This window comes from Larimichthys crocea, chromosome XII, assembly GCF_000972845.2.
Source record: "Larimichthys crocea isolate SSNF chromosome XII, L_crocea_2.0, whole genome shotgun sequence".
NCBI lineage: Eukaryota > Metazoa > Chordata > Actinopteri > Sciaenidae > Larimichthys > Larimichthys crocea.
The window spans coordinates 30068232-30192549 of record NC_040022.1 but is presented as its reverse complement, the minus strand read 5'-3'; the positions used below and the strand labels follow the sequence as shown (position 1 = coordinate 30192549).

Here is a 124318-nt window from a genome sequence, read left to right as displayed (position 1 = left end):
TGGGCATAATGGAACATATGGGTCCAATTACTGGTTCTGTGCTGTGTTGTTTGGCCGCTGTTCTATCTAGCTATCTATCTATCTATCTATCTATCTATCTATCTATCTATCTATCTATCTATCATCTATCTATCTATCTATCATCTATACATCTATCTACATACATCATCTATCTATCTATACATCTATCTATACATCTATCCATCTATACAGGCATACATGCACACATACTGTAAGTGAAGATCCACAAAGGTAAGTGCCAGTATTGTCTTTCATCCATGCTGTGTTTGTGGGCCGCCGGCCTAAATATGTTTGGAACAATATTGGTCCAATAATGGATGGCTGCCGTGCCTGATGGAACAATATTGGTCCAATGACTGGTTCTGTCTGTGCTGTGTTGGTGGCCCTGTTCTATCCAACCATCCATCCATCCATCATCCATCTCATACCATCCCATCCATCCATCCATTCCGTGAAGATCCACAAAGGTAAGTGCCAGTTTTATTGTCTTTCAATCCATGCTGTGTTTTGTGGCCGCCGTGCCTAAATAGTTTTTGGAACAATATGGTCCAATAATGATTGGCTGCCGTGCCGAATGGAACATATTGGTCAAACTGGTTCTGTCTGTGCTGTGTTGGTTGGCCCCTGTTCTATCCATCCATCCATCCAATCCATCATCCATCCATCCATCCTCCATCTATCCATCCATCCGTGAAGATCCACAGGTAAGGCCAGTTTTATGTTCTTTCAATCCATGCTGTGTTTGTGGGCCGCCGTGCCTAAATATGTTTGGAACAATATTGGTCCAATAATTGATTGGCTGCCGTGCCTAATGGAACAATATGGTCCAATGACTGGTTCTGTGCTGTGTTGGTTGGCCGTCGTCTCATCATCATCTATCTATCTATCTATCTATCTATCTATCTATCTATTATCTATCATCTATCTATCTATCTATCTATCTATCATCTATCTATCTTATCTATCATCTATCTATCATCCATCTAGCTATCCATCTATACATCCGTATCGAACTATAGGCACGGCAGCCAATCAATTATTGGACCAATATTGTTCCAAACATATTTAGGCACGGCGGCCCACAAACACAGCATGGATTGAAAGACAATAAAACTGGCGCTTACCTTTGTGGATCTTCACGGATGGATGGATGGATGGATGGATGGATGGATGGATGGATGGATGGATGGAACAGGGGCCAACCAACACAGCACAGACAGAACCAGTAATTGGACCAATATTGTTCCATCAGGCACGGCAGCCAATCAATTATTGGACCAATATTGTTCCAAACATATTTAGGCCGGGCGGCCCACAAACACAGCATGGATTGAAAGACAATGAAACTGGCACTTACCTTTGTGGATCTTCACTTACAGTATGTGTGCATGTATAGATGTATAGATGTATAGATAGATGTATAGATAGATGTATAGATAGATGTATAGATAGATGTATAGATGTATAGATAGATGTATAGATGTATAGATGTATAGATGTATAGATAGATAGATAGATAGATAGATAGATAGATAGATAGATAGATAGATAGATAGATAGATAGATAGATAGATAGATAGATCGATCGATCGATCAGCGGCCAACCAACACAGCACAGACAGAACCAGTAATTGGACCAATATTGTTCCATCAGGCACGGCAGCCAATCAATTATTGGACCAATATTGTTCCAAACATATTTAGGCACGGCGGCCCACAAACACAGCATGGATTGAAAGACAATAAAACTGGCGCTTACCTTTGTGGATCTTCACGGATGGATGGATGGATGCATGGATAGATGGATAGATGGATAGAACAGCGGCCAACCAACACAGCACAGACAGAACCAGTAATTGGACCAATATTGTTCCATCAGGCACGGCAGCCAATCAATTATTGGACCAATATTGTTCCAAACATATTTAGGCACGGTGGGCCACAAACACAGCATGGATTGAAAGACGATAAAAATAACTCATATATCCCGCATAATGAAGCATTGCAACCAAAATCAAACTTTTGCACCAGATGACACACACTTCATTCGTACTACAGACTTTTGTCTAACCAACTACACACTGTTGGGAAGAATGAAAAGCACTCTCATCTTTAGTGTGCTTTGCCATAATACTAACACAGTTCAAACTGTAGAGAATTCACACGTACAGAAATATTTGCAGATATACCCATGTGCTATTGAAATATTTATTTTATTTATTTATTTATTTTATTTAGTCAGTGCAACATACGCAAAGCAGATATATCTACATTGGAGCTAAAATGTGCTCACAAAACAGTAAGCTGAAAAATACAATTGTAGAAAAAAATGAAAAATAAAAAAATAAAGAGGAAAGCAAAATAATTAGACAACACTGCTCTAGCCCGACCTCTCAATCTTCCTCCCCCTCTCATTCTCCCCCTCCCTCTTCCTCTCTCAGCAATGTCTTTTATTGCTTACAGTACTTCCTGATTGAAGTGTAACATTTACATAACACTTGTTTGGCCAGGTGGCACATATAGTGGCCAATGAGCTCATGTAGAGTCATTTTAAACGACAGTGTTTTGAAATTGCAAACATGTGACTATGTCAGATTGTTGTGTCTTATACTGAGAACCGCTTTCAGTACACTTAAAAAGTCACTTTGAATTGCAAAATGTGTGTAAAGCAGAAAATGTGTTTAAAGTTTTGGAGATTTGAGATGAGGTTTTGCTCCCTGTGTGTCAGTTTAAATGCTATCCATGTCATTTCAGTGTGTTAGCAACTGGAAAAAACTGTACATGTACCAGTATGTCTCTTACTGTTACAGCAGCTCTCATCTGACAACGGGGGAACTCGAAACAGTGGACTCAAATGCTGAGTACAGGAAAAAGCAGATGTCTTTATTTCCTTAATACCGGAGAAACAAAAAGCACCTCTCGAAGAAGGATGATCAAAATAGACACAAACTAAAGTAGAACTAAAAAAGGGCAAAGGCCAACAAAAAAAAGAAAAATCACTCTTTTGAGGAACCAGAAGACAAATCAAAGACTTGACTATGAGATAACTACTGACTAGACTATGATGAGAGGGCTGGTGATCACGACAATTGACCTGACACTGGCACAGGACAAAGGGAGACGCAGACTATAAACACATGGAGGGAAATGGGGAACAGGTGGACACAATCAGGAATCAGGGGAGACAATCAGACTGGTGACACATGAGGAAGGGCAAGTGACCTGAAACGAGAGGAGAGTTAATTTCCAAAATAAAACAGGAAGTCACAAAACAAACATAGAGACAGGACAAAAACTCAACTTGACACACCGGCGTGACATCATCATCATTTCATAGAAATAAGTATGCAGATTATTGTATACATACAAGGTGTGTAGCGTTATACTAAGATGCATATCTATGAAGAACTCAGCACAAGTACCAGTCTATATTCAGTAATTGACATGAATAATAAAGATGTATCAGGAGTTTGAAGCAAAATTAACCTTCTAGCTGTGAACACGAATTTCATCAGTACCCATCTACCAGCTTTCATCATTGTATTAATTGTTGTGAATGTGAAATTCTGTCAAAAACAAAATAATAAAATTTCCACCAGAAAGTTGCACAATTTGATATTCAAACATAAAACAATTAATCAACCATCAAAATTCTTATTGATGAACTTTATTTCAGCTTAATTCAGGTATTTGAAAATGTGTAATGAAAATCAATAATGTACATGTTTCTAACAAATAAAAGTGCAAGGTAATGTATGTATGTATGTATGTATGTATGTATGTATGTATGTATGTATGTATGTATGTAAATAGTATATATAGTATACTTTTTTGGGCTGAAATTGTATGTCTTGTATGTAAACAGAATTATGAAATATTACAGTTTTACACTTTTTACACTGTGAAATCTGATGAAGTTGAGTGTATTCAAATCAGCATTAAATTCACTAAAAATGACTTTGTCATATACTAAATACCACACATGTGAACACAAAACTGAATAAATACCACACATATGAACACTAAACTGAATACAAAACTGAATAAATACCACACATATGAACACTAAACTGAATAAGTACTGCACATATAAACACTAAACTGAATAAATACCACACATATAAACACAAACTGAATAAATACCACACATATGAACACTAAACTGAATAAATACTACACATATGAACACTAAACTGAATAAATACCACACATATAAAGACAAACTGAATAAATACCACACATATAAGCAAAACTGAATAAATACCACACATATAAACACAAACTGAATAAATACCACACATATAAAGACATACTGAATAAATACCACACATATAAGCAAAACTGAATAAATACCACACATATAAACACAAACTGAATAAATACCACACATATAAACAAAACTGAATAAATACCACACATAAAAAGACAAACTGAATAAATACCACACATATAAACACAAACTGAATAAATACCACACATATAAACACAAACTGAATAAATACCACACATATAAGCAAAGTGAATAAATACCACACATATAAACACAACTGAAATATAACACACTATAACAAACTGAATAATTATCACACATATAAACAAACTGAATAATTACACACATAGAACACACTAACTGAAGATGAAGAGATGAAATGATTGCCTTTATAGTGGTTGTTGGGCTGATGATTGTCACTGACTGGAGGATTTACCTTTATTTCACCTTCAGACAGCGTGTTTTAGAAAGTCTTCTGGTTTCTTTGGACTCATTTCCAGGTGAAACTTAACATGAACTATTTTCTTCACAGCGATCAAAGTGTATGAACTCACAGATCATGTTACAAGCTCCTCTTCCTGGAATGACTCATCTTCTTGATAAGCCCTCCCTCTTCTTCCTGCCTCAAACACAGCCAGCTCCTCTCTGCTCATGTTTCCTTGTTTTCCTCCCTCCCCCTCAGATCTACAGTTTGAAGATGGTGGAACCAACATGTGCGACTGTCAGCTGACAGGCGCAGGTTGTTGAGATCAGAGCTCAAACTAGTTTCTCTTTCTGAGGAAGTCAAACTCAGACAGTCGTCGACGGGAGAGGAGAAAGGGCGCAGCAAGGAAATAAACTGGACCGGGGAAACCTTCTCTTGTCCGATCTGTCTGGATCTACTGAAGGATCCGGTGACTATTCCCTGTGGACACAGCTACTGCATGAACGTATTCAAAACTTCTGGATGGAGAGGATGAGAAGAGAATCACAGCTGCCCTCAGTGTAGGCAGACCTTCACACCGAGGCCTGTCCTGATGAAAAGCACCATATTTAACATCTTTGTGGAGGAACTGAAGAAGACGGACTCCAAGCTGCCCTGCTGATCACGGCTATGACTGGACCTGAAGATGTGGCCTGTGATGTCTGCACTGGGAGAAACTGAAAGCGCTGAAGTCCTGTCTGGCCTGTCTGGCCTCCTTCTGTGAGAAACACCTCCAGCTCATTATGATGTACGCTCCATTAAAGAAACACAAGCTGGTGGAGCCCTCCAAGAAGCTCCAGGAGAACATCTGCTCTCGTCATGATGATGGTGATGAAGATGTTCTGGCCGTACTGATCAGAGTGATCTGTTATCTCTCGGCTCTGTGGATGAACATAAAGGCCACGACCAGTCTCAGCTGCGCAGAAAGGACTGAGAGGCAGAGAGAGCTCGAGGTGAGTCGACTAAAACATCCAGCAAGAGTCCAGGACAGAGAGAAAGATGTGAAGGAGCTCCAACAGGAGTGGAGGCTATCAATGGCTCTGCGTGATAAAGCAGTGGAGGACAGTGAGAAGATCGTCACTGAGCTGATCCGTCTCATGGAGAAAAGAAGGTCTGATGTGAAGCAGCAGGTCAGATCCCAGCAGGAAACTGAAGTGAGTCGAGTCAAAGATCTTCAGGAGAAGCTGGAGCAGGAGATCACTGAGCTGAAGAGGAAAGACGCTGACTGAAGAAGCTCTCAAACACAGAGGACCACAACCAGTTTCTACACAACTACCCCTCACTCGTCACGACGCAGCCATCTACAGACTCATCCAGCATCAATATCCGTCCTCTGAGGTCTTTAGGATGTGACAGCTGCTGTGTCAGAGCTCAGAGAGTAAACTACAGGACGTTCTGAGGGACCAACGGACAAACATCTCACTGACAGACACTGAAGTCCTTGTTTCACTGTCAGGACCAGAACCAGAGCCAAGACCAGAGTGAGTTCTTAAAATATTCACTGAACTCACACTGGATCCAAACAAGCAAACACAGCTGTATTATCTGAGGGAACAGAAAAGTGACAAGGAATGAGAAACATCAGTTCTTTCTAGTCACCCAGACAGATTCACTGATTGGTCTCAGGTCCTGATAGAGAGAGACTGACTGGACGTTGTTACTGGGAGGTGGAGAGGAAGAGGAGAGTTGATGTATAGCAGTCACATACAAGAATATCAGCAGAGCAGGATCAAATGATGTTTATTTGGATTCAATGACAAATCTTGGAGGTTATATTGTGACACAAACAGTTATTGTTTTTTTACAACAAAGTCCAAACTCCCGTCTCAGGTCTCGGTCCCTCCAAGTTGGAGTGTACCTGGATCACAGTGCGGTATCTGCTTCTCTTCTACAGCGCTCTGAAACCATGACTCTCCTCCACAGAGTCCAGACCACGTTCACTCAGCCTCTCTATGCTGGACTTCTATTTATTCTGGATCCTCTGCTGAGTTGTGTGAAGTGAAAATAGACAGAAGTCATTGAAGGGTTAAATTCTGGTGTCTTAGGTCTTCAGCTTGTTTTGTTTCCATCATTGTTGCTGATTGTTGTGGCATTTTTCTTCACCTGTCATCAAACACTGTGGGGGTACTTTGCCCTCTTCTCATTGGTGGTTGTGTAAGTGTTTGAGTTTCTTTAGGTGGCGCTCCTCCTGTGTCTGTTTTAGCCATGGAGGCTATCACTGCTCATGATGACTTATTTTGTATGATCAGAATCAATAAGGAGATGATTCTCTTTTCTTGTACATATGTGAGATTCATGAAGAAACAACATTTAGTTTGTGTCTCAGTCAATAAAGAGGATTTATTAACACAGACTGCAGTCTCATGTTTTCATTGAACATGTCTCTAAATGAACTCCCTGCATTCACCCTGTTTATTTCACTGAGCTGCTTTCTCGTGGTTAAAGTGACAAATAAAGTTGAGTTTGAACTGAAGGTGACTGACAGTGAAGAAGAAGAACAGACAGATGGATCACCACAGACTGTAGAAAACATGGATGCAACTGAATAAATACCACACATATGAACACAAACTGAATAAAGAATTGAAATTGAACTGAATATAAACACAAACTGAATACCATACAGGATACCAGGTTCACACTCAAATTCATAACTTATGCACTTCAATTACATAGAAAATTTCCATCCATTTGAATTATGTGGTTTTAAATGTAGATAAACTAACAAACTTAATGTGAAGAAAGTAATAAGATTTATGTAATAGTACTACTAAACTCAAAATGACTGCATTCATTTTCACTGTTGGGTTTTGGCAAACAAATTGGCTTTATTAATATTGAATGCATAAATGTGGTTACTACTACACTACTGTGTACTGGAAGCACATTGACTTTATTAGTACTATTACATAAGTCTTATTACGTGCTTCACATTAAGTGTATTTCTTAATTTATATTAAAACTATGTAATTCAAATGGGTGGAAATATTCTATGTAATTGAAGTCCTGAGTGCAGTTTGCTTCAAATGTCTTGAATGTCATGACTCTTGTTAAACATTTTTATTACTCACATCAACTGCACATGAACAAATACTAAATAAATAACTAAAAAGTACTACTCATACTGAGCTATATATATAATTTATAATTAATATTTATGTTTATATATGTATCCTATTAGTATAATGCTACACACCTTGTATTTATACAATAATCTGCACACTTATTTCTATGAAATGATCCATCATGCATGAGAGCTGCTGTAACAAGTGAATTTCCCCTTTGTGGATCAATAAAGTAGATCTGATCTTATCAAGTAAAGAACATAAAAAGCAAATTAAAAAACATTCCCACCAACACAAAGTACAGAGACAATATGTTTGTGCATGATTAGTTTTGGATAGAAAATCAATTTGTCTTAAGATTTTTATTTTTATTTTATTTAGAGACATACTGCTGAATGATCACTTTGTCCTGTATAAAAACCTGGATTGAATCAGAAACACTTTATTGTCCAGGTGTGCTTTCAAGTGTACATACAGATATAGACATACAGTTTAACAAGGAACATGACAAGTGGGAGCAGACATAAACATAAAAAAATAACTATATACATATACTGTTGGATGATCTACACATCAGCAGACAGCAAACATTTACACGTGTTGCGTATTTTGGACATTTTCAGGCCGTACAGTACCGGAGTGAAGAGAGACTGACATGTCAGAAAGTACAATGACAATAAAATGGCCAACATGTTGGGCACACTGCTCATATCAAACCTGCTCTGTAATATTTCAAAACAACAACCAAAAGAAAAGTTGAGCTTTAAGTCTGTTTAGAACCAGAGAAACAGACTTTAAGGATCTTTATATAACAGAAGGCGGGGTCAGTTTCCGGGATTACAGTTTATATACTGGCTTGACTGGTGGTGGGAACCAGGTGAGTCAAGCAGGTGAGTGGAGTTGGTCTGATGAGGGGGGTGTGGCTGGCAGGTGAGTGGAGAGTGAATGGAAAAGTACTGAGAGGAGCAGACTGTGACAGTTTAAATATTCAACAGCTCCATAAGAGTGTAAACAGAAAATCTGCAGGAAACAAAATGGAACAGAGACAGTGTGAACGTCAGAGAGAATCTGAATCAGAAGGAATGGAAACAACCCTGGACTACCATACAGTTCATTCATAAACAGGCTGCACAGAAAGATGTACATAGGTTCATGTAAAACTTCTGTTCATGCAGATAACCACAACGAGGAAAAGACTGGCACAAATAATGAAAGTATACAAAGAGATAACGATTATGAAATGTAAGTACTTGAAAACACCGGTGTCAAAATAGGCAGCAAGTACGAAATATGAAACCTGTGTAGAGTTTATCATGATCCTGGCTTGGGCTGGTCAAACATCAGATTATGATAATGATGTTACCTTTCACTGAGCGCTTGTAAAAGTGAACTTTTGGTTGGCGAAGTCTAAACATCAAATACAGATGAACAGACAAATGAAGAACAGGTCGAACCAAAACAGACACACAGACGATATTACAACACATCACAATATCACAACAAGCCATGAAATCAACAACAACACCTCCGTGATTCATTCTCTACGTCTTTCAATGCAGTCAATGAAACTGAATGTTGACCAGGTCTAGATCTCTTTATAATATGATTTACAGAGACCTGACGAGACGAGAGAGAAGTTATGTTAGTAACATGAGAAGAGTCCAGTGCATCATGGGAAGTGTAGTCCTATAGCAGCATAACTGACATGACCTGAGCCAGCACTAACTATAAGACAACTCTTAACTGTGAGTTGTGCTGGCAGACAGTCCATCACTACTTTAAGACATGAAGGTCAGTCAGTCCAGAACATTTCAGCAGCTTTGAATGTGTCTTCAAGGTCAGATCAAACGCTCCGATGAAAGGAACGAAGACCAAGGCCCAAGTTTGTGTTCGACCACTGAGTACGTGCTTCCTCTCCGGGTGGCCGGGCTCAGCCTTAGAGCCATGTACCACCTCAGAAGTACCTCCAGTGTAACAGATGTTAAAATGCAGAAGACAGACTCTGTTCAGCTACAGACAGTTTTACATTTTCTTCAAAGATTATTTCTTGTTGAATTCTGAACAGAAGCAGTTTGACCCGTTCATTGTGCCGCCACAATGTTTGCACACTAAATACAGGAACATGGACAATGCATGAGGATGATATTAAAACACCATCCATACTTTGCTGGATCCATGCTGGACTTGAACCGACCATCCTTTACTTGCCAAGACAAATCCCTACGGACTGAGCTGCTGCTTGACCCTTGGGTCTAAGGACAGAGGGTGTCACCCCCTGTACAGATTGTAAAGCCCTCAGAGGAAAATGTACTTTGTGACTTTGGGCTGTACAAATAAAATTTGATTTGATTTGAGAACTAGTTTTCCTTTACAACCACCAGACCTGTCGGATCATGCAGTGAGAGATCCATGAATCAGCTGCAAAGTCCTCCGAGACTTATTGGAGGAGCCTGATAACAAAGAGTTACAACAGTCCAGACTAGAGGAACGAGTTTTTCTGCATCTTCTTAAGACGGGATGATGTTACGTAAGTGGAAGAATGCAGTCCTTGAAATTTGTTTTTTGTGGACGTTAAAGGACAAATCCTGATCAAAAACAACTCCAAGATTCTTTACGGTGGAGCTGGAGGCCAGGGTGATCCCGTCTAAGGTAACTAAGACTCTAGAAAGAGTTTCTGAGGTGTTTGGGTCCATTTACAAGAACTTTTAACATCAGAAAATTGTAGGTCATCCAACTTTTTATATCCTTAAGTTACTTTCAGCAGTAAACTGCACAGTAATGTATATTTGTCCAGAGACAAACCACAGTGTAAATATATATGTTAATGTGTTAAGATGCAATATATATATAAAGTATGAGCAGAGTGAAATACATGTTACATTCATGAACTGCAGGTATAACATAAAAACTACACAGTCTGGAGCCAGTCTTGTTGCTGTATAGGTTTGTGGTTGTGCAAACGTGAACTACTTTCCATACTGTATAATATTTACAGTAAACGTGTGTAATACATTTGAACTCACTGGTTTCCAAAGAAAAGAACAAAGGTGACAAAATGGCAGCTGGTGATGCTCCTGTGTTTGTAGTCCTCGTCTCTGACAGCTCACCTTTTACAGACAGTCGAGGATTTCATCACTGAAGATGAAGAAGATGAAATGATTGCCTTTATTAGTGGTTGTTGGGCTGATGATTGTCACTGACTGGAGGATTTACCTTTATTTCACCTTCAGATCAGCCGTGTTTTAGAAAAGTCTTCTGGTTTCTTTTGGACTCATTTCCAGGTGAAACTTTAACATGAACTATTTTCTTCACAGCGATCAAAGTGTATGAACTCTACAGATCATTTACAAGCTCCTCTTCCTGGAATGACTCAGCTCTTGATAAGCCCTCCCTCTTCTTCCTGCTCTCAAACACAGCCAGCTCCTCTCTGCTCAGGTGTTTCCTTGTTCCCTCCCCCTCAGATCTACAGTTTGAAGATGGGTGGAACCAACATGTGCTGACGTGTCAGCTGACAGGCCGCATGTTGTTGAGATCAGAGCTCAAACTAGTTTCAGCTATGAGGAAGTCAAACTCAGACAGTCGTCGACGCGGAGAGGAGAAATGGCGCAGCAAGGAAATAAACTGGACCGGGAAACCTTCTCTTGTCCGATCTGTCTGGATCTACTGAAGGATCCGGTGACTATTCCCTGTGGACACAGCTACTGCATGAACTGTATTCAAAACTTCTGGGATGGAGAGGATGAGAAGAGAATCCACAGCTGCCCTCAGTGTAGGCAGACCTTCACACCGAGGCCTGTCCTGAAGAAAAACACCATGTTAGCAGCTTTAGTGGAGGAACTGAAGAAGACTGGACTCCAAGCTGCTCCTGCTGATCACTGCTATGCTGGACCTGAAGATGTGGCCTGTGATGTCTGCACTGGGAGAAAACTGAAAGCTCTGAAGTCCTGTCTGGTCTGTCTGGCCTCTTACTGTGAGAAACACCTCCAGCCTCATCATGATGTAGCTCCATTAAAGAAACACAAGCTGGTGGAGCCCTCCAAGAAGCTCCAGGAGAACATCTGCTCTCGTCATGATGAGGTGATGAAGATGTTCTGCCGTACTGATCAGCAGTGTATCTGTTATCTCTGCTCTGTGGATGAACATAAAGGCCACGACACAGTCTCAGCTGCAGCAGAAAGGACTGAGAGGCAGAGAGAGCTCGAGGTGAGTCGACTAAACATCCAGCAGAGAATCCAGGACAGAGAGAAAGATGTGAAGGAGCTCCAACAGGAGGTGGAGGCTATCAATGGCTCTGCTGATAAAGCAGTGGAGGACAGTGAGAAGATCTTCACTGAGCTGATCCGTCTCATGGAGAAAAGAAGGTCTGATGTGAAGCAGCAGGTCAGATCCCAGCAGGAAACTGAAGTGAGTCGAGTCAAAGATCTTCAGGAGAAGCTGGAGCAGGAGATCACTGAGCTGAAGAGGAAAGACGCTGAGCTGGAGAAGCTCTCACACACAGAGGACCACAACCAGTTTCTACACAACTACCCCTCACTGTCACGACTCAGCCAATCTACAGACTCATCCAGCATCAATATCCGTCCTCTGAGGGACTTTGAGGATGTGACAGCTGCTGTGTCAGAGCTCAGAGATAAACTACAGGACGTTCTGAGGGACCAACGGACAAACATCTCACTGACAGACACTGAAGTCCATGTTTCACTGTCAGGACCAGAACCAGAGCCCAAGACCAGAGCTGAGTTCTTAAAATATTCACGTGAACTCACACTGGATCCAAACACAGCAAACACACAGCTGTTATTATCTGAGGGGAACAGAAAAGTGACATTAATGAAACAACCTCAGTCTTATTCTAGTCACCCAGACAGATTCACTGACTGGTCTCAGGTCCTGAGTAGAGAGAGACTGACTGGACGTTGTTACTGGGAGGTGGAGAGGAGAGGAGGAGGAGTTGATGTAGCAGTCACATACAAGAATATCAGCAGAGCAGGGAGCTCAGATGAATGTGCATTTGGATACAATGACAAATCTTGGTTGTTAGATTGTGACACAGACAGTTATAACTTTTGGTACAATGATGTCCAAACTCCCGTCTCAGGTCCTGTGTCCTCCAGAGTTGGAGTGTACCTGGATCACAGTGCAGGTATTCTGTCCTTCTACAGCGTCTCTGAAACCATGACTCTCCTCCACAGAGTCCAGACCACGTTCACTCAGCCTCTCTATGCTGGACTTTGTATTTATTATGGATCCTCTGCTGAGTTGTGTGAAGTCAAATAGACAGAAGTCATTGAAGGGTTAAATTCTGTGTTTCATGTCTTCAGCTTGTTTTGTTTCCATCATTGTTGCTGACAGCTGATTGTTGTGGCATTTCTTCACCTGTCAATCAAACACTGTGGGCGGTACTTTGCCCTCTTCTCATTGGTGGTTGTGTAAATGTTTGAGTTTCTTTAGGTGGCGCTCCTTCCTGTGTCTGTTTAGCCATGGAGGCTATCACTGCTCATGATGACTTTAGTTTGTATGATCAGAATCAATAAGGAGATGATTCATTCTTTTCTTGTACATATGTGAGATTCAATGAAGAAACAACATTTAGTTTGTGTCTCAGTCAATAAAGAGGATTTATTACACAGACTGCAAGTCTTCATGTTTTCATTGAACATGTCTCTAAATGAACTCCCTGCATTCACCCTGTTTATTTCACTGAGCTGCTTTCTCGTGGTTAAAGTGACAAATAAAGTTGAGTTTGAACTGAAGGTGACTGACAGTGAAGAAGAAGAACAGACAGATGGATCACCACAGACTGTAGAAAACATGGATGCAGTCGTGACAAAGTGCCGTTGTGAAGCTCCGTGTGGTCGCTCTGGTCGTCTCCGTCTGGGCGGTCCTGCCTCCGCCGCCTCCCGACTAATCTAAAAATGGTTATAGAGGCGGAGCTGAAGCCACCTGTGACCACACCCACCTGTCAATCAAAGCGTCCACGCTCTTAATCCTGCATAACTTTAAGCCTTAATATAATGTGAACAGGTGAGTTGTATATAAATTCACCCTCAGTACAGTTGTCATGAACGGGGAAATTAGCTACAGAGACCAAAACTGTTTTTTGTACCAGGCTGTAAACATGTTTATTTCTGCTGTGAAGTTGGACATTTGGACATGGGGACTTATGGAGACTGACTCACTTCTGGAGCCAGCCTCAAGTGGACGTTAGAGGAACTGCAGTTTTTTAAAAATCTATACCACAGTGCGATGTTGGATTTATGAAGCAGAAATCAGAAGATTAAATTCCAAACTCTGCAAAAAGACTTTTAGACGAATCTTGTTTGAGGGTCGATCATGAAAGGAGCTCATAAAGCTAAGAGACGTTCAGATTATCTGATGTCTTCATTCTGTGCTGCCGTTGCCTTTCCGCCTCTTCTCGTCCGTCTGTCATCCGACTCGGGTCCATCTCACAGACGGCTCAGCTATCGACTGCTCTCATTTAAGCAGTGGTGAAGCAGTATGTCGAGGACGGATCGATACTGGCCGCCTGTGTGTGTGTGTGTGTGTGTGTGTGTGTGCTGCCTCGGCCTATTACCTGCATTCATCATCAGACTCCCATGGTGGTGGTGTGGTCACCGGTGTTTTTACACACACACACACTCGGGCTCCTTTAAGCACCCCTGCTCTATTAAACTCTCTGCATTTACATGATGCCCACGTCCATTCGTCTCTCCCTCGAGGTGCAGAGCTCTGTGAACCATAAATAACACGGATTGTCCAATTTCTGCTCAGGTTTGGATGTTGTTGGTATAATTGCAGCTCAGATAATGGTTCCTGTGTCTGCCCAGGTGGTTGGTCAGCAGTGGAGAGTAGCCAAGTGCATTTATTTTTCCAAAATCCAGAGAGAAATATTGCACTCTCAGTCCACTGAAAACTAGCTTTTATACAAAACATGTTTACAGTAAAAAAAAATAAGGCAAAATGTTATTGTTATAGATCAAATTCACCCACTTCAGTAGAAATCTGAGATTATTGGATTAGTTGCATTTGATCAAATCTGGGAGAAAAACAATGGATAAAAGTTTGATAAAACTGAAGAGAAGCTTTAAATTAAACAGAAATAATTAACGTTAAACACATTAAAAGAAAATCACAGTGGAATAAATAAACCAAAAATACAGATTGAAAGTCCGAACATATGCAGCTCATTGCAGTTTTTGCAAATGTCACAATAAAGGAGCAAATTATCACCCGACTGGCAAAATAATTCATCTTATCGCACATGGAGCAAAGAACAAGTTGTAAAGTTGAAGTATTATCACGTGCCGTCTTTTTTTCCTGCCCTGCTATTCTTTGTTTCGGCGTATCAATCAACTCGTCCCTCGCGGTGCCCGTGGCTTCTGATCGGATCAGGTCGGCGGCGATGCAGAAGGTCAACTGCCGCCTTTTGAAATGCTTCACTCTTTGCCAGTCAACTCGACTGGCAAATTTCAAGAATAATAAAATAAAGTGAAAAGAAGGGCAGGAAGCTCTGGCTGCATCCCAAAGGTCTGCATGTTTTCTTTTTTTTTTTTCAATACAAAATGGAAAGGTCAGTCCATCAGAGACAGACCTCAGAGGACGACGTCACACACGATGACTGAGCAGGACGATTTGTTGGACGAATGTGGAGATTTTACATTGGTTGAAATAGTTTTTCCTGGAGGCACAGACGGAAACGGACCTCTCTGATGGTTGATAATAAGAGTTAATGTTACAAACTCACAACATCAGGTTTACTGAAGATGCACGTTTCTGATGATCACGATCATTCAAGCAGCGTACTGAATTAATTCACCAGATAAGGACACTGGAAGAACAGAATTAAATTGTTCAATGGACAAACATTTGACCATTGCTTCTTCATTTGGGTCACAGTTGTCCAAATAACCTTGTTCCTTTTTTCCATCTAAATGCAAATAGGTGTGTATTGAAGAAAGTGGAAACCACTGCCATTTGCTATCTGCCCATTTGTATGTGTGTGTGTGTGTGTGCACTATTGTACCATAAGGGTTTTTGTTCTGTTATTGTGAGAAACACATTGGCCAGTCGCTCCTCTATGAATTTCAAGAAGGTTTGGGAACAGTAGGTATTACTACATGTGTAATAAAAGTAATAGGAGTCTCGATGTTTTGTTGATGGTGTCAGTGACCAGATGTACAATGAACCCACTGAAGTTTTAGCTCGCTAAAAGGTACGTTGGGGAAAAAGCATTGTTTGATTTGTGTTTCTAGAAAAATAAAATGCATGTGGTGGTTTGGAAATGGGATTTTTCTTCTTACCCACCGTTGGCACCAATGACACCAACACAGAAGCCTCTTCTAAAGTCTTAAACCGGTTTCCTGGACAATAGTGCCACATAAAAGTCCAATGGTTGATGTTGTCTCTGGCACTAGGGTGAAGATAGTGTCACTTATGCCTTCGCAAAGGGGCCCACCGTGGATATCTAATGTAGGTTCTGGGAGATAAAACATGATAAAGTGCCCTGTAGGGTACCTTTCCAGTAGACACGATGTGGTAAAGTGCTCTAAAGTCCTTTAAAAGTGTTTTGGGAATGTCAAAAAGTTTCTCAAGAACAAAATCCCCAATTTCAAGACATGAGAATTCAAAGAAGACTGTCAGATCAAACAGGAAAAGTTTAGGGGGGTCTAAATATTCACATCCTATGCAACCAAGGCCTTGGTGACCGCCTTGGAAAATAAAGCGTCTTTATTGATTGTGCACAATGTCAAACGCAGTCTGTCTCAAACTGTAACAAAGCCATTCTCTCCATTGAAACTTTCTTCACAAGGTCACGAGTATCGACTTCTCGTTCTCAGGCATAATATTAACAGATGGAGTTGTGCCTATCGGGAACAACAACAAACCAAATGTCCACGTCTTTTTTTTAGCTTATTAGAAGATAAACTGGATTAAAAATCTTACAAAGACTGCCTAGTAAATGTTCAATCACATTCAGGGATTGCTTTAACTCTGGCAATCTTTTGATAGTGTGAGAGCGGAAAAGCAACATTTCTCAAGGACTGCAGTCGATTACATCGTGACCAGCGCTAAAAACTCTGCTATTGCATCTGTTGCTTTCTATTTGTAAACGAGCTTCTGGACACGATTTACCCAAATTTGTGAAGAACTGTTAAGTGCCTTACTTTAAAGCGAAAAGTGTTCAAGTGTGCTGACAAAGGCAAAGAGTGGTATACCGCAAACAGCTGTGCTCCCTTCAATGACGTGGAAAAAGAAGCAAAACAACAGAAATACTGATCTGTTGCAGTTGATCTGTTCTTAGACTTTAGTATCATGAATGTACAGAACACAGTTGCAGTTGACCTTTGCCTATTGTGGCAATTGTGAGTGGCTGGTACTGTAAGGCCACATTCAGACCATGAGGCATTGTGAGTGTTGTGCGGTGGGTAGTGGTGGGTACTCGTTCACGGTGCATGTCGCTTGCCCACTGCTCACTCTTCCTCTCTCAAACCATCAGACACAAACCAAAGGAAACTTCTTTGTGTCACTATTTTGCAGCACAGACTATGAACCAGGAGATGGTACATCGAATAGACAAAGGTTTACTCAGTTTCAGTGACGTTTCAGGTTGCCAGTGGAGGTGTTTGACTGGTCTCATTGTCTGATTGTCCGCCACAACGTCATACTGACGTCATAATGCAATGAAACAAAGATAATGAGTGCAAGCTACCTGAGAAAATGAGGTCTTACCTCATGAAACTAGTCAGCATGTGTTTCAGAACATAACCCGGGCCTCTTCTGGATCACTAGCTGTCTGTGTTTTGAGCACAGCTTCATCCAAATATACTTTAATGTCCTGTTAATGATTGACAGCTCCTTACTTTAGCTTGTTTACGTGCAAGAAGCTTCACATGTGTTACCCAGGCTAACTGTAGGTTTTGCAAGCTGGTTGATTTGACTGAATTTTTAGGCATAAATTGTCAAATAGTTGGAAAAAGGTGTGTTAGCTGATAGCTTCAAATGAGCTACATGGAGGGTAACGAGTCCCCCATAGTCCCCCATAGAACTTTTACTTATAAACAAAGTAAATTTGGTTGTGATACTTATTTCATACCAATATAAAAAAGCATGAGTGATTAAATCGATGTATACAACACACATGATGTGCTTTAATAGTTTGTAAACAAACAGAAAATGCACAGGAACAGTCATATTTTGTTGTTTTGAAGCCTTTAAATCAGTCTCCAGTTATTTGTGCAATTACACAGACACCTTTTTTTTTCTCCATTCATACCACATTTAGCTGTATTATATAAAAACAAAACTCCTCTTCGACTATGAAAGACGACAGTCCTAAATGAAAAAGGACATCAAAGCCTTTATGGCAGCAAATGAACCTCACAACATTTTCAAAAAGAGTAAGTGGCTATAGAGTTATGCTGCATGATTAGGAAATATTGCACATAGATAAAAAGGCTCTTGGAATGACATCATTATTAATTAAGTGAAAAGAAGGAGCAGATGTTTGTGAAGATTAGTTGAGCGAGGTGGAAGGGTACAGATATCTGTCTGAAGCAGTCTACTGAACAGTTAACAACCCCCTCTCACCCATAGCTATCAAATATACTGACATAACCTGCAAGCACTCTTCAAAAAAAGGAAAAAAATCATATATACAAAGACAATTTTGGAAAACAAAATATCTAATTGACATCATTTAATACAGACCTGGCATAACAACGAAAATAGCACATCAATTTTAGAGAAATTAATTTGTTGAACTCATTTGGCCAACTTTCCACACACATACAAGGTCATCGATCATCGTTAATAAAAAAGAAAGATAAGTCAAATTAGACGTGAGCGTTTACCAACATAATCATGGATTAATGTGATGACATTTTGCTTTCCTGTCATTGATAAAAGACAGTTTCAATCCCAAACAACAGCGTATGCAAATCTTTATATACAACTCAGTGTACGACTGAAACAGCAACGTTCCTGATGTTTTTACCTGTACATAAAGGTCCAGTTGTAATCCGATGAATGTTATCACTAAGAGATCATAATTCTTGGCATTTTAGGAGTGAATGGTAGCGAGTCTACAGAAATACAAATATTTTCATACTGAAGACAGTTTTTTACCCATACATATTACCAATATTACCTTTGGACTCTTCAGTAGAGGTCTTCAGGGGTCCAAAACTGACATGATGAAAGATGACCAATGGAACATTGACTCAAACAAGATAAATTCATGAAGGTCATTGGTCATTGGACGAGGCTTGGGAGTTGACATGGGACTGAATTGTCTTGATTTTCACTCAAGACATGACTTTGGACTGAATTGGGAACTGACTTTGGAGTTGACTTAGGATTGAAATGTCTTGACTTGGGGCTTGACCTGGGACTGAATTAGCTTGACTCAGGACATGACTTGGAACTGAATTGGAAACTGACTTGGGAGTTGACTTTAGACTGAATTGTCTTGACTTGGGACTAAAAGTCATTGACCTGTAAATGATTCGGGACTTTGATTAGGACTTATAGCTGAGACTTGACAAAACAATGCAGTTATACTTGAAATAGTATATTAAAAATGTTTTTATCCTGCAGTGGTTTGGATTCCACAATTGGATCAGAGTTAACATGACGTAGACATTGACAATCATACCAACCTGATTAGACTCAATATAACTCAGTGACCCAGTCCTATTCTGGTTTGTGTCCGAACCCTTGAAGACTTCTACTCTCCAGTTCAAACAAAAAGCACTGTGAGTCCATAAACCTTAAACAAAGCTAATTCAGGTGTAACAAATGTCCAATAGAAATACCTTCTAATATGTACTGATTGTTTTCCTTTTAAAGTTTGACACGCCTTCAATTGAATTTTGTCTTTTTGAGGTATATGTACTGTATCATCTATTAACTGTACAGGTTTTTACTGCTGGTAAATTATACTCAATAATATTGCACAAGAAGCAAAAGACATGACAAAAGCATGATTGTTCAATCAAGAGCATATGTGACTCCGTACAATAAGGCATTGCTTTAATGAAAACATCTGGACAAACAGTTCACAGTTTTAATTAATGCTTGATTGACTAGCGATTATGACGTCGGTTTTTTTTTGTTTTTTTTAGTACTGATTGTTTCAGTCAACACATTGACACAAAACTATGACTCGACCTAAACGTTCCTCAGATCCGACACAGAGTACCTGATATGTAGAGATGGAAGCAGCTGGCCAATCACTACCCGAGCGAAGGTGGGCAGGGGAGGTGGGGAAGTAAGGAAATGTGTGAAGAGAAATTAAGCTAATTCAGACAACCATCAGGCTCCATTTTCACCTGTGGATCCGCAGACTGACGCTGCCAATTCGACAGTTGTTTCGTAGACGATCGCTCTATGCTACAAGCACAGTTAAAAAACAGAAAGAAAAAGTACTCCCCATATACATATTACATCCACATATTTAGCAGACATCTGTGGAAATAATATCAATATGGGATCTTTGCCTTATCTAAAATTAAAAGTATTAATTGGGAACCAATGATAGATTCCAGGTGGGAGGAAACGAAACATAACATAATGCCAAAGGGCCAGCTTTTTCTTGTTTTTAATGCTGCTAATATAGCCTATTTACAATCATCTATTGTATGCAACAGAAACAGCCTCTGTTTTCACTAATAAGCTGATATGTTCTGGCCATTTACCAAAGAAGAAGAGTAAAATAAAGCAAACAAAAAAAGGGAATTCGTTAATTGTGCTTTTTAACCCACAAATCCACTTCATCGTCGAAATGGGAACATTTTAAGAGGCACCACTTGAAGTGCTTACATCAGTCAATGAGAATCTCTAAAGCTATAACAAGGACTGAAAATACAAATAGTAAATATAGTATATTTATATATTTATAAAGTTGATACAATTCCCTTCCAGTCCCATTGTCCAGTTTAAAAAATATTTTCTTCACGCTGTCAAAAGTCTGACATGAAGGATCCCTCTTTGTGTCGACGCGCAAAGCCCTTATGATGCTCTAAGAGAGAAATCTCTTTGCCGGTGGTTGATCTAGTTACCCAAAATCTGGATGACACAGGAAGCTTGTGCTAAAAAGCAGGAAGTGTTTTAATGTAGGAGGTTGTTTGAATTACGAAGACAGAAAACCAGACTTGCTGATTTTTTGGAGATTTCTGTTGACGTCCGTGGTGTGTTTCAGGAATCCTTCAGCTAAGCACTCCGCGGTTAAACAGTTACCTCGTTCTTACTGGCAGTGCGGTATGTGTGGTGGTGGCCGGGAATGTACTGTAGGTGGTCCACTGTGTGTGTTCGTCGGGAGGCAAACGCCTGCCTCTTAGACGTGGTCACTTGGTGGTTGACCGTCAGCGTGTTGTAGGAGTCGTTAGAGGCACTGGGCTGAGAGTGCATCTTGGTCATCTTGTGGCGGTCCATGACAGGCGTGATGGGCAGCAGCATGTCGGCGTGAGACATCGCCCGCGCCATCGCCTTCTCCCGGAACTTGTCACGCCTCATCGCCGGAGACAGCAGCAATGGATCCTGGGAGTGGAGGCGGTCTGCCGACAGCAGCTGCTCCTCCGAGAGGTGGCGGCTGCTGCTGTACGCGGCGGCTGCCATGACGCCGTATGAGGATAAGCCGTAGTCTCCACGACGTGGCGTCCTGGGAGGAGACAGGACGTGGTCCTGGGACATGGCCCTCTGGACTCGGCGGGGACGCTGCCGCTGCTGGTGCTGCTGGTGCTGCTGGTGCTGCTGGGGGTCTGGGTTCAGCTTCACCATGTGGGTTGGTCCCCGGCCGCCAAAGTCAGGATGGTGATGTTTCCTTGTGTAGTACTCATCTATGTCCTTATCACCTGGGGAGTGAGAACATAAAGAGACTGACTCAGAGACAAGTATCCAAGGGTTAGGTGTAGAACATCCACAGCCCTGGAACAACCACGAAATATTAGAACTGAGGGTCATGACATAGTATCTGAAGCCCATTTCATCAAATTTGCAGCATGCAAGTTGCAATTTACAGCATCCAATAATCTCCCCTCCTGCCCATGCATGAGCATGCGAGAGCCCTGTAGAACTGGCGAATTTATCAAGTTATAGCAACAATGATTTGTGACAAATAATGCTGCCACTATTTGAAATCTCACAAATCACAAAGTGCTCACAAGTCACTTTTGTGAAATGGGCCCTCGGACAACAAGGTGACTGGGCTTCACGAGTACAAGCTGACTGTTTACAACCAAAGCTTTTGGTCAGTTGGGTCAAAGACAGAGTAGTCCTTAAATGCAAACATCCCGACTGAACAAGAGCTTAATGGAGGATAATGGCGACACCGTTATATCTGTCCCTGCACCTGGCTGCTGCTGTTGAGGGGATGAAATGATAACAGTAATCAACGCAGGAGTTGGAGAGTCCTATTCAAACTGTTTTTGAAATTGTTTTGTCCTTTTTCCTTCATGAATAACGGGATAAACACCAGACTCTTATCAGCGTCCTTCAGCATGGAGAGGAAGTCATCAGCCTCAACGGTTCATGAGCTGGTTGTGCTTGAACGGACAACCGGTTGTTTAATTCCTCTGCCAGAAAGCAGGCTGATCTCTCCGCTGAGTGTGCACACGCTCCTAATGGTGAAGTCATTTACGGCTGTATTAACCACAGGCGGTAATCAGCTCTCTGCAGACTTCTTTTTCACCTGTTTTTGGCAGCGTCGGCACACCGGAGAACGCTACCACGGAAACTCTCTGATTAACTGTTGTGGCTGAGGGGTCGTTACCTCTGCAGCAGTTAATTATTGCAGAACGCAGAGGTCGAATGGTCGTTTTAGGACCATACCGCGCTTCACTGAGTCATGGAAAAGAGGGATGATGGGAATGGTTTGTCTGAATGTTCGGCTCTCTGGGAGCGATGTCATGCCTGGATACAGAAGGTCACCTTATTGTTCCTCCATGAGGGGTTTCATGTCCACTGCTCTGTGCATTCCTAATGAAGGAGACCCACCTTTGCCTGTGGCGATGTGCTCCAGTATTTTTCCCTGAAGGTTTGGGTTAGATATGACATTATGGCAGAAAATGTCAACCAAACTCGACCAGAGGCTACAAGTATAGAGACAATCGACAAGCCCATAGCTTCATTTATAGGTCAAACTCAAGCTGTTAGAGATCTGCTGTGATTATAGACGAGAATGTCAATGTGCTAAGAACGTATAAAAAAGTCCTGCACAAACAAATCAAGAAGGATCCTGTTACTTCTTCTTTCTTCTGGCACAAAAGCGTCACGTATGAACTGTTATAGTTGATAAAACTCAAACCTTTTTGCAAATATTTCACATTAAAAGCTCAGAATTTGGAAACCGAGTTGGGTAACCTTTCTATTTCCTCCAAAATAAAAGCTTTCCTGGAAACGGAGGGATCATATTCATATCCACCGATAACAACTGTCCCGACAAGTTCAAAACGACAAAAACTGTATTTCTATTAAAAAGGCCAGTGCGTAGCTGATTGCAGCAGCATCGCCTCAACCTCCCCCGATCCTCCAAGTCTTGCGGTCTTGTGAGAAACTTGTGAGAAACCCAAAAGGTCCAATCAAGAGTCAGTTTGTTTGGGCTACTGTAGAAACATTGAGCTTTAAGCTGAGTTTCAGGACCACACCACAACTGTGCCACTTCAGACAGTCCTATAAATACCCTCCTAACCCTTTGGTCATCCCATTTCTTTCACTAGTTTCTCTTCTCCTTCCTACTCTCCGTGAGGTTCTGAGGGAGGTCCGCCATGCCTGGCCGCTATGGCGGATTCCCTACAGAAGAAGTGCAAGAGATCATGCCCCACTCACAATCTTGAAATTTGTCAATAAATCATTTGAAAGTATCTTGTTGATGGTGTGGTCCATGCTAATGAAACGGCAGTACAACATGTCGGACTCCATGGAAGAGGACCCACAAGGATCTGTAGATATAAAGGTCTCAGTCTAAGCTACCAAAAACACAACGATTCTTTTTTAGGCGATTACACACTCATGAAAACGTAGGTATGCATTTTATATTCAATTTCAAAGTCATATTCTGTGACACGCTGCACAGGTTTTTAAGGTGTCACAACCTGAAGTGAAGCTGGAAGTTCATGGTTCTCTTCAAGAAGTAAGAAAACCCAGATCAGAAACCGTTTTACTAAAATGTAGTTAAACTAAACAAAAGTAGTAATTTCTCCCATTGAGGTCAATAAAGTCTCTACAGAAATGTATAATACAGTGAATTCACACAAACACCGTTTGATTTAAAGGCCTGTTTTTTATGAGTCTACACTTGTTTCACTGTTTACACTTTAAGTGACTGAAATGATTTAACTGCTCGATCTCATCTGCTGATAAAATGCAGCACTTTACAATTAGCATGATTGCGAGAGGCTAAAGGATCCCAAACGTGGAGTGGAGCTACAAACACAGGAAATTGCTAACAACGGCTAATTAAACCCCCGGCTCCCACTCTGCTAGATTAGATTCAATATAACCAGTATATTTATGTGTCAGCTATTGATCAGGGAAGCCTGTAATCATATAATGCACTAAAAACCCACGAAACTGGTGGAACATCAATTATAAAGTGATCTTTAGAGACATTTGGAGCCAGGGCGGTGAAATTAAAGTGCTAAATGCAGCAATGTCATTGAATTTTTCTGTCTTTTTGGTGAAGATTGAAGGTTGTTTGTCCCGAGAGGTGTTTTCATCCTTTTCACGGCCAAAAGAGCCAGATAAGATTTGTCTTTGCAGCGTGTTGGAGATAAGAAGTTCGTTTCAGGGCCAGAGTTGTAAATCTGGACCACTTTTCCAACACGTAACTACAGCGAAAGAGAAAATCTATGTGACGTTTTCAAGGTCCAAAAAGAAAGACCGGAGCTACAGCGATGGTGAAGAGCTATGGACATCTTTAAACGTCCGAACAAGATTAAAAGAAGAGTCAAAAGATTCAGTGAGTGTGATTCGAGTTTAGACGAAGTGCTGTGAAGTTGGACATTTGGACATGGGGACTTATGGAGACTGACTCACTTCTGGAGCCAGCCTCAAGTGGACGACAAGAGGAACTGCAGTTTGTGCTGCTTGGTTGTATCACATACATGTTCTAACCTATTTTCTGAACACACCCTTTAGACGCCTCGTCCTCAGTCTCTGCCTCACTGACATTGCAGAGGAGTCACACACACACGTTTGCAAATAAACCATACTAATTTAATTTAGCCACCATCATCTCTCCAGAATTAAAAAAAGCAACTAATTATATTACTTTTAGGCTTGTTTCCAAAGACCTCGCTCATGCTCGAACCTACAATTTATTTATTTTTCTCTCCCCTCCCGAGGGGAAAGGCTTTCTTTAAGGGACGACTTTGCTTCTCAGCTCGTTTGACGAATTCTGCCGGGCTCCTGTCTCAAATTCGAAAAGGCCTCTTTGTACTTCAGCGTGATTCATCTGTGATTTTTCTGTGTCTGTGTGTGTACAAGGCTCCGAAGAGATAAGAGCAAAGCCACGAGTTGATAAGGGAGAGAAAAAGCAAACGTATAAAAGAAGAATGTTGAACGCGTTGAAAGGAGATTACGCCGATGCATGTTCACACAAGCGATGACACGTTTAAACAGCTTCCTCGCGCTGCAATATCTCTTAAGAGTCAAGGACGGTGAATGGTGCATTCACGCGTGTTCGCTGCAAACAAGCAAATCTTGCAATTCTTCTCTATAAATGATGTTTTGAAGAAAAAGTACAGCTCGAGTGTTGTGTGCATGCTCTGCAGGGTTTCCTCTGATAAATCAGTGTGAACGCAGAATGGCTCCTCGAGGCTAAAGGAAATGTTTTTAGAAAAGATTTACTGTCAACAAATCTGCTAAATGTGAAAGCTCAACACATAACACGCCAACAGGTGTGCAGGCACGTACACAATGTCTGCTTATTCCAGGGTGTTAACGGTAAAAACTGTGAGAGAAAAATGTTTTAAAGCCGAGAGGAGCTGCCTTCCCTCTCCGATGATCTCTCACGCATAAAAAATGGATGGTCTCAAGTGCTCAAATGGTAGATTTCATAAAGTAGTCTTGTTCCCCGGCTCTTTAAAGGATTCTGCGTTTGCTAGAAAATCCTCTGGAGCTCAGAGACGTCAGTTTGAAACAGAAAGAGATTAACGTGCTCAGAGCTTTTTTTTAAATTATCCAAACAACAACATTCAGAAGAGAGAGCAGATATCATAACTCTGAATCTGAACGTCTTCACCAAACAGAACAGATCAGCTGTACTGCCTCTGCCAGCTGACTTTTATAAACAGTCACTTCAGCAATTAATTCTAACCTTGAACAGCCAAAAAAAACAAATTCACGACCTTCTAAATCTGGTTTACTTTGTACAAAAGGAAAGCTAGATAATAGTGCTCGTTCGAAAACAGATAGTTCATACAAAATTGTGTCTGGATGACAAATTATTCACATTGGGGACTTTGACTATTACAAACTTAGACCCCAACTTGGTTGTTTTTGTTCTGATTTGCATCATTCTCAACAATTTATCTTTAAGAAATTAAAAGAGAGTCTCTGTCTTTCTAGTTCTTCTTGTCCTCACGTCACAAAATTAACCAACAGGAGTAAACGTGAAGTCATGTGGACTCACTGCTAGCTCACTGATTGGACGGTGTTGGTGGTTGATCCCGCATCGAGGTCATGCAGAACTTTAAACGTCCAAGCGTGTCACATTTTGGATGATCTGTTGGCAGAAATGGAATATAATATACACGAGTTTGTGTTTTAATTAGTGCATAATCGCCTGATTAATCGTACCGTGTTCGTTACATAGATTGTTTGTGCGCTATAGTCTACAGTAGCCCAGAACAGACAAACTAAACACCAGCTTTAGAGTTTCTCCGACATGCTTGGAAGAGAAGGGTGAGGTGAGGGGTATTCAGGTAATCTGCAACCTCACCACTGAGATGCCACTAAATTCTTCAGTTGGCGTGTATTCTGGTGGCCCTGGTCCGGTTGTTTGGTCTGAACCAGAGTTTCAAATCAGCCTAAATGAACCGAACCAAACGGCCAATCCAGCCTGGTTTCACGCCATTTGGCCATTTGGAGAAGTATAAAGAGTCAGACAGTCTATGTGTAGAGGGTGGTTGGGTTGGGTGGATGGTTCAAACAAACCTAGGACTTTCATTCAGAATGCTGCTGTTCATGTGCAATTCCAGCTGGGGGCTCTCGGGCTCGGGTCTCCTGCCAGTTGGATGTGAACACCTCCAAAGGAAGGTGCATCCTCATCTGGTTCCTTTCGATGCGGAGGTGCTCTACCCTGAGCTGCCTCCGGATGTCCGAGCTCCTCACCCTATCTCTAAGGCTGGGCCCGGCCACCTTACGAAGAAAACCTGAAGACCTGAACATCGAAAGCTTTGCCTTCAGGCTCAGCTCCCTCTTCCCCACAACAGTGCGGTACAATGTCCGCATTACTGCCGATGCTGCACCAATCCGCCGGTCCGTCTTGCACTCTAAGACCCTGAGATAGTCGGACTTCTTTGCTTCTTTGCTAATTGCTTTTGTAAACGAGGACATGTATCGGGTTCAATAAAGGATTCATTCAGTAAAAGGAAACGTGCATCTCATCTAAAGAATACTCGACATGCATGAGGTCGAAATGTCAGCAACATCGTCAGCTCATCACCGAGCTGAAAATGTCACAGCGAACATAATGAACTGTAGCATTGCCGGGAGATTAAAGCGCCATCTTGTTGGTGTATAGAAGCCATTCAGCTGGAGAAAAAAAAAAACAGCTCTTAATATGTCATTAAGAGACATTAGCAACATGACATGGGCTGCAGATGGAGCTAAATTACACGCCAATTAGATGTCAGTCGATGGGGCCGATAGAAGAGTCAATGGGAATGAGTATGGAGGTGCGTCGTCATGCATTTTAAGAAGTTTATTTCCCTAAAAAGGTGAAAAAGTGAGAGGACTATCTGCATGATGAGCCACCAGACATCTGGAGATATTTATCATGATGCATGTCTCTGTAATGGACATTGAAATGTTCCATCAGGCCAGACGTGGTGAATGTGGCGACCCCTTTAATGCACGGGGTGCACGGGGGTGACGTCATTCCCTGTCTTTTTTTAGTGCATCAGGCAGAACACGGCGATGAAGGACGAATGAAGGACCACCTACTTAATCTGTGGAGGGAGGAGGAGTATTTACTTAAGTCAGACTTGAGGGCCAGCTCGTAGGACGGCGGCAGATGGCTGAGGTTCTGGAAGGATCTGGAGAGAGAGAGGTCGTAGGGCTCCGTGGCTGAGGTCAGGATGTTGTTCATCCGCTGAGGTCTCTCTACGGGGGGGGTAAGGGAGGACAGGGGAGGAAGCAGTGCGATGTAGTCAGCGTACAGTCGGTCAAACAGATGAGTTACACACCGGGAGTCTTTACTGGAGGAAAGAAAGGGAGGCAGATAGAGAGGGCGAGGTGATGTGGTGACAGAAGATTGAGATTGGTGGAGGTGGGGGTGAAGGTGTTGGAGGTCTTTAGCTTCTGGGGAAACAACAATAATATCAAAGTTTTTCTTGTATTCTGTGTTATGGCTCTCAAACTGGGGGCCTGTTGGGGTTACAGACCCACTGCAGCAGGGGCATGGATGACCAGGGGGAAAATATGGCGTGACACTAAGCCGAATAAACGTGATTTATGTCAAGAATATAAACAAACAAGAGCTTGCTGTTGCTTTTAATCTGACCTTTATGTCAGAACAATACAACTATAGTTGCCTCCCCTACCATTGGTAACTTAGGGCTGTGTGTGTGAACCACTGCATCACCTGTAGCTGCAGCCAGCAAGCTGGGGGCGACTTTGTGAATTGTTTAAATACTTAAAAAAATGCTACAATATGTCTTGTTTTATCTGTTTTTTTTAAACACCAGAACACCGTCATTTTTCCTCTGAACTCTTCATACAACAAAATTTGCGCCACCCTAAATTTGCACCAACTAGAGCACACCTCCATCTGTTCACTGACTTTATTAGCAACAGTACAGCCCCTAAAGTCTAAATTCAAGGCTGGAACACGCTTTTCTGTTTTGACATAAGCTGGTTTCTTATTTGTAAAAAGCTTATTTGATTTTATTCATATCCAATTCAGTCTTCCAACAACAAGAAGTTCGATGGGTGTATCAGGCTCGTAATGCTCGACACCAGGAGCCAAAGGCATAAAACTCGACTAAAACTGTGTCACTGCAAAATCAAATGTGTGCCAACCCTCCAAACTCTTCTACGAGCCTCATACACATTGCTTCAACATGTAGGGACTTTACCTGTAGCTTAACAGGTTTGCAACACACCTAATTAGTTAGCTACGACTGGACAGTTGCTGTAGTAGTTTGTTGAAACCTCAGTGAAGAACTGTTCTTTCTAAGGCAAACTACAGTAAACTCCCTGATTTCTGAAGGGAGTCTGGTGATCTTCGCTTCGGGCGTTTCAAGGTTACTGTTAACTAAATGTTGTTCATTGTGGAATACCTCTAACAGTTCTGGTACCGGTGATATGTGCAGCACGGTTAAAGCTCCCTGCACTGCGCGGAGCTCCTGTGGCTTCAGTATTTGGGACGCCCAGTCATGGGTCAGGAGGCGGGTGGAGGAGGAGGAGGAGGAGGAGGAGGAGGACGGAGGAGGAGGAGGAGGAGGAGGAGGGAAGGTGGTGGGCAGGGGACTCTGACGCTGGATTTAAAAATAGGACGGGGGCGACTACTGCAGCAAGGAGGACAGGGACACACAACACAGAGGAAACATATGGTGTAGAGGGGAGAGTTGAAAAAGAGTGTGTCGGCGTGTGAGGAGAAGATTTTGTGATTTGGACTAAAAGGTCATGGATTGTGATGCAGCGGCGTGAAGTTTTAAGAATGCACAAGCGCTCAAAGAAAAAGGAGAATAATAATTTAAAAAAAACGACTCCCAGTGTGCAAGTAAAGAATTTTAACGTCTACGTGATATTTGTGGCAGAAAAGAATAAATAAAAAATACACATAAACACACATGTGTATGTGTATTACTTACCGTATCTCATTTGTCTGTGGGCTAACAAATCCAAGTGAGAAAGAAAGGATCAATGACAGTCAATGTGCACAGTACGTTTTCAACCAAACCTCCGAAAAACCAGAGGCCGGTTTGTTCAAAGCCAGTATTGCAAAACCGGAAACTCTTGAATTATGCACAGCAGCTACGATCCTCGTCAGAAGCTAAATAGACTTCAAAAGTGCTTTTTGAAGAGTTTTATTTGGTGCTCGGAAAAACTTTCGAAAACCCATTTTCACTGTGAAAAGGACGCCTGTTTTAAGAGGCACAATGTGGACCGAAGCGGCCCTGTTAATGGGCGGAAAAGTTTGTATAATGACTCAATGACGATCTCTTAGCTTTAACCTGAAAATGAACGAGACAAAGCATCGACCTCAGCAGTTTATTAGAATATCATAGAGGGATCAAGAAAGGCCAGATTCCCTCTTTAATTACACGGTGTTTCATTTCATTGCCTTTCAGACGCCGGAGCATTCAGTAATTTCCACACTAAGAGCGGCTCTCCTTTCACAGAAAATCACATTTAGAGAAATAGATGGAATGCAATAACAGTAATTGGGCTTTCAATAACTTCAGCAAACTGCACAGATGATCTTTTGATTATCATACACTTTTTTTTTTTCATTTTCTCCGAGGCGATCTTCTTTATCGGCTCCTCCGATTTTAATTTCCCTGTGAAAGATATACTTTTGTCATTGAAACTGGAAATAGTCTATCGCAAGGATTGTTTGGCTTAGAGAGATAATAAAGAAGGTTGCTTGGGGAATCAGAGGAACTTTATCTTAGCATTGAAAACCTACATATGCTGAGATGTTCAGGCATGCAAATCCAACACGTTTCATTATATGCCGACGATGTTACCCTCTAAGCTATAAGTTACTGTGGTTTCTTACCCAGTTTAGGTGTGAGCATGGTCAGATCCAGGTGGCTGTGCTGGTAGTCGTGGTGGTGGTTTCCTATTGTAAGAAGAACAGAGAGTTTATTTCAACGTGTGACGAGAAGAAAATCAGACATCAGGTTGTGTTTAGTGCTTCAGTTCAATCAAATCGCCAAAAAACTGAGAGTTCTTCTGCAACCTCAAAACCCCAAACAGTCGCGATACTCAACTTCCTTTCCCAAAGGCCAGGACCATACCTGCCTTTTTTACCTTTTACCTTTTCTGTTATGACAACTTGTTTCTGGAGCTTAACAGCCGAAAAACTGGATGAAATGTGTCACATAGGTGGGGCAGAGCAGGAAAACTGCTGTTGGGTCAGGTGAAGTTTCCTGTGTTGAGTCAAATTAAGCCAAAAGCTTCACTCCTGGTGGTTCCCTTCCACTTATCCCTTTAAGTTTCAGTTTTACAACCATACACCACCCAAAACCCCCAAAGAGTTTGGTTTCTCTGATGCTGCCCAGTGAGTCATGGGAATAACACAGCTGATCTTGTTGTGTTCATTCTTTAAAAGTCACCAGAAAGCAGGAAACAAAGTCTCTGAGCCCCCATAGTACGGTACAGGGTTTAGTTAATGAGTTTCAACTTTGCAACCATACTCCCACCAGAGCCCAGAGACTTTGGTTTTCCCAGGCGCTGCCCGGTGGGTCATGGGAATATTCTTTAAAGATCACCAGAATGCAAGAAACAACTAGAAATCCTCTCTATTTCTCAGGTACATCATTATACATCATTAATATATACATGAACATTTCACCCCCCCTTGTGCACTGCACAGATCACTGATAGACTAATCCCTAAATCCCACCGGGCATGTTCTGGCTGCAACACGGCCAGCAGAGTTAAGGGTTAATCACAGCCATTCAAGACAATGATTTGTAGTTCCCAGAGCGACTGTCCATGCCACGGAGAATATGACGTGACCAGCCACGTCAGTCAGACGTCAGAACAGCATAGAGATCAACGCCCGACTTACTCATGATAGAAATGACCAACACTGAACAAGCTCCTGCATGGAGCATTGCAACAAGCTGAACCAGGTGGAATCCAGGGCTAATATGCAACAGCTGAGGACATTAATGAACCTTGTAGGTGCTTTTTAAATAACCTTTTGTTGCCTTGATGATCTTCCCACCTTGTGAGTCATCTGGATACCGTGTCGCCGTTGGGCATATGGGTAAAAAACGTGTGTTTTGGGATATTCCCTTTGCACAACAAACTGCTCGACACAGTATCAGTCAGCTTTTCCATCCAGTCCGGTCCAGTCGGTGTTTGCTGTTTCCCCAGATATGAGAGCTTTGATTTGTTCAGTGTGTCTCAAGTGAGCAGTAAACTGTCACGGCTCCGAGCGTTTCTCCTGTTTGACAGAATCCACAGCGTGCCGCCGCTTCGCCCGGAGGAAAATGATTGATTACGGCCTCGTTGTACGGAGACGCGGAAGCAGCTACCTCGCGGTGATCCATCTTTGCTGCAAGTGAGTCATTTGATGTTCGCGCTAATATCGTTATGTGTTGTTTGAGTGCTTAAAGAACAAAAGAAACATCAGCTGAGACCTCCATCACTGCTCGGCAACGGGAGTTCAAATAATTTCAGAGTGGAGATATTGCCTTTATTCAATTACAGCTGGTGTTTCTGAACAGCAGAGCATGCGAAACATGAATATGTGATGGTTGTACCTTATTTGCATATAAATATGTTCATCTATCATCCTGTAAACGTGCTAAAGACAGTAACAACGCAGCTCTGATGGCTTAAACATACATATATATGAGCTTTGAACTGCTTTTGTTAAAGATCAGCGAGTGGATTTCAATCATGACACATCGCCGGCGGGCGGATGTGACATTTCTGACGAATGTTATTTGACTTTAGCGAAAGATCCGAGCCGAGTGTGAAGATGAATCTGACAGCGTTGGAACTTCTTTCTAATCTCCGTGTAAAGTCCAAACAAACATGTGTTTGAGTTTGTCAGCCCAAAGAAGAAAGTGTTATTAACTTTGAAACACTCTGAGCTGAGATGAATTCATCTCTGTCTATGCTCAGGGTGGCCTCAGCGTGTCATCGAGCCACCCCTTTAAGGACCGCCCACAAAATCCTGAAAACGGTTTGAACCTCTAACTCCACATTTCAGTGATATATCAATCAAAGTCTCTTCACATGTTTTCCAACATATTTAACGTATGTTAAAGGAAATCTCAGACTTTAAGTGTCTCTGCACCACAATTAGAAAACAAGTCCGTTCTGCTTGCAGCTGTACTCGGCTTTTCCAATCGCACAGGTTTGATCAGGGGACCAATTATAACAGCTACAGAAAGCCCAGCTAAATTACCCTGCCATGAACTTGAAATGAAAGCAGTTTTGCACTAAATAAATAACCTTTTACTGTCTGTGTAATTGCTGAAAATGTTTTTTTTTCTTCTTCTTCCTCCTCCACAGCAGAGAAAACCAGCAGCCTCATAAATTTCCCACATTAAAATGTAACACCAGCGTTTAACCGAGGTTCAAAAGTTTATCACCCTGCGACAGTGGTTTTTCATGGAGGTAATCTCCGGTTCAGGGTTTTACATTTGTATGATCCAATTATCCCTTTTTTATGTGACATATCTGACTGTTATTGTGCAGCACACACTGTGGAAGAAGAAGAAGAAGAAGAAATATATCGTTTGTTTACGAGGAAGGTGAAGTCTGGTCCCGGCGCTCGATGGTGTAAGGAAGCATGAATCAGCTGACACAACAACAACAACAACAACAACAGCAAAGCAGTCAGAAGGAACCCGTTCACACCAAATATTCAGAGTGCTCGAAGTGTGTTTGCAATGTCACTTCAGCTCGAGTGGAACCGAAACAACTCAAGTCTGACTAAAGGAGGAAAATTACAGCAAAACACAAGACGGGTTCATCACGCGGACCTGAAGTCGCAGGCAGCAGAATCTGATTTGTGTAGACGTCCTCTCCCAGCACAAACTCAAACCGAGCGGGATGACAGGTTAGTCGATGAAATTGAGTCCACCACTGTTGCAATCTGTTGCAACAGCTGTTGATAGATGGAGCTTACTTCCATTGTTTGTCACAAAGACTCGACGTGCAGATAATCTGACGGAGCGCGTGTGAATGAATTTAAACCGTGGAGATATAGAATGCAGGACACAACAGCGATGTGTGATTGTTGAACACGTCATTATTCTGCTGATATAACAGCCTCCACTCGTCTGGTTTCAGTTTTTTCCACTTAGGTGGATTGATGTCATGTGATCAGATCTCACATTCTGCTCCAAGTTCTCCATTTGTTTTATTTTCTAAAGCGACTTTTCCACCATAAACTAACAGAGTTTAACTCTGACCTGTGATCAGCTGAACGGTGTCTCTGTCGTTCGTACGTCTGTTCTCACTCTATGTAACTTTGGGCTCCGGGTCGGGAGAAGTACGTAACGCTTTACGGCACTAAGTCACACAGCAGCAACTATTTCACTGATTCTGGTGAAACTGGATCATATTTTATGGAGGAAATGTTTTCTGGTTTTCCCTCTGATGTCCTCCGGCTGCTCCGCTTCAACTCTCTGTGATTTACAGAGTTTATGATGGACAGTGAAGTAAACTGCTGACAGCTGTAGCTGCTGTTAGCTCATGTTAGCTCAGTCTGTTAGCTGCTGTTAGCTACTGTTAGTTCAGTTTGTTAGCTGCTGTTAGCTACTGTTAGCTCAGTCTGTTAGCTGCTGTTAGCTGCTGTTAGCTCAGTTTGTTAGCTGCTGTTAGCTCATGTTAGCTCAGTTTGTTAGCTGCTGTTAGCTCAGTTTGTTAGCTGCTATTAGCTAATGTTAGCTCAGTTTGTTAGCTACTGTTAGCTCAGTTTGTTAGCTACTGATAGCTAATGTTAGCTCAGTTCGTTAGCTGCTGTTAGCTCATGTTAGCTCAGTTTGTTAGCTGCTGTTAGCTCAGTTTGTTAGCTGCTATTAGCTAATGTTAGCTCAGTTTGTTAGCTACTGATAGCTAATGTTTGCTCAGTTCGTTAGCTGCTGTTAGCTCAGTTTGTTAGCTGCTGGTAGCTGCTGTTAGCTTAGTTTGTTAGCTGCTGTTAGCTACTGTTAGTTCAGTTTGTTAGCTGCTGTTAGCTACTGTTAACTCAGTCTGTTAGCTACTGTTAGCTCAGTCTGTTAGCTGCTGTTAGCTGCTGTTAGCTCAGTTTGTTCACTGCTGTCGGCTGCTGTTAGCTCAGTTTGTTAGCTGCTGTTAGCTCATGTTAGCTCAGTTTGTTAGCTACTGATAGCTAATGTTTGCTCAGTTCGTTAGCTGCTGTTAGCTCAGTTCGTTAGCTGCTGGTAGCTGCTGTTAGCTTAGTTTGTTAGCTGCTGTTAGCTTAGTTTGTTAGCTGCTATTAGCTAATGTTAGCTCGGTTTGTTAGCTACTGATAGCTAATGTTAGCTCAGTTTGTTAGCTGCTGTTAGCTCATGTTAGCTCAGTTTGTTAGCTGCTGTTAGCCTAGTTTGTTAGCTGCTGTTAGCTCATGTTAGCTCAGTTTGTTAGCTGCTGTTAGCTGCTGTTAGCTCAGTTTGTTAGCCACTCTTAGCTGCTGTTAGCTCAGTTTGTTAGCTGCTGTTAGCTGCTGTTTGCTCAGTTTGTTAGCCACTCTTAGCTGCTGTTAGCTCAGTTTGTTAGCTGCTGTTAGCTCAGTTTGTTAGCTTCTGTTAGCTACTGTTAGCTCAGTTGGTTAGCTGCTGTTAGCTCAGTTTGTTAGCTTCTGTTAGCTACTGTTAGCTCAGTTTGTTAGCTACTGTTAGCTCAGTTTGTTAGCTCCCGTTAACTCAGTTTGTTAGCTTCTGTTAGCTAATGTTAGCTCAGTTTATTAGCTGCTTATGGGGAGCAGAGCTAGTGTCATGCTAGAACAGGAGCTGGGCGAGTGGGGCAATGTAACCGGCCTCAGCAGCTTCTATGGACATGATGGCAGAGGAGAAGAGAGCGAAGAGGACGCTGACGGAGGAAGCTAAGAAGAGAAAAGGAGAGAGTGAGCGAGCAAGAAGCCGCCGGACAAGAGTAAATGTGGGACTGACTTTTAGTGGTTGGTGAGAGCTTGGTGAAATAAAAGGCTGAAAGACAGACGCCGAGCTGGGCTGACTGCTGCTGGACTAGGCAGTGATATCAGCTGCTGCTGGGGACCTGGATGATGATCGGCTGTTAGCGAAGCTGTCGACTTGTTTTTGATCAGAAGGACAATAAACGGGGAAACTGGGCATTGGTATTTCAAAAATACCAAATAAACTCAGTGTTTCTTTAGATTATGTTTTTGGGATTTCAGCAGAGGAGCCGACAGGAACAGGGAGACAGAGAGAAGAGAGTATGTAACAAAGCCTCCAGCTGGAATCAAACTGGGGATGCTGTGGGTATGTGGTATCTTCACCGTTCAGCCACCAGGACACTCGGGGGAAAACATTTCTTTATGAGCTTGGCTTTGTGCACGGGGGCATTGTCATGTCGAGACAGGAAAGTGTCTTCAGCAAACTGTTGGCAGAATAACATCATATTCTGCAGAGTTAAGATACGCCTCAAATGGAACTACAAAAATAAAATAGAGCTGCGTCACCGGCAATCTTCCAACACGCTGTGGACATAGAATAAAAACAGGAGGAAATTTGTTACATTTGAGTTTGTTGGGGATTATTAATCCACATCCGGTGCTTTAGTAAGTACAGGATAGTGTATAAGGTGTGAGTGTAAGTGCAACCTTCTGCTTAGTGTTTATCGCTTGGTTGAGGCGTTTTTGTCTGCCTCATGGCTCTATAATCCATCCTTATTGGCTCCATGTAAACCTCCTCACAACAAAACCAATGATGATATGAAAACTGGACGTCACCCACAGGTTTCTGAAGCAGTAGTCTTGCCTCTTTCGCCTCCCAGCTGATCTAAAAATCCGAATGACGCCTGGTTGCTCAAACAAGCCACCTGTAATGTCATCCACCTGTCAATCGAAGCGTCCCCGCTCTTAATCCTGCATAACTTTAAGCCTTAATATAATGTGAACAGGTGAGTTGTATATAAATTCACCCTCAGTACAGTTGTCATGAACGGGGAAATTAGCTACAGAGACCAAAACTGTTTTTTGTACCAGGCTGTAAACATGTTTATTTCTGCTGTGAAGTTGGACATTTGGACATGGGGACTTATGGAGACTGACTCACTTCTGGAGCCAGCCTCAAGTGGACGTTAGAGGAACTGCAGTTAGTTTTTGACTGAAATGTCATTAAATTAATTTAATCAAGATCTAGAAAAAATAATTAACAAACAAAGAAAACATTTTTATTCTTGCACCAAATTACATGAATTCAAGCAGCTGTAATGACACGTCTCCGTCTAATTTTAAAAACTTTCATTACTTTGATTCTCCCCCTCTCAATTCACAAACTTTCAAGGACTTCAAGGACCTGTGGGGACATATAGAGACCAAAACTGTTTTTTGTACCAGGCTGTAAACATGTTTATTTCTGCTGTGAAGTTGGACATTTGGACATTTGGACATGGGGACTCAAGTGGACGTTAGAGGAACTGCAGTTTGTGGAGGTTGCTGCTTGGCGCCACCTACTGCTTATCTCATGAACCAACTCCTAATATTCACAGAACAGTAGTGGATGGAAAACATTCACATTGTCTTTTGCTGAATTACTCAAAATTTGGTTAAATTTTGCGACACATTTAGATGGAAACACGACTGACTGTCTTCAATAATGTGTTTTTTAATAGTATTTGGACGACCATGGAGCTCTATGGCAGAGAAGAAGATACATTCAGGTCTGATATACCCACAATACTTGCTAGCAGATATGTTATTGTTGGTTTTTGGTCTTTTAATGGGTTTTAATATCCCCAGACTTGTACTTTTCTTAAGGAAAGAGGACCAATCCATCGCTGTTGGAGTTCGCTGCTGTCCAGAGTGGAGCTGAAGATAAGTTTTCTTTACAGCGGCTGATGTCAGAGATCTAAACTGTTGCTATAGCGCCGTAACTGACCGAGAAAGTGGAGCAAATGTCAGCTCTCCGCCTCGGTTTGATCGCTCACACTGAGGCGTTGACATCCTGAATCCGGCTGACACGGAGCTCAGCGCTATGTGAGGTGCATAGAGGAGAACATACCTGCTAAGCGTTAATACATAATGCAGCAGCTCTCGCTGACAGTAAAGTGTGTCACACATGGATTGGTTGTAGCAAATGAATCGAACGCTTCCAGGTTCCGGCGGGTGGACGGACGGAGGGGATCCCACTGTGACCCAGATCCATTTTAAACGCCTCGCTCTGGGGATGCTGACGGACAGACGCTGGCTGCAGAGAGAGAGCCCATGCTATGTCATTATGCTGGCAGAGTGTTGGAGTACCATGTGGACCCGGTGGGACAGATCACCTCGTTTCGCCCTTGTGGACATGAATGCGTGTGACGGAGAGAGGGGGAAAGAAAGATGAGAGCGTGCCGTCGTTTCGAGTGTCTTCACCTTGAAACTACTCGGGACTTTAACGGCGCTGCGACAGGCAGCAAACCTCAGAGGAGAAATTCAGAACTGAAATACCAAAGAATTGAAGTTACAGTGGAAAGAAAAACAATTTACAATCTGATGATCTGAGGAAATGACAGCGTTATCTGACAAACAGTTTAATCTCTCTAAATTCAGCTCAAACTGTGAAGCAGTGAGAATCTTTTCTGAGCATCAAATAGACCTTTTCCAACAATCGAGAAGACTAAACAATGTCAGGGCATCATCAGGAAATTAAAAGTTCCTTCGATGTGTGTTTGTTTTCAGACAGTTTCTCCGTAACCGCCAAGATTACGGGCTAACTTTGGTATTTTCCAATCTGGTGCTTACTTTCCCATGTTTTCATGTCAAAGTGACTAATGGGCACAAGAGGTTTTTTGAATTTTGTCCAATATCGAGTGAGAGCGCTGCAGCCTGCAGCTGTGAAACCAGCTACGGTGTAATCATTGAGGGCAATTGTGCACCATTGAAATACGTCCATTAAAAGTGTTTTTGCTGCTGACTTGGCTTCAGATTGTTACAATAAATATAGTTTTTTTGTCCTTTTAGCTTGATCCAGTCTTGAATCCTCTTCACAACCGAGGGTCAACGCTCATCCACGTTATTGAAATCATCGAAATATTCAGTCCTGACATTATAAATCTCACAACACAACAAACTACGCTCACTCCTACAACAAGTCGCCTAACCTCTCGAGATTTCAGACTTCTTCTTGACTTGATATTTCTTCTTGAATTCGACATTTGATTTCTCTGCTGGGTTATTATAACAATCCGAGCCACAATTCGAAACTTGTTGTCCCCGTTAGTCAGTTTGACGGAAGAAACCGGTCGAAAGGGTCTGATATGAACAAATTAAACCAAACAAATACCTCACCCTCTCTAAGCATGTAAGAACAACTCCAGGTCATATCTAGATCAGTGTTTGGTTTGTCTGCTCAGGGCTACTGTAGAAACATGGCGGTTCAATGGCAGACTCGTTTTAATGCAACGTAAACACAACGGATCTAATTTTCAGGCGATTACACACTAATGAAAACACACCCGAGGAAATTATGTTAAATTCCTGCCAATAGATTCTCCTGGACGTTCAAGAGCGTAGGTCGACTGACAGAAGTAAACTAATGAATGAATGAAATGGAACAAAACCGTCATCCAGTCGGATTATCAGGCTGATGTTAGAGAGGTGGAGGGAGATTGAAAAACAGCAGAAAGGCGAGATGTCGACATCGAAAATTGGCAAAACGTAACACAAATCAATCAAATCACAAAACTTCCTTCGTAATACAACAATCGTTGCATGCGTGACATTTTTCTGTGGTTGTTTTGTTTTAGACATTAACGTACGTCATGCATGCAGCTGATGTTTTAATCCATGGGCTTGCATCGCCCATATTTGATGACTTTGTTGGCGCCTCACTTCTCCTCTTCAGTGAAACACCCAGTACCGCTTTGTGCTCTCAACTAAATAATGGTATTTCTCTGCATGTGAATGGACGAACATCCTCTGCCGACAATGCAGCAGTGAAAGCCAGTCACACAACAGAGAGCATCAGTCCACACAAAGCCTTACCCACACAGTGTCAGGAGCTTGACCCGGCCGGCGACGTCTCTGGGAGCTTCCCGGGAGTCTGTGAATTACTAACAAGGATAAGCACAGATTTATCTGATGTCTTCTCCGATATGTCAGAAGTAACATCACACAAAGCTGCCGTTATCCTTGCCGTGGAATGTGGGACTCCGTGAAGTGAGAGGCAGAAAGACAGAGAAGAAGAAACTGAAGGATCCGAGTCAACATCTGAGGCTGGAACGATGTGGAGAGAAAAAACCTGAACCGTGACCAAGAATGTGGATCAAATGATCAAACGTTTGGGGATCACAAAGCTAGAAATAAACAGTGCTGATAGTGTGTTTGTCCGTTTATCACGTCAACATGACAATGTCAGAGACGTTCTTCACTTCTTGGTGTCTTCATGATGTATTTTGGAAGGATTCTTATATAAACTTGAAATGCAGAAACAACCAGCTCTGTCGTCCAATAGCAAACCTCGGACTGAACCTCGGTCAACTTTCTTTCCTTTCCTGTACTCGTATCTACCATGTGCTTGCTTGTCTATAGTTATATATCTTGCATGAGCATGGGAATGGTGACCATATACTTCTATCATAAAGCTCTGAGCTCTAAACTTTAAATATTTGAATAGGCACCTCACTAAAATCTGTCTGTTACAGATTTATGAGTCAGATTTTCATGTTTCCCAACTTTCAGATGACGTATGCCAGCAGTTTGAAATATTCTTATTGTACCAGAAGGCATCCAAAGCGTGTATCACCCAGTACCAGATTTGCAAAGTTACGGATGTCTGCACGACACAAAGAAAGGTCAAAGATGTCTTCTAACATTGGGGTTAAATAATGTTTTTTAAAGTATCCAAAGTGCTGGAGGAGAAACACTGGAACATTTATTTATTCATGATAAAACTAATCATATCAAATCAGATTAAATAGAGTAAAAAATGCTGGATAACCTTGGAAAATACCAACAAAGTCGAAGCTCACTCTGGTTACATTACAGAGGACGTGACCCGTGTCTCCACTCGTATCTACAGCTCTGTTTAAAATGGAGATTTTTCCTCTCTTACCCGCTCACAGTCATTTCTTGCTGCAGGCGCCGGAGAACTCGAGAGTTTGAGTCTGCGGGAATGTCGTATTTCTGTTAGGAAGTCACAAGGTCAGCCTGAGGAAGGGAAGAAAACAACAACAGGCTGAGCCTCCTCTTGACTGGAAAAAGCATGTCAGGAGGAGCTGCGACACACAATCCCGAATCAATAAAGGAGAAACAAAGATCCTCGGCCTCGGGGGGCCTCTGGTGGGAAGTCGTCATGCGTAATGCCGACCTGGTCGCCTCGGTTCTCCACTCTCTGTTCTCTCTGAGACACAAACTGATCCGGCAGAACAGAAATAACCTTGTCTTTTGCTTTTAAAAGTGCACATCGGAAGATAAACGATGAGTCGTTTGTTCAGTCTGATCATAATGTGAACCGGCGTGAACTCAAATCAAACGCTGGAGACCTTTTCCCCAAATTGAAGTGAAAGATGTAAACATTTTCAGAATTAGCATTCCGCCACGCTGCTCCGTTAAAATGCCGACGAGCAGCCGAGCTCGACTCGTAATTGCAAAGTCATTAAAAGATGTAATTTTCCAGTGCGTGGCGTCCTCACAAAGGCCTGCCTTCTTCTCCTCTTATTTAATCTTTTCATCATGCCGCTTATCAACAGTTACTTTGTGCCAAACTACCAATATAATTACGGGAAAACAGGGAATGTAATTGGAAAATAACTCAGTGGATAATTCATTTTTTGGAATACTCCGCTGCCTTTTCACCAAACGTGATAAGAACGTTTGAAAATGCTTCATTTAATTACTTCTGCCAAATAATGTCTCGTGTTTGTGCCACAAAGTCTTAAAATTAAAATTAAATTCTGCTTTTCAGCTTTTGATCCATCAAAATTTGATTATGGAAATATTTCTAACCACAACCGTAAGAAAAGGAAAGAAGCTCAAAGTTTCCTCGAACTCCTTCATGATGCCAATGTTCAGGATTTGATGCGCTTCATGGCCATAAGTACGTCGGCTCCGCTCGTCTGGTTTAAGCCTCTCCACCACATGTTTGAACTTTGCTACAGAGATTTGCTGTTTAAAATGTGTCTTTCCCCAGTTACCATGCATTTACCTATGCATGGTAATTGGTGGATGGTTAGAGTTGGGGAAAAATCAGAGTTATGGCAAATAAACTGGACTGATTCAGTTTGACATTGTATTTAAGGGACATACAGCAGGTCAACATACCAACAGAACAGTCTGACAGGTAATTCAGCAGCCTACCGAGGTGGTTTTCTTGCCAGGTTTGGCTCCTGGCATCCCAGGGGGGAGTTTAGTTAGCTACACAGCTCTTGGTTGATGAAATCAAATCAGAAGTTGGTGATAAATTACTGGAAACGTCGAGTTTGTTCATAGTGAAGCTGACTGACATAAATTCCTATCAGGAGACGTTTATTCCCTGCAGATGTGTCGGTTCTCTTTTCATACCGGGCTCACCTTGGTGCTCCTGGAGCGGCGTCTCGCCTTTTTAGTGACGACTTTTCTATCAGAAAAGAATTTTCTATCAGGAAGCCTTTTGAGCGAGCGGGTGTTATTTTACAGCCATTTCCGTCCGCGGAGCCTTTCTTGGCTCGGTTGAGTGGCTTTGTCCTCCTTCACACTTCTTTCCACTTTCACAGAAGTAAAGCAACGAGCTTCCTCCTTCCCTTCCTCCTCCCTTCCTCCTCCCTGCCTCATGAGTAATCTGTGATGATTAGAACAGATAATTACATCTATTTACATATAAATGTGATTGATACTTGTCCTACAGAGTTAAGCTTCCTTAAGCCGCTGCAGGAGCCGTTTTCCACTGATCTTGTTGTAATCTATCCATAATATTTGGATCCTCCATCTGAAGTTACCTAATTAAATGATCACTTGCGACGTGTAAACAATCGGGGGATGATGATGCTAATTAACGGCGGCTGACGACGTGTCGAGAGAGACGCTACTATGGTGTTTATTAGGAGACTTATGATTAATACGACTTCGGTTAGATTCTTTTTTTCCCCTCCGGTAGAAGAGCAGAGCGGCGGTGGAGCGGAGCGGCACACCGTCTGAGAGAGGCCGCGGGCTTAATTGATTAGGTGCTGTCATCCGCAATATCGACCGCCCTCATAAGAATCTCAAATGAGCACTCGAGTGATAATGCCAGCACTCGTTAAAATCTGGGCACAGTGGGACTTTTAGAAATGTCAAGATGAACCCAAATGGTTTGAGAAACAGGAGGACCTTTTTTTAAATAGATGCCACAAATCCCATTTTCATAAACAGCTAGCAACAATGTCTTGATTGTGCATTCAGAAATGTGAAGATATATAATCGAGTTTCTGCTCCGTCTCCCTGCTGTGCTTTTAAAAAAATAAAAAATTTAGCCCTTGAGTGAAGGTGTTAAGAACATTTGCTCACCCCGTGTAGCCTCGTGTCAAACATGCCCTCCAGTCAGGTTGTGCCTCAACAGGTACACAGTCAGACTGCTTATTAAAAAACGTAGGCTTCGAGCCCAAAGAGCCGCCGGGATCTGTTGGAACCGGTGACGTCTCCTAAGCTCGCTTGGTTTGGCTTTTGCCAAAACAAAAAGGTGTCTGGTTGGAGGTTTGACCTCAGGTCAGACTGAGCCTCCAAGTCACCACGACCTTTCAAGAACTGCAGGTACATTCATCATATTTTACTAAATTGTCAGGATAATTATCGGCCAAAAGAATTAAATTAACGGTGTTGTTGAGAAGCCATGACTAGTTTAAGAACATCTTTATTTAAGTAGGGGATGGTTCTTCACCAACTTTGTGTGAAGGACTAAAGGTTCTTCAATGGACTTATCTGGTGGTGGGTAATAGCATGAAATTTGGGCAAAATCAATATTTTTGTCTATAAAACATCAGAAAACAGGAAGAAAAAGTCCAGAACCCAGAATATTAAACGTTTTATCATGTAAGAGTCAGAAAGGAAGAACATCCTTACATTTTTTGCTTCAGACTGACTTCAAGTTCATCAAGGATTCATTTTCTGTTCATCAACTAACTAACAAATCATTGCAGCTCTGTGTAAAATATAAAATCACACCTCTTAGTGGTTGGGGGTCGTTGACTGACTGATTGTCCTTGTTCTTTGACCACAGGTCGACTTCTTCCTACTTGTCTTTCAACATAATTTGATCTAAAACGCTCAAAGAATCATTTAGACTGAGAAGTTGCTCAAGAACCATTGACAAGAGGTTCTTTCCTGAACCAGTTGGATTCACAAAGAAACCTTCAGTAACCAGTTCTTGATAGTTAATTGAAGCATCTTTACCTCTAAACCTTCAACCATTTGCAGAAATGGTTCTCTCGGAGGTCTTCGGTTGGTTGCAATGTGAGGCCTCACCAATAGATGGCACTAAATCCTGCACACTGGACCTTTAAGAAGGAAAGATGGTGGCTTTGTTCATGTTGTCACTTTGGACATTTTCTGTATTAAACCACCATCTTCCTCCAACCTGAAGAACGTGAAGTGCTGCCAGGCCCGAAACAGAACCATAGAAAGTTAGATAATGCTGTAGTCACTATAAGCAGACACTGATGTCAGATACGGTGATTAACATATTGAAATATGTTGCAGCAATGATTGCTTTTATTGGCCAGTAGACATTATACCACCGGGAAAGGCTGCATTCAATATTTAAGGTCAAACTAAAATCTGTAGTCTGTCAGTGTCTTCAAAAAAGTCAATCTGATCTTTTTCTTCGGTGCCATTTCTAAGATGTGAGGTTTGTGTAACCACCTAATCTTTCCCTGACCTTTAAAGAAAATCAGCGATGGCTTGTGTTGTGCAGTGCACGGGAAGTGAGCAACACGCCCAACCTTTCACCCCGGCTTCCTTACAACAACGTCACACGCCTGCACGACCCAGGGAGGTCGCCAGGAAAGTGAATGTTCTGCAGCAGCAACATTTACCGGGACTAGACATAGGAAAATAAGAGAAAGTTGTCCCAGTTTAAGAAGAACGACCTTCTCCTCACTTCTGATATCAACTGGGTTGGATGTCACCCCACAGTGGTTCCAGTAACACTATTCTAGCAGGACGTGGCTACCTGCTGTCCCCGAGGGGTCAGTCCTTCTCCTCATGCTGTTCCCAGTGTGCATCTGCTTTTCTGTAATCAGATTATTCTCCACCGTGGGGTTTATTTTCATTCGGTGACACCAAAAATATACTCCTGTGCTCCAATAAAGAGTCACCCGATGGAGCTCCATATTGCAGCCACGCTGTTGTCTGCTGTTGTAGTTAATGAAATCCGTGCTGTCGCATCCTGTTGGGTTCATTTTAAAATTTAAAGAGAGACACGAGACATTCCCAGTCTTTTAAAAGCAAGTCACAAGTATTTGTAAGCAAACAAAGACAAACAAGTCAAGATACAAGTCTTTATTTAACTGTTCTGATCTCATTGCAAAGTGTCATTGTTGAGATCTTTCATTCATTCAGAGGGGGTGTTTAAGTTCCCTGGTAAGGGGCCAATTTTGTAAAATTCCCAGTTTATTCCCATGGAAACTTTACGCTTTTATCCAAATACCGTCACTTCTGGCTCCAAAAAACAAACAAAACAATGCGGTGACTTCATGATGGGTCATATCTCAAGTCGCCATTGTTGTGAGTTAAACCTAAGCAACGCTCTGCAAAGTTAAAGTTGTAGATCAGTTCAGAGCATAAAGAAACACCCACACCCAGTGTCTGATAATGAATGTAAGCCCCCAACCAATGGTGTCTTTGCATGAACTCTTTGAGATACAACACTGCCTTCAACACACATCCTCGATTAAATTTTATGTGGGCGTCAGGTGTGTGTCGCACCTCAGATATCAGCAGCTAAATATCAAAAAGGGTCCAGTGTTTGTACATCGTTCACAGTGACACGAAACTACGCTGCAGTCCTTCTAGGAAGCGAGTAAATTGACTTGTTTCTCAGGGAGGTCTTTTTGTACTCGCTGTGTGTCCGCGGTTGTTGGTCTTCTACCCGGAGCTCAAAGCACCCCCCACGGTCCGGACTGCAGGCGTGACTACTAATTATACAACAGCGGGAAAGCACGCTGTGAAAAAGGTCACTTTTTAAACTTTTAGAAAAATGCTTCTTTCTGTTGTTTTGCATGATCTTCTTGAAATATGACACTGACTTTAAGGCAGGTGGGTGTTAAAGGAATGAAAGAAATGATCTGACGCTGTGTTGTTTTCGTGTACAGCTTCCCGACAAAGAGGCGAGATGAAATCGGATAATCACAACAGGAGAGAGGGGGATTTATTTTGAAGAGTACAACTGAGAGAAATGCGCTGAGGGACTACACGAGGAATCAAGGAAACACAAATCTGAATCAGAAATGTTGAGATCAAATCGGAAGCAAGAGGAAACAAAGGCGAGATAAAGAGCAGGTGAGTGGCGGGAGATGAAAGAGAGGACTGAAAGAGAACGAATGCGTGTGAAACAGTGAAGTGATTGTCGGGCTTTTGTTTCAGAGCTTTTGAAGAGTCCGCCTGGTTTGTGCAAAAAGGAGGAGAGGTCAGTGAACAGATAAGGTGTTCTGTCGCACGCGCAGGTGAAGAAATTCAACGCTGCCAAACAAAGGGAATGAAGAGGGACACAGGTGAGAGGACGACATTTTCGACAGAGGCGACATCAAAGAGGCGAAGACGATTCTTCTGTTCTGTGTGAATTAGCATATTATGTTAAAAACTGCAACTGCTGCACATGCTGCGTGTATCTGAGTGTATTCATTTGAATCAGAATTATTGTGACGCCAACAATGCGTCTCAATACTTCCTGATGTCTCGAGCCCAGTGGTTCCAGCTGAAGATAAACATCACAAATATAGAAAAGGGGACATATTATTATTAAAAAGCTTTTCTACACTTGTAGTTTTGAATTCAGGGTGAGAGCTGCTGCAGCCACACTGTCTCTTTGAAACACGCCGTTCAGATTTTGAGCCCCTAGTGACATCACTAACAGGCTCATTAACATATTCCAGAACCACCCTGCAGGTTATTTAAGATGACCACGATTACCATGATAGTTAAACCGTTAACCCGGTAACCTGTCGCTGGGCGGAATGAGCCAGCAGCTCATTAGCATTTAAAGGGACAGACACCGAAACCTTGTCGTCTTAGACGTGCTTTTTCAGAAGTTCTGTATATTTCTCTGCATGTGCGACGTCTCTTACACCTTTCACCAAATGACAACGCTCCGTTTTGTACCTGATTATTGTTTTGTTACATTTCTAACAATTACAATTACATTGCTTTCATGCATGAAGGTTGCACAGTTGAAAGCTGTCAAATATCTTAGTAAGTAAGTGGCCCGCGAGGTGAGGTTGTTCATTACTAACAATTACTTTATGACTGATAAACCTGATGACCTGCGTGGCAGCTGTTGCAGTGCATTGTGGGATTTGTAGTATGAGTGAGTGCGATTTACCGGCGGGTCATTAATGACAGACGTATGAAATTATCTTCTGTCATCTAGTGGTGTAGATTGCAACCCCTTAACCTCAACCAAGGGAAGACTACAGTGGTTTCAAAACGCATAAAAAGACCATGATGAGCTCGAACTAGAGTCGGTGTTTGGTTTGTCCACTCTGGGCTACTGTAGAAAAATAGTGGTCCAACATGGCGGACTACATAGAAGAGGACCCACAGTGTCTGTAGATATGAACATCTCATTCTAAGGTGCAACAAAAAATACATTTTATGACTAGATTGTCTTAAATCTGCCTTTTAAAAGTTATCCATCCACCTCAGTAGTTAATGTTACTTAATGCAGACTGCTTTGTCACCAACAAATGTAAAATAAGTGTTTTCTTTTGACCCGTTTCAATAAAAATCTCCGTTTTTGTCGCTGCGACATTGTTCAATCGATAAAACACCAAATCCCTGCGTGAAGGCTTGTTCTCCTGAGCGGCAGTGGCGGTGGATAACATTCACACCTCCTGCTGTAATGACATTTGTAATGCCATTACGAAGTCCTGCTACCTGCGCCCCTCTCACCTCTGAAAAAGCTGCTTTTCTTTCTTTAATTTAAATACCTGACGTGCGGAGGCTCTTTACAGCCGCTCGCTTATCGCTGCGCGGGGATGCGGCATCCTGCAGGTATCGCGCAGTCCCGCAAAAGCTTCAATTTTAATGAAAGCTGCACAAAAAATAAATAAAGAAAAGAAAAGTTGTGATTTGCATTCCTCTGTATGGAGAGGACGTACACTGGGAGAGACCTCGAGGCGTTCATTTACAGTTGGAGATGAAGAAGAAGAGAAATCAAACAACAATTTGAGAGATTGATTTGCTCAGGAGCCGCCGCGGCGCTCCTTCGAGTGTCTTCTCACACGGCGGAGTAAATGAAGTTCCTGCTACCTCTTGTCTTCAATCTGAAGACTCCTGCTGTCAGTGAGCCACCACCCGTCACATTTTGATCTTTGCTTTCATGTGTCTCGCTCCTCTTTCTTACACCCTCTAACCAAACACATCTCGCTTTTTAATTAGACCCAGGAAGAGGCTGCTTCGCTGTTCATGTGCACTTTCTAAAATACATTATTCAATCTGAAAGGAGATTGCATTAAAAAAATTCTCAGTGTGTTTACTGCCGACGCGAGCCCGTGGCTATTAGGCTGACGATCACACGGACAGCACTTTATATATATTAAAGAAAAAAACAGGAAATTGCACTTCTACGACCTGATAGATGAAGACTAAATAAAAACTGAACCCAAGAAGAAGAGGTGAGAGATGAAAAGGTTTTTGAGGAACCGGGGTGCAAAGGAGTTAAAAAAACTACAACATCCAGGCGCTTCTCACACAAGACAGAGTGATGCACTAACAAGCCCCTCGGAGTGGCTCGTTTTTTTCCACCTCTTGCTGTTTCTGTTCATTTCGGGTGCCAGACGCATCAGTCTGCGGGTTCGCAGGGGTTGTGACTGCTTGGAGATGAAATCCTAGTGGGCATTGCATGACTGGAATCCATGTAGAGATTCAAGCTCCTGTCTGTGTCTGACAAGGAAACATGATGTCAAAACAGGAGCTCTGGAGGAAGCCGAGGATGAGCGAGGTGGTGGTGCTTTTAAAATTGGACAGTGCTGCAGCACGGGGCGAAATATCGAGGTCGTAAATGAGTGGATCTGATACCGATGAGTATCTGCCAACCTTACCGGTGAAAGGAAGTGCCACGAGTGAGCTGCTGCTTTATTTCAGTCGTAAAGATAAACTATATGACCCAAAGTGTGCATAAAATCAATCGTCTGTATACGTTTAATGTGGGACTGCTTTTCGCGGTTTGGGCAGCTAAAGCGAATCTTAATATTTTAGACGACTGAGTTGGTCCAAGAGGGTTTTACCCCCAAAAACTTTAAACTGGGCAATAAATGGAAGAAACCATGAGATATTTGGGATGGACTGAAACATCCAACATCATTGTTAGACCTCACTGATGCTCTTTCAAACTGAATAAGAGGAAAATACAAAATCTGTTGGAAAGCCTGAAACCAGAAAAGTGGAAGCTGGTGTAGCAGCACATTAACGCTGTTTCCCAAGAACTTCTTTGCTTGGACATGCCTGCCCCTTGGATTGTTTTCCTTCCTTGGGCTTGTTCTGAACCAAGCGGCAACCTCCGTGTCTGTAAATAATGTAGGTGTGTCACGTCTTTGCCCATTTTTAGATTGTCAACCAGAGCCGACTCTTGAGAAACCTTTAAAACTTATGAGTTTCTATGAGTTGAGGATGATGGGAAGAATCTGATCACTGACCTGTTCCAGCATATCTGTCTTTCTTTGCATGCGATGCTGGATCTCTTTTCACGAGCTGATTCATCCTTCTACACTGGTGAAATATTAATATAAGCTGGCTCTGTCAGAGATCTCATAATTAGTATTATAGAGGTCGATAAAGGTCATAGATTAACTTTAAAACGATCTTGTTGTCAAATCATTGAGATCGAAGCTCTTCGAATAATTGAAGGAGGACGAGATTTAAATCTAATTACAAAACCAACTTTCCAGAAACGCTGATCTGGAGTATGTAAAGTAATGAGCCTCTCTTATGAACTGGCGGGCGACTCCTTTTACTGCTGACACTGTTAGAAAACCTATCACCACCTTGGCAGATTAAAAATTAAAACAATCGAGCGCAAACATCTCAAATTTATAATTCGTTTTCCGGCGAAAAGCGTTTGATGAAAACCAGAACGCGTATGTCATCGTCAGTCTGAGAAAGAAGCCCGAGTCTTTACATCAGGTCACAGAGAGAAGCACAAATAACAAAGCACAGCGGGAAAGACGGTTTCAAATAATATCCTGCTAATTAAATTTCCTCAAAAGTCGAGCGAAAGCCATTAAAATGACTCCAGTGCTGTTACTGAAATTGAATTCATCTGAAGCACATCAGAAGATAAAAACGGTGACAAGAGAAAAAAGCCTCTGCTGGGTCACAATCAACTTTCACTGCGTTTCCTCTATAGATTGAACGCATCATGTTTTAGACACCAACACGGTCGGAAAGTTATCGAGTGACTCGAGTGTACTTATTCATAAAATCTTCACACGAAACTTCACAAATGATACAAACACAATCACAGATGACTAAACCGAGTATGTTTGATGTAGAAGATGAGACATATGATGCATAAAAGATGAACTGCTGCTCCGATTTCCCTACATGAACTGTAATTAATACCACAGACTGTATGAAACATGGATGTGATGTCACCTTATCACCGACGGGCTGAATGACGCCTGGCTGCCACCTGTGACCACATCCACCTGTCAATCAAAGCGTCCACACTCTTAATCCTGCATAACTTTAAGCCTTAATATAATGTGAACAGGTGAGTTGTATATAAATTCACCCTCAGTACAGTTGTCATGAACGGGGAAATTAGCGACAGAGACCAAAACTGTTTTTTGTACCAGGCTGTAAACATGTTTATTTCTGCTGTGAAGTTTTTAACATGGGGACTTATGGAGACTGACTCACTTCTGGAGCCAGCCTCAAGTGGACGTTCGAAGAACTTTTGTTTTTTTGGTTAAAACCATTGACAAAAAATACAGATGGGCGATATGACAGCTCCCCAGAAGTGAAGCCAAAACATCACAATCGCCCCCCTGGTGGCTGGTTGCAGTAAATGTTACAAACCCCGCCCACTCCATGTTAGCAGATAGGACGTGGTCCAAACTAAAAAAAAAAAAGCAAAGTAGACATCAAATACATTTTTCCTAAAGATGGTTGATGGTTTTATTTGAAGATTCTAAGTACTTCTTATGTGTGGTGATATTCAAATGTTAATTCTGATTATTTAGTTAGCTCACGTCATGATCGGTTGATTGTGAGGGCGGGACCACCAATTTCCACCATCTCGCGTCAAGATGTGCAAGGTGCCGTATCCGAGATATTTTATCTTTCTAAATGTCGATGAACTGCTTGTCGATCTCTCTCCCTCGTTCCCTGTCAGCTCTCTCTAATATTAGCATAAAGTGATATCAAAGTAATTTAAAAATAAAGGATGTGCAGTCAGAACGAGGTCACCTCATGCATATAACTTGTGTACAGTGTCACAAATGGAAAATATGCCCAGAAACCCAAAGTGCAGTTTTATCCTCTCCTGGCAGAGTAAAGTATTTTTTTTATTGCTCAGTTTTATTATCCTCTATCTTTACTGCTTTGGGCCTTTTTCCTTTGTTTCATAATTTTCCCGGTAACCTTTTTTTTTTATTATTATTATTATTGTGAAGCAGTTTTAATATGAGATAATAAACTTCTTAACTTCTGATAACAACAACAGAGATGCAGCACTCTAAATGATTTTCACAGGTTACAGCATCCATCAACACCAACAGTCGTTTCACTCGCGATCCTCCCGCGGGTCGACCCGCTGTGGGTAAAACCGAAGTATTTCAACTACTTGATGGATCGCTGTGACATTTAGTTCAGACGTTCACGTTCACCAGACGATCAGTCCTAATGACTCAGCTCCATTTTAATTTGTCCAATACTTATTTCAGAGTGTAATCCCACTGTGGTAAATATGGACAGCTGTACTCAAGTATTATACTGTACTATACTACTATACTCAAACAACAGCAGACACAGCAGCAGCTAATATTACTGACTAGTCACCAACCACTCGGCAACATCCTCTTCACTCTTTTCCTCTGCCATTATGTCCAAAGAGGCTGCTGAGCCTTGTTACATTGCCCGCTTGCACAGCTCCTGTTCTGGCACGACACGACACTGCAACCACTCCATCAGGAAATCTGAAAATTTCTTTAAATCTCCTGTAAAACTTGTAGAGAGTGTTTAGATCTTCTGTGGTTAGAAATTTCTACACGTGGTGAAACAGTTTGACCCTTTTTTCCACCTGTTGGGCCTAAAGATATATATATCCTCCATTAAACATAACATTGATACTTGTACATCATTTTAACTGTATTAAAACATCTGAGTTGGCCATAAAATGTCATGAAGAAATAAAAAAATGCTCAGAAACATCTCCGGACCTACTTGTTGTTTGTGGAGCTGTTCGATCAGAGTTTTTACAATCTTCCAGGAAACTCATTAAAATAAATTTCAAGCTTTATTCACTGTGTGAGTCGATGGCGTAACAATCGTCTTGGGCTCCTTCCTTCTGGACCGACTCTAAAGGATGCTTCAGAAGGAAAAAAAAAAAAAAAAAGGCTGAACTTCAGAAGGAGACGAGGGCAAATGAACCCGTGTGGGAACTCCTAAAATACTCCTTTAACTAGGGCAGCACACGAGGCTCGGGGTGCAGCAGCAGCAGCACGCTGCATGGCGAAACCTGTCCACGCAGGGGTGGATGGTGGTGGTGGAGGTGGTGGAGGGGACGCAAGACTTATATAAACCAACACGAGACGCTGCAGGATCCGGCTAACTGGATGATAAAAGAAGAAAAGTGGTGGCGAGGGCCGAGAGCTCGGGATTGAAACGTCACCGCAACCTGCTGCACGGCGACGCAGACGAACGAGCAGACTTGGGGATTAACTTCTGCTTTGAGTTTTATCACTGCCAGCGAAGCAACTTCTATGACGGGGGTGTTTTAAAACAAGCGAACAGCGCGGCGGTGGTTAAAAGATTCATGGGCTCCATATTCACAGCCATCCGTTCCACTGATGAGGTCTATAGCGAGGGATTAGGGGAGCCTTGCATATTGTTAAAAGTAAATTGGTGCCTTTCAATTCTCGCAGCATTACCCGGTCTGTCCTGCACATATAATGAATTCCAGTAATGAACTGGGCCTCGTACAGGAGAGCACAATATAAGCCGTAAAGTGTTGTACTATGCAGACCACATTTGTCACCATTACAGTCAATATTTGGTGACTGCCGCGAGATTTATGCGGCCCTGGGGGACAATGAAAGAAGCCCGGTCTAATCTAACGTGAGTCATGATGGTCTCCGAGGCTGCGATAGCCTCGAGTAATGGTATGCATGGTACAATACAAACACCAGCTCTTTTACCTTGACGCTCGAGTCTATGCATCACGCTGTTAAAGTATTAATATCAGTCCGAGAAGAATAAGACGTACAGAGGCAATTATGCAACTAAAAGACGCTTCAAACGGAGCCGTTCCTCAGCTGACCCAAATATTAGAGACTGAATCACCTCCTTTTCTATCTGTGCTGGTTGTCTCTGGTGACTGAGCTTAACATGGAATCAATTCAGCTAATTGGAGACCTTTAAATGGGATCGTTCCCTCTCGCTCGGTAACTGAATCGTTGCCAACGCCGCGGCAGCCTCGTTCAGCCAACGGAAAACAAATGATAGTTGTTGGGTTTTTTTTTTTAAATGCCTATTAGGTCCGACTTCAATTAACTTTTCAAACTCTTGATTTTCTCGTTAAATTTCCTCCCTCCGTTAATTTTCTTTACACTTAAGGAAAGGAAGTGAAGGCACCATCCCTCCGAAACAAAGATACCATGAGGTGAAAGTCAACATGTCAGTTGCCAGTGAGTTATTGTACTTTGATCACAGACTGTATAAAATATGGATGTAGTCTCCGTGACGTCATGCATCTGCCACCTCCCGGCTAATCTAAAAACGGGCAAAGACGTGGATCATTGGCCGAATGAAGCCTGTAACAGCACCCACCTTAGCTACAGAGACCAAAACTGTTTTTTGTACCAGGCTGTAAACATGTTTATTTCTGCTGTGAAGTTGGACATTTAAACATGGGGACTTATGGAGACTGACTCACTTCTGGAGCCAGCCTCAAGTGGTCGTTTGAGGGACCTTATTGAAACCCATGAGGGCGACGTTTTCTGTTGATTTTTGTATAATATAAAATATGATATCATCTGCAAAGAGAGTGAGATTTATAACAACATTCAGCAATAAAAAAACACCAGAAAGTTCTGAATTTTTTGCAATTTCTGATTTTCTTTTCTTCAACTAGTCTCACAGCTAATGAGTTGAATTTATCAGGGTCCTTCTGAAGCTCTTTCATGTCTGATTTTGCACATTTAAGTGTCGTTTCTGAGGTTTTTAGGAAATGTAAAAGTCGAAGCACAAACTTATTTGTCGGGTGGATTTTTCCTTTAACATCATTCGACTCACTTCTGGAGCCAGTATCACATATTATAGACTTTCCGAGAACACCATTCTGTGTCCACAGAAAGACGCTTCTTATAACTCCAGAACTTGCCTAAAATCTTCATGTTTTTTAGGTTTTATCGAGTATCAGAGTATTCCAGTGGTAGTTGTCTGTACACTGCAAACGGGAAGTACTAACAGCTAATTCAACATACTTATGATGCTAAATTGCCAAAATCTTAGCTCAGTAAATCCATGGCAACCCAACACTGCTGGACGCTGAATTCTAAATATCTCGTGTAAGACTTTGAAGAAACATTTCTGTGTTTGAGTTTGTAGAGACTAGGTTTATTATTTTGGCGAGTGTTTTTTTTAGTGCGTGGGTTTGAATCTGCACTATGCCACATTTGGTTATGTCACTTTAGGGTTGCAGAGTTGCAGAGTTTCAGAGTTTCAGCTGAAACGAAGCTCCAATTAGCAGCACTCAGGCCCGGTTTGGACCAGTTTCGGCGCCCGGATTCGGATCAGCGCGCTTGTGGAGATTTTTTTTTTAGTCAATTATCACGAGTCCAGCAGATTCAGGTACTGGATAAAATGTATTTGTGTCTTAAAAGTCGAGATCGTTTAATACCCGTTTAACCCGGAGGTAATGAGAATGTTTTCCACTTGGTTCAGCCTCCTCGGAGACGACAGCAGCTTGCTCAGCGATTCACGCTGCACGCTTTGATTTTTCTTCCCCCGACCAGGTAAATCCAGCCACAAACAATCTGAAACCACCTGACCGTAAAGCATTTATTCTCTCCAGCAGTGTTCGGGGAAACCGCTCCTCGCCTTTGTGTGTGTTTGTTTGTTTTTTTTTCTTCATAGGAATCTGACAGCCGCTCCTGACAGGAAGCTTGTCAACAGAAGAGGAAGAAGAAGAAGAAGAACGCCTCGGGGCCGCTTAGCGTCTCCAGCCGAGGCCGGACATTAGCATGCGAGGAGAGTCCGAGGCTCATGTCCACATCACACCATGTGTGTGGCACCAGAGGGAGGCTGGATGCACACACACACACACACACACACACACACACACACACACGCTCTACAGGAAACTCCATTAAAACTCCATGTTGCCATGGTTACCACATAAAGACCAGCATGCCAGCCCTTCTCATGAAGCGTAAAGCTTCATTTAACATTTTATGGTCTGCGGTCTCTATGTCGCATAATCATACGCGTACATGAACGCACCATTTAAGTCGATATTTTTCATATCATCAAATGACTGCATGCACTTTAGCTGCTTTAAGCTCTTTGTTTTGGTTTTTCCAGCATGCATCTTGTGGTTCATCGATGGACTAAATGACGCCTGCCTGCTCAAACAAAGCGTCCACGCCCTTAATCCTGCAGAACTTTAAGCCTTAATATAATGTGAACAGGTGAGTTGTATATAAATTCACCCTCAGTACAGTTGTCATGAACGGGGAAATTAGCTACAGAGACCAAAACTGTTTTTTGTACCAGGCTGTAAACATGTTTATTTCTGCTGTGAAGTTTTGAACATGGGGACTTATGGAGACTGACTCACTTCTGGAGCCAGCCTCAAGTGGACGTTGGAGGAACTGCAGTAATTAGCCATGACAACTAAATCAGGCGATCATGTCAGATGTTGTTAGAAGAAGAAGTTCAAATTAATTAAAGAGATACACACAGTGTAATTACCTCCCAGCATGCAAAGCTTTTTACACTTCAAATCTAAATCTACTCTTTGGGTTTTAGTAATTTGATTACCTGCAAATTTATTGAGCAATCTGCTCTGATGTACAGGATAACAGGAAGCTCCTGCGTTGTTGTTGTTGTTATTATAACTCCAGTTATGACTCGCTTTATTACAGCGTTTGTCAGAATCCAGATTTAAAACCTTTATTATTGAAGTTTATGTTGAGCTTGCATGGCGCGTATTCCTTCATAAAGCTGTTTAGTCACATTATAACAAATGAACCGACGCAGGTAATATTACTGTTGCTACATAAAAAAACATTAATTCGAGGTGACTGCTCGTGAGCCGGAGAGCTCAGGGAGGATTTTTCCCCGCAAAGCATCTTCAGAAATGATGAACGTGAAGCAGTTATTAAAAAACATTCAAGTCTCAGATCTTTTATTAAAATTATGAAAACGCAGCAGCTTGAGTTCTGACAAAGAGCAGACAGAGATCCTCATCATCCTCTGCCAGATCACCTCTGACTACATCAACACTCATCCCGTCTTTGTTAGTCCTGTTTCTTCATGTCCAGTTTGTGTCTCAACACCTCAGGCCGCCTTCAGCCTCGCAGCCGCCCGAGCATCGTTCCGTCCTGCAGTCTCTGTTTCGTTAATTAAAAACACCTTCTTAGATTTGTACCTGCAGCAGCTCCGTCAGATCCTCTGCAGCCGGACTGATCGTAGCTGAAGCTGCGCATTGAAAGGTTTTTTTTTTTTATAAAGAAATATATCAACACACTTTAAGTTTTCTTGACTTTCTTTGCAGAAAGAAATAAATCAATAAAGTTCATTTGTTTATTTCAAAAGGATCTCGATTCGCTGTTGCCGTGGTAACCAGCCAATCTTCTCCAGGGGGGGGTTTCACACCAAACATACAAACACATGACACACATGATGACAAACATGTGTTAACATACAGGAAAGCTTACATACGTTTAGATATGTTTCTAATTAAAGGTGTCGAGTTAACTCATAAATTCATAATCAGAAGTTCTTCTCCGATCTCAGAGTTCTGCAGTCGAGGCTTCGTTTGGAAATAGAAAACAATAAAATAGGAGAGAAAAAAAAAAGATTTAATATAAGAGAAGGCGGCGAGTCGGAGAGAGCAGCAATATAATAAGTATTCCGGTTATTAATTCAGCATCTGATCTTGACAGTGTGGATATCAGAGCAGAAAGTAGGCCACGAATCCCGACCAGAGATCACGTCATCCTCTGAAAGCCAACATCGTCAGTTTAAAGGCCAGCGAAGCCGAGTCGCACCTCTGTGTCGGCTCTCCGTGATGAGGTCAAGTGTTAAATATGTTGAGTTTCATTTCCTCTCCTCCTCTTCTTCTCTCTTTTTTTTAAACTCTTCTTGTGACATTTTAAAGAGCCGCCGAGTGAAAATATATCGCCGCCGCAGTTTGAAGATTTAAATCGTGACGTTGCAGTCGTGTATCTTCACATGCTGCACGTCTGTCCGACAGCGTGAGTAAATCAAAATCGTTCGTTTTGTTTCGTTAAGCTGTACGCAGCGTAGATTTTACATAAATCTAACGACAGATTCATCTTTTTATGAATGAATGTTGAAAATTCTGTCATCAACTCTTCAAGGAAGTGAAACACTGCAGCAGGAAGGACATAAAACAGCTGATCTTACTGTAAATATAACACATATACAACATAAATATAACGTTTAGACAGCCTAATTCATCTCGACATCGTCACAAACATGATTCATTCAAAGTGTATCCACGTCATATCCAAAACAGAGTTTCACACGGACATGGTTTTTAATATTTTTCAAGCTTTGTTGGACAGAGAGTGACAGGAAAGTGGGAATAAGATGCAACGAGGTCGGATTCGAATCCCGGGCCACCGCAGCAGTGACTGAAGCTTCGTCCATGGGGCACAAACTGAGCAAATTGACGCCACGAGGTTTCCGATCTTTGAAAGTCAAAGTGGAGTCACTGTTGTTGGCGTTCAGTCTTCAGATTCATGAAACAAGTCAAAGTCATTCAAGAGTTCACCACGTCCAAGAAGAAACCAAATCAAACATTGAAAAAACATTTCTGATGCTTAAGACAAAGAAAAAACCTCCATCGCCTCCCGTAGAGACGAACACACCTGACAGAAAAGTAATCACACTGCAGATTGCGACACCGTAAACCTTCAACGCCGCGCCGCTTTCTCAATATTTCGCAAATTTCTCATCTATTGCATTATTAGAAAACATCATTTCCTCTTTTTTTACCGCTTCCTCGGACAAAATGAGGATAATAAAGGGCGGAGAGAGTCGTAAATCAGCAGCAGGGAATCAGTAATTACCTCGTCAGGTGCTGAAGGTTTAGGAACAAAAGCTCTCGGCTCGAATCTAGTGCAGGAAAACTCCCTTAACTCGTATTTCCCAAAGAATCTAGTTGACTTTGAGAAAATACCTGAAAGAAAATGAATTATCACGCTCTCTAAAAGTTTGTAAAATCACCTCGTTAACCAGCTAACCCCTCCGCGTTCTCATCCTTTAACGGACGAGGTTTAGCCAGTCGTGCAGCAGCAGGAAGAGCAGGTGGAACTTTTCCATCGTCACACGAACAGAAAGACGTTTTTCAAGCCAACAAGCATCCTGACGGTGTCACAGAGAGGAAACACCATCTGTGCACAACAATCGAACCTGCTGCAGCGTCCAGGAACACGTCCAGGATTAGCTTTGGACAACAGAGGAGGACGAATCTCATTACTGTCGTATTAAAAGCAACCGTAGAAGAAAACGCGAATGAGCGTTTGTTTTCCGTCCACGACCGTTGTGATAGAAAAGCAGTAGGTGGCGCCAATACCAGAAAACAGCGAATAAATCACGGGGCACGAGCTCTACCATCAACTGATAGAGCGTGTGCCTCGAGAGCAGAGGCTCAGTTCTTGCCGTGGTGGCCGAGGGTTCGATTCCGACCGTTTACCGCACATCATCCACCCTCCTGTAACGCTTTGTCACGATCAAATGAAGCTCAAAAACACCCCAAAAATATGTTAGTTTTGGTCTCTGATCTTGGGTGACATCACGGAGACTACGTCCAGGTTTTAGACAGTCTGCGGGGACGTCACGGAGACTACGTCCAGGTTTTAGACAGTCTGCGGGGACGTCACGGAGACTACGTCCAAGTTTTAGACAGTCTGCGGGGACGTCACGGAGACTACGTCCAGGTTTTAGACAGTCTGCGGGGACGTCACGGAGACTACGTCCAGGTTTTAGACAGTCTGCGGGAAAGTCACAGAGACTACGTTGAGATTTTAGACAGTCTGCGGGGACATCACGGAGACTACATCCAGGTTTTAGACAGTCTGCGGGGACGTCATGTCCAGGTTTTAGACAGTCTGCGGGGACGTCACGGAGACTATGTCCAGGTTTTAGACAGTCTACGGGGACGTCACGGCGACTACGTCCAGGTTTTAGACAGTCTGCGGGGACGTCACGGAGACTACATCCAGGTTTTAGACAGTCTGCAGGGACGTCACAGAGACTACGTCCAGGTTTTAGACAGTCTGCGGTCGAAACTTATCAGAAACAAGTGTCTCCATCTCCCATTTTGAACTTTTGTCATTTCCATCAAACCTTTTGTGACGCGATACTTTCGAAATATGTCGAACTCAAACTCGTCACGTTACAGGCGGCGTGTTCTCGTTAAGTTTCTGTTGGACGGTTTTCTACATATTTAAAAGTTTCACGTCACATCAGACATCGATCATCTGTTGACTTCTGTCTAAAACAAGGTGGAGGAGTGAATGTTATTAATATCTAAGCAGCCTCCAGACAGACGCGTGAAGAAATCTGCATTTTCAGTAAGACGTCTGACGGGTTGTGCAGATTTCTGATCGGACTGTGAAAAACATGCAGCTTCTTCAGGGTTTCAACTGAGAGAGGAATTAAAAAGTGTGGCACAGTGACTTTGTGTGCAGATACTGGAGGACAGAGGACAGATGTGATTAAACACATCAGTTCATTTGCAGTTCGTAGCTGCCCTGCATCATCGGCATCACGCCTGTTCCTCCACCTCCACCTCCACCTCCGCCTGCAGGCTCAGGGGGTTGAGGATATTTGCTCATCGCTCGTCAATATCTCTGTGTATACATATCTGCTCTGGGAGTGATGAAGTCGGAGCCTGGAGGCCAAACTAACGATATCCTGCTGCTATAATGATCATTTCAAACACGAGCTGCCTGACAGAAGAAGTTCTTACGTCCTGTAAATCTACTGCTGGGCGGACGCTTTAAACTGTTCTTAAATCTTAGGTTTAAATATGCAAATGAGGCACTGTCTGATGCCAACTTTGATGAAACAAACAGCTAAATGTGGACTTAAATAAACTTAAGATGAATCTTGGAAACAATAAAACGTTATAAAACAAAGTGATCAGCCAAAACTTTCCCTACAAACCACGCTTAGCTGTCATTATGTTATTATGTTTCCCAAACCTCCGTCTAGTCTCAGAGTTTAACTCTGACCTGTGATCAGCTGAACGGTGTCTCTGTCATTCGTACGTCTGTTCTCACACTATGTAACTTTGAGAGGTACGTAACGCTTTACGGCACTAAGTCACACAGCAGCAACTATTTCACTGATTCTGGTGAAACTGGATCATATTTTATGGAGGAAATGTTTTCTGGTTTTCCCTCTGATGTCCTCCGGCTGCTCCGCCTCAACTCTCTGTGATTTACAGAGTTTATGATGGACAGTGAAGTAAACTGCTGACAGCTGTAGCTGCTGTTAGCTCATGTTAGCTCAGTCTGTTAGCTGCTGTTAGCTCATGTTAGCTCAGTCTGTTAGCTGCTGTTAGCTCATGTTAGCTCAGTTTGTTAGCTGCTGTTAGCTCATGTTAGCTCAGTCTGTTAACTACTGTTAGCTCATGTTAGCTCAGTCTGTTAGCTGCTGTTAGCTCATGTTAGCTCAGTCTGTTAGCTGCTGTTAGCTCATGTTAGCTCAGTCTGTTAGCTGCTGTTAGCTCATGTTAGCTCAGTCTGTTAGCTGCTGTTAGCTCATGTTAGCTCAGTCTGTTAGCTGCTGTTAGCTCATGTTAGCTCAGTCTGTTAGCTGCTGTTAGCTCATGTTAGCTCAGTCTGTTAGCTGCTGTTAGCTCATGTTAGCTCAGTTTGTTAGCTGCTGTTAGCTCATGTTAGCTTAGTCTGTTAGCTCATGTTAGCTCATGTTAGCTCAGTTTGTTAGCTGCTGTTAACTCATGTTAGCTCAGTTTGTTAGCTGCTGTTAGCTCTGTTTGTTAGCTGCTGTTAGCTCTGTTTATTAGCTGGTGTTAGCTCATGTTAGCTCAGTTTGTTAGCTGCTGTTAGCTACTATTAGCTCAGAGCACCGGGGGAGTGTTTGAACCACAGGCGTTTTGGACCACCGGGTAGAAGAAGAAGAACAAGAAGGTTTTCAGGCCTACAGGAATGCTGACATGGAGCCAGTGTCATGCCAGAACAGGAGCTGAAGCTATAAAGGGGAAAAAGCAACAAGAAGCCGCCGGACGAGAGTAAATGTGGGACTGACTTTTAGTGGCTGGTGAGAGCTTGGTGAAATAAAAGGCTTTTGCTGGTGACCTCGATGTTTACATTAATCTGAATGTAAATCTCCAGTTTGAGTCATAACGCTAACATTAGATAATTTAACCTGGTTGTAAATGTTTGAGTTCCTCTGGCTTTGAAGGACGTTACTCTTTGTAAGAACAGACGACTGGGCTGAGTGAGCAGCTGCCTTCTTTTTCTTTTTAATCCACTGTGCTCACACCTCTGTGTTTGACATTCAGTCTGTATCTGCAGAATGCAAAACATCCTCAATAGATCCAGCCAAGGTTCTGTTCAGACCTGAGAGCGCTCCAATTATCCATTAAGAACAGGAATATTTCCCATTAACAGACAAATCTTTAAAGTCAAAGGAAACAAGGACACGTCCAAGGCCTCTCTCTCTCTCACAAAGGTCATGTTTTCCTTTCCCTCGTGACACCTGGCTTTGTCGGAGACGTGTTTTGTATGCAGACAGACTGTTCATACACCATCGTCCAGATGCCACATATGGCTGGATGTGTGCTCATGCCTGCAATGACTCGAGACGGGTTTCAATTTCGCACAGTGTCTGATTTCTCCGGCGCTCAGACTCCCGGTCTGTTTCCTCTTCTCGAAAAAAAAAAAAAAAAAAGGGATAAATTACAAATGATAAAAGTGAAAAGCGTTTTCTTTTTAGCATCCAATCTCCCAAACACAATGCGGACGCCTCCAGTAATGAGGTCGTTATTATGCATATCGCAGATATCAAGAGGAATGAGCTTAAAAGCTTACGCGTTTAATTGATTAAGGCGAAGCAGGCGGCCACGGCGCTCCGTAACAAAGGAGGCTGTTTTTCTTGAAGGTTGTGAGTTTAATTAAATATCACAACACTGTATTTCTGTAAATGAATGAATGTCAGGAAGTTCATCCCTGAAAAGAAGGTACATGTGTTTCTGTCTGTGCTCGATTGTTTTCAAATGAAATGTTTCTATTTTTGGACATTTCAAGGACTTGACTGGACATGATGTGTTGACTTGTCTTCAAGGACTTGAGACTTGAGTTGGACTTAAAACGTCCCTGTGTCTTTGAGACTCGACTTTATTTGGACTTTGCTGACAAGACTCGAGATCTGACTGGACATTACGTGCGATTTGATTTGTCTTCAAGGACTTGAGACTTGGTGGACAAGACTAGACTTCACTGGACATTATGTGTGACTTAAAACATGACTTGTCCTCAATGGCTTAAGACTTGAACTTTTCTAGACAGGACTTGTGACCTGACTGGGCATTATGTGTGACCTGTCTTCAAGGACTTGAAACTTGCCCTGAAAGACTTTACTGGACCTGATGTGTGACTTGAGACTTGACCCAGACTTGAAACTTTGACTTGACTTAAGACAAGACTTGACTGGACAAGACTTAAGACCTGCCTGGACATTACATGAGATTTGATTCGTCCACAAGGACATGAGACTTGACTTGACCTGACTTGAACTTTACTGGACAGGACTTGAGACTTGAACATGGACATCACACGCCATTTGTCCACAAGGACTTGAAACTTTGTGGACAGGACTTTACTGGACGTGATGTGTGACTTGAGGCTTGACCCAGACTTAAACTTTGCTGGACAAGACTTAAGACCTGCCTGGACATTACATGAGATTTGATTCGTCCACAAGGACTTGAGACTTAAGACCTGACTTGAACTTTACTGGACAGGACTTGAGACTTGTACATGGACATCACACGCTGTTTGTCCACAAGGACTTGAGACTTTACTGGATATGTGACGTGAGACTTGAACTTTGCTGGACAGGACTTTAGATCTGACTCTACATGACGTGAAACTTGTCTTCAAGGACTTAAGACTTGACTTGGACTTCAAATACGAAAGGACTTGAGACTTGGACCTGGTTGGAAGTGACTTCAGACTTGGAAACCTTTATCACGGCAGACTTATATATAATTTATTGAATCATTTAAAGACAGGCTGGTGGATTCAGATCCGTTTGGAGCCGACCTGAAACTCTCGGACCAACAGGCTTTTTTTGTCACGTACGCAGCAGCAGAGTCTTGGAAACCCTGCTGCACTCTGCGGTGCAATGTGACCTGGATGAGAGCTGGAGGATACTTATCTAATGTGGGGCAGCGCAGATTGCATTGTATCCACGGGGCTGAGGAAACTTCAGGGACACAAACTGCTTAAAGCAGAGCGCTGATGGAGATGGCCTACTCTGTTCTTCACTCGGAGAGCCTCGGGTCCGTTCAGCTCTCTGGCCGGAGGCCAAAAGGAAAATTAGAGAATCGTAATTGATTCTTTTACTCCCTGCAGATAAAATTTCATCAGACAAAGATGATGTTTCTCCTGATTTACTTTAAATCACAAAATTTAATCCTGACTCAAGAGTGGCTTTTATCGATAATCTCGGAGTAAAGAAGGGGCATTTGTATGCCACTTTTTAAGACTCTGGAGTGCTGTACTAAGTTAATCTGAATTAATTTCTTCCACCTGTGTTGGTCCTCGTTAGCGTAGAGCCGGAGGCTGCTAATAGGAGGTGGAGTAAATCACAGAAAAAGCCTCGTTTGGTGGAGAAATAATAAGTGTAAACACCTTTAAAAACCTTCACTTAATTAGCACTACAAAGTCCTAAACATCAACGCGAGATTGCTGGACAGAAGTGAAATTATCTCCGCTACATTCTCCTTGAATGGACGTGTGGGAACTGTGCTTACAGCTTCTTATAATTTTGTTTATTTTTTTGAAGTCTTCATTAAAAATAGTCCAAATAATTCACGTCGATTCCACCAGCAGACGGCATTAATCTCAAGTTAAACCCGTCTTCCCTCGAGGAGGATTTAATTTTAAGCCTTGATTTAGACTTTAGAGTAACTCTGATCTTCATTAAGGAAGTCAGATCACATCATTTATGGTAAAAAGGATGAATCGAAGGCTTTCGGATGAGGTAGGGTGTCCATAAAATATTCAGAATCTCTGAATCCAGACAAACTGCTGTTAGAAGACCACATGAGGATAAGCCGATTCTGAGTCTGTTTCACAGTTTTTGGAGGAGAAACACACCTGAAATGTTGGTTATTGTCCCTCTTTGCACAGTTCACCTTTGTTTTCTCTTCCAACTTCTTCCAAAATGTTGGCCAACCTGCAGATTTGTGCAAAACTTCTCTGATTGCTCCTGTTTTGGGTGACGTCAATGAATCATTTTATCATCATTGCCCAAAACTAAGCATCAATTTGTAAAAGGAACACTGCATTATCCTTTAAAAACCCCAACCCTCTGACTCACTGGCCAGAAAACCTGCCAGGAGCAAAGAATCATTATCTACAAGCCCATCATCGGCTTGACAAGACGGATCTGTGAACAAATCCGATTTTCCCTCCGAAATAATGCCAACAGCATGACTGCACGTCCCACACACTCTGCTGCAATGTCACGCAAGTCAAGCAAAAGCTCAGCCACGTCCGGAGACATCTTGTCGAGGAAACTGACCACGGATCCAGTCGGCGCCTCTGGGCTTCGGCTGTTTGTTTTTTTGTCATGAGCTAATGTAAGCGTGGATGCACACTCGCCTCCTCGGGCCGGATGCTGGTCTCTACCCCTTCGGATCACAAGTTCAATTAATTTCACAGTTGGCGGCACCCACAGTCATTTCGCCAGGGCCTGTTGTCTGGAACTGGAGAGAAATGGGAAGAATATGATGCACCCCCCCACCCTCGAGCCACTCAGCCCTTCCTCCTCCTCCTTTTGCCTCCATCCCCTCCAACCCATGAAGGCTCCACTCGCCCGGAGCCACATGTGATATGATAGGGCCACGGCTCTGCAGCATATTAAAGCTCGCATCATGACGATAAAGGAGAGACGAAGACAACCACACGCATCATTACTGCTCTGTCTCTTTTCCGTCTCATTCAGCAGCAAATGTTTAGAATTTTATCTGAAACGCAGCTCATTAAGGAGTTCAGCTAACTGACAGTCTGCAGGATCAATCTTAGCGGTGGGATGAAGTCTCAAATGCAAATAAATAAAAGAGCAAGCTTTTCAGACATGACCTGAAGTCAGATTCAGCTCCACGCTCCCTGGACATTGAGTCTGGTGTTGTGATACGAACATTTCAAACACATAAACTCAAACAGCAGCAACAACCCGATGCTCAAGTTTACCGTTTTATTACATGATGATGGATTTTTGCAAATTCGGCAACCATCTGCAGCTGTTTAGGGAAGATACTGACCTTCCGTAACCGTACGCAGGTGATTATTGACTAATGGAAACCATTCCATTCCACCAATGCCAATAAATACACCTAAATCCTATCTTATCTTTAAACCACCTTGTCATGGAGAATTTTATCCATTAGTTGAGTCACTAGAGAAAAAGTGGGAAGATTTCCTAGGCTGAATAGGATAGTGCCACAACTACTCTATGTCCCTAAATCAGGGGTGTCCAAACTGTTCCACAAAGGGCCGGTGTGGCTGCAGGTTTGACTCATTTAATCAACTGATCTCAGTCTTCAGAGAGTTGATTGGTCAAACTGTGTGTGCGCTTGGTTGGTTGGAACAAAAACCAGCAGCCACAGCGGCCCTTTGTGAAATAATTTGGACACCCATGCCCTAAATGGTCATTATAAACAAGGAAATGTGTTTATACCATCCGACTCTGCAAAGGCTTCTACGTTACGTCCCTATCTGTTGTGTCGAGGGAGCGAGACAGCCCGTAGTAATGTTGTGAAAACGCCATATGCGGCATGCTAGAACAGAAGATTCCTTCACACATCTAACCATAAGTAGAAATAACCAAGAGAAAAGATTTGCATCATTTAAATGTTCAAAACTTTTACAAACACCTCGTTTTTTTCTCAGTTGACCTGTCAGCATCTTCAAATCTGACAGGCGACAGATGTTAGTAACACCAGAACACGTGCTCTGTCGCGATCTGCAAAAACTCTTGCTGGAAGACAAACATCTTTGAACAAGAAAATTGGACTAAAACTGTCCAAATATTCTTCTGCGATGCATTTGCACACATAATCACTGTCCACATTGTATCAGCAGTCGTACTCTGCCAAAACGATTAGCGAGTGTGTGATCAGTAAACTGCAGACAAGAAAGGAGACAGAATATAAAATAAAGACATCGACTGCTTGGACGGGTTTTCATCAGATTCAGCTGCCAGCACTGATTAGTTTCCTCAACAGTGAGTGCAAAATACTGAAACGGAGCTAACAAACACAGCAACGACACTTTGGATATCAGAGGGGTCACATGTCTGTAACTGTTTTAACACGACCTTATCTGTTGATATTAGAATATAAAGTGTCCATTGGGTCACACGTGTGAAGGTTCTTCAACGCGACATTTACTACCAACGCAGGAAGTAGCTGAGTAGCGAGGCATGAAGTCAGGCGGTGGATGGTTGTGCTGGTGGTTCTGTCTGAGATGTTCAGACAATGCGACCTTTCATAAGCTGCCTTAAACCGAACCATACAACAAGTTCTCAATCCCAACTCCCAACGGTCCAACCCTGCACTTCAAACTAAGACGCCAAAGGTTCTCCTCTAGCGTCTGTGTTGCACATAGAGGCGCAAGCAATAAAGAATAACCAACATCCTCCAAAATAAAGCTTGAGTTTAAATAGTCACCGTTTATGTAGATGTAGGCACAAAAACTACTTGATACTACTACTATCAATGGACCTTCGCTTCAAACTAGGATGCTGTAGGTACTCCTCTAGCATCTGTGTTGCACATAGAGGAGCAAGTTAGTCTTAAAGAATAACCAACATCCTCCGAAACAAAGTTTCCTTTCACATTTTGAGTTTGGTTAGATGCAGGCACAGAAACGACTTGATTTGGATGAAAATAAGTACGTAAGAAGGCAACTTTCAGTGTCACATAGGACATGAATGGCGATCTTCTGGATGAATGTCCCCAACCTCGTCCAAATTCTTGCTTTTTATACTTCGTCACTTGATTTCAATGGCACGTTAAAATGAGGAATACCTTTGATGGACTGAGAACAGGCTGTTCAGACTTTGTAGAAATAACTAATGACAAAAGAGTTGCATGATACAAATGTTCAGTCTTTCAACCTTCTTTACTGCAAAGCCTTCGACTTGAAACTGACTTTGTTTCAAGGGTGACCTGGTTCCAATTTTGCTTTGCATACCTTTACTGCCGACTGGGGGGAAAAAATGCAGATATGGCCTCAATAATTCTGCAGTCATCCATCCATTCATTCCTATACTGCTTAAACTATTCAACGTTTTTGGGAGCCTATCCTAGTGTACACTGGGACAAACCTTGGACAGGACTCTATCATGGCTCTGAGTCTCCAGTTCACTTTACCTGCATTTGGGCAACAGAGGGAAAATAAAGCCGAGCTATCTCTCTGCAGGATTACACTGCCAGGCACCGAGCTCAGTGGTATGCACTTATAATAACACCTAATGCTGATGGCTCTCTGCAAACCACATTATACCCGATGACAAATGAGAGCAAAATGGGTAAATATTATAATGAACCATTATGCATTCCTGCGGGCACCCAGCTGGTGTCGACTCTTAATGAGTGCTAAAAGAAAAGTGGCCACACAGCTCGTTGAAACATCTGATAGATGTTACGCATTATGGGCTAAAAAAGGCCCCCGTAAGAATATCCAAACCTCAGAAATGAACCTGCCGCCCCCTCCGGCTTTCTCTCTCTTTGCCATGCTTTTCCAGGACAACACTCAGGGGAAGGTGCTAATCACAGGCCTATCACTGCGACTCACCCCACACCTCTTGTCTTACTCCACAGATTTAGTAGTAGTAGCCTGCGATCCCTGATCTTACCGTCGCAGCATGGTGCTGCACGGATGCTGAATTTTCATATTCAGAGCTAGAATTATGAATGAAGCCCGGTGTGTGTCGATGCATCACTCGAGTGATTTGCAGGTCTGCTCCTCGAAGGGTCACGGAAATTGGGTGGGCGGCCGCTCGGCTTCTCCCATTCACAAAAAAAAAAGAAAAAAGAAACATTCAGAGGCAGCGACTAATGAAGCATTTAGAGCCGAAGACTCCGGCGGTGTCGTCAACCTGCAGGTGAGTTGCTGCAGTTGTCATCTCTGAGGCCATTTTTGCATACAATTACCAGCCATTTGTGCCCGGAGTGAGAGCTCGCCGACGCCGCTCGCAATTTGACACTCGAGCTTGGAGAGGAAGAAGAGAGAAGGAGGAGGAGGAGGAGGAGGAGGAAAAGGAGGGTTGATGTGGAACAAAAATCACGTCTCCACCCAACCGGGCGCTGATTTGTTTGTACGGCAGTTTTCTGCTTCTGTGATGAGCTCATTGTGCGTTTACCGAGCCCTTTGTGCGATGATGTGTGTTCTGACTGTAGATGCGACAGATTAGATCATTGTCCTTGTGTACGTACGCTACAGTCAACAAAAGATACGTTTTATCGCTGTTCCGTGAAAAACCATGAACCGAAACGAACGACGCCGTTTTTAAAGCTTCGTGATGATGATTTTTTTTTCAGACAATCCGGTGAGTTTTAAAACGAGTTATTTAATCTGAGTGAGGAGGAGAACCTTCTTTTTATTTCCTTTTGTGGTTTGAGTGTTATCGACCAATCATGTTTGAGTGGGCTTTGGTTGGATGCAGGTAACAAAGGACCGATCATGTGATAACAGTTTAGCTGTTTGCTTCCTCATTTTCACGTGTTTCCTGTAAATACACTCAGCTAGGGTGGAACTTGCGCTATGGATTGTAGCTGGCACTATGTGCTAGTGTCAGCGTCAACCCTTCCAACGAACATGGCCGTACCCAGGGCCAAACACAACCTCTGAAACCAGAGACTACAGCAGCCTACAGAGGTGGATTTCTTGCCGGGTTTGGCTCCTGGCATCCCGGGGCTGAGTCAGTTCAGTTAGCTATGATGTTGGAGGACATCATAGGGAAAAGCAGCAAATATATATGTGTATATGTTTCACCAAAATCACTGAATAAAGTTCTAAAGTTGTGCTTTTGTACAGTATCAAACAGGAAGCACTCCGGCGGCGTGTGCAGGATGAGTCATCAACAAGTTTTTACAGTTTAAACACCACGAAGAACACCTGAAGATGCTGAAAACTTTGTGTCATGCAGATTTAGACAGGTAGTCGTGGTGATAGAGGGAGGCTGTGTCAAGTGTCTCTTTAAACTTTATATTTTCTCTGCTTTCTTGGGTAGTTTTAGATTCTCGGATGCATCTATAAGTAACTCTGGTGTGTCTGAGTCCGATTGTGCATTAAAGCGAGCGTGATTCTGCATTTGTTTTCCAAATGAGGACATTGTCCTTCACAGGCAACTCTCTCTCAGCCTCTTCTCACCACATCAAGGCTTCTTTCCGTCCTTGGTTGTCAGCTCTTTTTTTTTTCGTGAATTATTCTATCGTCCCGGCAGCTTCCTGCAATGAATACAATCCCTCCTCATTGTGAAGGGAGAATACTTTCCCCGTGATAAAAACGCAGCCTCGGGCCGGCCTTCCTTACGTATCACAGCTAATTCTTTGCATACCAATACAGGCAGCCCTCTTTAAGTATTGGTATTCGCTGTGCTGACAGAAGCACTTCCGTGTCCAGCTCTGCCACGTCCTTGCCCTCCACCCATAATAGATATTGACAGGTGCGGCACAGATAACGCTAATCTGCATCCTAACAGGATTTCACATGTCATATAGTGCTTTCTCATCGCTGCACGCATTCAATTCGCAACTTTGTTATGCCGCTAATGACATTTCACGGCGGCGACGGCCCCCACGGCCTTCAGAGGGGGAGGATGAGGAGAGGGAAGTGGAGCCTGACTCGTTCACAGGTTTGCTGTCTGAGCAGGTGAACGGATCGCTTTAATATAGATGAGGACGAGTGTGTATAGATTAAATCAACGAACAAGGAGGCTAAAAGTGAATTGGTTCATAACTTTTCACCCTCTCCTGTCTCTCTTCACAGTTTTTCCACCTTTCCCACATCACCTGACCTCCACACCCACCTGCACACCTGCTCCCAATTCCCTCAGCATCTCTCTGGTGGATTTACCGTACCTGCCCTTCAGCAGTTTGCCAGGCTGGTTATGCGTCATCACAGCTGCAGCGTTCTTGCACTTTTCTTCCTGCCTGCTTTTCTGACTGTTATCGAACTCTGTTTTCAATGAAGGCCGTCACTCGTACGTCTGTTCTCACACTATGTAACTTTGGGCTCCGGGTCGGGAGAAGTACGTAACGCTTTACGGCACTAAGTCACACAGCAGCAACTATTTCACTGATTCTGGTGAAACTGGATCATATTTTATGGAGGAAATGTTTTCTGGTTTTCCCTGAGCCAGTGTCGTGCCAGAACAGGAGCTGGGAAAGTGTTAATGTGAAAGACAGACGCTGAGCTGGGCTTGGCCAGTTGGACGACTGTCGGACTAGTCAGTAATATTCGCTGCTGCTGTGTCTGCTGTTGTTGACCGTGTTCATGTTTGGCTATGGGCAAAGTTGTCGACTTGCCTAGTATTTGTTCATAAGTAATGTAATCAGAACAAATACTCGAGTACAGCTGAACATATTTGCCAATTAAATTTAGTTTGACCATCAGGATTTCTTCTGAATCTGTATTCATGATCTATGAAGGCAAAGCACTCGTGTATATAAATAAATGGACGTTTTTTTACACTCCGTCAAAGAGCTGCTGGTTCAACGAAGGATAAAATACAATTTAATGCAACGTCAGAAAACCGACAGCTTCAGAACGTGGAGAACGTTTCCAGACTCTTCACACAAACCATCGTCTCATCTCATATTTAGTTTTCTTCCAGTTCAGCTTCAGAGTCAAATCGTATAAATAAAAGCAACGCCCTATCAGATCTGAACCTGACATTTGAATTAACACAAATACTCGAAGATATTCTCAAACGCCTGACGTCGCCTCGATATGAAAAATATATATTTTTTCCAATTTGAGATAAAGACTGTCTGGAGGAAGGTAAGCGGTGCTTTAAATGCGAGATAGCGCAGGCTGACGTCCGGTCAGCTCTTCAGATGTGATTTCAGTGTACAAACATGCGCTACATAATGCATGAGGAGGAGAGGCTGGGGTGTTAAGAGGCTATCTGTGTGTCAGGATGTGATGTATGAATCTCAGTATGCACTCGTAGCCATGCGGTGGAAAAAGGCTTGTGGGATTCTCAGAGTGTGAGTCTCATCTAACCGACCTAATCAGCTTCATTAGCCTCCTATTTAATGGACAGGCGAGATAAGGAGAGGAATCAATTCATATTGTGCTTTTGGCTGTTTCGCTGTGAGAGGACCGTCTCTCCCCCGCTGCTCCGAATCACGCTCATTGAGAAAGAAGCGGAAATTACCGGTTCAGTGAACGCCGCGCTGACTTAAAATGACCTGATAAAAGACTGGCCAGAGTCTGCCCGGAGACAGAGCGAAGGAGGGAAAAAGTTCACCTATCAGGTCAAACTTGTTACTTCTAATATTTGTTTAGAGTCTCAGGGTTCACACATCGAGCCAGAATCACTGTGAGCTCATGTAAGGTGGACCGAGTCCAAATTTGAAGTTCTGTTTGGAAAATCATAGATGCTGCGTCATCCGAGCTAAAGAGGAGAGGGAGCATCTGGCGTGTTATCAGTGCACAGTTTAAAAGCCAGCATCCGCGATGGTAAAGAGGTGCATCAGTGCACAGGGCATGGTGGATAACCTGCAAACCTATCTACAGGCTTCAAGTAGACAATGTCAAACCACATTCTGTATGTATTCCACAACAGCATGGCTCCAAAGTTAGAAACTTTCCATTAATGGAAATTTATGGGAACTAATGGGAATTTATGGGAATAAACGGGAACAAGGTTGGGGAAAATATATTTTAGCGTCATCTTGACTAAAACAACCAGAATTTATGCAGGTACAACTTGAATATCTGCTGTTCCTGCAGTGCTATAGAGGCCACGCCCCCTACCTGCACAGGTGATTTCTGAACCTGGACCACAAGCCTATGCAGAAACCTCCAAAAACTGCAGTTCCCCAAACCTCCACTTGAGGCTGGCTCCAGAAGTGAGTCAGTCTCCATAAGTCCCCATGTCCAAATGTCCAACAGCAGAAATAAACATGTTTACAGCCTGGTACAAAAAACAGTTTTGGTCTCTGTAGCTAATTTCCCCGTTCATGACAACTGTACTGAGGGTGAATTTATATACAACTCACCTGTTCACATTATATTAAGGCTTAAAGTTATGCAGGATTAAGAGCGTGGACGCTTTGATCGACGGTTTCCAAATTGGAAAAAATATTCTTCTTAATATTGTGACCTTTTTTCAGCAGTATCACGACACGACTCTGAATTATTTTTGACCCAAATTCGACCCCTGATTCATCTTTCAGTCCTTAAATGCAGCAAATGGATGCATTTATTCATTAAGTTTGTCAGAGGAGGCATAATTCACCGTTTTAAACATGTTTCCGGTGATGTTTCAGCAGTGTGGAGGTACGCCGTTAACTGTTTTTAATGGCTTCTTCTTTTAAAACTGGATTTTTTTATGAATATGTAATTCCAGTTTTATGCAAATGAACCAATTAATGTTTGGAATAAATATACATTCATTTTGTTTTTGGCACAAAATGCAAAAATTCATGTCATTTAACCTTGTCATCACCTGTTCCTTTTCATCTAAGTGAGCATCTGTGCAAATGCCTCCTTCGCCGTACGACCCCGACAACTTGATGAATATTTCAGTCCCTCCTTCTTGTTTTTAAACCTCAGGAGAGAGAGAGAGAGAGAAAAGTTGCATCTGAGTGTCAAGAGTTATGTCATTTGGTCAAAACGCTCGGCTTTACAAGATTTGTGGTGTGTCTGGGCTCGTATCTGGCCTCAGCGTGGGTCGCGACGAACTTCCACTGTCACACAAATCACCAGGATGAAAAATTCAGCGCTCTGTGACAGAAAGCTGCAGGCGTAAAGCTTTCACTCTATCTGATGTGTTGTCTTTGAATCTCAGTCCCTGTGCATACTTTGATCACCTCAAGACTCCAAGTTTTGTGTCCGTGTCTCGATCCCAAACCCCGTCTCTGACAGTTTTCTTTGGTATTTTTATGTCGCTGTATGGATGTGGCCCAACTGTGAGATCAGCTGTGAAACCATTCGTCCAGGACTAACAAAGACATCTCTGTTGTTCTGTCAGCAGCAATTTTGTGTCTTATTCCAGGAACTGTTAATGGTTGTGAAAGATTTCGAGGCTAAAACGTCCCAACAGCTTTGCTCCAAAAGCTTCCCCGAGTGATAAATGTGACCTTTTTCTTTATCTAAATTTGGTCTTCAATAACCAAAAGCTGAGAGGCCGGGAGCAGAAACTGGCGACGATTCTGTGGCGAATTCTCTGCAGATCTGATCATTTATATTCGTATGAGTCACGGGGAGAAGAATAGGAAGAGAGGCATGAGATCAGACATAGTTATGGCCATTGAAAACAACACTATCTGCAGACAAGAGCACCGATATCGGGGCGTCCTGGTAGCCTGAAATCTTAGTTGCACCTCTCACCCATCACAAAGAGACACAAACTAGGGTTGTGTGGTTGGATGGGTATGTCGGCTATCAGTGATTGGCTGAGTCCATCATTGGTTGGTAGTTTTTGGGCAATTTTGGTCATTTGTGGTCAATTTATGCAAAAGTTGCCTCTGAGTGAGAGCTGCTGCAGCTCAATGGAACGAAGAAGGAGTAAGAAAACTGAAGAACTATTGCTTTGTTCAGAGTAAACTCTTATTAAGTCACAGTGGAAAGACAAACCAAGATTCTTTTGGGTTAACCCTACACCGGACCTACCCTCATACAAAATGCCTCATTGAAAAAGAGTAAATACACAAATGCAGTTTGAAGATGCAGAAAGATGTATCAGGTGGAGGTCAACAGATTCAAGACTGAAACACCAACCCACTAAAATCTGATGGAGACAATGCAAGCTGCATGAATCTGTAGAAAACCAGATATTAAAAATACACCACCCAAATTATCCACCTAGAGCTGAGACTCTCGTTACAGATACTTTGGAGTCCACACACTGAAACTTTAGAGTGGGTTTGAAGCAGCAGCAGCGAGCGAGCAAGCACTCGATCCAGAAAAGGCTTGACTCACCACCGTTCGATCCCTTTCAAATCGATATAAAGCATCATGGTCAGGTTGGTAAACATGAGTGTGCAGCAGGCTCATGATGTCACATTACATGATTTATTGATCCGTGATTCTCAGGTTCAAAGTTTTCGGTTACGGCCTGCTCGAGTTCAGAGCCACTAAACGGCTTTAAAGACGGAGACGTATAAGGACTCGGTAATGGAGGCAAACCGGCAAAGTGATACCCACTTGGCACACGACTACTCCCCTCCATTTGCACTCACACTCGGCTACACAGCCGTGCACACACCCAAAATGCACAGACACACTGTAGGCCTGGAGGGGATTACAGTGCGGGGGAGGTGGGAGTACTGCAGCAGTACGTCCCAATAAGACAAGGTCACCTTAAGTGGATTGGGATGAGAGGTGGTGGGGAGGCGAGAGAGAAAAGCAATTCCCTCAGGACGAAAAACAGGGAGCAACTCATGAAAAAGTAATTAACCAGGATGCACATCAGTGGATGCCACAGGCGGAGAAGGCAAGGAGAGAGAGATGAATAAGCCCCGAGGACGAGGGGAATGTTTGTACACGAGATATCTGGGAGGTGTTCGCTAAACGCACACAGCGGGATCGTTTAACCTCGGACGTTTGTGGGCATGTGTCGTGTTTGTTCTGAAAAATGTGCAAAGCTGAGACGATGAAACGTTTTTCTGTTTTTCAAATCAACAGCTCATATTAATCAATAACATGTCATACAGCATGGGATACAGAGGATTTGATTGGAGGCTCAATGTTTTGGGTTTCAGGCTGTTGGTCAGACAGTTTCCAATGTCGAACCCTTCAAGAAAAACTGGTGATTTTGGGTGAATTAAAGGGGCAATGTGGAGGATTGGAGCCGCTTCAGCTCGCCATCTCCTTCCAAGCATAAAGGAGAAACTACAGTGGCCGTAACACACACACACACAAAAAAGGTTTAGAGCCAGTGTTTTGGGGATCCGAACCAAGCTGGCACATCCTGGACAAGTCGCTCAATGCCAGCTGGCTTCGCCGGTTCATCACAGGTGCCGACAAACAACCATTGACACCTATGGACAACTTAGAGTCACCAATTAATCTGCATGTCTTTGGACTGTGGGAAGAAGGCCGGAGTGCCTGGAAAGGTTCATGTTTGCATAGCCGAATAATGTAATGACCGGACATTACATTATTCGGCTATGCAGTCGTGTAAAATGAAATTTGAGCATCTGACAGTCAGTACTGGTTTCTTTTAACTCTGACCACGATCTTCCTACAATCTCAACCAAGTGATTTAACAGTAGTTGCCAAGACAGAACCAAACCTTAAGGTTAGAAAATGTTCATATGAATCGGGCAGCACGGTGGTGCAGTGGTTAGCACTGTCTGGATCTGTTTCAGCAACTACTGTTTGATTAATATTGTAGGAAGATCGCGGTCAAAGTTAAAGGAAACCGGTCTTGACTTTTAGGAGACGTCAGACAATTCCTACGTCTTCCCCAAAGCTTGAATTTCATTTTACATGTTTGCATAGCTGAATAATGAAATGACTGAGATGTTCTGTGGGTGAAATATATTGAATAAAATGTGCAAAGCTTCTTCAGGAATCAGGAAACAGATGTGGGAAACATTCAGTCTTAATGCCAAATTTCCACTTTAACCTCCCCGATAATGACACACGCAGGATGTACACGTACGGACATATGTACGCATCGACAAACATGTGTGAGCACATCTGCTCTGGCGGGAAGCCAAAACAGAGGCTGCGCGATTCCCCGGTCAGCTTTGGAGAACATCCAACATCATCACACTTCATTCTTTGCTTCTGAAAGAGGACGGTGATTATTTACCTCGAGAGGGGACGACAGATTAGAGACTGAACATTTAAGAAAATGAATGCTGTAGATTCGGTTTCTAAATGCTTAAATCAAAATACACTTGATAAAACACCAAAGTGCTGGAGAGAAACGAACAAATGTAGCTCAGTTTGACACATTCTGACATAAATATTCACTCATTAATCCAACTATTGGACTATTTTCTCTTGTTTTAGTGACACTGGCCAAAAACTACAGTGACCAGCTGACGTTTGTGAGCTTTCTTAAAGATTTTAGTCTTGGCTTGTGTCCGAGATAGGACGTCAGACAGTGCAGAGAGCTGGACTCTTCTTCAAGAAGAAGAAAACTGCAACATGCAGGGAGGCTGATCTCAAACTCAAAGCACTCGATGCACAGTTTGAACACCAGCTGCTTTCCTCCCATCAGAATAAACTCGCTCGTGGTCCAGAGCTGTTCAATAGCCGCATCGCTACAGACGATCCATCAGAGCGACCAGAGATGGACAGACGGGGAGTCAGTGAACGCACCATCCTCACGGCGGCCTCGCTCGGTCAGACACTGAAGCAGGTAGAGTGTGTGCGTCTGTGTGGATCCACACAAAGCTCGGAGTGTTGTGTTGTATCACGGATGCATGAATATTAATGACAACATTACTCGGAGCTTTGTTTAGCAGCTCGTTAGCCCTGACGTACATTCAAGTCTGTACTGTTCCTTTCACTACGACGCGCCCACGCAAACAATGAGATGTTACACACACACACACACACACACACACACACACACACACACATGCTCAGACATCAGTGGTTTGTCTGAGGCAATAATGAAGGAATTATCGTGAACGTCAATGGAACAATACAGTTTTACAAATTCAATATTTAATCTACAAATATCAGCATAACATGTGAGTAAAAATACAGATTATTAAGAGAAAGGAAAGGAAAGGAAAGGAAAGGAAAGGAGAAAGAGAAGCAAGGAAAGCAAGAGGGAAGGAAGTAAGGATGGAAGGGAGAATGAGGAGGATGAAAAGAAGGAAAGACAGAAGGAAGGAAAGAGGTAAGAATGCATAGAAGAGAGAAGGAAAGGATGTATGGCAGAAAAGGAAGGTGGGAGGAAGGAAGGAAGGAATGAAGGAAGGAGTAAACAAGGGAAGGAATGAATGAAGTAGACAAAGTAAGAAGGGAGCTGAAAGAAGGAAGTAAGGAAAGAATCATGCAAGGCTGAAATAAAAGATGCATTGAAACAAAGGAATGATGAAGGAAAGAAACAAAGGAAGGGTGGAAAGAAGGAATTTAAAGAAAGGGAGAAAGGAACAGATCAAAGGAGACAAAGGATAGAAGGAAAGAGAAAAGGAAATAAAGTGAGGAAGCAAGGAAGGACGGAAGGAAGGAAGGAAGGAAGGAAGGAAGGAAGGAAGGAAAGAAACAAAGGATGGATGAAGGAAGGAAACAAAGGAAGGGTGGAAAGAAGGAATTTAAAGAAAGGGAGAAAGGAACAGATCAAAGGAGACAAAGGACGGAAGGATAGAGGGAATCGTGCAAAGCAGAAGGAAGAAGGAAACTGAAAAAGAAAGTAAAGGAGAGGAGGAAGGAAACCGGGCTGAAGGTTGTTGTCACATTAAAACAGGTTTGTTGAGTCAGGTGACCTGTGTTAGCTCGACATGTTAGCTGTGGCTGTAATCTCTAAAGAAATGAGGCACGAGGTGTTTGCAGAGCGCCGCCGACACCGTGCACATCTGTCAGTCTGCTTCCTCCTGACAGGAGGTCCGTGGAGGGCTGCAGAGTCTGCCGACAGCCAGCTGTTAAACCCAGGCGTGTACGACGGAGGCTGACAGGACCTCCGCTTTGAAGTGACAGCTACCGGGCATGAAGGCCGCTTATAGGTGACGGGTACAGTCGGGGGAGGGTCGCTGCCGCAGACACTTTATTAGAAATATTGGTCTTTGGCCGGAGCTGCTTGAAAGTTTATTTACTCGAGTACAAGGCAGCGTCAGCGAGATGAATATGCAAACAAGTCGGATTCTCCTTGAAATGATTCAAACGTGGAGGAGGAAACAGTGCGTCACACCCCCAACACAGCGTCTACCTTCCAGTAAACACGGCCGGACCCGAGACCAAACACTTCCTACGAGACCTACCGAGGGGGTTTTCCTGCCGGGTTTGGCTCCTGCATCTCGGGACTTGACGCAGATTGTTTGGCCAAGACAGATAGATAGATACTTTATTGATCCTGGTCCAGTAGCCCTCGCTGTGCGTTACACCATGACCACTAATGCATTGTAGTTTGTCAGTATCAACCTTCCAGTCAACACGGCCAGACCTGGGGCTTAAAAACAACCTCCAGAACCAGCAGTGTCCAGGGATTATGGACTGTACTTTTAGGGCACTGCTGAGGTGTTGAACCCCAAATTGCTCTTCTTCTTCTTCTTCTTCCACCAGTGTTAGTCCTCACAAAGGTCTGTTGCAACCTAAGTGTAAAGTTGTACAAATCTATTTCTCTCCAAACTCGCCAACCAGCAACTGGTTGCTTGTCGTCCACCGTTCCAAACTCGCCAACCAGCAACTGGTTGCTTGTCGTCCACCGTGAGCTCTTACGTGTCGTTTTTTCCTTGCCACTTTCACCAGGTGCTGGCTCGTGGTGGAAGTTGTTGGGTCCCTGCTCTCCATGGAAAGTTTCATGAGATAACTTCTGTCATGTTTGAACTGAAATAACAAGACGAGCGATTCATCCTGCAGTTCATGAAAGGTGACGTGCTGTTTTCAGACCTGCTGTTGAGTTTTTGCCTCCAGGTGTTGTGTCAGAAATGATCTCTGTGTGTTCGAGTTCTTAAGTTTCTGTTTTATTTCTCTCTGTCGCTGCGATTTGAGTCATTTTCACCAACAATGACTGTCAGGTCAGGTCATCACCGGCGGTAAAGCAGCTACTTTAAGGATCATAGGTGTCCTGAGTTACATTTTGTATCCAGATTTAACCAGATTTTAGACGTTTAATCGTCTCCTGAGCTGCAAATAATAAACACAAGCGATTCCAAATAAGTTACGTGAACCAGGAGAGTTTCCGAAATCCCCATCGAAGCCATTTCCACTGTGAAACTTCCACTCACAGCGATCGCCGCTCTACATCACAAAGACTAAAATAAAGCTGTCGGGTTGCAATCATCGGCTCGATAAAATACACAGACTGCCAAAACACTTCAGTGAAACGTCTTTTGGCTCTGTGCTCTCTGGATATTTATGTCACTTTACAGCAGCAACTGTAACTTTTTCATGGGGCCGAAATAATGAAGCAGATCTCAAAAGAGACTGAGAGTGGAAAAGCTGCCGCAGAGTGATGAATCCTCTGCAGAGATCGTTTTCACTCGTTGTATCGATACCTCTAATATTTGGATCTGGATTCAGGTTCAATGAAATGTTTTCTGACTGCGACCTCGTGAAGACCTCCACAACAAACCGTCAACATTACAGCTCAAATATCATCCAGAAGAAATCAACATCAAACTGTGACCGATGAAACAAATGAATAAATTAACACGATTCAATCAGGGTGAAAAATAGGGATCATGCAAGGTGGGAAAGGAAGGAAGAGAGGGAGGAAGGAAAGAAAAACAAAGATGTAAAGAAGGAAACATGCAAGGAAAAAGAATGGGAGAATGAATGAATGAAGGAAGAAATGAAGGAAGGGATGAAGCAGAAAGACCTCCAACGATACTGAAGTTCAGTAAGCGTACTTCACGCTGACGCTTTCAGACACCGAACACACACACACACACATCATCAAACACACCTCGTCATCATCTCTCTACACTGTTAATGAGCAGCCGTGTTAATCACCCGTCCATCAGCGTCGTCTAAATGAACCCCGACTGCGCGGCCGTCACGTTCGTTCAAACCTGCCGTCAAACAAACTCCAGCGGCTCCGTCAAAAATCAAATATCACAGCTGTGGCACTCGATGCACTCGACGAGGCCGCTGCGATTATCAGCCAAGGCCACTCGGCCCGGCCCCGTGTGAGTGTTTTCTTATCAGGCACGAGCAGAAAGCAGGTTTTTTTTTTTCTTTCTTTGACACAAGGCAGAACATTGGAAGAACAAACGTACCGTAGGAGATGGGGATGTCCAGATCGCCCTGCCAGGACAGCTGCCCCGACTCGTCTATGGAGTGCTGCGCTGTAAAAACCAACGACAGGCCTCTTGTTTACAGCCCATTCTCACTCACGACACTGATTGTGATTTATTAAAGACAACAGTGGAGAAATCTACTGCTGTGCCGTGCCGCGCTCACACTGGCTGCCTACCAAGTGCTGAAGTGTTACTTTGTCATTGGAAGTGTGGATTTAATCATAGATAATAAATGTGTGCGTGGACTTTACAATACATAATGGCTTGAAGTGACATCTTGCAATGTCCAACTTCCACTGAGCTGAAACAACAGTCGCAGTCACGTTATTTGATTTCTTGGCAGAAGGAGAGTGACAGCATGACAACAGAAGCTCTGTGAGTGAAATGATTATTCTACCGCGAAGTGGAAAAAAAAACGATGATGAGTTGATTTTTACCTTTCAAGTGACCACGTCCGAGTGTCACGAAGCCGGAGGAGATGAAGTTGTGCATGTCTTGGCCTCCGCTGCGCAGGTTTTCTTTCCCATAGTGCCCTGGTGGAAAGAAAAATGTGGAAAATTAATATTTCAGCAGCATGTGGAGCTAAAGGAAGGGTTTAGAAAAAATTACGGAGAGTACAGCACAGCAAAGATCGAACCCAGGCCACTGCGACTCAGCAATGGTACATGGGGTACATGCATGGTGGCACCAAGACTAGATCTTTTTGTTCACTGTTGGCAAAAATAGTTAACTTAGTTAATTGGTCACTAACAGGACAAGTTCATAGTCTGACCGTTGACTCCTCTCTGAAATGGTCTTGGCGTCAAGATTTTCAATGGTCCCATCCGGCCACCCCCTACAACGTCGGAAGGTAAGAACCATGAAGTCACCGAGCTTTACCTCTTTGGTGACAATCTGCAGCTTCAATGAATTTACTTTCTAGTTTCTGGATCAAGTTTAGACGAATTCAGTGACTATGATGCCTCGTCATGTTCACAAACTCATCGATGAAACCGGAATGAATGCTCTGCGCAACAACATTGGCCGAGGCTCATGGATATTGTACAATCTGGAGCCATCCACTATGTCAAAATGACAGACAAGAACAAAGTTGGGATAATTAAAACCCATAGCCACGATAAGAACCTTTACGTGTTTCCATCCAAATGTGTTGCAACCAAATTTCGAGTAATTGGTGCCAGTTTGGAGTTCCCTCAAAGGTCGATACCATCAAGACAAAGGTGACTTTACTTCAACCCCATGAGTAAATGCACCAAATTTCTCCATTTCAAATGCTGGTTTGATTGATCCTTTAATGTCTGCAGTCAATTCTCCAGTCAGCGCCCGTCCTTTCTTATGAAGCAGTAGCCACAGATGACAGGAATACTAAACAGGACTAAAATGGCATAACTGACAAAACTGACTATCAGGTGGGATCGGCTCATCAATATGTATCGCTCGAGGATGCCAGAGATGAAATCTGAAGGCTTTCATATTCACCCATTTATCAAACAGGCCTTCCTTTCTCCACAGTAAATGAAATGTGAGTGAAATTTAATTAGAAAATGCTTTTTTAGCTCCTCAGGGCCGAGATGATTGGAGTTTGATAGACTTGATGCTAGAACAGATTTAAGCCTCCTTCGTCCACAGGTTTACACCTTTCTTTTGAGTTTCCCGTGTTAAAAGATCACTCCGTAATGCAATTTACGACCACATCGCTGTTAACTCCAACGCTCGGGACCAGTGCTGTAATTGAGAGCACGGCCTGAGCACAAAGGCGCACTCTAGCCAGCACCCTGACAACATTCAATTGTCCTGCCAATCACAGACGAGTCTTACAAAGAAGTAAAAGGACGTTGTATTGACAAAAAAAAGGAGGTAAACGAACAAAACATCCCAAATCTGGAGAGTTGGTTCCTTGAACATCTCCTCCTCACTCACTTCTCTACATTAACCAGTCGACAGTTAAATGCCTCTTTCTCCAAGGATCCACTTCAAAGTCAATAACATCACTCAGACCTTCGGGCCTCGGGAAGCCGAGTTCGAACAGCATTTCAAATTATCATAATGAGAAGAAACACCTGGGACCATTAGGCCTGGTCTTCATCACGCTAAAGCTTGGCACTCGGCTCGTTTGGTTCTTTTGATCAAACCCAGAGGATGACTATGAACTGATTATTGACGCACTCTGGCCGTCTCTGGTAATTTGGGACCTGTGATCTGTAAATAAGCACAGAAAAATAAATCACACATTTCTTTGCATTTTGCGATTTTGAACAGCACGGCGTCATATCTATGTAGATGATACAGTCGAGTATAGCTATTTGATGCTTCCCAGGGTGAAAATTCTGATGATGCATAAGCTCCACATGCTCCAAGGACGACACCACGGAGCTGAAATCGGGTATCTGGAGATGCTGACTGTGATATAAATTGTTCCCCTGTGGCTGTGGAAACCTATAGCCTCTTATTATCTCTGGAAATGTTCCTCAAAATTGCCTTGTCTACACTGCATAATGAAACGAGATCTTACCGTTCTTTTTAGAGTAACCTCACTATTAAAGGTGTTCATACCTTCATGGATGAAGGGCAAAGTCATTTATCGGAGAGATAAGAACTCAAATCTCCTGATAAAAGCGAAATTTACAAAGTACCATTCAAATTGACCTTCAGGGAGGCAAGTAAACATCAAATTAGTGACTCGAGCGAGCACATTCCTGCACTCCAGTTTGCATAATGTGATGTCAAAGGGGGTCATACACACCACACAAAAGGTTTAACTGTGTTAACTCAAAGTCTGCTGCTTTCATCCAGAGCTTTTAACTACATTTCAAAGTCTTCTTCTGCAGATGAAAGAGGTGTACAATGTCAAAAAAATGTGAATTTACAGAGTGTAAATGGTTCTAGTAGCTTTCATAGACACCAGCAGTCTCTAATTGTTACTCACTAAGACATCCTTCAACAACATGACATCGTCCCTGCAGAATGTCACTTAAAAACTGGTCCCGTGTCGTTTTATAGTAAACGTCTGCAAGTCCAAATGAACGCAGTTGCTGTGAAAGTGCTACAGAGGATGATGTCTGCAGAGTGTGAAAGACATTTGTCGCCTTTTTTCACAGCGCCATCAAAACTTCAGAGCAAACAATGAGAGAAGAGAACAGTAACGCTGGGAAATCGAAAACGATGCTCGCTCTAGGACGATTCTGGAGAAGTGCTATCGACACTGCAAGACACACTTCATCAGCATCACATCTAGGTGTAATATCTCTTCTGGAACATCAAGTGGGATGAGTTCACATCATGTAATGCCGATGCTTCAGTTCAAATTCAGACATTTTTTAGTAAAAATGCCATAAAATTGCTCGTTGGCTTAACTATTATTATTTTTAATGCCAGTTTTATCACTTATAGAATATATAAATAGAAGCTAATGCCAGTATATCTTTGCTGCTACATCACTGTCGACTCAAATCTATGTTCATCCTCAGATCTGACCCAGCAGATGGTTTCAGACCAGAGTTGCTGCAGCTGCCGGCTGCCTTCACACAGGTCATCTCATAAGCCTGAAGTGGACCATTTTCTCTTCCTCTAACTGCTTATCCTTGACCGCAATGGGAAACATCGTGAGGTCAGAGAATGGTGCAAAGACACCGACTTCTGCCAGACAGGCATACTGCACCTTTCAAAAACAGACTTGAACTGCATTACGACTTTCTTTATGATATATTCTCTACACGTATCCAACCTATTCACTGGAAATCTCAAAGATAAACTAAACATTGTGAGCATGAAACCCTGAATTACAAAAACGTTTCTCAGTAATAAGCAGTCAGCTATCCAGCTAGATATTAATAAAACATGTCATGTAATATATAAAAGGAAAGCCCATAGAATAAAATCACACATGGACCCAAATTAAACTTTAAAAGGTCAAAGCTATATGCTCTTAATCTATTCAACTGAACCTCCAATGAAGAGAGAGGTGTCGTCTGCATATTGTGACTCTCTATGATAATTAAGGGTGATTTAACACGTCAGATTGGAGCAGGACAAACTCTTCTTTTGTCATAAACCCTTACCTTAACCTAAATCTAATTATAAACATTTACTCTAGACTATAAACCAAGTTTTAATTCTTAATTAGGCCTTTTATGAGAAGAAAAACAAAATGTCCTAGAATGTGTTCACCACTCTCAATGTCTAAAACTTGAAGCTGTAGCTCTAACTCTTTAAAGATATATGATATCAAAGTTGAGCATGCACACAAATATGAGTAAATTGCTCAGATCATGTCTCAAGACACTTTTTGACTGATATCTACCTTTATGGAAGCTAATCAATGCACTGTTATGGACGGGGGGCAACACCAAAACATATTTTTTCCACCTAACTAAAAAAAATCTAACATTTAAGTGCATGTTATTGTTAGACTGTTTTAACTGCCTCTTTGTGCTGTTCGGGAGCCCTTTCCAAAAGGAAACTGAAGCCGTTATATCCATCGATGCTTTCTTCAAAGCTGCCTGACTCCTGTGACCGTCACAAAGAAAAATGAATCTGAGAGAAGCCCGACAACAGCTTGAAATAATACCCACACTATAAATATAATGAGCTTTGACTATTGACATCACTATTGTCATAAATTTGTCATAAAATCTGAGTCATGCTTTCCCTGAAGTGCCTCCATCCCTGCTTGGAAACCCTCCACCCTCCTCTTATTTGCTCAAACGCTCCACCCTTGTGATGTGAGGTCCAGGAACTGTTCACCCAGCAAACAATACGATGTGATGCAGGTTTAAGACATCTTTTCTGTGAACTTTGTGAATCACACAGAGGAGTAATCTTTACTACGTGTTTGCACAAACAGAGGAACAGGTGCACCATGGTAAGCTTTAAAAAAAAAATGAGTGCACAGCAGTTAGACCCACAACCGAACCTTTATAATCTCTGACTGTTGCATTTTTCAAATTGTGCTATTTAAAAAATATCTAAAGGCCATGTAATAAGTCTGAATAAGTCATGTCATCCCTCATACTGTCTGCGGATACAAATACTACAGCACTTCAAGAAAGATAAGCAACTTTAAAGAAGACAAGGACACGTTAAATTGAGCTCAATAAAGGTTTTATGTGAATGGAAGGGTGGAATTTAAAACCTGTTGTATTTTATTACCGATATGGATTTAGATTTTCCGGCGTTCATTCCCAGTGAAACAGAGAACAAACCCTCTCTGATGCTTTCATCTAACTACAGCATAACCTGTCCATGTCAGGTGATGTAGTGTAAGCAGTGACAGGGTTGGGGGTGTGTATGGATGAGAACATTTCCATGCTGGCTGTCGAGCTGTCGTGTATTCCAAGAGATTGGCAAGTGAAGTTTTAGTTCCTTTAGGTTGTGCTAAAGTCTCCCATTGATGCCCTAATTTCTCCCACTTGTAGTCAAAATAAGTTATTTTTTTAGACCTCTTTATTAGACAGTGACAGCTTGAGAGATGCAGAGATTGGAACCTTGGCCCCTAACACATGGGGTGAGCAACCAGCAAAACAGTCCGTTAGTGGGTCATAGCTTAATGGGTGACTCTAAAAGTGTGAATGGTTGCTTGTCTTTATGTGTCAGCCCCTGTGGTGGACTGACGACCTGCCCGGGATGTAGCCTGTCTCTCGCCCAGTGTCAGCTTGGACCGGTTCCAGCCCCCCGTGACCCTGATAAGCAGTTATGGAAATGAAGTCTCAGCTTCAGTCTCATGAAGGTTCGGTTCATTTTGCCTGGGTGATCTTGGTGGCACATGGTTTTTACTTTTCCAGCTACGTACTCTACTACTCTACATTCTTTGATAAACTTTAAAGAACTTTGTGAATTCCTGGACTTTCTAAACCAAACTGAACCCCACACATACTGCACATTTAGTACTGCATTAAAAGTGTTAAAATAATGAAAGAACATACCTTTACTTTGATGAATCTATTGCGGAATGTAACTCTCAAGATACACTCACTGCTTTAGTTGTAAAATCTACTGTAATTGCACAACCAAAATCACAAAATGTCCTTTTTGAAACTCACAAATGACGACGATAGAAGACAATTTAATCTGGGCTGAGGATCACCAGATAAATAGTCATTCCCCTGCAAGAAACTTAGAAAAGCAACTCCCATCCTGCAGTTCAGAACAGTCTCTATTTCACTCCATGTTGGGTGGAGGTGGTGGAAAAGAGGGTTGTGGAGGCAGGGTGACACGAGAGTGAAACATAACACTGTTGAATCTGGGACACCATACTAGGGCACTTAGGAAACAAGCTGATCCCCGGAGCAGGGATCTGGAGACCGACTGGATAAAAGTAGGAGGAAGGAACAGCGTTGCACGACAGAATTATCTCTGGACAAAAAAGCTTAGGTCTCCTGCAGAAGATGATAATTTGCATCTCAATTTTGAGCCAGTGCTGAGTAGGCTTATGGGACGGCAGCGTGAGGGAGACGAGAACTCTTGCCTTGGCCTTGCTTTTAATTCGTTATATTATATGTTCCCTTTTTTTGAGAAAGATTGAGGGGAAGAGCTTAAGATTCACAGCTCGTCCATCTATTTTAGTGGATGTCAATCAAAGGGATGTTGTGGCAGATTTAGGACAGAAAAGAGGTTCTTTCTTTCACTTTATAAAGTTGGACTTGCAGTGAAAGCTACACAGTTATTTGGCCTTCAAACACGTCGGAGCTATTAATCTGTATAAAAGCAGAGCGGTGTCACCTACCATGGTTTGATGCCTTGGCGTGAACGGGTGTGTAATGATTCTTCGAGCTTCTGACCGGCGTCTCGTCTTTGGGCGACCCATCAATCGCTGCAATGTTTTCATGTTCATACTGAGATATTGGAACGGGTCCTTGTTGCCTCAGAATGTCTGCCAGGGCTCTGAAAAGAAATCACACCAATGGAGAGGGGGAAAAAAGAGAAATGCTTAAACTGCAATGTTTCTCTTTCCCAATTACCAACATATTTTTTTTCCGTCTTCTCGCCATCCCCCTAAAGGTCTTCCTAATTTATTTAGCTACAGCTCCAATTTGAATCATAGAGGTTTGCAGCAAAGCAGAGAGGAAATCCTAATTACACCCAGAGTCACAAGGGAGTTAGGGAGTTTCAATAGCACGGTACACAAGGTACAGACAAGTCCTATTATGTGTGCCGGACTCAAGCTCGAGGCCCATTTATTAAGAGTTAAGTCAGTGTCTTCTCTTTGAAGCCACAAAATAAAAGCAATATTTCACCAACACCAGTTCCAACTCTTCGAGGCGCGGTGACACTCTGCGAGATGGACTGCCGGCGCTGCGTTTTCTTAAAGGAAATGAAAGGGCAATTTAACTGTGTCAATGTCAACCTAAAGCAACCACACAGTCCACTTTTCCATAACTCTGTGACTTTGGGAGATATACAGTATATTAATAGCATTTCCCTTCCAGGATGAGCACACTTTAGCCGTTTTCTTTTACGCAGACAGAGGCGACCTGATTTTGCGTTGTCCCAGTTGGCTGATATGTCGTGTGCAGCAAGAGCTACAGTAGTTTTGCAGGAACAGGTCCGACTTTTAACGTTTGTTTTTATGAGAGAGGAGATCGTCTAGACTTGGAAATGAAACCACAGAAGTACAAAAGACTTCTGACTTTTAGAAACGCCGTCTATAACCTTAATAGAGCCCTACTTTATCCATACTGTATTTTTAGGGTTGATATTAATATTATTGTTTCAGTTTAAAACATCTGTTAATATATTGGTCAATTCTTGTTTTTAATGCATCATATATCCTAAAACATTTGGATAAGGATTGCTTAAATTTGTCTAATAAAGAATTGTGCAAATGGTGACAATAGGTTAGATATGTAATGATATAGACACTTATTCAATGTTTTATTTTTAACTACATTTATAAACTGCTTTACATAAGAAAGTTTTTTTAAAAAATGCTTAAAATAAAAAAAAATAATAATAAAATATAAAGGGGATGGAGAATAATGTTAAGAGTTTAAAAAAAACATAAAACATAGAATTAAATATCAACAAAAGCTTTCTTATAAGACATTTAAAATAAGTTGAAGATGTAGTCAACATCAATCAGTGCGTAGAGCGTTTCCAAGTCTGGAGACTCCTTCGCAATGAGCAAAGACCGAATAAGCAGAGCTCCATCCAGTAAGATATTATTGCCTTTGAAAGTCAGTGATGAGGTTTTAAAACTACCAAAGAGGTATTAAAGAGGCTGAAGGGGAAGCATGCAAAGTGAAAACAACAGTGGGCCCAGTATAGAGCCTTGTGGAACGCCACAATTTCAGAAAAATAGATGTATTCCTTTACAACATAAAGAGAGAGTTAGAGAGGTATGAAACCAGTTTTAAAGTTAAACAGAAAGTTGGTTATAGTCCATACTTTTCATACAGTTAATGAAAAGTCCAAATCAAACAATAAAATCAAGTATTGTGTTTATCAAAGCTTCATATATTTTCTTCCTCTTTGGCGTAGAGCTCCATAAAACCAACCGCTGCCACAGTTAGCTCCAACAAATTGCACAAATGTTTGATTAGTTACTTCGAAGTTAGGTAGTGTAGTCCTTAAGCAAATGTTCAACATAAAAATATAACATTTAAAAATTAAACTTTATATTTTCAGTTGGAAACAAAGGGTTTCAACCTGAGGGCTGCAGACTGGGTCGAGAAATCGAATTGTATTAAGAGATGGGTTCACACATCGTAGTCGTAGTAACAAAAATATAGAACAACACCAGTCTCATCCATATCTGCAATCAGTTGATCTTTATTCCTGAAACCAATATTTCTTTAGAGCCAAAAGCCTGTAGCTTGTAATATTGGCCCTGAAGCCAAAGAGCAAACTTCTTATGCAAACTTTGCCCTTTTTCTGTATTTCTATATGAACTTTCAGTTATTCTGCTACCACCCTTTCACAGTCGCTTTGCCTTTTACTTCTGCAATCCGAGAACAAAGCATTATTCTCACCACCTAAATTGCATCTTGGTTTGCTCTGCAGAAGGTGATCAATACAGCCTGTTCAAATCACTGGCTTTAACTCTCACTCGGCATTTCTTGTGTTTCGGTGAAGGTCACAGACCAAACAGCAAAGGTCTGCCAACGGCTCGGTATTCTGCTCACAATCTCCCCTTCAGTCGCAGAGGTAGGAGTCTAAATTACATTAGAGAAGCGCCGGAAATTAACGGAGAAGCTCCCACTTTTTTAGAAGCAGGCCCCTCGCCAAATATATATATAAGCTAATCCCGTGTTCCACGACTTCTTTTTGGTCACGGCTGTCAGCGCGGATGTCTGCTGCCAGCCTCAGTGGTCTATTCCAGCAGAGATCATTACGACAGCTCCATGTGCCAAATGATCGGTGGAAATAAACAAATCATAAAAACAAACAAAAAAACACACTACTGAGCACCCAGCAAGCCACATCTTCTCCTTTAATCGACCGCTCTAAACTCTCATGGCCGCTCGCTCGCACTGAAGTGGTGGCATTAAGCAGATCCACTTGAAAGTACGCCCCATGGCTAGGATTGAAGTGCAGTAAGAAGACATAAACTCCACCATCTCTTCGTTTTCCAGAGCAGCGATGGGAAAAAGTGCTGCATCATGAGCTTTCTTATTCCTTTTGTCTGTTGTTTCAAATAAAACCCTGTATTATAAAGTCTCATGAGTCCATATGGATATTAAAAGCTGACTGTGCCAACTTTTTCTGAAAAGACACTTACAGCGATCACTGAAGCTTAAATTTAATCTATAACTGGTCGACTGAAAGAGCTGCTTTGTGTCGTCGTCAGGGCTGGAATTTGGACTTCTTTTGTTGTCACTTTGTTTGTCTGAACAAGAAGGCTGAGTAATATCCCCTGACATTTTCGAAGCAGTAGGCTCCAAAGTTTAATGACAAAGACTTAACAATGCTCGATTATCTTCATATCCATAAATGAATGCAAGACGTCCTCCTCTGCTGCGTCCCGAATGGGCTCTGAATAATGGCAGGTGACTCTCGGATAAGAGCGCTGACTAAGTGGCGGTGATTTTTCCTTCATCAGCGGGTGGAAAACATGCAATTTTATTTTAAAAACCCATTTTCAGTACCTGCGTCAGTATAGGTGGAGAGTATCCCAGCATGCATAACAACATAGACAGAGACAGACAAATTGAGTTTCAGGTTTCTTCTTTTGCCTGACTTGCACGTCTTTGAAATGTGAAAAGAAAACCTGCGTCCAATCCCTCATAAATTCAACAAATAATGGTAAAAACCAAAATCATATCCCGCCTTAGGCTTTTCCACACAGATGGGGCTGCAACTAACGATTATTTTTTATTATCGGATAATCATTGTTGTTATAAAACAGTAGAAAATACCAATAACAGCCTCAAGATGTCTTCAGATTTGTTCGCATTGGGTCCAAAAAACTGAAGATACTCGGTTTGCTACAATAAAAGAACCAAGAAGCAGCTCATGTTTGAGACGTAGAACCACCAAACGTGACATTTCTGTTTGAAAAACTACAACTAACGATTAAAACAATGATTAAAACAGTTAAATGAGACATTTCCTTTCATTTCAGCTCGTGTTACAGGATTCGTTTGCCTGCAAAGATCCTGATAACATGAACACGCAAAAACCTGCTGACGTTCAAACAGTTCATCACGTGACGGATTTTCTTGTTTTCTCTGTGCTTCTCCAATTGGTTTGAAAGTGGGCGGGGCTCAATTTGAAGAAAGGTGGAGTAGTTTGAAAGTGGGCGGGGCTCAATTTGAAGAAAGGTGGAGTAAGGTAACTTCTGTGCAGTCAACATGACCTCAGTTTGTGGAAGCAGACGAACATGAAGCCAATCAATGTGTTGCTGTGGACGGGGGGCAGCAACTGAACAGATTTTAACCACCTCAGTAGAATTCATCATCAGTCTGTGTACTGTATCAGCCACTTTACTTCGCTGTCAGACCTTTTTTTTATCTGGAAATGGTCGTTTAGATCGCTCGCTCCAACGCCACCCAAAAAATTTTAACGTGGCACAACCTCGATCTGCATCTAAACACCAAAATCACAAAACAACACAAACCAACTGACCAACAGAAGCAGCGGTAAACCATCAACTCATGTTCTGTGAGGAAAAATTTGTTTTTTATCAATGAAACATGGTTTTGAAGAGAGCCTCGATGGATATGAATGCTGCCTGATGGCAATGTGGTTAAAACATTTCAAATATAGCATAGACATAAATTGATCTTGACTTTTTTTAGGTGGTTTAAGATCTGTTTTGTTGCTGCCCCCCTGCATCACGTTCGGTCTGCGTCTTCAAACTGGAGGCGAACCAAACGCCACCTGCTGTAGATAAAAACACTGACTATGAATCAGTACCTCGTGCAACCTCACGTCAGAGAACCTGAAGTAACCCTTTAAGATTCGAAACCGAGTTCTGTGAAAGCACACTTGTGCTTGAACCCACAGCTCGAGTCAAAACTGTCACCACTTGTACCAGCAGCCTTTTAAATGCCTCAGACTTTGTGTTTTTTGGGAGCAGTAAAGGAGATTCAGTGTGATTTGTTTCAGATAACAGCAGCTCCTCATATGCAAGGAAAATAAGAGTAACTGCCAACACTGAGGACGCGTTGGGTGGTCTGATGATGGGGAGGACAATGTTCCGTGTGCAGCGGTTTGACTGAAAATGTCCTCAGGATGTTTGTTTGCTTTTTTTTCTTCCTTCTTGCTCATCAGCAGTTCAGTGACCACTATCGCTGCCTGGAGGATTTAAACATATTGTCACTGTGAGGAGAGACCACTCCCATCAGGCTGATCGCTGGCATTTACTTTAACCCCTCTGGGGTTTTTGTACGGACACCCACCCCATCCTCTCATCCTCACATCCACCCTCCCTCCTCCAACACTGATGGGATGTGGACCATAGAAAGGGCATGAGCTCAGATTGAACCTGTGATTCTGAGGCAGCAGATTCATGTTCTTGCACTTCCACTTTTGGGCTCCAAACTGCAGCGTAATGTGACAGTCTGATATCTTCTCCTAGAGTTTATAGCAGCCTCATTGCACTGGAGACGAATTAAACATGTTTTATGACTAAAATGATGCTGAGGAAGATTTCATGCATATCATCTGTGAGACACTTACCTGTGCACATTCATTTCCTGAGGCGGTTTGGTGGCTTGATCATAGGCAACTTTTGCAGAAATCCCAATGGCGATGACGAGCGCCACGACCCCGCAGGTGATGTACACCGTGGTGTTGGTCTGGTCCAGCGCCGGGTCGTACGTGTCACCTGTTGGCGCAGGTGATGGAGGCTGTGTTTTGATCCAATCCGGAGTGTTGTAGTTGGTGCAGCTCTTCTGCTCCAGCCGCTTCCCCCGATCCGCGCAGCAGAAGCGCAGGAAGCAGCTGCCGCAGCAGAAGCGGTGGTCGGTGTTGTTGCAGGAGAACTCTTTGTCGTACTGCCCGCTCACGTCGTAGTAACCCAGGCAGGTGTCGTGCTGGACCGTGGGCGCCTGGACCTGGGTGATCTTCCCCGGGACGACCGCGGCCAACGGGACCGCAGTGGTGCTGCCGTTGACCTCCTTCACCTTTTGGTTCCTCCTCGGCGGGGTTTTGCTCTTTTTATTGGTGGTGACGGCGCACAGGACATTCAGCGGGTCTAAGTAAATCAAAAGCAGCAGGAGGTGCTTTATCCCCATCATTTGAGGACCTGCTGGTGTTTTAATCTTTGGCCTTCCACTCTCTTCTGTCTTGTCTGTCTCTCTGAGTATCTCCACTTCTTTTACCGAGTGGAGCTTCTTGCGGGTTTCTTCATCGCGGGTACTCCTGTGCGTGCCAAGCTCTCACTGACTGACTTTGACTTTGGCACACAGCGCATCTTCTTTGTCACTTCTGGTGTCTGTCAAGCAGCAAAGCTCCAAAAATCTTCTTCTCCTTCTTGATCTGCTTCTTCTTCTTCTTCTTCTTGAGACGCTGCCTCCTCCTCCTCCTCCTCCTCTGTTTGACGGAGCTCGTAGTTTTCACTGTGGATGAAGAGAGAATGGAGCATGAAATGAGGAGAAATGTGACTTCATGTGAAGCCACTGAAGCCAGGAGGAACCTGATCAATAAAGAGGTTTTAAAGGGAGAGGATCGATTATTGGAAAACTCTGTCAGCACCGCGGACAGCGCCCCGAGTTTAAAGGTGGATTATTTCAGCACTAAAATAAATTTAAATATAGATTTCACTGTCACTTCAAACATAAAATCAGATGATTTAAGTGGAAAACAGATTCGCGTAAATTCAAAATTACGCGTCAATTTTACGCGTAAACTTTGTTTCATCCGACTTCCTGAAAAACGTTAAACTTAGTTCATTTTTTTAATCTCTCACTAGAAAAGCAACAAAAATAAAAAGAGAGAGATGAAGAAGAAGAAGAGATGAGCAGGACTTACCGGGTTAACGGTGGCCGGTAACGGGGGTTGTCTGAGCCACTGCCACTGAATCAAAGAGCCTCAGCAAGACAAGAGGCGAGACCTCTCTCTCTCCTCTCCGGCCCGCCTCCCTCCACCTCTCTCCCTCTCTCTCCTCCTCCTCCTCTCCACCCACGTCACTGATTCAGGTACCTCAGTTAATTATCAATCGGCACCCTCCATCCTCCTCCCTCCATCCTCCTCCATCCTCTCCCCTGCTTTGGTCATATGCCTCCAGGCTTCACTCGATAACTCGCAGAAAGAGATAACTGTATTAGAAATTGTCTGTAAGAGGCGAGGCGCTGCTGCTGCTGCTGCAGCTGCGTGAACATTCACGCATCAGTGCGCGCACAAGCTGCATCCACTCACAAGTTACCAATCACGCCCTGTGTTGCGGTGTGTGCGTGTGTGTGTGTGTGTGTGGTTTACTTTAGGCTTATAAATCAAATGTCACGTGAGTGCAGAAAGGATTTACTGTCTGCTGCACAAGTGGGAAATTTCTGTTTTTTTTAGTTTTTCAAAGTAAAGTTCTGAAATTAAAGCGGCTACATCGGGTGAATCTGTGATTTACAGAGTTTCCTGATGTGACAGTGAAGTAAACTGCTACCAACTGTAGCTGCCGTTAGCTCAGTTTGTTAGTCAGAGTACCGGGAAGAAGAAGAAGAGGAGGCGGTTTTCAGCGAGTGGAGAATACGTAAGTTAGTATAATGGATCACATTCATTCTGCGTGAATTAGCTGATTTATCCACCCAGGAGAGACGATCAGCAGCCTCTATGGACATAATGGCAGAGGAGAAGAGAGCGAAGAGGACAAGAGTAAATCTACTTGGTGAAATAAAAGGGCTGAAAGACAAACGCCGAGCTGGGCTGACTGCTGTTGGTGACCTTGAACTTGTTGTAGAGAAGAACGGAAGAAGAAGAAGAAGAAGAGGCGGTTTTATCAGGGAGTGGAGACAGTGTCATGCCAGAACCGGAGCTGGACAATACATAAGTATAATGGATCACATTCATTCTGCGTGAATTAGCTGACGTTATCCACCCATGAGAGACGATCAGCAGCCTCTATGGACATAATGGCAGAGGAGAAGAGTTGTTGTTGTTGTTGTTGCTGCCGGACAAGAGTAAATGTGGGACTGACTTTTAGTGGTTGGTGAAATAAAAGAAAGACAGACGCCGAGCTGGACTGACCTTGAACTTGTTGTAGGACTTTAAACCTCACATGACGGCAGCGTTTTTTGTGTTTTGTGTTTTTGGTTTTTTAAAGTTGCTCCGTTGAATATAATGACGCTGACGTTGAACCTCTCTGTTATAAAGGTAATAACGGCAGACCTTGGTCAAACAGCATTCACCTTGATCAAACAGCACTGAAGCTGCCTAAGACAAATAAATCTTTTTTCAGTCTGCACACCAGATGGATGAGCTTTGACACGCCGGATAATGACTGAGTGAACGAGGACAGAGGAGTTCAGGCAATGACAGCAGAGTATTTGAAAGTCAATTGGACGCGATGTCGAATCACCTGTCTGCGATGTTTTAATGTGCTCATTCTCACCATCTGCCGCAACCAGATTTTACAGGATTGAAACACATTTGTGAATACGATTAAAATTCCCCCGAATTTTTCTCCTTGTGGCGCCTTTGTGGGGACGAGCTGGTGCATTGTGGGATGCTGATCGATGTGACTGTGACTCATTTAAAACGATGTCGGATCGAAACAAGACGACGTGTTTCATGTGCTGACGGGAGAAACCCCGATGCTGCTGGAAGAAGACTCGAAATAAAAAGAAAGTTCGAAGAGTAAAACGAAGTCTGAGATTTTAAAATACTTTTAGATAAAAGTTTCAGAAGACAGACTTTTAATTTGAAATATTGTTTATTGAGTTTAGATGCAGTTTATCACAGACACACAATTTGACTTTCAACATAATAATCTCAACTGAAATTTGATATCTGACATGAGATGAGGGCCCGGTTTAATTGGTTTGCATCACATGCAACATATTTTTAACTTTTCAGCACTGAAAAAAAAAATAAACTTCATAAATACATAAAAAGAAACCTAATGAGGCAGAAAACACTTCATAAATACATAAAAAGAAACCTAATGAGGCAGAAAACCTCCCAGTCTGTCGGCAATAAAACCTGTTAACAGTAGTTAAGAAGTCGGTAACAACACCACTGTGACCTTTAATGTTCCCATATTTAACCCTCGCTTCCCCTCACTCTCTGTGTCTGCTCATACCTATAATAATACACTTTATATGCTCATAACTAATGGTGGATATCGCCGCAGGCTCGTGATGTAAAGTAAAGATTATTATGGGACCACTTAAAGTCAAGAGGCACAGTATGGAAGATCAGACACCTGCAAGGTCGACGAGCCACGCGATGCACAGTCATACCAAAACGGCGTTAAGATTCACTTTGCATGGAGTGTGAAGCTTCCGAAACATGTTGAGGCTGCCTGGCTCATTAACAAAGGCGGCGGAGCGGACCCTTGAACGGGGGCCGGTGTCAGAGGAGAGCAATTCCCCTTTGCACCAGAACTGGGGCAGACATTTTGGTTGGTGCTCTGAGCTAAACCAAATCAAGACCCACATAAAAATCCCTGATTGAAAGACAAAATATAGACCAACTAGATACTAGAGAGAGAATGTGGGGCAAATATCCGTGATACTAATCAACGTGACAATTACAAGGCGAGTGCCTTGAAGAGCCGCGTTACTTTCCCCGCGTGATTGTTTAGTGCTGTCGCTGACTCCGAGCTGCACATCTCTCTCTCTCTCTCTTTTGTTGTCGTTCATTATTTCATCCTTCCGTAGAAATATGGTCTCATTTTTCCTCCGCCAATGTCGACCCGTGTCGTTACCTGTCAGCGCTTTTTTGCTGAGGCCGCGTGTTTGAGGCACTCGGAGCTGTTTAACACCTAATGGACGATTCTTCTTCTTCTTCTTCCTCTTTGTGCTCAACACGCCGTCTGATGTGCCATTTTGACTGACAGAAGAATGGAGGGGCCAATTTGCAAATGCTGCCGGCTTCCGGGAGCATCCAGTGTGGAAAGACATTCATCAAAAGCTCCGTGCCCTTTATATATATATATATATATATATATATATATATCTTCTTGTCTCCTTGTCATATTATCTGCACGGTGCTTGTCAGGAGCGCCGTGGAGTCGATCACATTTTATATCTAAGTCCATAGATCACATGACTGGTGTGGACGGACAATTAAAGGACAATTAGCAGTGTGAGATAAAGTACAACTGAAGGGTGACCCTTTAAAATGTTATTGTGTTTCATATTTCTATGAGCTGTAAATACAACAAGCAAGAGACGAGTGTTTTTTTTACTTTCTTAAATACTTTTAAAGACCCAGAGAGGTCAAATTATTCAGTATTTACCAAGCTAAATCTACTTATTCCTAATTTATTCATCATTGCTAATGACGAGATTGCAGTTATCGTCATTCAATGCAGAATTATGAGCTTTTAAGTCACCGTATTGTATTCTAGTAACTTGATTTGCCTTCTGTGACAAAATAACCTAAACTCAGGAGTTTTTTCTGATCTTTTCACCACATTTCATCAAACTTCTTCATCGAAACTGGCCCAATCGTCACCAGTGTTGGTGATTTGACAGGAGTTTGAACTCTAACATCTGGTGTAATCCTATTCTTTCTATTTTTTAAATTTATTGGCGACCACCTCACCTCACCCTCTTCTTCCAAGTGTAAAAGGACAAAACTACGGTGGAAAACCTGTAGAAATACGGTGGACTCAAGCAGCAACCTCTGTTTGGAAGTGCCAAAAACTGCAGTTCCTCTAACGTCCACTTGAGGCTGGCTCCAGAAGTGAGTCAGTCTCCATAAGTCCCCATGTCCAAATGTCCAACTTCACAGCAGAAATAAACATGTTTACAGCCTGGTACAAAAAACAGTTTTGGTCTCTGTAGCTAATTTCCCCGTTCATGACAACTGTACTGAGGGTGAATTTATATACAACTCACCTGTTCACATTATATTAAGGCTTAAAGTTATGCAGGATTAAGAGCGTGGACGCTTTGATTGACAGGTGGCTTGTTTGAGCAACCAGGCTTCATTCAGCTCCGTCTCAGGTCCACCAATGATCCAGGTTCCAGGACTACCGCGATGGTGGCGGCCACAGCAAAAACAAAAGCATTTAAACATTTTATTGAGTTTTTATGACAATATAACTTAAATATTCTAGAGTTAAACCAGTTTTCTACTCAGCTGTGAGCAAAGAAATGTTTTGATTGACAATTTTACTTTCAAAATCATATTTATTAATTCCATGACTCTCTCGAGACTCTCACAACAACAGTTGCAGTTAAAGATAATACCTGAAGAGATGACAGGGCGCACGTGCACTCTGACTGATCTGCCAACCCACCTGTCACCGAGACTTTTATTCCCATGTGGAAGGGATCCTGATGATCTGATGAATTATTTACTACATATTATGTAAATGAATTAAATGAATCTTTGTTGGCCTCACATCCTCACATCCTGCTGGGAATATGTCAGTCTGAGAAAACTGAAGCGAAACAACCAAACTGAAGTTTCCTTGGTGTACTTGATGCAGCTCGTATCTGTATAAACAGATAAACAAACTATTAATATCAGTTTCCAATGAGTGTGTCTCTGACTTACGACACTGAATTGTGCTAAAGTCCTGCTCAGATAGAAAGAAAACAAGAAACAAAGTATGTGAGAATAAGACAGTGAAGAGATTAAGACCCTGTCCTTCGTTAAGGTTAACGCGATTCTTCCAAGTCAACGGGATTAAGGTCTGAAGGAACTATCGGTAATTGGGTTAAACTGACAGTAAACTCCATCAGAACTAGTTCTGTCATCTTCCATGTGAACAACTGAAGGCAACACTATAAACGTCTTCAAGGAGAGTCTGCAAATTTGAACCATATCGTGTCTCAACACTCTTTATGGGCACTTTCAGACCAAGGTTCTTTATAGTTTGAAGACTAGTTGGAGGAAGCCAACTTTTTTTATTGTCTGAACCACAAGAAATGGGAAGTGTTGCAGTTTTTTAGCTCCTACTTCAGAGTAGGTGCTTTAGCAGTCCAAGAGGAACCTTGAGTCGACACCGTAATTGTGAGAAACAGTGAAGTCCAGGCTTTAGACGTTGGACATTGTTAAATTCTGGTTTGTCTAGGCCTCGGCGCTCCCATTACTGGAACATTTTAGGATTATAGGACAATCCAAACTTTTCTCGTTTGTTGTTCCCCGTTGGTGGAACGTCCTATCAGTTCCTACCAGATCAGAGGCGTCCCTCTCTACCTTCAAAAACCTCCAGCTCTTCAGAGAGGACCTCCTCTCCGACACTACCAACAACTGGACATGATAAATCTACCCACCTCTACTCTTTGTAAGAGTAAGAGTTGAGGAAACATTTCAGTGACAACATCTCTGGGATACCAATAAGAAGGAGCCATCAAACCGGATATGAAAATCACAGATAGGAGAGAAGTTTGGGTCAAAATTATACAATGCACTGAATTCCTGAGTGGAAACCCTTTCAGATCAATGAAATCAAATATCTTCAGATTCACATTAGAAGACCAGCTGATTCTTCCACTCTGATCAATCAAATCAAACCTGAGAATCATAGAAGATCCAGAAAAGTTTCCATCAAATTTGCTAAACCTGAGCAGCCAGAGCGATATAATGTGTTTCTATTTGACACACCTGACTGGATTATAACTCGACCTGAGTGACTGGAGGAGAGAATACTTAATGAATTCCTAAAGAATGCAAAGGACGGTCAGGGAGGAAATGAAAAAACTTTTAGCATCTTTGTTTGCTTGGAATACAGAAACATGCAGAAACAGAGCAGGGAGTGCAGCTCAGAGGAGACGAGCGACTGAAGAGTAAATATCAGAGCAGAAAGTCGACGAGCAGACTGTGTGTGAGCGCATCACACCATCGCAGGTGTTTTGTGACGAACAAACACGTATTTATGAGAAGACATCTGGCCTTCAGAGTTAGTGGGAAGATGAAGTGTTCGCTTAAGAGTGAACGCCCTGAACTTTAAGCAAACTGAAATATCCAAACTCTAATAAACAGAGTTAGAGGAGGAACATCTTGGTACGATTATGAGAAAGAATCTCAGATAGCAACGATGCTCAACATTCAAATATAACATTGATGTTTCATCAGGTTTGCACCCTGAAATAAAAAAGAATATTTCAATGCTGAAAAATAGATCAAAATCAGTCAGTTTCATCATTGAACTAACATTGAAATCCAATCCCCAGATAGCAGATCAACCTTGAATCAACCTTGAATCAACCTTGAATCAACGTTGATCAGCATTGTTTCATCAGTTATTTCAGTGATGAAAAATAGATCAAGACAGACATAAAATCAGTGTTAAACCAATCCCCAGACAGAAGACCAACGCTGAATCAGTGTTAAACCAATCCCCAGACAGAAGACCAACGCTGAATCAACATTGAACCAATGCTGAATCAATGTTGCCTTTATCACTAATTATTCAACCTCAACCAAAAAGATGATTCTGGTGGAATTTCAACATTGAATCAACGTTGCCACGCTATCTGGGAAGTGATAAAAGATGCCAGAGGAAACATCGGCCTTACAAGAGCCGAGAGAGTCGATGATTTCCTCCTTTTCATCGCTTGTGCGACACTAATGATCGAGAGGGGAGCGACTAGATTAGAGGGGCGCCGACTGTAGAACAGTGCATTTATCTTCTTTAGCCAAAGATTGTGGCGCTAAAACTCATTTCACCTCTGCTCCGGTCCAACTTCAGATTGAATGCCGCGGTGGTTGTTTGTTTTTCGAGACAGACAGAGGGCGGCCGTGGACTTGCTGTAATGAACGGAGTAATCCTTGGGCGCCGCGATCGCTCTGGGTTCTTTGATGCGTTTTGTTAATAGCGGCCTCTCGTGATAAGTGATTACCTTCATCGTGTTAGCAGCTGCTGAAGGAAAACACACAATGAACTCCTGCTGGCTGCTGCTAGAGGTCACATTACACGGGGCCCAATCATCGCTTCATTTGTCGTCCTTAAGTGTGTCATAATTGTGACGCTGCATGGCCGAGCGGTAATCATGAGTGACAAACTCTGGCATGCAGTCTGAAAGCGAAGCCATTATTTCTGTTCAGCAGGCCTGACGGTATCTGGGGAGGATTACTGCAGCTTCTCGGCACCTCACGTCGTCGTCGTTGTTGTTGTTGTCGTGTCTTCGCCTCGACTTCTTCGCAGGTAAGACGCACCAGTAAACACAGCCTGCAGCCTGAGCGGTGAGTCCGCCTGTGACAAAGTCCATTCTGTCAGTGGCATCCAATCAATAACAGCCTCGGCGGCATCCCGACACCGCAACATGCTGTGTGTGTGTGTGAGTTCAAAACATGGAGAAAAACCAAGCACAGCTCTGTTTTTACAATCTTTTCTCCCATCTCGAGGGGAGGGGGGGGGCTGCCTAAAACAGCAAACAACAACAGCAAATATATATATATATATATCTTGTCTCTCCTTCCCAGGGCTTGATCCCTCCTCCTCCCCCAAGAGGAGCGTTGTTAAATTGTAGCTGCATACTAACAGCTTCCTCTGAATCAATTACCATTTGGATATAAATGTCACAGCTTTGGAAACTGTCACCGGGCAGAGACTGAGAGGAAACTGCTGGTTTATTAAGGATGGAATAGATGCTGAGGGTTTCATAAACATTCTTACTGGAAAAAAAAAAAGGACATATTTCCAATTAAACTATCATCTTTCACTTGCGTATGTGGCGCAGAGAGAGAGAGAGAGAGAGAGGCAGAAAAGAGGAAACCACATAAACGTTTCCGCAGTGGATTCATCAAAGCAGGTGGCTCTAAATAGATCACGGATACAAACACAGACGCTGTATGTGACCTTCGCTCGGGCGCCGTGAACCGAAAAACAGAAAAAAGTCCAAAGCAAATCTTTTCCTCGGATACAAGCGGTCACTGTCAGTGTGAAGGAAGCAATAAGGCCGAGTGATTGAAATGTCAATATAACATTTACTTTTAATAACCTCGAGGCAACGAGGAGTTGACGTGTATTATGAGAAGACGGATCTCTTAAGCCGCCTCCGTCGTCCTCGCGCGGAGGGTGGACAGTGTTTGTTAAAGAAAAAAGAAGAAACAAGATTCAACTTCATTCAGAGATGTTGTATCTTCCGAGCTCGGGCTGCAAAGCAGCGGGGGAACGCAGTTTTTGTGATATTGTGTCGCCGTAATTAGTCGAAATGCAGACGGCGTGCTGGGTAAGCAGACTATGTAACTGGGCCCCGCAGCCTCTATGGCCTCACTGGTCATCCTTTAATCACGTCATGTTGTTGCGTCCCTTCTTCCTTCTGGTTGTCCAACTGTGAATTGGCGCAATCGACTGATTATCTCATGAATCAGCTACCTAATATTTGTAGAACGGTTGTGGATGGAAGAAAACATTCATGCCCATTTTCTTTTGTCATATCACTCGAGACGGAAACTCGACTAACGGTAAACCCGTAAAAACTCCCAATGAGTCCTACCTCCACCTGTTTTAATGGGACATTTTTTTGTCACCCCCTTTGACTTTGGATACTTGCATACATGGCTCACATTATAAACTTCTTCATGCTGACTAAACTCAATATTCAACAAGTTCGATGTGATCACATCCTCGTTCGTGACGTTCATTCGAATTGACGGCGACATGTCTCTTCTGATTAATCCAGTTTTATGTGGTTGAACATTGAGGATTAGCGTTTTAAGTTTCCTCTGCAGTTACAATATTCTCTTTTCCAGACTGATGCCTCGTCCTCGCCCAGCGCAAACGACCTAATTCCTTATCAAGACTCGTGTCCCAAAATTACACCGCAAAGGCAGCTGAGTGTCTGACAGCGCTCAGACACGAGCTTTTCATTAAAATATGTGTTTAACAGTGTGCACATCTGCCTTTTATCTTTCATATTTAAGGGCTTCTGTGTGTGTTAGAGTTGCATGAAGACATCGCTGTGAAGACGTCACCAGAAGTGGAAGAAAAAAGAGCGACTCTTTCTTTGTGGATTGTAAACTCAGTTATCGTGCACGCCCTGCAGAGCTACACGGGTGTCTTTGCTTTCTCCTTTCCCCAGTTATTGTTTTTAAACTGGATTTTAACTTGTTGGTCTGTCTCCAAAGGAAAATGAAATCTAATCAGCTTATTATATATAGATATATAGATATTTCTCTATATATATAGTAAGTACAAATATTGAATCGTGCATATTGCAGAAGGTTTGGGTCCCGCAGCATAAACACGAAAGAATGAAAAAGAATGAGGCGATTTAAACGTCGGCCAAGGAGGAAAATGTGAAACTCTTGGAGCAGAAATGTTCCTGCCTCTGCCCTTGCTTTTGTTCACACTTAGAGCATATGTCAGTCTGTGAATGACTGCTGCAAGAGCGGCGTAAGATGATGACTGATACGGTCACATTTCACCGCTCTCTCTCACAGAGGACAAAAACACACAAGACGGGATCCACCGTGTCGAAAGCCGGGAGTGAACTTTGTTTCATTTCGTCCACTTAATGGTCCAGCGCCACCTGCCAGTCGGCCTTTATCGCCTCCATCACTCCACTTAATCAGAAGTGCTGGCGTAGGAGTCCCTCTAATCAGACCAATTAGACTTTTAGGCCTCGTCTTTCTTTGGCGGATGTCCTCTTATAGTTCAGGAAACTCTTTGGCTTCCTCCCGCCTGACTTGGCAGGAGCCCAGGCAAGCTTTCAGAGAACAACCTTGAGCGTTATTTTAGTTTTATATTCTGCGTAACCTTTATTTAACAATGGAGGTCAATTAAGAACAAATTGTAACTGGTGATGACAGTAGAGATGAATGCCTCTCGACGGTTTAAAAGGTGCCCGGGGTTAAAACAAAACAGACATCCAACAGCCAATGAGATAATTAAATAACCGCCTTCTGCATCATCCATTTTTTCCATTTTGTTTCCTTCGCAGACACTGATGGATGACTCCACATCACTCGCGTTGTCATCGCGTCTCCGCGAGCATCCGTCACAGTTCTGGCAGGCTTCAGTCAGTCAAACCCGTCTGACTAAACATCAGACGCGTGTGTTTTCACACTCCGTCGTTTGACAGCCGCGCTAAGAGGTTTAATCATCATAAACAAGGCGCACATGGCTTCCAAAGTACAAACTGTCAAGATTTCACGGCAGCGTTGCATCATTGAGATTGTTTTTAAGGCGAAGAGAGACTCATACAGTCACAGTTTGCACCTCGGTCGTATCATTTCAAATAAATTATAACCTCGGAGACACGGAGAGCCAACCCGTCCTGTGACCTTGTAATAGTTTTTGACATTTGGGATTTCTGAAACATGTTTAATCTCAGGATAATCATGGTAAATCGGACAGCGCTATCCATCATAGCCAATTGTAATTACCTGCATATAGATCACTGTCACATGAAAGAGGCCATTAAAGAGCGGGAGGGCGGGTTCTGCGTGCGGATAGAAAACATTCAATCAAAATGCCACGGGAAACACGACCAGCGGTGATTGAACAAGTATCCTAACCAGGACATCCCCGCGTTGATGGCATCACTCCCAGGTGGGCTGCGACAGTCTCATAAACAGGTCTATCAACAGGGGAGGCTTTTTCTTTTACCTGATAGACCTGGTGGAAGATCACCAGACCAAGAAAACAGTGTTAGCAAAAACACCTTATAAAATTTACTTTTCTTTCTGTCTTTAATTCGGCACTGATATCCGGTCTGATCAGTTTAGTTTGGTTTCAATTAGTGGTTAAAACTGAAGATGCTGGCACTCCGAACCTGTGCCATGTGGTTCAAACTAACTCCGATGTGTTTGCCCTTTTTGATGCCATTTGTTTGAGCTTGTGCCAAATATGTCAAAGCTACTCTGGCATGGACTAAACCACTATTAGTTAGTTTCTAGTGTTAGTGTTTCTACTACAGCATTTTTGACCACCGGTAAGAGGAGGCTTTCAGGCCCGGGGTGTGGGCGAATGCTGAGGGGGAGCGGGGCTGATGTCGTGCCAGAACCCGAGTTGGGCAAGCAGGCAATTTAACCAGGGACTGAAGAGGACGTTGATGGAGGAAGCATCAAATTCCACCGTTGCATTGTGTTGTGTGTTTGCGATTCGCGATTAGCTGACAGACACAGAAACAGCATAGAGTATCCGATTGATTTTCAAAATAAAATACCCAGTGTAAACTAATCTATCTACATAAAACAGAGTTTGTGTCTCCCTCCATGTGTTTTTACAGTTTCCTATAAAAAAGTGAGAAAGTGAAACGTGATCACACAGTAAATATCTGATAATATTACAAAAGTGCAAAATGTTCTAAATCTATTTGTTACTATTCAGCTATAAAATCCAGAGCTGATGATGCAGAAATGCACTAAAACAGTCCAGTGAATTACCTGTCAGCCAGTGTGATTTTATACTTGCAGCTTTTGGTTTATTAGTTAAAAAAAACAGTTAAAGAGTTTCCGTGGTCTGGACCAAATGAACCAAACTGTATCGTGGGTGTCAAAACAACCCGAGAGGTCTTAAGATGATTAATGGGAACAAAGGGAAGAGAAACAACCCAAAAATTTGGATTTTTTTTTTCCTGACTTTACTCAAACCTTTATTTAATCATATAAAAACACACAGGATAGATCTCTGCATGCCTCTAACAGCTACAAATGAATCAGCGAGAGACTGAACTGCTCATATTCCACCTGTGTCGATGGAGTCACGACCCAAACGAGGTTAGAGACCACACTGTTTTAGATATTTAAACTGCTGGCGTGGCTTCCTGGATCTGTGTCGGTTGCACTTAGTTGAGATTGAAAATTATTGTGCAGGTTGAAGAGATCGAGCTGCGAATAAAATGGGTTAATAAAAAGCCATTTCACAGCTATTTTAGAGACTCTAACACTGCAGACCATAAATTAGTGAAGGAAAAAAACACGTGTGCGCAAAAGAGCGAGAGAAAACGATAGAGTGAAATATCCAGCAGATTAAAACGACTCGGTGCTTTGGAAAAGGAATCGAGGGCGGTTCATTTAGAACTAATTGATTTAGGTCTCATGATGCTAAATAGTAGGATGACTATCAGCTGCTGTCATAAAATCCACCTTTGAAAAGTGTTTGGTAAAGTTGTAAACGGGTAGAATAAGATTCCGTACGCGATACACGAGACCGTGAAAACCACAAAGTAACAGAAAGAAATATTGTTTTACACAAATACTGTTCTCAAATTCATGTAAATGTTCATGATTGCTGCCTCTCCAGTGAAACTGCATGTAATTCAAGTTATTGTGTGATGGATGGGAATATAAATGGCAAGCATGTGTGAGGAAAAGATTATATCAAAGCAGCAGAGGCGAGACAGAGATATACAGCATTCTTCATATCTAAGAGCAGATGCATACACTTTTTGCTTCCATTAGCGCCTGACAGGCAAATACGTGGCGTAAACTCACACTGTATTGATTATGAGTTTGTTATTGCCTCTAGCAAAAATACCCAGGAGGATGTTCTTCCCTGGGATTATGGTTATGATGTTGGTGCAGCACCAAAGCGCCCGTAATCACCGAGAACATCCTGAAGGTTATTGCAGCTTTAATACAATGGCTGCAAAAAGTCTGTGTGCACCCTGAAAAGTTTTCTCCCAAGTAGTAAACATAAAAAAATAAATAAAGTATATGTCATATAAATATAAATATAGGTGAGGAAGGAGAGGAAGAGCACATCCCCAAAGGAAGCAAAATCCTTTTATGTTTAAGAAATATTTAGAAGTTTTAAATTTAATTCAGCAACAACATATAATATTTACCTGGTGTGAATATAACAACTTTATATGAGGATGAAATGCACAAAATTTCAAGTGAGACACTTCTTTCAACGTTAAGACCACGGAAGTGAGACCAAAATGCAGTCGATTCCAAGACCAAGACCTCCAAAAACCAGGTTCAAGTCCTTGCGGCATCTGTAACAAAAGCAATATACTGTATATATAGTAAGGATTCAGGCAAACACTTAATTCAACAACCTTTCTGATACTAAACCATCTACCTCTGCTTCTTAACCAGTTGACCTATCTGAGCTAGGTCAGCTCTCACACCGGAAATCGCATGGATTTCACACTGTAGAAACATGGTGGGCTTCTGTGGACATAAAAGTCTCATTTTAACAAAAACATGATACCTAATGCTCATTGAGAACAAAACAAAAGCTACAGAGGGACAGACTGGCCGTCAGCTGACACTCTGGATTTAACTGGTCTTATTGTAGATTTGTAGTCCACCAGATTAGATCCAATCAAGTGCGGCATTTTGTACTTAGCATCATTTTCAGAACTCTGGTGCAAAGGTGAGTTATATCAGGTTGAATACCCATCAGTGACATTTTCCATCTTTAAGAGGTTTGGAAACCAATATTTAGGTGAGTTCGACACTCGACTGAGCTCAATCCATGTAAAGTTTGGGGTATATGTAGGAGTACATTCAGTAAACTGTATGAACAAACAGTCCCAAAGCTGAAACAAAACAAAACCCCTCTTGGCTTGGTCAACAAACATCAAGCGCTTGGCTCTTTTCTTCTTCTTTGTTGGATGTTTCCTGTGGAAACTTTGGATTTTAATGTTGGTTTTTGCCCTGGGGCAAAGATTTGATCATTCTGATCATCTCAAAAGTTGTTTGAAGATGCAACCTGCTGTTCGGACAGTTGAGAAAATTATTGATTTTCATGGCGATGTGAGGTCAAAAACGGGGCTAGTAATTGCCATACAACCTCAAATTACTCGCTTTTTTTATAAAGTGTGAACTTTATTTTCTCTACCTGTTGTGAGTATCAGCATGGTAGTCCTTGGCAGACCAACATGGACCGAGGTTCTGGAGCAATGTAAAGCCGTGCCCATCGGGTTTGGTTTCCTTGCTGGATTTCTCTGCTCCCCGCTGGGGCTGTTCTGGTGAAAAAGTCTCTGAACTGGGTCACAGCTGTGCTGCACACAGTGGCACCATGGCACATTTCTCTGTGAGCGAGGACTAACTGAAGACCGGGGGAGAAAACGAGCTCGCTTGTTAAACTGCCCCCCCTCCAAGTAAGATGAGAAGAGCGAGGAGTCAGAGCAATAAATCATTAATCCACCATAAAGGGGCAGGGCGAGGAGAGGCAACGTCTCCGAGTCTTTTAATGTGAGGCGGCTCCTCAGCACCTTGGCCACCTCCGGTGTGGCCCCTCTGGAGATGGAGAGAAACTGGAATACCAACACAACAAAAAGAGTCTTTGAAACGTCCTAGATGTCTGTCCAGGAGAGGCTAAAGGCGAAACTCTAACCCTGCTTTGTCTCTACATTCATCAAAACTTCCCTGCACATCAACTCTCACTGGTCAGATCATAATCGAATGTATTTGCTGAAAAACATGAAAACACAAACTCAAACATGACGAAGTGAACTTAACTTTTTAATAATTTATGTATGCAGAGCTAATAGATTTAATTCCCTTCCAGCCTTGACTCTAGTGAGTTAAAGGTCTGGCATTAAACGACTTTGGTCTTGCCCTCAATTACCACAGAGAATAAAGATCACTGAATCAGAGCCCATGTGACGCAAATGCCTAGGTTCTAAATTTGTATAATCTATAACTCTGTTGGCCCAGATTGTCATTAAGACATGCTCTTATGCACTCATTGTATTAATGGCTAAATCGAAAGTGTGACCACATACCTGGAAAAGGTTTTTTTTTTTCTTCATGATCAGCATTAATGCCGGAGGTCTAAGGAGGTCAGGTCCAAGAGGTCTTTAAAGCCACGCTGATGGTTTGAGAAGAATCAGTTTCCCTCCTGCTGCGACATCCGTCTGCCCTCCAGCTTTGATTTACAAAAAGAAACAGACGCATTCTTATTTCTGTTCTCTTGCTCATGTCTTTTTTTTTTTCTTCAACCCGGTCTGTCCTTTCCTCCGGTTATTCTGTTTCACACACTTGCAGGTTGTGATTTTATTTTAATGTACTGTTTGTGTGGAAGTCCAGGAAGTGTACAGACTGCCACCGGGGTTCTTAACAAACGAATAAACAAACACACACGAGCTCAAATGTGCCTAGAGACATGAAGGCATGAGAAAATATGAAGTTTCATCATGAGGATTCTATCAGCACGAAGGAGGAAATGTTAGCGGTGTGAACAAGAAATGTGGTTCCTGCAGCACAATCAGAAAATACAACCACAGCCACATACAATTAATAATAATAATAACATGCTGATGTGTAGAAGGTCCAATGTTTAGCCTGTCTGCATAAAGTCCTGATCTTTGTATTGTAGAAAGTTTGAGTTACCATCAATAACCAGAACCAGAAATATATATCGTATCTATCTATGACTTCTTTTCATTGGTTTCCATTGTAAATCTAAAAATACAGTCTTGTGGAAGTTGTAAGATTGTGTCATAATAGAGATGAAGATATCTTGAGTTAGTGCTTTGCTCAGTAAACAGACTTACCCGCCTCTTACTTCCAGAGACGGAGGCTGTTCTGGGTGGAAGTTCTCCAAAGAGTCGTCAGGGACGATTGACTGCATTGCGCCGACCTTTCCCCATAAATTCATATAAGTTGCCAAAGACACTCCCAACTACCACAATGCTGTTACTTGAATACTGGTGTTAAACAGAGGGAGGGACTCAACGAACTCTCACAGCCCAGACGGAGGCTATTTCCCAGGTGGAAGTTCGCCAAAGAGTCGACAGGGATGTTTACACATATATATGAATTAGCTACATTTAGCTACAAATGCCACAAATTTTATGCTCATTTGAGTTCTCAGTGAACTGCAGTAACATACTGGAGTACTACTACATACTATACTGGAGTCTAGAGGGTTAACTGAGCTTATTCCTGCTTTTGAATGGATTATTCATCTCATGTTAACGTGTGGCCCTTAAGGTAACATATAAACATTATTTTTGATATCTCATTCTTTTTCTTCGTCACTCACCGACTACAACTTATCTGTGCAGAAATGTTGGAGATACGCAGGATGAGTTGGGAGGACTTTAAAAAAAAAAAAAAAAACTCTCCTAAACCGGGAGGCTGCTATTTTTACACGCCGTTCTATTGCAAGGGCTTACATGATGTCCTTTTGAATAGAGGTCAGGTCCTCTGCTCACAGTCAGGTTCTTTGTTTAACAGCTGTATTAAAAAAAAGGGGGGGCTCGAATTATGAGACAGGTCTGGAAGCGAACAGACGTTTCTTTACTGCTGTAAACACCAAACAGACTTACAGATCATAGCTCAGTTAATGCACAATCTTGAGTTGTTGAGAAATACAGATGTCAGAGATCACAGATCTGCAAATCTTGGGCTGCATTTTAAAAAATCCTTAAAAATCTCTTCAGGTTTTCTCATAAAGCTGAAGCTTCAAACCTCCCCTGAAGAAAACTGAACGTCTCAGCTGTTGCCCGCAATCACCGACTAATTGTAACACAACCTCGGTGCTATTAGCCCTCCTTGGCCAGGCTTGCCATTAGCTGATTACTGCACACCCACTATCTTATTAATGTAAATCCCTGAAAGAAAATATGGCTGAGGCACAATATTTATTTTTCAGGGGGCTATTCACATGGTACACAGTCTCAGTTGGCTCCGATGCTTTATAGAGATTTTTAATGAGTCTTAAGCAACCACCAAAGAGGACGATTTATTATTCCATCCTGCTGCCTGCTTAAATGAAAGAATATATAAATAAATAAGCAAATAAATTAAAAGAAAGGATGGGGGGAAAAAAAGAAGTTTCTGCAGCAGGTGGAGGTGCCTGCTGAGGTGAATATGCTGCATTTTAATTTACTGTTTGGGAACAGAGGTAATCCATCTATGTTTGTATCTCAACAAATATAATTTAGACCCCTGTACGTATCTTGTCGGCGCCAGGTGATATACAACGCTCTCTCCTTGACTGCTTTGTTATAAATTAATCAGTGAGCTTGTCTCATCTCTCATTATGTGGCCTCGGCGTTGTTGTTCCACGGCGGCTGTACTGCACCCTTAGCAAAAAGAATTATAATTGATAACAGGCCAACTTTATTGATTTATACGGAATAAAATGTCGCGTTATCATATTTGAACAGACAGCCTATGAAATATTTTCAACGTGACAGTCCTTGTTTATCATTTGTATTTCTGCAGCGTCCAATTAAAATGCATCCTGCAACAATGCACTGAATGCAAATTTTTATCTTCCTCCACCAATCCCCGACCTCTTTCCTCCACCCCCCCAAAGAGAAGATGTCCGCTGTCACCTCGGCGCTCTTGGCTGCAGCCGACGTTGAAGAAGCCCTCATCCCGTCTCATGCTGCTTTGGGCACCTGCCAATACGTCCTCATTTAAGAAATCGCCTGGCCTGATAAATGGCCGCACTCTCTCTGTCACTATAACTAACAGAGCGCCGGGCCGCCCGTAGGGTCGGCGGAGAGGTGCTCAATCTGGCGTGACAAAAATTACATCTTGTATCGGCCGGTGGGATGAGAGCGGTAGGCCAAATCGCAGCATCGTCGGTGGAGAAAAAATCTCCCTCCCTGCTGCATCCTAACTGGGTAATCCTTCTGTCTCACTCTCTAACAATGTTATCTGATTTGCTGCAATGCTCTCCCAAAAGAGAGAGTGTAATGCTAAGGGCAGAGATCTTTCCGTGTCTTGAAGCAATACCGAATCAATACAGCGAGCCACATTGTGTGAAAAGAGGTTGTTTTCCCACAGAGGTGTCTGGGCCTTATCTGCCTGCAGCAATCAGCCAGTCAAACTAGAAGCTATTATAGATTAATGTCTGTTTAATTAGCTTTTCGTAATAAATTAATTTGACCTTCCTAAATTGGTACATGCTCAGCATTATATTTTATGTTTAATTTAATCCAAACAATTCCAGTGCCAGAGTCAAATCATTATTCCCTTAACCTTTAGCATGAATGAAGGCTTTCTTCACTTCGCCGCAGAGACGGATATTTGGGACAGGGTATTCCTGCAGAGGGGAAACTGGGCTAAATTCGGTGACCTGTTAATTTTGGACTCTCCCCTTGTCTACTTGGATGTTGGGTTGATTAATGTGGCTCCTTGTCACAGTGAGCTAGCAGAACCAGGACAGGCAAAGAGTTTCACCCTGCCCTCTTCTTGTCCATAAGTTTATGGTTGTGCAGTCACAATGACAACATAAATAAAACTATGTAGAGGTTGTAGAGAGACATTAAATGATCGGTCAAAGAAGACGAAGGTTTGCTTAGTTAAAGTGTCAAATTTGTCAGATTTAGTGGCCCAACATACTGAAAGAAAGTTTGTTTTGTGTATGATCACCTCAAAATAAGAATTGTGCTGGTTTTGTTGCCCTAAAATTTCAGTCCTCTTCCATGGGATGTGCTATGTTGAACCACCATGTTTCGATAGATAGGGACTTTTGCGATTGTGATGCATTTTAGATGCCATGAAATCCTCCACGCTGATCCTTTAAACTTAAAGACTGCACATTGTAATAATCAGTCTGTTACGGCTGCCGCCGTTTCGCCCCACGCACATGTGTGTGTGTAGTGTTTTTTCCCCATAGGTAAATGCAGGTGTGCGGTTGCTGGTCCCTGGTTGGCCCCAAACTGATGGAGGCGGGGACAACATGTCATCAGCTGTACAGGGCCAGGATTGGTGCGGCACCATTCCCACGCCGCCAATGACAGCGCCCCCGCAGCAGCATCACTGGGCATTTAAAACACAGCCGCCCGAGCATCGTGGCGGCTTCACTTGTTGTTTGTGTTTGTGAGCTCGCCTCGTTTGTATCTGATGATACTCGTTCGTTTGCATTTCGTAACTGGAGGTTTTGTGTTTGGCTTATTGGGACTGGGCAGGGTTTAGTTAGTTTAGAGATATCTACTGATTACACGTAGACTATTTTTGTTAGACCCATTAGATTAAGAGTGCTGTTTTGGATGTGTTTTTGTTATTTAGAGTTAGACTTAGTTAGTGAGGTTTTTCTTTCTCGTTTGGTTTTCTAGTTAGATAATACAGGCTCTGTTTAGAGTTCTCTTTTTGTTATGTTGGTTTGTTCGTTTTAACAGCACTTGCTCGCCCTTAGTTCCCTTTTGCCTCACCTCCTTTTGTTAAAAAACGATCTAAAAACTTTAATTTAATAAACTACTTTTGTTTAATAACCGTTAAAATCTGGTTTTTATGTTACTTCTTTCATACCCCTTAATATGGTCGTAACACAGTCACAAAATCGTACAGAGATTATACGAGACAAAATGAATATGGAAAATTCAGACACAGCTGAAATCCACCTGATTTTCCATGTGAGAGCTGATGTAGCTCAGGAAGCTCAGCTGAAATCTTATACGACGTGATTTTTTGTGTGAGAGCTGGGGTAGCTCAGAAAGAAGATGGTTTGAGAATGTGTTAATGAAATAATGGCATTAATTTTATCATCTTGTACTTTACAAACCTCAATACTTTATTCATATTTTACTCATAATTTTATATGTAAAAATGTCCTTTTTAAAGCAACTATAAAATAACTTCCTACCTGCATATGTTTAAATTGAGTTACTCTGAACTCATATTTATATATTTGTATACAGTACATGCACTAGTGTATGCATGCCTGCACAGGAGATAAAAAGTAACAACAACTCACTGCTACCTTTTCTTATCTGTCTCAAGTATTGGTCTGTAATTCTGCTTGCTCCACAGTGCCACAGTGCAGTGTACACAGTGCATTATGTGAGCAGAATAAACAACGCTCCCCCAAGACAGCAGTTAGATGACTAGCACAATGCTAACAGACCGGAGGTAAACACAGGCCTGCCTGTGTGAGCACCTGCTCATAGAGATTAATGCGGGCACCGGGGCCAGTAAAAACATCATTATCATTCAGTCTTATTTAGTTTGCTCTGCAATACAAGGTCGGGCCAGATGTTGTGTGGACAGAAAGCAGCTTATCGATAGTGTTGCATTCTCATTATTAGGGCAGGAATGTGTTGTATAGGCACAAATATACACATATACAAAGCCTTTCTCAGCAAGCCAGCTTGCTATTAAAGTATTGTTGATCAGTTTGCAAATTCCAGAAAACAATTAAATGGCTACAATATTTACAAAAAAACAGCTTTGATAAACCATATAAATCCAATTAGCAAACTTTACTCGTTGTTTTGGAGAAAACAGCTGCTCAGGTCATTGTGGATGATTGCTTCTGTCATAACAAAGTAAGAAGAAGAATTGCTAACACATTACAATAAGTGTACAAATCATACACAAACTGTAAGTAATGCTTAGCTAATGCATGACTCGTGATTTACCAGATGATCTGGATTCTAGTTACAAAAAACTTTCAGGATGCAAAATATGAAGATATATGCTGTTATGGTTTAGTTCAAAATGTGAAACCGAATGCAAAACATGCAAAAAATAGTCAGAAAAATCCAGAACTGAGATCCACTATGAGCAGGAGACAGAACAAGGGGAACTGACGCAGACGACCTGACAGATCAACGAAGGGGAAACACATGGATTAAATACAAGACAACTAATTAACTAATTAAGGTGACACAAAAAACAAGTGGGAAAAAGACAAAAGGAGACGGTAGAGCAACACGAGACACCCTAGGGAAGACTCTTTCAACATAAAACAAGATATACGAAAGCAGAAACCCAACACAGATGCAAGCCTGTAGATAACAAACAAGCTCAATCCAGCTAACTTGATTTATGTATGAAGTCACTGCATTAACATTTCTGAATGACTATTTTTAGTATTTTCCAAAATTGATATAGAACATTCAGATGCAGCTAATATTCGTATCTAAAATCCATGTGATTGTATCTAGTGTGAGAGCTGAGGTAGCTCATGTCGGCTAACATGTGGTCTCCCTCCGACGTATGCTTGAAGGTTTTTACCCTCGCAGTTACGGGCCAGTGGCCCGAGGGTTAAAAGAAAAAAGAAAATCCGTGTCAGGTACATGAAGAGGCGGTTACGCCTTCCTCGTTAGCAGCACCAGGTTGCCCTTGATCTAATTGCTCTTACAGAGCTGCAGCAGCTCAACAGTTCAGACTTAGATTATGTTCCATGTACCAAATGTAAAGAGTGCACTGTTTTTGTGTTCAAGCCTACGTCTCCTGTTCCGCCCTGCTGTGTGTTTTTTCCCTATAAAAGTTAAAAAGTCTTAAAAGTATGTTCTAAAATTGTTTCAACTCCCTCAGTGCCCACTTATAGTTCTTCTGGACCCGGCCTGTTCTTTGGTTTGAAACGGGTTTGTTGTATAATTCAGTCCCATGCTATTTTTTATTTTAAAAGTAAAATAAAAGAACATGATGAAAATAAAAACATGGTGTGATGAAGTGGTAACTCACTGCCAGTTGTACACCTCAGTTAATCAGCCCACTGAGTAACACAAAGGCTGAGGATGAGTTTCAGTACGTTTGCTGTAGTTTAGTGGGAACCTGCAGAGCTTAAGGTCCTCGTGAAACAGAAAGCAGAGAGCTATTGGCTTAAAACCACAGCGTCCACCTTCCAGTGGTCCCAAAAACAACCTCCGAAACCAGCCGTGGCCAGTCTGGCAAGTGTCAACGTCCGTGGTTATCAAGTGAAGCCAAAACCTGCAGTTCCTCTTGTCGTCCATTTGAGGCTGGCTCCAGAAGTGAGTCAGTCTCCATAAGTCCCCATGTCCAAATGTCCAACTTCACAGCAGAAATAAACATGTTTACAGCCTGGTACAAAAAACAGTTTTGGTCTCTGTAGCTAATTTCCCCGTTCATGACAACTGTACTGAGGGTGAATTTATATACAACTCACCTGTTCCCATTATATTAAGGCTTAAAGTTATGCAGGGTTAAGAGCGTGGACGCTTTGATTGACTTGGCTTGGCCCGCCTCGGCTCCATCTATGTGATCCACGTCTTTGCTGATTTTTTGATTTTGAGCTTCAAAACAACACAAATTAATTAAAACAGTATCGTTTGTTAAAATTTTTTGTTTGTGATGGATTAGTGATTTCGTCTCTCGCCATAGCTTAATGAAGAGAAAACCAGTGGCTGGCTGAAGGCACAAAAAGCACTTTTAAAAGTCACACGACCGATATTACGACCAGGAAAATAATGCTGACAATTACAGCTGCAATGGGCGAGACATTTATGTGAAAATTACATTAAATTTGGAGCTACAGCAGAGATGTACATCTTCTTACATCCTTTTGTGCATCGAGATTCACCCTGTTTGCACAGATGAGCCTTTGGTACCTAGAAATCTTTAAAATGGGACTAAATTACATCACATTACTGGTACCCACTGCGGTACGTGGAGAGCCAATTTAACAGAACATGCAACATTTAGACCTTATGAACGAAAGAGCTGATGCAAGCAGAGCACTGATGTCAGTCTGGTCCATATGAAGAACAGAGGGAGTAAACACAAGACAGACAGACGCTCCTATCTTCTTCAACAAGCTCTCCGTCAGCATCACTCTGACTTGTGATGTGGCTGGCTGGGATCTCGCGTGGCAGCCTCATTCATCTTTATCGCCGCTCCAGGAAGCATGCGGTGATGGGCGTCGGATGACAGGCACAATAGATCCGCCGGCTTTATCCATCGGCACGTCTTCTCAGCTTCACTCTCCGAGAGCTTTGAAGGGCAACTTTCTCAGACTGATAGCAGAGAGATGACTCCACTATCACTCCATTCCCTCCCTCCAACTTCATTCAGTTTAGGGTCGCTGCTATATTGATGCATCTCTTCCAGGTAGATGCACAAACAAGCGTTGGATACATTTTAAAGTAAAGAAGGAAGTCTCAAACATTTTATATTTACAACGGAGGTGTTGTTGAGTGATGCACCAAGAGCACCAGGCAGGAAAACACCTTGATTTATTTAAGAGCCGTCTATGTTCAACCGACAGAAGGTGGATTTTATGACACCTGAAATGATTTATTTGTTTCGACGTGCACGTTTTCCTTTATTTTTTAAGAAATCTATCAGCCTTTGTGTTTTATTATTTTTGACGTTTTGTTAATTTTTCACCCACATTCAAGTGACTTAATCATCAAACACACAAATATTGATGAAACATAAACTCCACCTCCTCCCTCCACACGGTAAACTGAGACAATTCAAACCGGAGCTATTAAGATATGCGGCTTAATTATGAATGAGCTGTGTGTGGGCGTAATAAGCATGGCTAATACAATGGCTCTCCGCACAATATGTGCCTTGGTGTATAAATTAGCGCCAGTTCAAAAAGGAAGAAAAGGTGGAAAACACACCGCATTGCACTTTAATTATGAACAGTGATTACATCATATTGCTGCAGGTCACAGGTCGGTCGTTCGTTGGTTTAACGTTGTGAAATCAGAAGCTGGTACTAAAAGTACAAACAACCGGAGCCAGCAAAGGTTTGGACTCATCAAATCTGAGATGTAACAACATTATAAATAATTATACATTCATGAATTCAAATTCTGAGACTGACTTTTTAACAAATGAACAATCTTTGTTAATTAAAATAAGAGATTCGTTTGACTCGGAGCTTAACAAATTTCATTTATTTTCACCAACTTGTAACTGAATCTGAAATTTAACCAGCTGTGAGAACGCGTCTCCGAAGAGCCTCCGAACTGAAGACGTGGAGGGGAAATAACCGCACGGTTTAAAGCAAAGAGTTCCTTTTTAAACAAAGACTGAATTGGCAATTAAAAGCACATTCTCACGGTCGATTCATCTGAACCGCAGAGACCCATTTATATGCACCAATTTGACATAAACACGAGTTTATGTGTCACTTTAGATGAGGGGAACTAAACATGATGTTGACTCCAGGAGGCTGAATTGCTTCATAATGGCTAATTAAATAGTGATTATATGCAGAGAATGTGGCAAGAAGGCATTATTCTATTTCCCCCAACAATTAGCCAAATTAAAAACTGCAACCAGCGTGTTGGAATCACTCTGACATTCAAAAGGCCTCGTTACCATGATGTTTAGTTCATCTTTTTTATTGTGGATGTTTGTTTAAACGACTTACTGACAGCTCGGCGTCTGTTTTTCACCAACCACTAAAAGTCAGCCCCAGATTTACTCTTGTCCGCTGGCTCACTCTCTCCTTTTCGCTTCTTAGCTTCCTCCAGCAATCCATTATTTCCACAGAGACTGCTGAGCCGAGTTATATTGCCCGTTTGCCCAGCTCCTGTTCTGGCACGACACTGGCGCCACTTCCCACCCTGGGCCTAAACACCTCTTCTTCCCAGTGACCCAACAACTCGCCAACAACACACGACACAACTAAAAGTTAGTTTCTTTCTTTTCTTAGCTTCCCTTGTCAACGTACTACACATCACCTGCTTACCCAGCTCCGGTTCTGGCATGACCTCCTCTTTTTCCCGGCGATCCAGAAGGCCTGCGGCATGAACACTAACACTCCCCTGGTGCTCTGAGCTCACAGCCTGGGCAGCCCGGCTAACAAACTGAGCTAACAGCAGCTACATTTGGCAGCAGTTTACTTCCCTGTCCATCAGGAAACTCTGTAAATCACAGAGAGTTGAGGTGGAGCAGCCTTCTCCATAAAATCCAGATCCAAATTCACCAAAACAACAAAATAATAGTATAATCTGTCAAGTTTTTACTTTTAAAATGTAACTATAATACATTTAAATAAAGTCAAATCCCCCCCAGAACTCCTTCCTCCACATTTGCCCACATAGTAAATCACCAAACTCCTGAACATTATCTGTGTCCTAATATTTGCACTAAAGTGTTCAGGATGCCTGAAAGGGACTGGAAGTTAATTCCATTAACTTGTAATATTTTTTACATGCTTGCAGCCTATTAAGAAATCCACCGGGTTAATTTTCTGAGCCATTTCATGCCGGCTATCTGTACGCTTGTCAGCAAGAATTAATGTGCAAATTAAGCTTTGAGAAGTTGCTGTAGGCCTCTTTCACAGGTCTAATGCATAATGGTCTCGAGTGCATTGTAACAAAAGGCTCTCTGTCCACAAGGAGCACAATCATTCTGCAGCTGGAGCCCATCATGCCTCCAGCCTCAACTGCTTTGTTATCACAGCCAGCCTGCGGAAGATTAAAGTCGAGATGAAATGAAAAATGCCTTTTTAATCCTTTTAGAACAACAACAACGACGTGACGTGTGCTTACGAAAAGCTTGAACCAACCAATTTCAGCCCCATCCACCCATCAATCAACCTTTAACTTATCGAGCTGAGATTCATTAGCATGGAGCAGAGTGTTTTCTGGGGGCCGGGCCTCATTGATTACTGTACAAAAACACAACTCTATCACTGATTTGGGTGAAATTGGATTATATTTCATGGAGGTAATATTTTCTGGTTTTCCCTCTGCAGGCCGAGCAGCCTCACGGAACAAAGAGACAGACGGAGGTCAGTTTGACCACAACAGGCACAGCGTACCTTTGGACTTTCTAAAGTAGTGACCACTTTGTTTTTGTTCCTGTAGAATCTGGTAGGGGTGCATCCAAGTGTCTGTCAGGATGGCCTCAGCGTGTCATCGAGCCGCCCTTTAAGGACCGCCCACAAAATCCTGAGACTGAAAACTGGTGAAAAACAGTTCTACAACATATTTAATGTGTTTTGAAAGAAATGTCAGAATTGCTTTTACACGAACTTTAAACTTCTGACATGGCTTCAAAATAATCTATAAAACTCTGCAAATATTAGATACATTTCCAAAAAACAAACACCACTTTTGTAGCTTAATGTTGTCTTTTCCTTTCCCAGAAATCATCTCACGGTTTATCCTGTGACCTTTTGATGGGGCCCAACCCGTAGGTTGGGAACCATTGGACTAAACTACGAAGCTGTACAAAGTATTTTGAAAGTATCTAGTATTTTGACCTGATAATACTTTTTTTAATTTATGTATAATAGGACTTAGTTGTAATTGAGTATTTGTGAACACTTGTTCCATAATTGCTCAGTATCTTTTATTAAAAGCTACCATTAAAAAGTAAAGTGAGAATATATATTTAGAGCAATAGATAAAATGTTGTCTACAACCAATAAATAAAAGACCTCAGTGGGAAATCCAAAGAATACTTGGCAGTTTGCAGGATATTCGATGTTCCAGATTTGTCATCATTTGTCTTCCGTGCCTTACTGAGACATCTTTCCCTGTCAAAACTGTGAACAATGAGAAAAACAAAACTTGTGGGCCATGATAAGCTGTCAGCCGTGGTCATCGAGAGGTAGTGGACTGTCTCAGCCCGGCGAAGAGAGAGAGAATTTATCTGCACTGTTACAAATCGAAAACGAGCGTCTAAGGCAGAACATTTGGGAAGCAATTAGTCATGTAACGTCAAGGAGAATTGCATCGAGGCGGCTCCGTGTGCGAGGATCCCCAGGTAGCTGGAGACCTGCTGGTTTGTTCCAAACACACCGTTGATGGTGAACATGTGAAACTGCTTCGGCGCGGTGGCAGAGCCGAATCAATGACAGCTCGAGTTTAAATGGCGACCTCTGATTGTCTCTGAGTCGGGTGGAAAAAGTACAACTTCTCCCTGCAAAGTTTTCTCATTTTCAACAACATCCGGGTTTCATCCAGCCGAGGAGAGGAGGGGGGGAAACAATTCCATCAGTAATTCCATTTTCCTCTTCGCAAACTGCATATTGCTCATTAAATATTAACTGACAGGCCTGAGCTTCCTTGCATTTTGATTATTGTTTTTCTTTTTCTTTTTTTATATAATTATTTACGGCTGACAGGTTGAGACTGTCTGCAGAATGTCAATAAGAGCTTTTCATTTGATGCAAATTAAAATAGCATGAAAACAACCAATTAGATGTTTCCCCTAATAATAATTGCTGCTCTGCCTGAAATTAAGAGATTTCTTTGCGATATCTGGGACAGAATTAGGCTTTACCTGCCAAGTGACAGCACAGATGATGAGTTGCTGTAGGTCGTCCCAGAGGTGACACTGACGCCGCACTGATTAGTCAAACGTATAATTCAGCCCATAAATAAGTAAATAGGTAATAAGAATGAAATAAATCATTTATATTAATTGTCAAAGTTTGTTTTCTTTTTATTTCTATTTTCTTCACCATATTTTTAATTAAAGATTTCTTTAAATTTTCTTGTTTTTATCAAACTTTTCTAATACAATACTTGCATGAAAATACGTTCACGGAAACAATTAATGCTAAGCAGGTCTCATGTTTACGTTGCACCATCTTAGCCTTAATTAGCACAAAGTAGCTGAGGCTGATTTTTTCTTGCAAACTTTACATGCCCGTACAAAAATTTCAACACAATCATCCAGTAGCGGGGATATTTTATTCAGAAACAGAAATGTCGACCTGCCAAAGGTGCTGGATGAAATGTCAGAGGATCACCAAAGTCAACACTGAGATTCAACCACGGAGGAGAAAAAAGTCTTCACAAAAATGTTGTGCCTGTGCATGAAACCTGCAATAACTCAATTATTTTGTGGCCACTAGAGGGCAGTGGAAACATTTTCAACTTTTGCAAACAGTCGCTTATTTACAGATTTAGCTGTTATGAAATGAATGATTGCAGAATCATTTGAAGTTGAGTTCAATATTATACTTTAAGCTCAATTTTGGATCTCCACCAACTCCTGAGGGAACTATCTTCCTCCACTAGTCAATGGCCAATCAGAAACCCGAATAATTTAACTCGTGTTTATTTATTTATGTATTCAATCACACTTTTGACTGATTAGTGACATTCTTCCTCCACTAGTCAATGACCAATCAGAAACCCATCACGACACCTCTCATAATCGTATAAGCCAACATTTAGATTTAGAACTGGGACCAAAATTGTTCAAAGTTATTCAAAATGCAGAAGAGAGGTCTCGATGTGTTTTATTTGGGGAGGTGCTCAGTAATCAGAGCCAACTGGACAAACAACGAAGTACTCTAAATATCAGGACGGGGTCAAAAGAAAGTTTCCTGGTGTCGAGATTTCTGGGCGATATCTGGACCAGAATTAAGGTTTACCTCAAAGTGACAGCCGGGATGACTGAGATGTAATGAGTCGCTGTAGGTCGTAGAGGTGGACAAATGACAAAGTCAAGTCTCAAGATTGTTTCCTGGTGATCGAGCTAAAAAAGTTTGGGAATCCCTAAACAGCAGCAGCAGCAGCAGCAAAAAATGGAAAAACACTGGGAGTAACTTGAACATTTTTTAAATCAGTTTGAATAATTTAACTCGTGTTTATTTATTTATGTATTCAATTACACTTTTGACTGATCATTAGTGACATTTGGCGCGAGGACGTGACGAGCCGTGTGGAGTTTGAGTGCTCGGGCTTCCTGTCAGACGGTAGAACAGTCACTGTGTGTGCATTGTTGGCACCACAACCTTTATTTTTTTCCACCTCAGCTGTCCCCAGACTTTGTGTCTGATCATAATGTACCCCAAGACATGCTCACTGGCAAGATTTGATTATCAATAAGCCAGCTGAATTGAGAATGTACTTGCCATAGCTTGCTTGACAAGCTCTGACTAGCAGCCGTCCACCAGGCTAGTGAATTATGAAAACCATTGATGGATGAAATATGAACATCAATCTTTCTCAGCTCCTGTCTGCTGAATAAATTACTTTTAAAGTTCACTGCCATGTTTGCAGACATGTGCTTCAGAGAATGCTGCTCGCCCTCACACAAGTTATCTCCTGAGTGGAGGAAAATAATGTCTGTGGAAGGCAAAGTGAGTTACAGTGAGGACATGCGGATGTTTTCATGACAAGTGTCTGGATTGATGAGAGGTTTGTCCTGCTGAGTACACGAGGCATGAAGGCAGCGGAAAGTCAGGTTGATTGTCTAATGATTTGCTTTATTGTAGATCAATAAAACAAGATACAGTGCTTTTAAAAAGCCCCATGTGAGAAACAATCTGCTTTTCATTCCGACGCTGTCTGGTAAGGACTTCTGCTGCGTGGCAGGGACATTTCTCAACTTTTACACGTAATGAATGGGGTTGTATTTCTTCTCTCTTGCCCTGAGTGTCCATAAATAATACATTTCTACACAATAGGATGGACAAAATGAGCTTGGTGCTGTATGACATCTTCTGGATCGTTCTAAAGGCATTCTTTCTTTACTATGATCCACTTTTTCCAAGCCCCGGGTCTCATTCTTTATGAAGAGGACGTAGCATGTGGACAAAATGTCCGGGACTATAAAACTATGAGTGTCGGTCTGAGCCAAAGTCCTCCTGAATTCTGCGAGAATAGCCAAGTCTGGACTCATGAATTTTTTATGGCATAAGCAGATGTTAAAATGCAAATACATCTTCTGTCCACAGAAAGTGAGAGAAGGCGCAGTTAGACAGGTAGTATAGCACTGAAACAGCAAGACGGAGAGTCGGAGTGTGGAGACCTGAGGTTAGAGGAGGAGGGGTGTATGGCATGTATATTCTGCGCCCATTAAACACTGCCAGTGTTATATACAATAAAATGATAGAACACATTAAAAAAAACAATAAACACAATGCTTAACATTGGAGAAAATGTAAAACTGTTACATTTCTGGTCTTAATTATTGACAAAATCAATCAACAAATTGACTTCCAGATGAAATAATAAAAAAAATAAATGCAGAAACACAAAATGCTTACACAAATGAATAAATTAGCATATGAATACATGATATGATTGATATAAATGTCAAGAACTTTCTTTGTTTTTTGTTTACGGATGCAGACAGCATGTTGTCATATTGCGACATATCAGGAGTTTCTGAGCTACATCAGCTCTCACGCAGAATACATCGATACAAACGTTCAGATGAATCATGGCCTGTAACTTCATGGAAAAGGTTCTTCCTTTGCAAAGTCATTAAGGTCATTCATTTTTGGATCTTTCTTTCACTAGTTGGAGGTCAGTGTGTGATACTTATGTCGTCTTTGTTGGACGTCTTGTTCCGACTACTACTTTACCACCAGCTGAAATCTTTGCAGCACATTAGTAAGTGCTTGAAATCGATAGGATCATATAGCAAGAGACAGCTACAT

General features: G+C 42.3%; 2 protein-coding genes across 4 annotated transcripts; one reads left to right on the top strand and one right to left on the bottom strand.

Annotated features, from left to right (window-relative positions):
- The first annotated feature begins 11419 nt into the window (after positions 1-11419).
- On the top strand, positions 11420-13096 carry LOC113747112 (tripartite motif-containing protein 16-like). Its single transcript, XM_027285466.1, has one exon. The coding sequence runs from the start codon at positions 11420-11422 to the stop codon at positions 13094-13096; it is 1677 nt and encodes a 558-aa protein (XP_027141267.1).
- A 4865-nt stretch (positions 13097-17961) lies between these two features.
- Positions 17962-94474, bottom strand: LOC104932786 (shisa family member 6). Of its 3 annotated transcripts, none has more exons than XM_019260446.2 (9): positions 94258-94474; positions 92965-93845; positions 87569-87726; positions 81285-81380; positions 80827-80895; positions 30765-30827; positions 29854-29874; positions 27983-28141; positions 17962-21669 (listed from the first exon to the last, which is right to left on the bottom strand). In XM_019260446.2, the coding sequence occupies exons 2-9, from the start codon at positions 93522-93524 to the stop codon at positions 21044-21046; spliced, it is 1752 nt and encodes a 583-aa protein (XP_019115991.1). In that variant the 5' UTR covers positions 93525-93845; positions 94258-94474; the 3' UTR covers positions 17962-21043. The 3 variants fall into 3 exon arrangements, with proteins under 3 accessions (XP_019115991.1, XP_019115992.1, XP_019115993.1); XM_019260448.2 differs by having other exon boundaries at positions 17963-21669; positions 28013-28141; XM_019260447.2 differs by lacking the exon at positions 29854-29874.
- Positions 94475-124318: the final 29844 nt, after the last annotated feature.

Bases quoted from the DNA above. Each gene is read 5' to 3' on its own strand.
- LOC113747112 (XM_027285466.1), top strand. From the start codon at position 11,420: ATGGCGCAGCAAGGAAATAAACTGGACCGGGAAACCTTCTCTTGTCCG.
- LOC104932786 (XM_019260446.2), bottom strand. From the start codon at position 93,524: ATGATGGGGATAAAGCACCTCCTGCTGCTTTTGATTTACTTAGACCCG. The intron at 81,381-87,568 runs GTAGGTGACACC...TCTTTCCACCAG, and splicing joins CGCCAAGGCATCAAACCATG to GGCACTATGGGAAAGAAAAC. The intron at 80,896-81,284 runs GTAAAAATCAAC...TGGTTTTTACAG, and splicing joins CGGACGTGGTCACTTGAAAG to CGCAGCACTCCATAGACGAG.